This window comes from Callorhinchus milii, unplaced genomic scaffold, assembly GCF_018977255.1.
Source record: "Callorhinchus milii isolate IMCB2004 unplaced genomic scaffold, IMCB_Cmil_1.0 Scaffold17, whole genome shotgun sequence".
In the NCBI taxonomy this organism is placed as follows: domain Eukaryota; kingdom Metazoa; phylum Chordata; class Chondrichthyes; order Chimaeriformes; family Callorhinchidae; genus Callorhinchus; species Callorhinchus milii.
This window is the reverse complement of record NW_024704758.1, coordinates 14,813,958-14,915,403: the sequence shown is the minus strand read 5'-3', so window position 1 is coordinate 14,915,403 and position 101,446 is coordinate 14,813,958. Positions and strand designations below refer to the sequence as shown.

General features: G+C 44.6%; 3 protein-coding genes and 1 long non-coding RNA gene across 12 annotated transcripts in view; 3 read left to right on the top strand and 1 right to left on the bottom strand.

Annotated features, from left to right (window-relative positions):
- Positions 1-1,280: 1,280 nt before the first annotated feature.
- On the top strand, positions 1,281-3,439 carry LOC121850332. Its single transcript, XR_006085552.1, has 2 exons — positions 1,281-1,608; positions 3,150-3,439. It is a non-coding gene; the product is annotated as an uncharacterized LOC121850332 (long non-coding RNA).
- Positions 3,440-10,246: 6,807 nt separating this feature from the next.
- mapk8ip1b (mitogen-activated protein kinase 8 interacting protein 1b) lies at positions 10,247-51,356 on the top strand. 7 transcript variants are annotated; one of them, XM_042341392.1, is made up of 14 exons: positions 10,247-10,412; positions 28,051-28,156; positions 34,657-34,893; positions 38,599-38,680; positions 40,418-41,257; positions 44,417-44,492; positions 44,770-44,942; positions 45,585-45,697; positions 45,861-45,980; positions 47,046-47,099; positions 47,587-47,657; positions 48,173-48,271; positions 48,746-48,849; positions 51,057-51,356. In XM_042341392.1, the coding sequence occupies exons 1-13, from the start codon at positions 10,333-10,335 to the stop codon at positions 48,816-48,818; spliced, it is 2,124 nt and encodes a 707-aa protein (XP_042197326.1). In that variant the 5' UTR covers positions 10,247-10,332; the 3' UTR covers positions 48,819-48,849; positions 51,057-51,356. The 7 variants fall into 7 exon arrangements, with proteins under 7 accessions (XP_042197326.1, XP_042197327.1, XP_042197325.1 ...); XM_042341393.1 differs by lacking the exon at positions 51,057-51,356 and having other exon boundaries at positions 45,588-45,697; positions 48,746-49,313; XM_042341391.1 differs by lacking the exon at positions 51,057-51,356 and having other exon boundaries at positions 48,746-49,313.
- Positions 51,357-55,324: 3,968 nt separating this feature from the next.
- On the top strand, positions 55,325-59,868 carry LOC103175050 (ARL14 effector protein). Of its 3 annotated transcripts, XM_042341399.1 has the most exons (5): positions 55,328-55,718; positions 56,567-56,668; positions 58,444-58,580; positions 59,058-59,277; positions 59,841-59,868. In XM_042341399.1, the coding sequence occupies exons 1-5, from the start codon at positions 55,488-55,490 to the stop codon at positions 59,841-59,843; spliced, it is 693 nt and encodes a 230-aa protein (XP_042197333.1). In that variant the 5' UTR covers positions 55,328-55,487; the 3' UTR covers positions 59,844-59,868. The 3 variants fall into 3 exon arrangements, with proteins under 3 accessions (XP_042197334.1, XP_042197333.1, XP_042197332.1); XM_042341398.1 differs by lacking the exon at positions 59,841-59,868 and having other exon boundaries at positions 59,058-59,369; XM_042341400.1 differs by lacking the exons at positions 56,567-56,668; positions 59,841-59,868 and having other exon boundaries at positions 55,325-55,718; positions 59,058-59,369.
- A 22,284-nt stretch (positions 59,869-82,152) lies between these two features.
- mpped2a (metallophosphoesterase domain containing 2a) overlaps positions 82,153-101,446 on the bottom strand; it is a 49,412-nt gene continuing 30,118 nt past the window's right edge. Inside the window, exons 5-7 of the mRNA XM_042341665.1 lie at positions 86,660-86,775; positions 85,548-85,661; positions 82,153-82,375 (exon numbers count right to left, since the gene is read on the bottom strand). Of these exons, the coding sequence (XP_042197599.1) occupies positions 82,257-82,375; positions 85,548-85,661; positions 86,660-86,775 (349 nt within the window). The 3' untranslated portion in view covers positions 82,153-82,256. The remainder of the gene's footprint in view (positions 82,376-85,547; positions 85,662-86,659; positions 86,776-101,446) is intronic.

Here is a 101,446-nt window from a genome sequence, read left to right as displayed (position 1 = left end):
AAAAAGGATGCTTAAAGCAAGTGTGACAATGACATTGAATCTACGAAATATAGGTGTGTGTGTGTGTGAGAGAGAGAAAATATGAGGTGTCTCAGTTAAACTACTTTCAGCGCCTTCCTCCCGACGTGAAAGGCACTCTATAAATGTAATTTTGTTGTTGTACATTCCACAGGCCATTCATGAAGTCTTATGGAGTATTTCATTATGTATCCCGCTGGAAAAAAATACAAATGAAATCCATTTGCGCTGTAAATACGTGGTGATTTCTGCTTTTCCACTACTTATTGTGCAAAAGACAGCAAACTCTCAGCTCAAAACCTGCAGCAGATATTCTCTGCCTCCTCCACTTCTAATCACCTCTCGCATGTTTCCAATCTCTTGAGGCTAAATAAAGGAGTAGAAACCGAGTTAGGCACAGAGTGTTCTGACCAAAGATAAACAGGGAATGGAAGGAAGTCTGTCAGACAAAGCACGGTCCGTACATCAGACCGCTGCCAGGGCTTCGGCAATGTGGCTGTTAGAGGAGTTGCTCCAATTATGCCAACAATTGGATTCAGTTCCAACTTTCCAACAGCGTTGACTGGAAGTCAGTTTGATGTTTGCATTATTTACATTTGCATTTGCCGGCTCAGATACCGAGGAGTAACACAATACAAGCCTAATGGACTTTCTGTGTCTTCCTGAAGAACAGGACATGCTAACATAGAATCGCAGATTTACATTATTTGCCACTTCCAACCTGGGTTTAGTTGTTTTCTGATGAATAAATACAATTCTATTTCACCAGTGCTTTGGTTTGTGCTGGTAGTGAATGAACAAATTAACAATATATTGACGCTTACACATGAAGCATCCAAACTTCGAACATGATCTAACCGACCAGTCCATGCCGGTGTTTATACTTTACGAGTCTCCTCATTGACTCCTTACTCCCTCCCCATATCTTTGTAGTCCTTTCTCCCCATGTGCGTATCTAGTTTATGCGCTCCGGGACACTACCCCAAATGAATGGAGCTGTATAAATGCAAGCTGTTGTGGTACCTACCGGCTGCAAGATAGCTAGGTGATCAAAGTGCTGTGTTTTATTTGTCGAGTGTGAATGTCACTCTTGCGGATGTTCTGATACAAACCTGAAGTGAGAGCGAGAGGGAGAGAGCACCTGAAGCCAGTCACTAATTGGAGTGTGCTGGAGACAAGGTTGACTCCCTTTGCAAACAAGCTTTCAGACTGTTTTTACAGTGCAACACGCTGCAGTGAATATCTTGAGTGAAATCCAACTAAAGCTTTGCTTATATTGTGAAAACTGATCCCTTGTAGCCAGCCAGCTCTGTGTTTATTATCTAATGACACTCAGTCACATGGCATTCCCCATTTCACCAGCATCATCCATAATCACAATGCAGACTGCAATACTGACTACTAGTCAGTTTGGGTGGTGGGCAAACCACTAGCACAGCAATGTGCTAACAACGGCTAGACGCTATCTGCAGTAGAAGTTGGAGGAATATTGGCTGAATGGAACTTTTGATTTATGGAATTACCAAGCGAGCAGGCGTCAGTGACATCTGTTGCCGTCTATCTTCAGTCAGAGAATCACTTCAGACCCAGGTCCGAGCTTCCGAAACCGTTTCAATATTTCACTTGTTGCGTTCATCATTCGCTGGAAACGCAGACAGAAAGACAGAGCGTGGGGGGGGACACAAAGCTTTAGCCGTGTTGCATAATGGATGGATGGATGAGCTCGAATTCCCATTGATTTTAGTGGAGTAATAAGGAGATTAACGGAGAAATAAGCTGTAACTGCCCGAACCTGCACAACTGCAGGTTGTTAAGTAACTGAATCCACCCAGCAACTGCGGGATCCAACTGGTGTGCTCAAGCAAGACTTGTTGGATCCAACAGGTGCAGGCAGTACAGTGATATTTATCCAAGTCAGCCTTTGGCTCATGTTCCAGCATTAACCTCAGGCTTGTAAAACTTTGCAATGCAGTCAAAGATTTCCATGACATTAGTAAGATTGGCCTCAGCAGGAATCTGGACTCATTTTGCCTCGTGTTACGGATCAACCCTTGCGGATTCTTGGAAAACACTGTACAAACTCTGAACAGTTCAACGCTTTTGGACGTCCTCCCAACCTGAAAGATGCTGTACAAATGTAATTATGTTGTTGTTGTTCTGCTGCTGCACGGATTAATCAAACCGATAAATTAGTTCAGGAGGCAACCCAGTCTGGAAATGACCTCTTAAGTTTCCTTACTCCACACAGAGCCTAATAATAATCCTCCAAAAAAACAAAACAATAATAAATTGGTCATTTTCAATCCATGACTGTTTGTGGGACATTGCTGTGCGCAATTGGCTGCCGCGTTCGCCCACAAATATACAGTCAATTCACTTTACAGTGTGTTCTGTGAAGCGCTTTGGGACGTCCTCCCAACGTGAAAAGCGCTATATCAAATGCAAGGATTATTATTATTATTATTATTATTCATTACTTGCTGTATGTCGTGCAATATTGAGTCATTTCTCTATTATTTGCACATCTCTGTTGCTATGACACCAATTTTCCTTATGCAGACACAGGGAAACTCCTGAATGGGAATAGCATATGTGCAGTTCTTCACAATAATCCATCCCTGCCAGTCGGACACCAATCCTTTTAGTAGCTTTACGGCACTGTTGCTTCTGATAATATCAGTACCTTGACCTATGATGGGGGTGGGGGAATGGGGGGGGGGAGATAACATATTCCACTTGCATTCCATGTGGCACATAGGAAGCATTATATCTTGAGGACTAGCACAGCTGCCTCAAGACCAACTGGTTCACCTCTTTCTCACAGTGACAGATGACACTGTGCCTTACTAGAAATGGAGAACATTTCAAGAAAGTAAGGTAGCAAATGCTTTATTTAGCAAACTAAACTTCTCCGTGTAATGCTGTTTATCGGAGATTTTTCTCAGAATTTCGCAGGGAAGAGAACCTTGTGATAAACAGGGTGGTTACATATTACAATAATAATAATAATAATCCTTACATTTGATATAGTGCCTTATCATGTCATTGAGACGTCTCAAAGCGCTTTGCAGAATATACTGTGATGTGGAGTGACTGTGTATTATGTGGTTACCATCTCATCCGAAATACAGAGCCTCCAAAGAAAGGACGCCGAAGCTTTCTCACCGACATGGATTTTGATATTACGATCAGTGGACTGGAGCCCGTGGGGGTTTCTCTTTCCCCATCACAACAAACTGATGCCTCACAGAGGAGCCTGTAACATCAATCAACAGATACCGTCCTACATCACTAAACTGGAGTACAGAAATACGGACGGCTGTAACCGGAGACTAATATTTCATTATCATTCTCTGTAATGGGCTGACTCTCAAGCCCAATGTCAGTGTGACCCCATTGTAATAAAACTTGCAGACAGTAACGAAGCATGGGGAATATAATTCATGGGGTCCCGCCTAGAGGTCAGATCACAATGTTTTCTGCTTTTGTGCATTTAGATATTTATTGGTGCATCGCACTCTGCTGTACGTCTGGCTTTCAGGGAGGTAGATTGCTTGAATAGTCCAGCATTATAGCATCTTCAACCCTCATTAGCCTTGAACTGTTCTCCAAAGGCATTGAAGTCTGTGTCAGGAAATGGGAGATGCTGATCCTGAACTTGGTGGAAACCGCTCTCTTTAGCAACCGGTCACCATGTATTGTACCAACGTCAGACAAAGGATTTTTTTTCTTCTGATGTGAAAAGGGGTCGTGGTTCCTCACCTGAGGCACCATTCGGGCCAATGTTATTACTCTAAACAAAAATTGAAGTATTGCAGCCATCCCGTTTACAAACTGAGCAAAATGTCTGCACGAAAACTTTACCAGGGACTAATGTGCCTTTAAGGAAGTTAGGTGAGAAGCAGTCCCAGATCCTCTTACTATCTGTGACTGTATTCCTATCGTCCCTATAGCAGCTGCAAACCTAATACCACCTCCCACACCCCCCCACAGCACCACCCCTCCCATCTATTTGCGGCTCACAGCAGCGCTTTTGCAAGATGCTGATTTTAAAACCTTTTGAAATCAAGAGCTCCCAAAATATTTTGGAACCAAGGAGGTCAGTTAACGGCTAAACATGAGGAGTACACATCGGAGTGTGGTGGGAGGGGGAGAGTCAATCTGTGCCTCTCAAGAAAGAACCAAATAGATATCTGTCTCTCTCCTCCGCTCCCCCTTCCTCTCCCCCCGACCCCACTGGAACGTGTGGAGTCCTGTAGCTCAGTGGTTAGAGCACTCACTTTGCAAGTGAGAGACCTGAGTTCAATTCCAGACAGAGGGCGAAACCTTGGGCAAGTTTCCTTACTCCACACAGAGCCTAATAATAATCCTCCAAAACCAAACAATAATAAATTGGTCATCTTCAATCCACGACTGTGGGACATTGCTGTGCGCAATTGGCTGCCGCGTTCGCCCACAAATATACAGTCAATTCACTTTACAGTGTGTTCTGTGAAGCGCTTTGGGACGTCCTCCCGACATGAAAAGCGCTATATCAAATGCAAGGATTATTATTATTATTATTATTTTTATAGCAATAACTTATGTTTGGATTTACGTTACCTTTCTCGTCAGCAGAATGTCTAAACGTATTGCGTAGAAATTCTTTCGGGATGTTTTAAGTCGCTGCCTTTCAACCTCCCTCAACTTCTGACGACTGGATTCAGAATAAAAACCATTAAAAGCCTTCCACCGCTTGCCAGCATTCCTGAGCCGTGAGCTCTTCATTTCTAATACGCACCTCAGGCATCTGGCCACTGTGTGTTGCCTGTGGTACTCTGGTGGGGTGAGGAATCTTACTTCAAGCGCTCCGAGACGCAGTCTGGCCCGAAGGGCGCTCTCTAAAGGCAAGTTGTCGTCGCTGTTCTTACTACCCTGCCCAGTAGATACCAAAACACTGGCCCAGGCTGCCTTCAATCCCAATCCCACAGTTCCTAGTGAAATGAGAGAAGAGCAAATTATGAGTCTCTCTCACAATTACTAGTGGAAGAAATCCTCAAACGAATGCTGGTTCTGTTCTCTACAGCTGTAGGCTGCCATCTGGTGGAGCGCGGTATTGGGGGGTTGGCTGAATCCATGCCAACCGCATTCTGCTTCGTGCCTCGCAACCAACGAGTCAACAGTCGGGTCTAATTCCGTTTCAAATACTGTAGAGTCACAGCCTGTCCTCCTGCAGCCCAGGAGACAGTGCTGAGGGTTATTGGGTGTCAGTGTTGGATGGAATATCAGCCCCCATGGGATCTGGTCGAAACAACAACAACAACAACATTTATACATTTATAGCTTGCATTTCTAAAGGGCTCCTCTCGCAGGGCAGGGTCCCAGAGTCCCACAAGCAGCAGCTGCAGAAATCAACTCAACTCCAAGAGGACAGAGGTCCGCAGTGACAGAGGCAGCATTTGGGATTAAACTGCCGCTTACAGAGGGAAGAAGAGGACCAGGGGGAAAATGCAGCTTTTCCCTTTTGCGCATGAGGTGTCTTTTTGACATTGAAAGTATTCCAATGGGAGCAAATTCCCCCTCCCCCCCCCCGGGGTCTAGATTTACTCTATTTACATAGGATTTTTGATCATCCTCAATTTGGCGAGTTCTTAAACGCAGCCTGAGTTTCGAAGCCTGATTTCCTCAGGCATCTCTTAAGACCTACAGAAGAACAAGCTTCAAAGTTAAGATTGGCATTCAACAGGTTTCCAGGTTCTGGAATCTCCAAATGAAGTGTTACACAAAATAAAGGGAATCCAGAACCGGGGAGGGGTGGGGGGGGGGGGTGATTTTCACTGCAATTGTTTGCAACAGGATAAACCTCACTAGAACTGATCAGTTTATTGTGAAGTGGAGTTCGGTGCACTGAGATTAATAATAATAATCATAATAATAATAAAAATTCGGCCAGAAAATGAGAACATTCTTTAATCTGGCAGGCAACTGGCTTCCAAATCAAGACTTGACTTTCCTGAAGTTCAGCTCTCAATGTTCAAGGCAAAAAAAAGATCTTAAAGCTGCAGCAGCAACAACAACTTGCATTTATACCGCGCCCTTCACGATGGGGTAGCGTCCCAGAGCGCTTCACGGTGACGGAGTCTGACAATGAGCCAAGAGGGTTTTCGGGCCACTGCTTGGGCTTTCCTTGTGTGGTGAGCAAACCATGTTGTTATTTCTGAATATTTTTGTTCTTTTTGAAAATAAAAATGATTGATCCCCCTGTAACGTTGTCTAGATTCCCTCAGCCATGCCTGGGTTACATCACAGTGGCTGGCTCGCTCTTCTCGTGTGCGTGCATTGAAACTCAGCCAATTCTTGAATGTCACCTTGGAGCAGTGAAGGAGATGTTGGCTGTTAGCGAAGACGGCTGGCTTTAGTGAGATATAGATGCCTGTACTTGTTCCTGCTTTTAACTCACTGAGAAGCTCTTCCTTTTGTAGAGTTGAGACATTTCACACTTGGTTTGAGACTAACCGTCTCCACTTGTGTTTGAAATACAGTCACTCCACTTTACCGTATCGACTTTGAAACGCTTTGAGACGTCCTCCTGATGCGAAAGGCACTATATCAAACGTTAGGATTATTAGTATTATTATTATTATTTTCCTCCTCTGGTTGTGGAGTCCTGTAGCTCAGTGGTTAGAGCACTCGCTTTGCAAGTGAGAGACCTGAGTTCAATTCCAGGCAGAGGGCGAAACCTTGGGCAAGTTTCCTTACTCCACACGCCTAATAATAATCCCTCCAAAACCAAAAACAATAATAAATTGGTCATTTTCAATCTACGACTGTTTGTGGGACATTACTGTGCGCAATTGGCTGCCGCGTTCGCCCACAAATATACAGTCAATTCACTTTACAGTGTGTTCTGTGAAGCGCTTTGGGACGTCCTCCCGACGTGAAAAGCGCTATATCAAATGCAAGGATTATTATTATTATTTTAATAGCTTGAGATCAATTTGGAAAATAAAAGTCCCTTCCCTCTATTGGACCTCACCCTTCCAGAATACACACCCTACCTACGTACCTACCTGCCGACCGATCTACCTACCAACTGACCACTGACCGTTCATTCGTCGCAGCATCCAGCTGTTCTTACGAGTCCAGGTTCTGTCTTCAACCACCTTTCCTGGTAACCTGTTCAATTGTTATTCCCTTTGATATCTTGCCTGAGTAACTATGATTGACGTGTGATTGTATCCACAGCTCCAGTAGGGGGCACAGTACAGTAATAAGGGAGCTCCAGCCTTGGCCAACACAGGGTGACCAGGAAAGTCCTTATGTCATTACCACGTCTAAGAAGTCTTAATGAAATGATGATTTTTTTTTAGATAATAGGGTAAATATCATCACTTTTTGGCGGACCCCTCTCCATTATTATAATAAGAGAATAATAAAAATAACAATAATCTTTGCACGTGCGAGTGCTCTAACCACTGAGCTACAGGACTGCACAAAGGGTTTCAAGGGGAATAAGACAAACAGACAGTTCACAGACCAGTCCCCAGTGAAGCTGAGACCACAGTAGGAGTACAGAGCATCACCAACTCAGACATTTTATTCCATGTGCCATAAGGACGAGACAATGAGCAGTGAAATGTAATAGTTATGTCCTTGTCCTCTGTGGGCTATTGTCATGGAAACAGAGGGTGGAATTGACATGGAATGGGGAACCCAGGCCACATCTGGCTTGAGCGTGTTTTTTTTAAAATGTTGTAGCCGGGTGAAAAATGGTAAATACTCATTTTCCTGACACAGCCATTCATCATTTTAATGAGCCCACAAACACTACCTCTCTCGCTCTCGCTCTTGCCCTCTCTCGCTCTCGCTCTCGCCTTCGCTGGCTCTCGTTCGCTCACACGTGTCACAAACAGGTGTGGGGTTCACTGTCTGAGTTGAAGGTCAGGGCAGAACACAGAGCTGTGTTCTAACACCTTGTACATGGTTTACAGGTGGCAAAGGAAAGGAGCTGGTCGTGACATCACCTCGCCTGGTGACAGAAGTAAAATGGCTACAGCGCAATGGTTTTGTGCATCTCCAAACAGCCTGACACCTTCCTGGCTGCTGTTAAGGCCTCTCACTTCGACCGTGTTTCCGGCCACCTTCCCCCCCGCCCCACCCCACCACGCACCTCCCTCAGCTCAAGCTTCCGGTCAGCTGTAATGCGTTTTGAGCCACGCTCCCAACACAAAAAAAATTATATCTCAGATAATATTTCACCCACCAAATACGTTACTGTCAGTTCACTTTACAGTTTATCCTGTGAAGCGCTTTGAGACGTTGTCTCAACAGCGCGGAGAAGGCTATCCATCCCACTCTCCTCCTTCTCGCTAACCAATTATCTTCCTTCACTGAGAGATAATCCTATTAGTCCCCACAACGCGTAGAACATGATATGCACATTAGAACATATTAACATATTCCTAATACTGGTTAATTCCCAGCGAGCAGCCATCTTCAGTAATCTCAAGGGTCCCAAATTAATAAGAAAACGGTTCGTTTTAATGGCCAGACGGTTAACTGGGGGGAAGGGGGAGTGGGGGGGGTAACTGAACAATAGAGTTGTTTGATAGACTCTCTTCCTTGGTCGTATCCTTCTAATGGAGATACAAGATTAGTGGCTTATAGACAACCGACAATATCTCCTCCATCTCTGTAATGGGGGCATCATCCCACAGCAATTGTCCTTGATGATGGATAATTAAACTCCCCCCCCCCCAAAAAAAAGCTCATCTCTTGTGCTGGAAGGTCAAAAGTCCTTGGTGTATGAGATCTCTCATATTGAACAACAAGCGCTGAGCCATTCAAATGTCACTGATACAACGCACTTTTCTTCTTGCGAAAGGTCCACAATGAGTTGCTTATCTTTCTAACTCCATAGCAGCTGTAGGTCCTTTACTTATCATATCACAACAACAGTAATATCTTTATCTCCCGGAGAAAGCAATCTGTGCAGTGTTTCCCGTGCCTGGAATTAAGATGATATTGGCCCGATATTGCCCAGTAAGCTGAGCCCACACCCCCATATCAGACAGGTCAGGACCCCTTCATCATGAGAGGTAGTGTGGTAGAGGTAGTGTGCAGACAGCACTTAAAACATAAAATAATATTAATCCTCGCATTTGACACAGCGTCTCATCACGTCTTTGAGACGTCTCAAAGCACTTCACAGGATATACTGCAAAGTGAATTGACTGTGTATTTTGTGGGTGAAACTATACTATAATAAGGATTATTATTATTATTATCTGGATTCTGACACCTATAGCTGTGTGTGCTGTGGGGTGGGAGGAGACAGATGGAAAAATCTGTCTGCTCTGAGCTCAGCTTTCCACTCATTCACTGATTCTGTGAATTCCTCTGAGTAAAAGCACCTGATTTCACTCCAACCAAATAATAACTCTGTGGTGACTTTAGGTGGAGTGGAGTATAACTCGGCTGTGTGTGTGGCTGATTGTACACTGACTGCTCAGTGTGTGAATGAGTGGGAAAACCTGATTTGCTCTCATACACATCACTTAGACTGGAGGGGGTGAGAGGGGGAGAGGGAGGGAGTGTGTGGAGAGAGAGAGAGAGAGTGCACTGGAGCATTGCTAATGCAGATCACTGGGTGTGAGCAGCTCATGCAAAGGCACAGATAGAGGGGGGAGAGAGGAGAGGGGGAAGGAGGAAGGGAGGGAGAGAGGAGAGGGGGAGAGAGGAGAGGGGGAAGGAGGAAGGGAGGGAGAGAGGAGAGAGGAGAGGAAGGGAGGGAGAGAGGAGAGGGGAAGGAGGAAGGAGGGAGAGAGGAGAGGGGAAGGAGGAAGGGAGGGAGAGAGGAGAGGGGAAGGAGGGAGAGAGGGAGAGAGGAGAGGGGGAAGGAGGAGAGGAGAGGGGGAAGGAGGAAGGGGGGGAGAGGAGGAGAGGGGAAGGGAGGGAGGGAGAGAGAGGGAGGAGGGCTGCAGTCTATGAGATGAGATGATGGGTCCTGGTCTGAATGCACCTGTTTTCCACTGAAAACAAACCCCCTCCCCCACCCTCCCCCCACCCCCCATCACCCCCTCACCCCTCACCCCCCATCACACCCTCACCCACCCCCTCACCCCCCCTCACCCACCCCATCACCCACCCCATCACCCACCCATCACACCCTCACCCCCCCTCACCCCATCACCCCCCCTCACCCCCCCACACCCCCACCCACAGACAGACAGACAGACAGTGTCGCCCTGTGTGTCCCTCTCAGCACTGTCGGAGTGAGTGAAGTCCCTGAGATCTCCGCTCGGGGACCGGAGCAGTGAATGGATGTGATGGAGAATGGCGGATACTGAGCAGATGAGCTCTCCGGCACTGTCCCCCTTCCCGGGACTCCGCAACACATCGCCCAATGCCTTCAGGTACTGTGGAGCCATCACTGAGATCGGCTGCATTTTCATTATCGCTCTATCTATTTATTTCTCTCTCTATCTATGATCTCTGTGTGTGTGTGTGAGTGTGTGTGAGTGTGTGTGTGAGTGAGTGTGAGTGTGTGTGAGTGTGAGTGTGAGTGTGAGTGTGTGTGAGTGTGTGTGTGTGTGAGTGTGTGTGGGATCTCTCTGCTGCTGATGTACCGGAGAGCGAAGAGATACTTAGGTACCAAACGCCCATATCTACATCAGACATGTTCCCCCCTCCATCCCTCCCTCTCTCTCTCTCTCTCTCTCACTCCCTCCCTCCCTCTCTCCCTCTCTCCCTCTCTCCCTCTCCCTCTCCCTCCAACTGCTTTGTAATCCATATTTCTTGCCATTATTTCTGATAATGTAACCAGAAATATTACTGAAAATATTCTTCTCCCCGATTCACATTCTTAGCACCAACAGCAACACTGATCACAGCAATGCTCTGATGTAGGTGTGTGTGTTGTATGTATGTATGTGTGTGTTGTATGTGTGTGTGTGTGTTGTATGTATGTGTGTGTGTGTGTGTTGTGTGTGTGTGTGTGTTGTATGTGTGTGTGTGTTGTATGTGTGTGTGTGTTGTATGTGTGTGTGTGTTTGTATGTGTGTGTGTGTTGTATGTGTGTGTGTGTTGTATGTGTGTGTGTGTTGTATGTGTGTGTGTGTGGTGTGTGTGTGTGTGTTGTATGTGTGTGTGTTGTATGTGTGTGTGTTGTATGTGTGTGTGTTGTATGTGTGTGTGTTGTATGTGTGTGTGTTGTGTGTGTGTGTGTTGTGTGTGTGTGTGTGTGCTGTGTGTGTGTGTGTGTGTGCTGTGTGTGTGTGTGTGTGCTGTGTGTGTGTGTGTGCTGTGTGTGTGTGTGTGCTGTGTGTGTGTGTGTGTGTTGTGTGTGTGTGTGCTGTGTGTGTGTGTGTGTGTGTGTGTGTGTGTGTGTGTGGTGTGTGTGTGTGTGTGTGTTGTGTGTGTGGTAGTGAGTTCAGGGTGTGTACAGCTGCGAGTTGGTATTAAACCAGGAATCAATGCGGTGAGATGGAGAGATGAATTCTCACTCACCCTAAGAATAATGATCTTATTTGGAGAAACATACAATCCTCGATTTGCAGTATTATCAAACTCAGTTCCCCCAACACACACGAACTACACCGCCAATCCACTTCACAGTGTATTCTGTGAGGCGCTTTGAGACGTCTCGAAGACCTGATCAGGTGCTTTATCAAATGCAAGGATTATTATTATTATTCTTCTTCAGTGCATTGCACAGAGGGCTGGGCCTGTGAATTGTTGCCTGCGGATTTAAAGGCACCGCTTGCCTGAAGCGCCTCTTGTTCTGCCATCCGATCATTGTCTGTGTAACCTGAGCACCGATTGAATTAACGACTTGATTCAGGGAAGGGTCGTGCGTAGGCCCATAATATATTTACCTCTTAAAAGGCATCTGTGTGAACAGTGACTTCCCAGTGTCCCCACCCCCTAAAAGTGGTTTGATTCACCCCCAAAGGGACAATTGTTTTTTTAAAGGATATTTGGCAGTCAAGGGATAAATTGCACATTATTGCTTTTTGTTTGTTGTTGTGGTTTGTTTTGCCCACAAAACATATGGTCAATTCACTTTACAGTATATTCTGTGAAGTGCTTTGAGACGTCTCAAATGCACGATGAGGAGCTATATCAAATGCAAGGATTATTATTGTTTAAAATCTCTCTGTTTTCGGAAAAGATTTAGCATTAATATTGTATTTTTTAAAAATCAGGGCTTAGCTTCTTTAATAAAAAAAAGGGCTTGAGCGATGCTGTGTGCAGAAAGGATCTGCCTGAATTCTACTTAATACCGTGCACATTCCAGATTTGTGCATTGCAGTAAAAGCTGACAACCACCTGTAGGATACAAGTCCATCTATTGCCATTGATTGAACGAGTCTTAAAGACCACTTGGATACAGCAACCCCCTGAGGGTAAAGGGAGGAGATAGAAACCCATTGAGCTCAGATCATGGATCTAAGGATTATTGTTATTTTTATTATTATTACAATAACAACAACTTGTATTTATATAGCGCCCATCGTGTGGGGCAGGGTTTCTAATCGCTTAACAGTGGCGGAGCCTGATGCCGAGGGAGAAGGTGACTGTAAGCACGGTTGAAGAGAAAGGTCTTCGGTCGTGATCGAAATGAGGGAAAGGAGGGGGTAAGGTGGAGGGATTAGGGGAGGGAATTCCAAAGCTTCGGGGCCTAGTGCCTGATAGTGCGTTCAATTGAAGTTGGCCCGACCAGAGAGGACAGTTAATAGTAATAAAAACCTCTGGATTTGGGGGAGATTCATCAACATCTAAAAGACAAAACTGGGTTAATGTTTCAAGCTCTGACCCATCATTGTGCGCTTGTTACAGAGATCTGGATTCGCTTGTCGTTAATATTCTTGACAGGTTTACCTTACAGACCGTATCGTGCGTGCCAAAATACACGGAAATGTTCCAAGGTTCAGGGGTCCGGGCGATGCCCTGGGAAAGCCCATATTCCAGCTCTAGGGGATGCCGGAGGAAACCTGGAGCTCAGAGGTTAGAGCTCTCGCCTCGCAAACTAGAGGACCTGGGATGTGTGAAGGCCAAAGAAATACAAAACATGCTCTGGGACACTTCACTGTTTATGTTCTTTTGACCCTGTTTAGGACGAGGCTCGTCATTATCAGGAATATTCTCTATTTTGGCACAAGCCTTTCCTGGTCGTAAACCGGTTAAAAGGATTTGAAATTATCTTTTGTTTCCCTAAATTCATCGAAAACCGAGGAATAGTGAACAAAACCAGAAAGGGAGAGCACTGAAACACAGCCAACACCCTCAGGCAAACAATGCTCAATAGAAGCAAAAATAAAAACAAAGGCCGATTTTTTTTTTCTCTCTCTCTCTCCCTCTCTGGGATCCATTTGAGGCGATTATGCTGTTACTGGACCCAAGGGACATAGACTACTGAGGAAGGAAGGTATGATCAAAGGGCAGGCTCTTTAAAGAAAGAAATGATGGCGAATCCATCAGAGTGGGGTTGGAACGACAAATTATCTCTCCAAATCAGAGCAGTTTAAGAAGAGGTGCCTAAAAACCCTGGGATAGCTTAGGAGGCGGCCCCTTCAGCAGGAGAACCATGCCATTCGCAAAACAAACGGGTCAATTCTGGCTCTAGAAAGGTGGGCAATATTTATGTCATAATCCTTGCATTTGATGTAGGGCCTCATTACGTCTTCGAGACGTCTCAAAGCGCTTCACAGAATATACCGTAAGGTGAGTCGGCTGTATGTTTTGTGGGCCAAGACGCAGCAGCCAATTGCGCACAGCAGTGTGCCCGCAAACAGTGGTGGATTAAATGATCACAGCGGGCTGATTGACAGGAATTTTGTTCCTGTGTTCTTGCTTCATTATTTTTCCTAAGGCCTCTTCGTTTCCCACGCAGGCTTCTTGCCACATTCTTGGCCGAAGGGCCAACCCGTGACGGTGATGCCGGAGCTCAGTTGCCGCTTGAAGCAGCTGTCAGTGTCAGCTTAACTTCCCTTTTCCTGAAGCCACTTGACTGTTTTGCTTGTCTGTATCCACCCCACCGCCCCATCACCTTTCCCCCCGCCTGCAACAATCTACTGAGGTTGCCGCTTAGGGAAATAATAAGTTTGACCTCCATCTGTGTTCTAGGCCGTGTTGCGTTCACCCCAAAAGCCATCTCCAAGGCCCCAAATGCCACCATTCCCATAAATTCACCCCACGAAGCTTCACAAGGGATTTGAATCTCCCAGGTTGGTATTTGTAGCCCAGGCAGGTTGTCGGTTCAGCGGGAAGCACTTCACAGATACCACAGAAATAGTCGTTCTCTCCCTGCAGCGTGACCGCAGCTGATTATACAGGCAGCGTTGACAGAAAGGGGGTAGGTATACATTTAACCGGTTCATCGCTGCACATACTACAGTGCGTGGACGTCGTTGGTGCTGAAAGAGTTTCATTGACGTTGGAATTAAACTGCTGTGAAATTAATTCTAATAGAAACAGTTGAGTGGAATTCATCGAATTATTGAATAACAGCGAAGGCGTTTGCATGTCTCTGAGTCTGAGTGTGTGTGTGTGTGTGTGTTTGGGGAGGGGAAAGGGGGTAGAGTGTGGGAAATGGATACTGCATTTGTAAGCCGGTTTTTCCCTTGTGGGAGACGAGGGGGTTGGTTATCCAGACAGCTGGTGGGTTACCTGTGCATGACAGCTAATATCTCGATATCTCTATAACTGCTAATATCTCGATCACAAGATCCTCTGACTCGTTTTCAAGTGAGTCATGTCACCGACCATAAGTAAAAGAGAGAGTTTTGAGCGAGGGAAACTCTGGGCGACCGTAACAAAAACAATACCATGTGTGGATTCATTGTTTTTATTGGTTTCTTAATCAGTACATTCATAAATGGAGAAATAATCAGACTGGAGAGGACCAATGTCTTATCACAGCAGGCTGCAGGGTGTATATTGTACAGTAAAATAATAATAATTTGGTCACTCAATCCACGACTGTCTGTGTGCAATTGGCTACCGCCCACAAAATCAGTCAATTCACTTTACAGTGTATCCTGTGAAGCGCTTTGAGACACCTTGACGACGTGATAAGGGGTTATATCAATTGCAAGGATTATTATTATTATAATGAAAGCTGAGCTTAACGTTACATGATGTTAAACTCTCCAGCTGGGACATTTTACTCCCCACACATTTTTTTTTAAAAAAGTGGTCACTGTGTGAAAAATCATTACATTTACAATACAATATCTTATTAGATTTATTGTCAGTTTTTTTATATTGCCCTGTTCAATTTACGTCTGCCTTTACAGCTGAGATTCGAATTAGGGACAGTAGGTCCCACCCTATCTTATCTTGTTCCTCTCCCACCCACTACAGTCCTGTCCCCGTTATTGTCCAATTTCCTGACTATCCCGTTCCTTGGGATGTCCTCCCGAGATGAAAAGCTGCTGCATAAATATAACTTGTTGTTGTTGAAGTCAAGTGTGCTCCAGCTGAGATCAGACCAGCACCTTCTCTGGTCTGCCCCAACCTCGGCAGCACTTTTACCAAGCGAGGCACAGGGAGACGGATTTTCAATCACGGTCCAATATATATCAATTGAGTTAAAGCATTTATTAAACAATAGCGGAACTGACACAAGCAGTGACCCTCCCCCCTCCTCCACCTGCTCCCCCCGGGAGTAATCTCAGTACAGTCGCAGGGAGAGGAGAGCTGGCTATTATTTTGAAGGGCTGGTGGTGTTTAATGTGCGACGATGGCTTCATTTTTAACAGACGGCCTTTCTCACTTCTGCTAAAAATGGCAAATTGCATCAGTTGTTGAATCCCAAAGGTTGAGCGCTGTGCAGTGGGGGCTGATGGTGCTGTGAATATTTAAAGCAGCACAACATGCAAATTCCAGCAGCAGGCGATGTGGCTTTCCTCCGCAGCGGTCAGTTTACGTGCTCGCTATCCAAGATACAACAACTCCCAGTTACGACAGGCTTGCACATAAACTGCCGAATGCAACTCACTCATCACGTGGCTCTGTTAGGGTTTATTGCAGTATTGTCTCTCTCCTTTTGCTAATCTCTGTGGTTCTGTGATCTCCAATAATCGCTCCATTTTTTTGGTTCCCTCAGTCATAGAGGACAGCAGTAAAACATCTCCCGTTCTCACGAAGGGTCGTGGACCCGAAACGTTGACTCATTTTCCTTTCTCCATAGATGCTGCCTGACCTGCTGCGTGTCCCCAGCCACTTCTGTTTTTCTTTTCCCTTTCTCCCTGTTTTTTCTTTTGACAGACACGATGATGATAATAATAATAATAAGCAATAATACTCCTCGCATTTGATATCGCGCTTCATCATGTCTTTGAGATGTTTCAAAGCACTTCACAGAATATACCCTTAAAGTGAATTGACTGTATATTTTGTGGCCAATTGCGCACAGCAGCGTCCCACAAACAGTCATGGATTCAGTGACCAAATTATTATTAGTATTACTAATTTCATTTTTATTTTATTTTTAGAAAATGTCTTAGGTGTCAGCCTTGCTCAGTCTGTTCAGGTGGATGTTAAAGATCTCAGGGCACGATTCGAAAAGAGAAGGGAGTTTCTCTCTCATTCACTTTCTTGGCTGTCCGTGGTGTGTGTAAATTGCCTGCCGTGTTCACCTGCAAAAACACAGTCACTACACCTTTACAGTAAATCCCGCGAAGGGCTTTGGGACGTCCTCCCTGATGTGAAAAGCTCTACATCACATGCAAATGATTATCATTGTCGTTATTTAAAAAGAAAGCAACGCCAAAGAAAGTGGGGTCTGCCCACTCCTACCCACTCCCCCCCCCTCCCACCCAACTCCCCACACCACGAATAATCCTGCATTAAAATACAGAAGAGAGAGTCTCACATTATTGTTTCAGCATACCTCTCGTCGTGGGCTGTCATGGCTGCTCAGTGATTCAATGGGTCTCTACACTGAGTGGGTCCAGTTCTAAAACCGAATGCTTGGCAGCAGTACATTTGGTAACAACACAATGTCAGCTTTGTGGTGGTGAGTCAGCCTTCGCATGGTACAGCTGAGGAAGGGAAACCTCACTTCAGAAAGGAACAGTCATGTTTTTGTCCAACCTAAAGAGCTGCTGTAAACTCAAAACAAAAAGGCAAATGTTGTTCCAGCAGGACATCGAACGGGGTAAAATGCGAAACTCACTCGTTGTAAATTCCAGATTCTTTTCCCAGAAGGTGGGGTTTGTTCTGACTCTGGGCTGTTGTGGGGAGACTGAGAGATTGAAGACTTGTGTGTTTTGGCTTCAGTTTCATCCACCAAATATACAGTCAGTTCACTTTACAGTGTATCCTGTGAAGCGCTTTGAAACGTCACCAAGTCGTGATAAGACGCTGTATCAAATGCAAGGATTATTATTATTATAAGAGTTTGTGTGGGGATAAAATTACCGTCAGCATATTCTTCTAGTAAAAGTACAAAAAAAAAAGGCAGTTTAACCCTACAAGAAAGGCAGGTGATATGTACCCAAGGATTCAGATTATAATAGGTCATAAAGAAACATCCACTGTGATTGCTGAGGCTCGCCCATCTAGCAACCTGAACTCTGGTCTGTGACAGCCTTTATGATGGATTTATTTTTACGTGCCCTTGAACAGGCTGCTTCCCTCCAAGGAAGTTAACCTGTGATTTGTGTGGGTGTGTCCTCCCCCACCCCACCCAAGCCTTGTCCCAGGTCACTGCTGCAAAGACCTGGGACAAGGTTTTCCTTATTCACCAGATACAAAATTGCCCAATCAATTTATGGATTTTTGTGGGACGTTGCTGTGCACAAATTGCCTGAAGTGTTAGCCTTGCAAAATACACAGCACTTTACAGTGTATCTTATGAAGAGGCTTTGAGATATTCCTACCATCTAATAAGCCCTTACATCACATGCCAGGATTATAATATCACAGAATAACCACAACATGTCACCAGACAGTTTAAAGCTATGTCTGAACGATTCAATGATTTGTTTTTGGTTGGTGAGTTCGAGGGGGCGGTGGGGGTTGGGGAGGGGATTGCATTGGATTATCTGAACCCAACTGCCTTATTCACTTATCTCACAACTCATTATACGAGATGGAAATGAATACAGCAACCGTGAGCTCCTGGGGTTTGAGTCGAGGTGGAATGCAATATTTTTTTTCTTCATTTACCTCCAACCAATTTTCCACGTGACACTGGGAAATGAATATATAGTAACATCATTTCAGCACATTGCCTCCCTTGGCAATCTGCAGCAGACATTTCAATGGTTCAAAGGCAGCCGTGAGCTGGGGGCAGCTGCGAAGGAGGTCACTGTTGACAACCTCTGGACAACCACTGCTGCTTCTTAATAAGGTCTAAAAAGGCAGACAGCAAGTGAGCTGCATCCTGTGCTGTATTCCCGCTGGTTTAGCCGGGAGGAGCTTCCCAATCCTGCTCGAAATCACCGGGTTTTGGATTTGAGGCTTTGATTTGAAGTGAGATGTAGGTTTGATGCGGCTCGCCCAAGGATTGGGATCTCGTGACCGAAAGAACTTGCTTTTTCAATGTGCCTTCATCACGCCCGAACATCTCGAAAGTGCTTCACAAGTAATTACTGTCAAGAAAGCTACCAAGCATTTGCTGCATGCCTGTGGGAGATCGGTGATGAGGCTCCACTTTACCGTGTTTTTTATAAAGTAATTCAAGTAGTTACAGTCATATTTAATATTGCGTGTGTGTGTTAGTGGGGGGAAGGAGGGAGAGAGTGGGGGCGGGGAGGAGAGGAGAATGTGGGGAATCTTACATTTTTCTTTGAACTTTCTGATATTTAGATATCAAAATGGGGGAAAAAAAATAACATTTTATTTTCTCGTCACTGACTCACTTCACTTTGTCCACCTGCTGCAAAGTCCCCCGGCTCGGGGTCGTGCTCCACCACTGTCAAGCGCTCTGGGACCTCACCCTGCGTGAGGGACGCTATATAAATGGAAGTTGTTGTTGTTGACCTGGAGATGTCTGTGCATGAACACTGGCTTGGCTGGCCTGTCAGCACTTCGCTGCATCGGATGCCAGTTTTTACTGCATTGCCTTTGGAGTCCAATATCAATACAGCCTATTGCCTCCCTTCCCCAGGCCACAGAGTGGGTGTTGTGTTTGCATTGTGTTTCTCAAGGATGGAAGCAGTGTTGAATGCACTATTGGGTGAGTGTGATCATAAGGTAATAGACATAGGTTAAGAAGCTCTCTCCTGCTTAACAGGCATCAGATGTGGTGAAGCCCACTGTACGGTAACCTAGGTGTGACTGAGGAACAACTGCCTTGACAAGTTGAATGGTGTTTTTTTTTGTTCTAATGGTTGATAAAATCCTTGGCCTTTAAACACACACAAGCTCAACAGCGTGTAGCGGTGAGCGAGCCAGCTAGACACTGGTGCCTGCATGACATTACTGATGTTTCTGCTGGTATCAATGCCATTTAACACACACTATCTCTTTAATTGTTTATTGTATCATTGATCCACCCCAAGGGCAGACTGTAACAGTAAAGTGTTCAGTAATTAGTCTCATCCAAAAGGAAGGACAGGGAATGTCCCAAGCACCTCACCAGCAAATTACAGATTGGGATAAGTCTCGGGAAGGATAAAGCCATTTTGTTTTCGCAGCCGGGTGTCTGACACATGTGGAAACCCATCACCATTGCTCAAGAGTCTCCAAACCAAGCTGAGATTTCCAGGCATCCCACCTATACATGGAAATCCCAGAGACAGATTATTGAATGGAATGCGCTCTCTATCTCTCTCTCCCTGGAGGGATGCATCCTGCTTACCTAATTCCGGAGAGTATTAGGCGCAGGTTGGCAAGAGCCAAGGCTTGGGTGGGGGGAGCCCAGATACAGCACACAGAGGGAAGAATGACATTAAACTTTCACTTGTGCTAAAGTTAAGGTAGTGAGTGGTTTTGTTAACGCTGCAGGATATCAAGCAAAGTTATTTCTAGCAATTGGATTAGAACTTCTGAACTTTGCCTGGGATATTATTTGCCTTCAGTTTGAATCTAATTTAACCACCCCACCCTTTTCATTTGCTCCTTGGAAAGTTAACCTTCCCAAATCTTGTTGTTGTTTCTTACTAACCAAGTAATCGCAGTTGAAGAAGAAAATAATCTAAGTTACATTGATCCTGCCCGTGACTAATTCTATGACAGGTTTCAGATACTCTGCTTAATTGAGCAAATCCTATCACTTCTTATCCCACATACTACAGTAATGTAAAGTACATTGTAGTCTGACTGTTAGCTCTGCCCAGCAATGGACTTTGGCCATGGACCAAGAATTCATCGTCTGGTTCTACCATAAACTCTTCTTTTAATTCACTTCCCACCCATCAGTCTCCTGGCTGTCGGAGGGGGTGCTGGTGGGGGTTGATGGAGCTCAAATTTTGAATTTAATTCACTTTGCAGTGCAACCCATTGATGTTACCCTTCCAATATGCAGAATTGTGCTCTTACAGCTCCTGTAGTTGCTTTGAAAAAGGGGCAGAACAGCAATAATTCTCCTGTCCTCCCACAATGCCTATTATCTGCTTGGATCAGTTACTATCGTACAGTGCAGGACAAACAGAGCTGATAAAAAAAGTGATTATATCAGACGTTTAATAGATAACAACAATCCGATCAGTTTCTGAATCGTCTGTTTCGCTGACTGGCTGATAATTAACGTCCATTAAGGTTTGGCAAACAATTGTTGTTCCATCGAATGCCTTCCGATGGTAACACTTTATTTCCTTTGCCAGCCAACAGTTGACCCTCGAGTCTGGATCCACACTGTATTACATGCCTGGGTTTGCAGACCATTAGGGAAGGTTTTAATGGGGTTTAAAGGCAGAGAGGTCAAACCTGCTTTTATACCAGCCATCTGTACACCGCGACATTTAGTAGATATTTATTCTAGCTCTTAGTAAACTGATATTTCTCCTGAGAGTGCACATCCTAGAGTAGCTGTTTTCCTCCTGATTTGATTTCAATGTCTATAAAACAGTAAACAACATAGCTAATGGTTGACGACGGGGACCTCTGTGATCTGCAAAGTTTGGTTTGTGCTCCGCATGTTATAAAGATGAGAAAACGATATTTTAAAGGGCAAAGGCCTACATGGTTGTTGGAGTTGAAATGGCTCTAGTCCAACCAAATGTGCATGGAATTGTAGCTTGGTTTTCCTTAAAAAGAGGAGAGGAGAGAGCAGATGGACAGTGTGGTACACGTTCAATTCGTGGAGCCTGATCTCTGGGTCAGTTGGGAAGCTGCCTGTTCCTCTCTCTTCTTCCCACAGGCACCGTTCAGCCTGTTCCTGGGGGCTAACAGATAATTACTGACTGTTCATGCAGAACCTTTCCCTTCAGTGGGTGAAGCAGAGACCAAGAGAAAGTGGGATGGGTCAGAATAGCCTTTTCTTGCTCTGTATTTTACCATCTGATTCAAACATCCCAAGAGGCCCAACATTCTACTTGGTCTTAGCTTGCAAGACTATTTTGCTTTAAAATCTCAATCTGGCTGCTGCATTTCATCCTGTTTACCCTCAAATACACAGTCACTTTACAGTAAATCTTGTGAAGCGCTTTGAGACGTCTCAACGACACGATGATAAGGCATGATGATATCAAACACAAGTCTCGTTATTCCTTTAGTTCCTTCCTGCAATATGGACATTGAACAGGACAAAGCCGAATGTGTTTAACGTGACCAGAAATACAGAACAAGACGCCCCGTTACTCCTCCTCACCAGTGAATAAGGCGCAAGCCCTTTCAAAACGATGGCCCGGAATCTAACTTGGTAATATGGCAAAAGATTATGCAAACCAAATCCCCTGTGCTTTTTGTCAGACTTGCAACAGAGTGTACGTGGCGAGCGAGGTCACCTGCACAATGCGGTGGTGAACCGTGTGTGTGTGTGCGTTCATTGTTAGTCATCAGTCTGTAGTCGCGGAGACGAAGGCAGATTAACACAGCACTTGGCCATTGATTGGTGTAACTGAATCTCTTGGGCTGCAGATTGCAGAGGGAAGAGAGAGAGAGAGAAAAAAAAGCGTACAGAAAATGAAACGCATTGATTTAGAATCTAAATAATGAAGGAGGACAGGGAGGGAGGGAGGGAGGGGGTAGGGGGCGGAGGGGGGTTTGCGTAAGATGAAGGCGAGGCAGCATTTCCTGTTTCTGCTGGATATCTATCTATGTACAGTATATATAGCAGCTAATAGCTGACATCTTCATGGCACTGACTCTCTGCAGTGCAGGGCTAGTGCCCTGGGTGAGCAATGGATTAGATGTGCAGTGAATCTAAATGACACAGGCAGTGCCACTGAAGAAAGAGGACGTTACCGATGGCCATATGTATGTTGTGTTGGTTGAAGACAATTTGTGGGAACAGTGGGCACTAGATGATTGTTACCTCGGACATGGACTCTCACGAGGATGACAGCTGGCTGGAAGACCATTGGGAAGAATGGTAGGAAAACTGTGCAATCAGAAGCGGGAATGGATTACAGATCGAGGGTAGTTTGTTTGCTTGCAGCAGCTGGTTTTACTTTCACTCTCTTTTGTTCAGGAAGAGCGAGCAAAAGAGGCTTAAGGATTTAGGTTTGGTGCTTTCTTTGCAATTTGCTGACAAAATGCTTGTTTAAATATTGCTTGAAGGACAAAGCGCATTGTGTTACATTGGAGTGTTGTTTGAGAAGCGTTGCCATAGCTGGTTCATTCGTATTTTCCTGCAATTGCCGCTTATTTATTCCATTGCAGATAGCAAGGATCTGCCTTTAGAAATTACCAGGTGCTCAGTGCCTTGGGACGTCCTCCCAATGTGAAAGCCGCTATACAAATGTGATTTGTTGTTGTTTGTTGCTGTTGATGGGCTGACACCCTTTGTTTTCTATTTTAATCATTCTTTAAAGATTTCATTTCGTTTTTGGTTCCTGCGGAGGGAGGGAGGGAGGGAGGGAGAGGGAGGTGGGGGAGAAAATCCCCTTTAATTTCATTGATATCTTGACGTGCTTTGAGCTAGAGCTTTCATTATTAATTCAAGAGTCATAAGAATGTTTACAGCTTTGAAATAGATTCTAAGTAAAAACCAGCTGTTACGAATCCATACACTTCATCTCGCAACTTGTTTAGTCTTTATTAAAATGAATGACTATGTAACCTGAGTGAGGATCCATTCAGCTATTGATGGGTTTGACTATTTTCACCGAATGCCTCAGATAGGGTCAGACGACCAATCTACACAAAGCTTCCGGAGCACTAGAACCTGGGCAGTGTTTTGGGGGCGACTTCTTATTAAATGGTGCATCGAAAGCCATATTAACTTATTTATCCTGGTCAACAAATATCCCCCGGGTAAAAGTGGTCACTCACTCACTCACTCACTCACTCAATTGGATGGCGCTTTTGCCTTCAAAACACACAGCCACTAAACTCGACAGTAATTGCTGTGAAATGCTTTGAGATGTTTTGAGGACAAAATGAGGTACCATGTCAAATGCAAGGATCGTTATTTATTTTTATTTCTAGCTTGGGTCAAAACCTGTGTTACTGATGCTGCAACTCTACCTCTCGCTCAGACTCTTTCCTCTATCTTTCTGTGGTTCCCTATTCACTTTTCTCCTTCCTTTGCCATCTCTCTCTTTCCCTCTCTCGCACACATCGCTTATCTCGGTCTCTCTCCCGTCTCTAGTTGTTTTTCAATCTGTGCCAAGCAATTCAGCGCATCTGTAATTCTCTTCCCCTCGAATCGAGTTAACGTTTCACTTCCTACAACTTTCTTGGAACTTGTGCTGTTCTACAAAGATCAATGTCCTAATGAGATCGCCCTTAAATCTGACTCTTCACTTCAGTCCATTATTTGGAAAGAATCGCCATCAATCAAACAGCGATCAAGTGTAATGAACAAGACACATTACGGGGTGCATTGAATACACCGCTTTCTCTGTCGAACTTCTGTAAGCAAAACCGTGAAGCAGTGAATCTCTCTCCCCTCTGAGCCTAAACAGTTCTGAAAACAGAAATGCTCTATTATCGTTAGCAGCTCTAGTTTATTTTGCTGTAATGAAAGGGGCTTCTCCTTCTTTCTGCCTGTTTCTTAATGTTGCAGGGAAACGTTCCTTGAATCAATCGTTCATCCACGTCCGGTTTCATTGGTTCCTCAGCCCAGAGAGGATCTTCTCTTTTAAAGCTCTCCTCAGTCCTGTTTCTGTCTACCTCTGTGACCTTCTCAAACCATACCAACCTACCCGCTCCCTCTGCTTGGCGGGCACTGATCTGCTCCACTTCCCCCGACCTGCACGCTCCACCATCGTCTGTTGGGCTCTCAGCCTCTCTCTGTCCACCCTCTGGAACTCCATTCATCAATATCTTGGCCCGAACCCTCTCCCTTGCCTCCTTCAAGGTCCTTCTCAAGGACCTTCCTCTTTGACCATGTCTGTTGCCCTCCAACTCTCTTGGGTGCAAAGCCCTGACTGTCCAGTCCCTTGGGATGTCCTCCCAATGTGGAAGTTGTTATGTAATTTGTTTTTGTTATGAAGCACTGCTAACACACTTCAAATATTGGGGAAGACATCTTTGGCTCTTAAATCAAGAGTGAATGAGAGACCTTCATGTTCTGAGGCAACGTGATAAGGGACTAGATCAAGTGCCAGGAAATTAGAATCTTACAGCTATTGCATAATAGATCCTGACTGGCTTCCTGTGGAGGTTATGAAACAATTCCTAAAAAATCACTAGGTAATAAAATTCCCAGTGTTGAGGGTTGTTGACACGATTCCTGCAAAGGTCGACAACTTTTCCAAAGCAGTTCGGAGGCTGACAGTTCATCAATGATTCGCGAAGAGGCTTTCAGCAAAACATGTTGTTGACAAGTAAAAGATGTCCCAAAAGAGAGAGAAAGACCCAAAGTGGGTTAGAGGAGAGCTGACTGCGATTTCATCTGGTGAAACATGCACCTGATGCCGTCCTTGGCCTCAGTGATTCCAGTGAGTGTTGCCATATTGTTGTAACTCAAACCCACGTTTAGATATCACAGTCTGGTCTTATCGTACGACGTGCATTTCGATAATATGTACCCGACTGCTTTCAAGCTTTGAAATACAGCAAATCCTTGTTTGTGCTAAGACTGGCTGTGTTAGCTTGTGTTGAAAGGTCTTTTTACTTGATGTCCAGTCGGACATCATTGCCCTTGTATCTCAACAGATGCTCTTCCAGTTCAAAGTCCACAGGGCTATTGTAATCCTGGAAGAGGAGGGGAGATGATTTTCCATCAGTATGGCTGAAGGTGGCATGGAAATCAATGCAAGGAAATTCCCACAAGGAGCAGAGCCTGGTTCGGAGAGTCCGATAGATGAAGACGATCGCAGTTTACCCAATGAAGACGTCTTCCACACGACAAAGACCAGGACACAGCAACCTGGTGTGCAGAAGGCTTCTCCTTCCATCCTTTCACTTCAGTCCCGGTCGGTGTAGAAAACAATCAACTCCACACGTCAAGTGGATTGTGCCTTCGACTGTGCCTTCAGCTCCCCTCTCGACTCTCTACCCCCTCCTCGCTCCCTCCCTTCCCTCCCCTCACCCTGACCATTTCCCCCCAATGCTCGGGTCCTGACCCAACTGTACAGCGCCTTGGGACGTCCACCCGACGTGAAAGGCGCTCTATAAATGGAATCTTGTTGTTGTTGTTGCCTTCTACAGAACGTGTGCCAATATTTCAGAGACTGCTTGTATTTCTGCTGCGTGTGATGAGGACACTTGAGTTCACGATCAGTCCTTCTTTCCGTCCATGATCCCAAACTTCAGCTGATGCCCACCCAAAGTACAATGGGGGCATCAAGTAATATCACTGTGGCTAATAGTCCACTCCATCCCGAGGGTCACTGTGTGAAGGATGGCCCTTGGTGGATGCCTTGTGATATAGAGATGTATGTAATTCCATAATTCTAGCCGTGTTGTGCTTCTCCGTGCTGTATCATGTTACAAAGCACTGTATTGTCAACAATGCATACAAGAGTCATTGGATCGTGACTACCAATGCTAACATCTAATTTGTTTTGGGGCTGTAAGTGAGCAGGGTTTAAGGTGGTCAAACAGCGAGAGGATTTAAGAGGAAAAGGAGACTCGTTCCAATCATTGGTTTGAAACCTCTCCTCCTAATGGAAGTGCAAGGAGGAACTTCAGTCAAGCAGCTCTCTTTAATCCTTGCACTTTGCCTGTGAGAGAGTAGCGGCCCCAGCCCTAGCTCTGGCTGAGATATGATTGTTACAAAAAGTCCTGTAGCTCAGTGGTTAGAGCACTCGCCTCACAAGCGAAAGATCTGAGTTTGATTCCCGGGCAGGACAAACGTTGGGCAAGTTTCCTTACTCCACACGCCTCTGTTTACCAACAGTCAGTAGGAACCCGGTTGTCAGTCGATTGGCGGATCTCTTTTCCGGCGGGTAATAATCCCTTCAAAAATAAATAAAAATAATAATTTGGTCACTCAATCCATGATTGTTTGTGGGACGCTGCTGAACGTAATTGGCTGTTGTGTTTCAACCACAAAATATGCAGTCAATTCACTTTACAATACATCCTGTGAAGTGCTTTGAGATGTCTCGAAGATGTGATAAGGCGCTGTATCAAATGTAAGGATTATTATTGTGAAGTGCTCACGGTAGCAGGCAAGGTTGACGGAGTTCAGGTGATTGTACTGTGTCATGCCCTGTTATCTATTGCCAGGCACCACGAGAACTGTAATCCTATTGTTGCAGATCATGTTGTTTTTTAAATAGCAGATGCAATCAAAGCTCAGACCAACAATAGATGTTCCTAGTCGATTTTCTACATCCACCTGGGAAGGTCAGAAACATTAAACAAAAAGACCGGATGCAAGGAAACAATATTACATTTATTGCAATACTGAGAAAACTCCAAGCGCAATATTCCAATATCTGAGTCAACTTCTGTTCACCATCCTCCCTCCCTCTCCATTAAAGTGAATCAGCATCCAGGCATAAAACAGACCCCAATGATTCTTCTGTTCGTTGCTTGGTGCAGTAATACTCTACCAGCTCCTTCAAGCAAATCACATGGTGTGAAATGAAATGGGGAGTCCTGCAACTTAGTGGTTAGAGCACTCGCCTCGCCAGCGAGAGGACCTGGGTTCGATTCCCGGGCAGGGCGAAATGTTGGGCAAGTTTCCTTACTCCACACGCCTCTGTTTACCGGCAGTAAGTAGGAACCTGTTTATTAGTCGATTGGTGGATCGCTTTTCCAGGGGTAATAATCCCTTTTTTTAAAAAAATAACAATAATTTGGACACTCAATCCATGACAGTTTGTGGGACACTGCTGTGCGCAATTGGCTGCCAGGTTTTGCCCACAAAATATAGTGTCAATTCACTTTACAGTATATTCTGTGAAGCGCTTTGAGACGTCTTGAAGACGTGATAAGGCGCTGTATCAAATGCAAGGATTATTATTATGTTTATAATGTTTAGCAATTGCAGTTCTTGATGAGTTCTTCTATACTAACAGTTCACTTGAGTTTTGCCCAGGGCCTGGGGTGGGAAGACTGGGTCAAGTTGTGATGATTTATCGTGTGAATAGTTTATAACTAGTTTGTATTTGAGTCCAGGTTGCTCTGCTATCAACAAGGGTAAGATATTATACAGTTAATGTTCAGACAGTTTGTCACAGTGAAAAAGGACACGTGTGTGTGTGTGTGTGTATCTGGGATATTCGCAAACCACATTTGCTGCGGTTACTTGTCTGTTCACACATTCTTCATTGTTCAATTTCTTCAAAGGACCATTAGCCATTAACCAGTCAACTCTCACTGAATGACGCCCTTTCCTGTGTGCTTTGCTGTCGAGTACAAATAAATTCAGAGTTCTGGCAGTTTCAACCCAGCTCCCACGTAGCAGAGGGAATCAGTATAAATAAATTTAGCCAACCATCGAGTTTGAGGAATGCGAGGCGAGAGACCGAGATGTTGTGCTGAGGCTGGGTTTGATATTCCAGTAACTGGACCTTGTTGTGCCCTGTGTTACTGCAGGTTAACCCACGACATAAGCCTGGAGGAGTTTGAAGATGAAGACCTGTCAGAGATAACAGATGAATGCGGGATAAGTCTGCACTGTAAGGATGGCCTGGCCATGAGGGTAAGCGATTCTGACCCGCGGGGGGGTGGGGGGCAGTGTAATTGCCGCTACATGCCTAACGCTTGTTGAGATGATATCAATGGTGAACTCAGAGAAACCAACAGTCAGTGAGTGGCTTTTTTTTTCCCGAGGTCTTCAGCTCCCAGATTTTCTCCTGTCCCGGCCATTACTGGAGCCCGGTGGGGAGGTAAATCAATTTGCTACGTTTGCTCAGGATGTGGCTGTCAGCGCTGGGAGTGCATGGCTGCTGGTCTAATGAAGATATGTCTCGTAAAACAACTGTATCCCCTAATGTTCATTAATAATTCAGGTGTTTGCGTGGAATATTAAGGAGATTGTAACAAAGCAATGGGCATTGTCTGAAACTCCAATAGAGATGATTATTAAGGAGAAAATCGAATTAAACTAAGCAGATATAGTCTGTATTTAAGGAACTATGGAGCTTTGCGAGCGGTGTTTAACCATGATTGGATTTCATTAAAGTCCGTTACTAAGGCACTTGATACCCTCTCAGTGAGGTTGAGAGCTCGGAGGGAGAGGTCTCATGTGGGAGCAGGGCATGTGTTTTGCTCTGTAGCAGCGCAGACAGGAGAGAGGACGGAGACATTGGAGGAGAGAAGATACTGCCACGAGGAACATTGATTTGACCTTGAGCAAACCCCAGCGTTTACCGCAGACTCGCTGACGTGTGTCACCTATTGAGTGAACTGCCTGGGATAATAATAATAATTAATAATAATCCTTGCATTTGATACAGCACCTAATCACGTCTTCGAGACATCTCAAAGCGCTTCACAGAATAGACTGTAAAGTGAATTGACTATGTTTTGTGGGCAAAACGCGGCAGCCAATTGCACACAGCAGCGTCCCACAAAAGTCGTGGATTGAGTGACTGAATTATTATTAGTATTATTGCCGTGACGTGCATGCAAACTCCTTCTCTACTTCATGCTGTTTATGCAAATCACAAACCATAGCCTGAGGGGACTCTCAGTATGTAAAATGGAGCCATGTTAATGTGGATGGATGTATTGCATGCGATATCGAAGATAGTGCGGAACTAGAAAACAGTAAAATAATTTTGTCTGTAACATTTGCATCGATGTATTCACTAGGAAGTAACAAACGGGGTTGTCACTTGAAGGTCAAACAATGGCTACTTGTGCGATTGACTGAACCGTGGCCATTTGCCCTTCGAAGGCATTTTAATCGAAAAATTCTAATAGAGAGATAAATCCTCCAGATAAAAAAAAAAATGGGTCACCGACTTCGTGGGCTGTTTAATGGGCCATCGCTGCGTGAAAAATTGGCTATCCCCGGCTCGCTTACAAATACACGGTCACTGCATTCGAAAGTGAACCCTCCGAAGAGCTTTCCCGTCGACGGGATAAGGCGCTGATTCGAATGCAAAGATTATTATCATTCCCAAACGCACCGGTTCCCAACAGGCGAGTTCGGGGCGACCTCCTGTGGCTCGGACACGTCACTGCAGCCTTCGCATCAAGATCGGGGGGGGGGGTGGGGGTTGGGGGGGGAAACGGGCGGCGCGAACGCTGAAGCTCCTTTGGCGACGGCTGACTTTCCGCAGCGGAAAAGCCTTCCACCTTATGTTTTCCCGTCGCCCATCGCGTCTTCTTTCCGTTCTCCGTGAGGTTCGGGTTCCCGTTTCGCCCGCGAGTCGCTTTCTCTCTTAACGGTGGCCGCCGAGACCCCCCCTCGAGAGGGCTTCAGATGTTCGATAATCCCTCCTCTGACAGGGGAGGCTGGCACTCTGAGCTTGTGCTGGTTTTCAAAGCAAATGAAGAGATGGCAATGCAATGTAGTGACACAAGATGTTTTGTCAGTATTTAGAAAAACAAACATTGGCTTCTGTACGAGTGAAAAAGGCCAACATGAAATTAACGGGAAAACTGTTAGAGAATCACACGGATGTGTGACTGCTTTAATAGTGTTGGTGTTTCATAGGAAAGAAGGACTCTTGGAGCTATTCATTCAGAAAGGTCCTGTTTTAATCCCAGTGGAACAGACACGGAATGCCGGCCTCTCTCTGTGAATTCACAACCTGTACTATGTTTAATTTTCCTTCAGTGCGTTATCACATTGGGAGCAGCGATAATTAACACCGTCGGAGGAAAGCAGTTCATATGGTTGGGTGGACATGCATTACATACGCAGACCTGTGTGCTTAACATCGGTTCCAAAGCAGTTGCAACGCTGTTAATTATTTAGGAAAAGTTACTGTTAAATTAATGATGATTCATTTAATGTCCACAATACCCAGCACTTTAGGCACCGATAAACCTTCGAAACCCATCACATTTTATGGAAATTATTTGAAACGGTGGCTTCGGAAATGCCAACACATCGCACTTACCAGACATCACTGACAATTCAGGACTTATGTTCAAGACAAGTCAATATCAATGTTTCTGGCTGATCATTTTTTTTCCCCAACTCCTGTCCTGGATCTCTTAGCACTGATTGCCATGTTTCTCAAGAGTAAATTCACACTCGAGCACCTTTTGCCTTCATGTCCACATTTCTACTTATCTTATAGACATTTCTGTACTTCTGTACTGTGCAGAGTATTTCCATGTTCTAGAAGATTGACTGAAGTCAGACACTACGTGGCATTGAAGACCAATACTTACATTCACAGGTGAACCAACCAGGTTCAGTTCATTACAATTCCTGTCTTTTATTTTGTGCCTTATTATGGTCAATGTTTCACCCACAAAACTCACAGTCACTACACTTTACAGTATATCCTGTGAAGCGCTTTGAGACGTCTCGAAGATGTGATAAGGCGCTAAATCAAATGCAAGGATTATTATTAATGTTCGTTGCTGTTACATTGCTTAGTGATGATGGCGTGTCGTGTTAATGCTGCCAATAAAATGGTTCAAATTCTGCTGCAAAGAGTCAGTCACATCTCGGCTGATAATTGGAACTCGTGGTGTTCTCGCTCGAGCGGTTTCATGGCAGAGATTGATTTGAGTCCAGTTCCTGGCTATTAGCTAGTGGCAGAACACAGCGCTGCTTATTCTAGAAATCCCATTTTACACTGAGTGGTGAAATGCTGAGGAAGGCAAAGTGTCATCTGGGGATCAAAGGGTCATTTGACTGTCTCTGAGACTACGTTTTGATCCAGTCGGTTGCACGGCTCCTACTTATTTTGACAGTTTTTTTTGTGTGGGCTTAATGTTTTTCACTCAAAGAGTTCTAGGGCTGTGGAATGTCCTGCCAAGGAGGACACAGAGTCGGTTGTGGATTTGAAGAGGGAAGTAGACAGGTCTATGAAAGATGGAGGCTTGAAGGGGTGTGGGGATAAGGCAGGACAGTAATTTTCTGTGAAAACAAATGATATTTTCTTCCCATTTCCTGTATTAATTCGCTGGATTGGATCCACCCACTAAAACCTCCAGTTTACAGTCGAGAGGAAGTGAATGCACTTCTGGAAAGTCATTAAACAAACCACTGAGAGCATTTCCCTTCATCTCAGTGAGTAATGGCTCCATACATATCGTAAAGCTGCCTTATTGTGTGGCCAGGGCCGAAGGAACGAGCTAGCTCTGAAATCTTCTGTAGTTTTACAGGCGTTTGGTTCTGAACGTATGCACTGCTCCTCTACACCCATCTGCATAGAATATTACAGCACAGAATGAGGCCCTTTGGCCCGTGGTGCCTGTGATGGCTCTTTGAAAGAGTTACCCGACTAGTCCCACTCCCCCGCTCTTACCTTCCCCCATAGCCCTACACATTTACAGAATCATAATTAACATAGAAGCTTGCTGTATTGCACCAAGTTGCTCATGTGCAATCCAACTAATTAAGTTTGGTTGGGAGCCAAATGTTCCAATGCGTTAATGAGAAGTTGGAGTGATGGAATATCTGCCCAATCTCATGAGTCTATAACACCACCGATGTTTTCAACAGAAACGTGAGGCTGTTAAAAGCCTCTTAGTCTATGATCTAAGACAGTAGTTAACATCAGCAACACTTGCTCACCATTAACATATAATGGGCCTCAGGACTGGGAGATGGTTGCATCAAGAAAATAAAGGTTTGAAGCACTAATTTCCTGCTGGAGATTTTACCAGGGCCAGAACATTACACAAACTCACATGATCCCTCTGATAAAATCTTATGATTGTATCTCTGATAATCCTCAGTCGACGACTGTTGTCCACACAACAACAAATGACACACATATCTTTATAGCTCAGATTCCCTCGAAGGAGAGGATTTAGAAACCAAAACAGATGGGGGGGGTGGAGAGTGAGAAGGCAACAAATGTTATTTATAATTTTGGACTGTGTGCATGCCAAAGAGATTGAGAAATAATATTCAGTAGTTCCAAACATTGCAATGTAAGACCTTCCAGGGGTGAGGGGGGGAAAGAAAAACAATGGATTTCCTACTCCTGTGCCAGACGCACTCGATGGTTTTTAGAGGCAAAATTACTCCCTGCGATTTCAATACAAGTTGCAAGACGGCTTGAAAAGTGCACAGAAAATTCATCAATTAAATAGATTGGTTTATGAGACGGTAAGGAGAAAAGGGCATTGAGCTTACTCAATCATCCACATCTCATCTGTATCTTCTCCCGGCCTCAGCACGCAGCACAAACCCTTGTTACTTAGGCAATTTAACCTTCAGCCGAGTCGGTTTCTACCAGGTTTCAGCCTTCCCCACCGCAAACCTAAATGTTCAAGTGATCGCTTTTCAGTGTAAGGCGTCAGCCTGGCTCAGTCGGGAGCATTTTATTTGGGGGGATTGTCGGCCGGGACACCGGGAGAGAGAAACTCCCTTCCCTTTTCGAAAGGAGCCCGTGGGCGGACTTTAACGTCCACCTGAACAGGCAGTGAAGCTCTTGGCAAATTTGTTTTTTTNAACATAAAAGGGTTAAATACAAAAGATGTATTTTGCTGCCTGGAGGATGGTGCGCAATGGTGTGTGATGTGGCTTTGAGACCAAAAACTGCAGAACAGGACTCCCATTGAGATATGAAGCATATTAAAATGAATGTAATTTCCGTGACAAATTGCATTGTGCTGTCGACGCAAACACTTACAGCTTCTGCCAATACAGTGGAAGATTTCCATTGCCACTCGATCAGGCGTAATTCTGATTTGTGCAGCATTATTCTCGTCTGGACAATACTAAGTCTTTAATCAGTTTACAATCTATAAATAACATTCTGACTGCTTGTAGACTGCATTAGCACACTTCACCTGCAGGCAGTGCAGAATTAGAAGTGTTATGGCCTCAATGGGAAGGGGCATCTGAGATTAAACCCTCACTCTTCCTTCTCAGATGTATCGAGCGCAGTCTTAGATCTGTGATGATAATGTGTTGCCTAAAAGACTGGTGGAAGCTGATCCGATAACAGTTTTAAGAGAGAAGTAGATAATTATTTGGGGAGGACAAGTTTGCAGGGCTATGGGGAGAGAGCGGGGGAGTGGGGTTGATCGGGGCTATGGGGAGAGAGAGCGGGGGAGTGGGGTTGATTGGGGCTATGGGGAGAGAGAGAGCGGGGGAGTGGGGTTGATTTGGAAACTCTCTTCGAAGAACCGGTACAGACACAATGGGCCGAATGGCCTCCTTTTGTGCTGTATAATTCTATGATTCTATGATAATGTGGCATTGCGCATTGCTTCTGTTTCTACGCTGAATCAACAGTATAGCTCTTTCACTGGATCAATTTTACAGCCACCGCCTCTGTTTGATGGCATTTGCCTGCAAAATACACAGTCACTAGTAAATCCAGCATTGAGATACAACGATAATAATAATAATCCTTGCATTTGATACAGCACCTTATCACGTCTTCTAGTCTCTCAAAGTGCTCCACAGAGTACACTGTAAAGGAATTGACTGTATTTTGTGGGTGAAACGCGGCAGCCAATTGCGTACAGCAGCGTCCCACACACAGTCGTGGACTGAGTGACCAAATTATTATTTTTAAAAAATTATTTTTGAAGGGTTTATTATCCCCGGAAAAGTGATCCACCGATCGACTAGCAAGCTATGTAGTTCCTACATACTGCGAGGTCATTTTCAGGCTCCAGGAATCTCACTGCCTGAGTATAAACGGTCAATAAATAGTTAAATATATTTTTTTATATATGCGTGTGTGCAAACGACCAGACCCAGTTGGTCCCTGGAACAATTTTCCAGGTGGGTTGCTATGATCATCTTTCCGATTGAACAGACCATCAAAAAAAAAATCATTAGGACCTGTCGTCACATAAAAATGATTGAACGAGAATCATTGACATTTCCATCCGATAAGAACTGAAACGTGAGCTCAGGTTAAAATCTATCCAGCAGGTAAATGCATCCCTCTACTTGTTCAGCACACGACTCAGAGATTTTTTTCCCCCCTTCTCTCTCTTTCTCTCTCTCTTACTGCTATATTGTGTCTCTCCTACTTGTTCCGTTTAGACGAAGTGCTCTCATTAATCCGACTTTAATGTCCAATCTCCTTCGCTTCCCAGACTCACGTGACTCTGGAGACTCATAATGCCCCGACTACAAGCAGGAACGAGGCAAGTTCATTTCAGGCGGAGATGCTGCAGCTGGATTTGATCGATGCCGTGGACGACATCGACGAGGAAGAGGAGGAGGAGGAAAGGGACAAAGCCGCAAAACAACCTGCGCCCATCACCATGGCCACGTACAAGCCCAAGCGACCCACCACCTTAAACATATTCTCCCAGGTTCCTCGAGCTCAGGTGAGCAGCAAACCAACACTTTGTTGTGCGTTTTGGAAGCGAGCAGGGAGGTTGTTTTTTTTTGCGCTGCCATCGTTTAGTGTTCAAGCTCCGATCCGGTTCGGTTTAACCTCTTTTCCCGGGAGTTGTGAATTAACCGGGAGGGGACTGACGTTGGCTGATTTTGTGTGTCTGCTGCACGATGACATCGAATGCTTCAGGGATCTGAATTTGTACCCGGTTGTGTCTGTTCGGTATTTTAAGACTGGTATCAGTGCGTAGTTTTCGCATAGCTTCACCGAGGCTAAAAATAGCACGTAATAGATTACTGTAACTGTCTTTAAGCATGGAGTGTCTGACAGGATTACTCTGGTCACAGGCGCCTGAGGCGACGACCGGTAAAAACACGTATTGTTGGCCGGTGTTTGTAAATTGTTGTTCGAACACCAGTGGATTTCCAGTCATCTATTGACCAAACTATAACTTGTGTTGGGGAACAATATAGATCAGTGAATGGAACACTGCTGGAACCCATCTGCGCTGTTGAAGCAACATATTTAATAGCCTCGAATGGTCACATGTGTTGCATGAAATAATTAACCAGCATTTTGGGGGATATTTTCTTCCTGAAAAGTGAGTGCGATAAAGTAAAAGATTCCTGATTGTGCACAGACAAATGTTCTGACTGGAAATCGAGCAGCTTAAAATCTACTGTACTCGGGGGCTTTGCTTGTTGAATAATAGGAGCCATACTCTCTGTGGCACTGCAAGTTTCACAAAGTGGCTTTGTTGGTCTTGTGTTCTTTAAGTAAGGAGATAAGAATTGCCTCAAGCAGTGCTATTCGCCAATAAATGCAGTAATAATAAGAATAATCCTTACATTTGATACAGCGCCTCATTGCGTCTTCGAGACGTCTCAAAGCGCTTCACAGAATTAACTGTAAAGTGAATTGTATATTTTGTGGGTGAAACTCAGCAGCCAATTGCGCACAGCAGTGTTCTGAGCAGAGACAGGCCGGTGAGTATCACAGTACAGCACTAATTTTTCATTTATGTAGCGCCCTTCACGTTGGGAGGATGTGAACATCTGGCACCTGAGTTGGGGGTGGGAGCCCAGAGAGGTGGGGGTGAGGAAAGCATAGTCAAAGGGGTAGGTGTTGAGTTAATTACCCTCTTTGTAAAGTATCCTTTGCTTTGCTTTGCCACTCCTGCCCAATGGATTTAATCAGGTTATTTTCACGTTGGTGCAGTCAACCAGAAATCAGTCTCCCATTTATGTCTCCCATTTTCCTCCGTGACAAAGTTCAGTTGGCATTGCTTTAGACAACACATGCAGCCTGGAGCCTCGTAGGATTTGCTTTTAAAAATAACATGTCAAAGAGATTTTTTTTGGAGTATGACAAACAATGAGAATAATCGAGTAAGTTTCTGACTGTTCCTTTCCCCTATGCAAACTATTGTGGTTCAATTCTGGGCCTGTATTACCACCGGAACCTGGATGGACAACAACACCAACAACAACAACAACTTGTAATTATATAGCGCTCTTCACATGGGGTAGTGTCCCGGAGCGCTATATACACGGTGGCGGATTCTGACGCCAAGCAAGGGGGAGAGGAAGGGGTGGAAGTGACCGTATCAACAAGAAGGGTCTTCAGGCGGGATTTGAAAGTAGACGTATTACTTTTATCGGCGTGTGTGACCTTTCACGTCAAAAGTGCTTCATGTTTATGTTACACTTCAACGGTACCAAAGCCAGATTGATACCAGGAGACGTTGAGTAGTGATTGGACTCCAGTTTCCGCAAAGGGCCAGTGTAAGGAAATTGTCCATTTCCTTTAAACGGGAGTAAATCTAAAATGTCACGGAGCAGTCTTTACGGACACAGAATCGTTAAAGCTCTTTTGCTGACGCCAGTCATGAGTCATGGCCTCGCTGTGAGAGCACACCCTGTCTGGGGATTTGTCCCTTCAGAGAGAATTCATTTCATCAGTTGCCTGGGAGACCAAACTGTCCAGCGCATTTGTTGCATCATTTGCAGTGATGGAGTCGGTGGGGGAAACAATGTGGAGCATTAAAGGATTTTGATGCCTGTACAGGGCCATTGTTGGTTACCAGTCAGTAGAAAGCTACAGGGAGAGAGAGAGACTGCTGGACAGACAGATGTCCACAGTGGCCGTGAGTATTGCATTACTTTATTGAATAGATGCAGTGTTGAACATGGAGAACAAGATTCTCCACAATTTGTGTAACCACTTTCCTGTTTGTTTGGCTGTGCGGGTGTGGGTGGGTGGGTGGGTGGCTGTGCGGGTGGTGGGGGAGAGGTTTGCCTTCAAGGACACGATTGAGAGGTGCGCTAGAGGTTTCTTGTTTCTATTTGAGCAGAGTTTACCAATCTGTTAGAATAGAATGTCTTCTGCCTGTGCTGCGGAGATTAGTTTTGGAATCGTCTTTGGTTTAAAAGCGGTGAAGTGAAGCCGGATCTCAACGCAGAGCAAACCTTTCAAACAAGAGGCTCAGCAAGACAGCCAGGACAAGGCTTACCGCTGGAGAATGGTGGCTGCAGGCCGTTGACTGCATGAGTGGAATAGCAAAGAGATTGACATTTCTCCCAAGGCTTGGTCGAGCCTGTTGAGTTTCAGCTCATGTTCCCAGGCAGTGTTTCAGATGTTGTACACTGTGTAAATAGATTCCTCTGTACCTACGTGAAGACACACAAGGATCCATCCCTAGACACATTGTCCTGGTTAGTATCAGTGAAGACGAGAGGAGCCTTTGTTCTGATATCACAAATACTTACAAGTGTTGTGATATTACATTTATTTGTTTGTTCATTCATTCAAGTGCTTGCTTTTTTCTTTACTCAGAGAGTAACCAGCGACTGGTACAGGTTGCCATGGGAGGTGATAGAGACCGGGACACTGGGATTCATTTCAAAAGCAGTTTGATGCTGTGATGGGAGGATGGTAGGATGAGTGTTCTGGAGGGATGAGGTCGGATGGGATGGGCCAAAGAGTTTTCTTCATCCGAAACAACTTGCCCCAATTCTTAGGATTTTTCCTACGTTGTCAGGCCGAATGAATAAATAATTTTTCTCTGAAGGACGGCAGTGCAATTCCCAACTGATCCTGTGCTTCTGATTAACATGACAACCTGACCTCGGTAATAAGATTCTTTAATGGTGTCAAAATAGTCTCAATAGTACAAATTGTTTGGTGCTTTCCCCTGCAGAAAAAGCAAGTTACTACACTTCCCAGTGAATCTGGTGAAGCGCTTTGAGACGCCCGTCTGATGTGAAAGTCTCTGTGTCAAACACAAGGTTTATTTATTATTGGCTTTGATAAATTCGCGCTCCCTGCTTTTGATTAAGAACACAGTAAGTTTGTGACACTTATCGCAAAGGTACTTAATAACTGGAAAATGTGACTTATTCTGTGTGAACAGCAGTTTATTTTGGTGCAGCGCAGAGCTTGAAATCAAACAGGTTGGTTTCGACTATTTTATAAGCGAGAGTTTTTTTTTGTTTTGGGAGAGAGGGTGGGGGTGTGGGGGGGGGCGGTGGGGGGGGAAACAACTCTATTGTGTGTTGCCGTGTTGGCAGCTGTCGGAAACAGACGCCAAAAAATGTCCATTGTCTACTTTTAGTGTTACGTTGGTCCAGCGCTCTACGTGGCCATGTGACTTGTCTTGTCACCCGCACATGATGGCTTTGTTTCCTGATTGCAGGACACGCTCAACAACAACTCGTTTGGCAAGAAGTACAGCTGGCAAGAGAAGGTTTCCCGCTCCTCCTCCCCACTGAAGACAGGTACGTGGGTTTGATGCCCTCCAGCCATTGAAGTAACGATCCTCGGCCAACGGTATCCTCCCGATAAAGGCGGTCACGCCCTTTCCTGGCTGTTTGCGCGACTTTTGCCACGAGCACATCGGCTTCCGGGTTCACTTACAAAGTACGCACGGTCACTACACCTTGCGGTAGAATGATACGGAAAGCTCCGAGACATCTCAACGATGGAATAAGGCTATGTATCAAACACAAGGATTCTTAAATAGGCCACGACTCGACTCGTTCTTTTTTCTGCTTGTTATCCTTTGCAGGTCACTTGTGTGCCCCTCTTCCAGTCAAGAAAGCAGGGCAGCTTTGGTTAGCCAATCATCGCTGCTCTTATACAGTTTTCCTCCTGTTTGTAAGGCAAACAGAGGGTCCCTTTGTACCACACTCTCCTGCCAGGGACCCAGCTGATTCCCACAAGAAAATCACATGAGTTGTAATAACAATAATAATTGATAGTAATAATACTTGCATTCAGTATCGTCCCTTTCGCATTGGGCGGGAGGATGTCCCAAAGCGTTTCACTTATTACTGTGAAGAGTGGAGGTGGAGTGACTGTGTATTTGTAGGCAAATGTTGGCAGCCCAATTGTGCACAGTAATGTTCCACAAACAAGCAGGAAACAAACAACCAATTTTATTTGGAGGATTGTCAGCCGGGACACTGAGAGAAACTCGCTTCTCTTTGTGAGCAGTGCTGTGGGGCCATTAATTGTCAATCCGGACATATCATATTATTGGTATTATTGTGCAAGAATTGCTACTTTGTCCAGTTTTGTCTGTGACTACACAAAGATTAATTGAACAGCCTTGACGTGGGAAAACACTGGGCTTGTCTATCTATCCAGCACCAACTAGAGAGGAGGAGGTCAGGGCGAGAGGCGGTTAACTCTCCCATGTCTGGATTGTTTCTGATAACAATTTACATCAAGAAACATTGTTAAATAAATACAAGTGCAAGTTGTTATCAGGAGCCAGGGCTCAATCGGCTTTTTCTATGTGTGGATCTGGCTCATCTGTCATGTGGGCGAGCTGACAGAAACGCAGGATCCAGGACTGTTTCTAAGAGGATTTAAGAACACTCTCATTTTTAATATCATTAGAAGAGAAATGAATCCTGTAATGAATAAAATTGAATGGAATAGTCAGCTGTGAGGCGGAGACCTGCCAAAGCTCCCGCTCCCCACAAAGAGATTTTCCGCTTCCTGTAAAAATCACATTTTAAATTGCAATCCACTTGTCGGATTTGCTTCACGTCTGTAGCTGAGATCCCAGAATCGTCACTCTGTGAGCTTTGTTTGTGAATGGGGCTCTGGTATGCACCGGGTGATCAGGAGAAGTGAAGTGAATAATGAATGTGTTTGGAGGTAGACCTGCTGTGTTTATTATAATAATAATAATAATCCTTGCATTTAATATAGCGTCTCATCACGTTGAGTGCTTCACGGAATATGTTGTGCAGTGAAATTGACTGAATAGTTTGTGGATGAAATGTATTTTATTTTATCTATAAAAACATAAGAATTGCTAGACGAAAAAAGACCAAGGACCATCTAGTTTGCCTTCCACTGTCCTGGCAGTCGTCTGCACATATGTCCCAAACTACCTCTGTACTCACTCTATCCCATCAATATATATATATATATATAGTGAGATCCCAGATTGTGTTTCCTTGTCTCAGGGCCTCAGTGAATGAGCGGTTTGTGTGTTGCAGGGGAGCTGACGCCTCCGCACGACCACATTTGCCTGGGGGATGAGACCAAGCCCGTGAACAGCAGCTCTGCGTTGTCCAAAGACAAGGGAACACTGACCGTCCAGGTAAACTCCTGCCGGCGGGTGACCCCGGGCAAGAACGAGACCCTCGCGTCAAAGTCCGCGGAGCCGCCCTCGACCACCGGCCAGTGCACGAAGGGCAGCGAAGGCCACCACGATGACTGCTCCCAGTACCAGACGCGAGTGCGGATCGAGGCGACCGAGGAGATTTACCTAACGCCGGTGCAGAGGAATTCCGACTCCTCCGAGAACGAGAAGCCCTTTTTGTCCCAGTCCAACGAGAACAGGATGTCGGTCAGTTCGGACATTGACGCCGCTCATTACCTGGCCTTGCCGGACCACCCCAAGCCCTCGATCAGCGAGGAGGATGAGGTGATCGCTTACCTGTCCACGTGCCGCAGTCGCCCTTTGCCACGGACCTCGCTCGGCGCTGACGGGGCCTGTCAGGCGGGGGCTGGCGCCCAGCGGACCTCAGTCAGCTCCGACAGCGCTTTGTCGTACGATTCCGTTAAGTACACGTTGGTGGTGGACGAGAACATGCAGCTCGAGCTGGTCAGCCTGAAGCCCTGTTACTCGGGCTACAGCGACGACAGCGACTCGGCCACGGTTTACGACAACTGCCTGCCGTCGCCGTACGAGTCTGCCATCGGCGAGGAGTACGAGGAGGGCGTGCTGAAGAGGGACTCCGTTTGCCTGTCGGAAAACTCCAGCCCGGAAGCAGATATTCCCTTCTCAAAGAAGTTCCTCAATGTTTTTATGAACGGCAGATCAAGATCATCCAGTGAGTGCTCTTTCTGCTTTTCCTTTAGACATGCGGCGCACACAGCCTTCCCCCCCGCCCCCCAATACACACACACACACTTACACTCGCACACACATTCACACTCGCACACACACACTTACACTCGCACACACTCACACATTCACACTCACACACACACAACTCCTGTCTCCACAGCGCCAGCAAATTGTTTAGATTGTGATAGAAAAAATCATATTCACACCAAAAACATTAACCAAAAGTGTGAACTTTCTATATGATAATATATATAATAATCCTTACATTTGATATAGCCCCTCATCACGTCTTCGAGACGTCTCACCAGGTGTTAAAGTTTCCATATGAAGTCCCAGGAAGTAGTTATTTATCCAGAGGCTAATTAACAAGTGGAACTGGTTGCCAGGAAAGGTGGCTGAGGTTAAGGACATGAGAATCAATTTTAGAAGAAAAAACAGGTAGGGCAGATATTCTGGACGGAGAAGACCAGGTCAGATGGGTCAAAGAGCCTTCTTCGTCCAAACTGATCTTGTGAAGTAGGGGCAATTGTTTCGTTTTGTTTACAGTATCTCTGGGAGTCTCTGGGAGATTTCAGTGTGCTGCTGTGGAATTGAAAGCAAACGTAGAGCTCCACTGATGGCTAGGAAATGGGAACACTGAACCATTCAGAACCACGGCCTGATATCGTAACAAGGAGAATCGTTGCATTTGATACAGTGCCTAATCATGTGGTCAACGTCTCAAAAGAGCTTCGTAACAGTACTTCCTTACTTATTTAAGACCTTATACTTCGGAGCTTCATGTTGAATTAACACTTGTAGCAATTTAATTTGGTATAAAAATTCCTTGGTAGATTGCAGAGCAACCCAATTCTCCCTTTTCACCCCATCCCCCCAAGCACATGTGATGAGAAGACAGTGAGGTGGATGATCTGGAGGGATGAGATCAGTTGGACCGAAGGGCTTTGTTCATCTGAACCGATCTTGTGACCTCAGTAATGGTCTGGTGTCACTCAACATCCATTGCTGACTGTTACATGGTGACGTACAATGAATCTGCCCTCGAACTGACACTGAGCCCCACGTCAGACCAGCGAACGTGAGTCAGTAAGTAGATTTAAGATCTAAGTTTTTCGCTAAGTGACTGACCCCTGTAACGTTTCGGGGGCAATATTTTATCACTTACAGCGTAAAGTGGGCCTTCAGTGCTTTCCGCTCATGATACCCTTGGGCTAAATTCATTCAAATACTGAAAGGAAGCTTTCAGCCCATTGGGTGAGCCTTCGAGTCAGTGACTGCCGAGCTGCGCAGTGTGGCTTATGTCGGTTGCCATGGCAGGACCAGCCAATGTCCTGGACAGTTGGTTTGAGCCCACGGGTGAATAAACAGACAAAAGCAACAGCTGTTACCCTTACATGTGACTCCTTTAAAACCCATTAAATTGAGAGATTTCTGGCGCCAGGCGACACGAGACATTGATGTCTGGTGTGACTGAAGGAAGGAAAATACATTTTTGTATTTGACCTTTTCATTTTTTTTTTTGCTAACGTTTTCTACTCATCGTGACTCAGCTTTTGTTGCTTCAATTTTCGATCGATCGCCCTTCAAAAGGTAGCCAGACTTGCTAAATTGCTCGGTGAGTTGACGTGTGGGGAGGTACTGAGCCCAGCGCGACGAGGTAGGCAGCAAACCTGAGTCGGCTGTTCTTCAGGTGAAGTCCCAGCTGCCCGTTCAGGCAGATGTTAAAGATCCGGCTTTGGGAGGGAAGTGAAGTCAGTGCGGATTCCTGCGTACAGCACGTGTGCTCAGCACCCCGCAGCCACCTAACGACCCGGAAGTTGTCCATGTTTCTCGCGCCTCACTTACATATAAACTGACACCGTAACATGGTTGAGGTTTCCTTCTTTATTTCAGCCCAGTTTCTTAGCGAGCCATGCCTCCACCGCCACAAACCCTGAGTGGCCCCAATGGAGGATCTAAAACCATTGCCTACTTTTCTCTTGCGAACCAATTACATTCTGTCTGACTTTTACAACAATGTGTCTGCTCTGAAACTGGGTCCCAAACAAGTCTTCCAGATGCGGAGAGATGCCTTGAAACGAGCGAGTAAGAGGCTCAGCAGTGTCACCGTTTACCAACTGTATTTTATTCCCTTTGTTTGAAAGGTTAGCGATTCTGGTTATTTTGGTCAGACGGCAGTGTCATTCCTTTAAATTGAATAAACTACGGACAGACCAAAGCGCTTGTAACCCATCCAGCTCACATCTTCCAAAGAATCATATCCCTAAACATGGAACCTCCACACCTGACATGTGCTGTTTTACATCTATAGACGTGAGACAAATATTTGGGGATGGCATCAAATCCAGTTGTTCCAAACTTTTGCTTCCAAATAGTGGACCAAATGAGTCTGATTTTGCACCATGTCAGACCTCTTGAAAAACCGACCTGGTAGAAAACTAACATCCCATTTGGAAGGTCTGGGCACATCCAAAACAACAAGATTGGACGTTTACTTTTCTTTAAATGTTACTTAAGAGGCATTTGTGCATTAACATGGAGAGGTGATGGTTAATGGATCAGGCAGACTGCGCTGCGCAAGGAGTCAAGTGGAAGCAAATTCAAGAGGGAATGGACGGATGTTTGGTAAAAGAAGTGATTCAGGATCGGAGAGTACAGTTTGGTACGCTTGCGATGTGATCCTCACGTGCCCATGTCCCCTGTGAATGATACACTGTATGAGTGTATATTTGGCGATGGCATAAATAATTCCTGCTAAAGAGGTTTAAGAGAAAACAAAAAAGAAAAGTGTTGCTTTTGAAGTGTAGTTTGGTTTGGCGGAGAGCTGTCTTAGGCTCACTGGCCTGGAAATGACAATTCCCCTAAGATCAGAGAGTGTCTTGTCGGTCAGAAGTGAACATCGAGAATCGAGATTGCCTTAAAACCATAATAATCATAATAATCTTTGCATTTGATACAGCGCCTTTTCACGTCTTCGAGACGTCTCAAATCCCTTCAGAGAATGCACTGTGAAGTGGATTGACTGTATGTTTTGTTGGGCGATATGGACCTGCGGGATTTTGCAACTTGGTTTCTTACTTTTAAGCCGAATGATCCTGAACGGTTCGGCGATGCTAAAAACCTGGTGTTTTTTTCAATTTAGGTGCAGAATCGTTTGGGCTGTTCTCGTGCACAATAAACGGAGTAGAAAGGGAGCAAACACACAGAGCTGTGTTCAGGTCAGTTCTTCCCCGTCTGGATTAAAGGCATCGATGAACCCTCAATGCATACAGTGTCAATGGCATAATGTCAGCATGCAACGGTACTATCAGTTCGACTAAATAGAGGGGCCCGGCCACCGATGATGGAATGGATGGATGGAGAGAGAGAGAAAGAGAGAGAGAGAGGAATGAGAGTGAGCCAAAGTGGGAAGATTGGAGGGGGTGGGGGCTGAGGTGGGGAATGTCGGTGCTGAAAGGGCTGCACTTGGTTGATTCCTTGTCCTTTCCTGATTAGATTTGTGCCCCGACATCATGACGAGTTGGAGCTGGAGGTGGACGACCCTGTGCTGGTGGAGGTCCAGGCCGATGATTTCTGGTACGAGGCCTACAACATGAGGACCGGAGACAGGGGCATCTTCCCGGCGTACTACGCACTCGAAGTTACGAGAGACCCGGACCTCTTTCCACGTACGTGCATTTTAATCCCACAGACACATCAGTCGTGTGAAATGCACTGACCGGCTCCGATTATTAATTGCACCCACTCTGAGCGTTTAGTGTCGATAGTGCTTTTCAATGCCTACAAACCATTGGAGATTGGTGGTGGTCACCATGGAGGGAGAAAAGGACATGAGACCAAGTTTAAGAAACAGTTTGGCCCGGTGGTGGGAAGCTGGGAGGTTTGACATTCTGGAGGACAGGATAAAATGAGTCAAGAGTTCATCAATCAGAGACACTCACGCAAAGCAAAAATGCAATTCCAAGGTGGAAAACCTCTATCGTGAGCAGTTACAATGCAAAAAACCTGTTTTGGAAGTGTTTTCAGGCTCCAAAATATGAATTTACATTGCATTAAAAATGCATTGCATAATACTAATAACCTTCCTTACGTTCAGTAGCGCTCCACATCGGGAAGCCGTTTCAAAACATTATACAGGGAATATTGTAAAGTGTAGTGACTGTGTATTTTGCAGGCAAAATGGCACCTTACCACTTTTCAAAACAGTCAAAACAGCAGTGACCGGTTGTTTTGAGTTTACTGCTTTGTTAAAAATGATTTTCGAAGCGAACAAGTGGTTTCTGAACATTTCTTGCTGTCTCCTCTCTCAGCAGCGATAGAAAAACAGAACGACTGGGTAGACAAATTTCATTTGAAGTTCCTGGGTTCGGTCCAAGTGCCGTACCATAAAGGAAATGATGTGCTGTGTGCAGCTATGCAGAAGGTAAACTAAATACCAGCCACACTGCAAACGGTGACTGTGGACCAAAGTTTAAAAACTACACACATTCTCGTCCTCTACTTTTTCAAACCAATAAGTGACAGCGAAACATTATAGGACACTCGGCAACGATTTTACCTGACAGCACAATTGCGTTTCTTTACAGATTGCAACAACAAGAAGAATGACCGTGCAATTCAACCCTCCTTCTAGCTGTGTTTTGGAGATCAGTATGCGAGGCGTTAAACTAGCGGTGGAAGCAGACGGATTCGCCAACTACAATCAGGTCATTTATTCCTCATTTTTAATGATCTCGTGCGTTCTTCAAACGTACCATAACTCCTCAGAAATCGGTTTCCTTTGCAGAGGAACCCAGTTGCTGTCAGTGCTTATTAGCTGTACCTGCTCTGGCACAATATCATTCCCCTATTGGATATTAATGGTTCTGAGCAGTTAATCTTGCCCTTATAGAAAATGTTGACTATTAATTCCCATTTCACTCCAGAAACCCACAATGATTGCTCACGGACCAGGCTAACACTCCAGTGCCTTACTGGGGGAGTACTTGACTGTCGGAGACACTGTCACTCAGATGAGATGTTGACCGAGGTCTCGTCTACCTGTCCAGGTGGATGTCCAAGATCCTGTGGCACCGCTGGCAAAGAGAAGGGAGGAGTTTCTCCTGGTGTCCTGGCCAACAGTCTGGCACTGACACATGAGCCTTTCCTGGACGTTGCTCTCGCAGTTTATGGCATCATCTAAAACCGATGACTCACACTTTTATATGTCTGCGTTCAGCTACGAATTCTTGCTCATTTGTGGGGGATGTAATCAGCAGCTATAAGGTCACCCTGGAAAGCAATGACGTTTCTCACTTCTGTACGGAGACTTCAAGAGCAAGTGGAAAATGTCCTACTTGACCTTTCGTTACTGAAAATGGGCTGAATTGGATATTTCACTGCCCGTAGGATATTTGACACAAGAGGACATTTTGAAAGTGATAATTCTCCCATGTAAAGTAAGACTGTACAGTTAGCAACAATCTTAGTTTTACTTCTGGACTCGCTCATTGCTCCAAGCCGCTAATAACTTAACAGTAACAAAGTGTTGAATATAAAAATAACAATCCTTGCATTTGATACAGCGTCTTATCACGTCTTCCAGACGTTTCAAAGCGCTTCACAGAATATACCGTAAAGTGAATGAACTGTATGTTTTGTGGGGCGAACTCGTGCGTTATTCCCTAGTGCCTTCCAGGGCGCACAAGTCAAACCAATGTGATTTCGTTCACCTACATCATTGCCGTGTGCATTGTGTGAAGGCATTTAATATTACTTCCTGTTTTTTCCAGGGGTTTGACTGCGCTGGAAGGAAACTGGGGAAGACGTTCACGTGTTTGGCGGAGGTGAGAGCAGCAACCTGATTGCACGCCTTTGTGACGAAATGGAATGGTTTCAGTCAGTCAGTTTACAACCTTTTTTCCAGCCCGTGTTTTACTAAAACCAGTAACTTAATGATTAAAATAGACCTCCCCAGCCCCCCCCACCCCAAAGGTGTGTTTTCTTTATTACAGTAACCGTCCAAGTCTGTGGTGCTCGCTCCCGCTAGAGGGAGCTCCCAGCTTTACTTCTTCTGCTCCCTTTCCCGCGAATACAGCAAATACATTTAACCATTAGTTACCCTTGTGCGCTTTGCAAAACAAATCTCACCCCCTCCCCCACCCCACCCCCGCACATACACCACTCCCTTTCATCAAGTCGTTCATAAAGTACCGAGGGACAAAATCCAGATGAAGTGTAATGACAGTGTTGCCTGATGCATTATGAATGAACTGGTCAAAAGCATTACTTGATAGTAATCCTTTCTTCTCCCACCTCTTGTCTTTATGGCAGGGCAGTAAATGCAGCCACTTCTTTCAACTGAAGAACGTTTCGTTCTGTGGGTATCATCCAAAGAACACCAAGTAAGTCACCGAGGTTTCACCCAACGTCAAACAGACATTGCAGTTGCAGGTGGTGTTAATGGCAGACCACCACAAGGAGCAGGTCTCAGCAGCGCTATGTCAGTGAGCTTTGTTTCTGTTTCAAGAGTTTAAATTTCTTTGAAGACCAAGTGCTGAGATGGTGTGCGGCAGCGGAAGTGTGGAGCTCTGATAGAGAGTGGGGACATTGGTGGGAGCCTGCGGTTTCTCATAGACATCATAGCATAAGAAGTGACCACTCAGACAATGAACCAAATTGGCGCCAACTCATTCACCGGAACCAGCAACTCGAATCCTAATTCCTGCCCTTTCCCCCCCGTGTGTTTTTATATTCTTCCTCTTCCAAAGTTTATTCCATTTCCCTTTTAAACGTTGGTACCAGCTTCGTTGGTGACTTGTAGCAAAACACAAGTGTAAACTCATGAGGCCTCCTTGAGTCATGGCATAAAATGTGGGTTTGGACCATTGACTGACTGCAGGATTCCTTCTTTTCCCAGATATTTTGGTTTTATTACCAAACATCCTTCAGATCATCGATTTGCCTGTCATGTCTTCGTGTCTGAGGTTTCAACCAAACCTCTAGCAGAATCAGTAGGGTATGTGGTTTTTCTCCTATTATTTCCGAGACCTTCTGTTTGTAGAGTATAATGACATAATGCTTTACATATCGAAGTAGAGTACTGGTGGCTCATTGATGCATCTGCCACTGATGTTTTTTTCAATTAAATAAGGATACAAATATGTAAATGTGTTGAAAATGTTTGCGTTTCTGAACCAACAGACAGCTTTACAGCTCGGAGGAGCTGCGCAACAAGCAAACTAATACTTGTTGCGAAAAATGTTCAGGAATTCCCTGATATTGAGATTTTGCCCACAAAATATACAGTCAATTCCTTTGCAGTGTATCCTGTGAAGCGCTTTGAGACGCCTCGAAGACGTGATAAGGTGCTATATCAAATGCAAGGATTATTATTATTATATTATTATACTCAAAAACACAAGAAGACTTAAAATGACTTAATTACAATGAGATTTGCCTCCGTGTTAAAGGTTTCTTTCTGTTTGTGTAGGAGAGCCTTCCAGCAGTTCTACAAAGAATATGTGGAGTACACATGTCCAACAGAAGATATTTATCTGGAGTAGAAGCCGTTGACCTCGAATCGTCCTGCTCTATGTCAGTGTCATTCCCTCACTCACCACCATGCATGAACATGCTGTACTCAATCAAGCCAGTAACAAAGTGGTTCCACACTGTACAGAACCTCGGTTTTAACCAATTACATATTATGTTTAGCCATAATACACAGAACCACATCACAGGCATTTAACAAAGGAATGTGACCTTCGTTCTCAGAAGAACCCGGTCTAAGTTAGCCACCTTCAGTGGCAAAACAAGGCAAGCCCATGTCTCTTAACACCTCTGTGATGCATTTGGTACATATTTTGTCCACCAGGGCCCACTATTACATATCTGGTAAATAGCAGGATCAGAAACAGCAGCCAGCGCGAGCAAGTCACAAGATTTGTTGTAACGCTGACTGACGTTCCCTTGTACTAATTAATAATGGTGTTGTGTGTAAAGTTCTGAAACTTTGTTGGAGTGTGCAATGTGGTTTATTTAAAGGTTTGGTGACAGCACTCTCTTCTGTACTTCATTTCTTTGCACTTGCACGCAGAACCTTTTTTGTATATCGTGGAATCCTGCAGCTTCGTGGTCAGAGCACTCGCCTCGCAAGCGAAAGGCCCCGGGTTCGATTCCCGGGCAGGGTGAAATGTTGGGCAAGTTTCCTTACTCCACACACATGCCTCTGTTTACCTAGCAGTAAGTAGTGAACCCGGTTGTTAGTTGATGACAGATCACTTTTCCGTGGGTAATAATCCCTTCAAAATAAATAAATCATTTTTAAAAAATAATAATTTGGACATTCAATCCACGACTGTTTGTGGGACACTGCTGTGCGCAATTGGCTGCATAATAACAACAATAATAATATGGACTAAACTCATCAATGCTTTTCTACAGTTGCTGCATTTTTGCATTCTGTCACATTTGTTTTAGCCAAAGAAAACCGTCTCCTCCGCCATCTCTCTTCCCCCCATTGTGTTACTGGAGAACAATCTCAGTCTTGAAATTCAATCAGAACTTCAAACTTTGAGTATTATTCATCTCCGTCATCGCGTCTCACGGCGATGACTTGAGTAATGAGAGTATTGCTTGTATAATTCTTAAGATTCTACGCAAAAGACACCATCTCGTGGAGTAAACGTATTGAGATCCATTCGGATAATCGCGGGATTCCCATGTTCCCCCATATTCTCTGATGTTGTCGCAAACTAAGGAGACTAGACGGCTCCAAGAAAATCCCTGGCTCTGAGAATCTGCAGAAATTTAGGAATTCAATACCCTTCTTTTACTCCGTCCAGTATCTTGGCTCCTGGGAAGATTGCTTCTACTGTACTAACCTTAACCATGCATGTATGTTTTCTCAGCAGTGAGAAAGTGCTTCTGTAATCCCAGAACATCCTGCTTTTTGTTATTCTGCAAGGTTTCTGCACTCGGGAAGGTTAACCGGTCTTTTTTTCCTGGCACGTCAGAAGATTTCAATGAAATATAAATGGGAGGTGAACCAACTCAATTTAAAAAAAGAAACAAAATAGTGTATCTGCCAATGTAATGTTTTGCTTTAGGAGTGAGTATACATTGACCAAGAATTCCAGAGAGTGTGTAGCTGACGTCCAAGAAACTTGCCTCGGGCTTCTTAAACACTTGTTAAATTCACATAAGAATTCACACTCTTTAAGAGATTTAGCAATATTATTTATTCTGAGTTTAATGTTGCTGACAAAAGACATGTGGCCTGTAGAACACAGACAGCCTTGTAGAATTTATCTAGACCTCTTGAGTCTTGAAACCAAATGAGTAAAGGAACTCTTCATCCAATATTGGAATGGAACTGTATTGGGAGGGAAATTAGCTCTTCTGGAAGAGAAGCTAAGCTTGTTCAAGTCAGTTTATATCAAGGACTGGTTGGGTATAGTAAAAAAAATCTCCTTGTGCCACTATTGTGCAAAACCTGAAAATGTGAACTTTTACAGGAACATGGAAAGGATCTACAGCCCATCATCTCTGGGATTGGTTTGAATTAAAACTATATTGGCTTAGTGTTCAGTGGTTGAGAGACCTGGATTGCTAACTCCCAGAGGTTCGGGCATCTAATTGCCAGTGAGTGAGGAACAATAAGGCTTTTGACAGCCCTATTTTATATTGTCTGACGAAGTAGTCCTTCTAATCCTTCATTGTGAGTTGAATGGAAAAAACTGTTACAGTACTTATTTAGAATTATGAAGCTCACTAAGAAAATATTTTCTTTTCCCAAACAGAATACAGTAAATGGGCCTTTGATGTCTAAATCATCACGTCTCGAATATCAAAACACTTCAACCGAGACGTCTTATTAATAGGATATGAATCAAGTTCTCAATTTCTACCCTTTTCCTGTATCTGGAGTAATCAAGTCTTATTACAGAAAAATCTCATGATTTATTTTGCCTGTTCAGTACCGTGTACCTTTGTGCATGTTTGTAAATTTTATTTTTTGAAAATGTACAATAGACGTATGAACATTACATCATAATTACATACTTTCGCCAGCATTAAATCCAACAAAATTAGGTTCCTGACTAGATTTTACTTGTGATCTTTTCCTACATTTCTGACAGCTAACTGAAAACACTACCATGTGCCTGATTTCAGTTTACTCAACCACTTAGAAATGATCATTTGTCATTTTTTTTGTTTTTGAACCGTGCCTGGTTTAATAAAAAGTTAAGCTTGCCATGTGGGAAAGAAAATATCATCCCCGTCTGGTCCTGATTAGCAGGAAGTAGTCAGCTGGATGCAATCTGTACAGACGCATTACTTCAAAAGCATTGATACCAAATTGAAAATATACAAGGCTACATCACGCTGCTTATCTCCATTTAAGAGAGAATTTTTTTTAAAAAAAATGCCCTTTCACTTCAGGGGGTACTATATATATTATATATATATTTACATTTAGTTATTTATATTTGTTATAATTGCTCCAGCATATCTCCTATTCTGCTGTCTCCGCAACCCTCCAGTCGAGGAGGATAGTTGAACCATCTGCATTCACCGTCTGAAGGCTAGACTGGCGTAAGATGTGCCTGGTGTCTGCATTGCTGAGCATATGGCAATGACGTTCTTCTCAGGGGAGCAGGAGTGTCACTGCCGGAAATTCATTGTTTAATTGGCAGAGCGAATGATGCAAAGCAATATGTCCCAGTGTCCCACCGCGGAGCCATCTGAGAGATTCCATTCCCAGCTAATAAGTAAGATTATTGATTCTGGTGAAAGCCTCCATTCCTGCAGTAGATTCACTTGCCACATTCCTGCAGTTTTAGGCAATTATCTAATTTGCTAGTGTTGGAACAAACTATTTTGGAATAGTTACAGTTGACAAAAATGACAATATCAGCATCATGATCATCCCTCCGATTGATTGGTAAACCTCGTACATTCACCAAGCATTGAAAACCGAGTGACCCTTAGCTGTATATTTTCATATTTTAAATCCTAGGTTTGAAATTGTCTCGGTAGTTAAAAGGGCCGAGACGTGTTCTAATCTGACAAACTATTATGCAAACAACTATCGTACCTTGGTTTTACATTCATGTCTGCATCGTTTCCATATTTCATGCTTTATTTAACAATCGCAAAATAGAAGTATAAACATTTGATGTTCTTCCTTAGGCAAAGTCTTCATAAAATTCTTCAATGTCTGGATCATCTCTCTTGCTAAGGCCCGCTTTCACCAGGAACGCTGGTGGCACTTTCCTTGTGTGCGTATTTAATCTGGGAATGATTGGCTTTATGCCATACTCTAGAACACAAACAAAAAGAATCCCAATGCAAATTAGAGACCATTTTGATGCAGGTTTCTAAGATTTCCCACACTGATTGCAGACTAGGATTCTTAGTGGTTCAGCATGCGGTTTATCAGCAGCCAAATAATTGGCTCGAATTGCTCAGAAATGCATCTCCCTGAGGTTAGAGAATTGGGAGGATTAATTATAGTATTTTCCATCATAAAATAAAGATTTATGGCGCCTATCAAATGAAAGACAGCGTAAGTGACTGGAGTAAGATGTCATGGAAAGCAGAAAGGTGTTTGAATTTAGGTACAAAACCAAAGCCGGCCTATTTCATTAAACATACTTGTGCAATACTTGCGGATCTTTTAAATTTTTAAACAATATTTTTACCAGCAAATGAAAGGATTACCTAAACATAGAGGCTGTCAATCTTTCACAACCTAACGTGAACTCCGCCATACTTTGGTCTGTAACATTTCGGTTTATACCTTCCTGCGGTGGTTTTCCTTTCAGCGTCCTTGGTTACCATACGTGCTCGAGGTACCCTTTTGCACTACGACACTGAACTGCACAGAGCACGAGGAACACGACAAGATGTGAAACTAAAACTAGCCTTACCATCAAGGAGGCCAAGATGTTCTCTTGAGGGATCAAAGCTCGCAATAGTGTCTTCGTTTCCTCTTTTTAATCTGGTAACAGATTGGAAATAAATCTTGTAAAGTAACACAAAAGGAGAACGTTTCCACATCAGATATTTACCACCGCCACCCACTCCCCACCACCAAGAACACAAAGGGAATACATTTTACTCCTTCGTTCAATAAATAATCACGGCGAAGGTGAGCGCTGGTTACCGTTTTAGAGCAGGAACAGCACACGAATCAACGCAGATTGTCAGAGTCAAGAGGATGGTAACCCACAACCTCGAATGACGACGTTTTTCTTTCCGGATTTGAGTTCTCATGACTTCTGTTCCCTCGAAAAGATGGAGATGTGAGTAAAATATTATTATGCAGAGCATGAGGAGCGAGGACGCTTAACAGCGGTGGTCCACCCACACACCGACGGACACCTTTACCCAGACGACATCCCGGGCGGGACGCGAGAAACAATCCAAACGTGGCTTTTATTCAAAAAGACCCGTTGCCAGAATGCCGGTCGGTGCGGTTATGATGTCACGTTTTGTGATGTGAGCGGGTTCTTTTTCCTCCGACGCAACTGAACCGACCATCGAGAGACTCTTTCTTCTCTGATTATTTATTCATTCCCTCCTTCGACTTAAAATTCAGCCGGAACGTAACCGACACACACACTCACGCGCACACGCGCACACGCGCCCGCACACACCGCACAAGGCGTTCAAGTCGTGTCGTCAGTAAAATTGTCCCGACTGTTCACCGCGGGCAAAGCCTTCTTTCTGGCGAAGGCTGTCGCGAACGCCAATTTTCACAATGGGAGTCATTTGAACCCATTATTAATATTATTATTAATTATTATTATTATTTCTCACGCTTAACCCAGACGAGGTTGGGACGAAAGAGAGACATGACGTGACGTGACGTGTGTGTAAGTATGGCTAATTTCCTCATCCCTTTCGGGTTTCGATTGGAATCAATTTATTCTTTTCTGAGACAATTGTTTTGTTCATCGGTAAGCGAGACTGAAGGGTTTTTTTTTCCCCCCCTCACCCAGGGATGGGGAGGGCGGGGGGGCGCGGGTGACGGAGGGGAGGATGACATGGGATTGGAGGGGGGGGGGGGGGGAAACGACAGGGGGAAATGACAGGGAGGCGGGAGGGCACGGGAGGGGGACAGGGAAGGGGGAAGGAGGGGGGGCAGGGAGAGGGGGGCAGGGAGAGGGGGCAGGGAGAGGGGGGGCAGGGAGATAGGGGGCAGGGAGATAGGGGGGGAAGGAGGGGGGAAGGAGGGGGGCAGGGAGAGGGGGGCAGGGAGGGGGCAAGGAGGGGGGGCAGGGAGGGAGGGGCAGGGAGAGGGGGCAGGGAGAGGGGGGCAGGGAGGGGGCAACGAGGGGGGGCAGGGAAGGGGGGGCAGGGAAGGGGGGGCAAGGAGAGGGGGGCAGGGAGGGGGGCAGGGAGGGGGGGGCAGGGAGGGGGGCAGGGAGGGGGGGGCAGGGAGGGGGGCAGGGAGGGGGGGAGGGGGGGGGGGGGCAGGGAGGGGGGGGCAGGGAGGGGGGGAGGGGGGGAAGGAGGGGGGCAGGGAGGGGGGGAGGGGGGAAGGAGGGGGGGGAGGGGGGAAGGAGGGGGGGCAGAGAGGGAGGGGGGGCGACGCTCACGTCGATCAGTCAGGGGTGGAGCTTGTGGAAGTAGACGCCCCGCCCCCCCACCTGCGCACGCACTCACACACTCACCTCCCGCCTCCCTGAAGCACGGATTGGTCGGCGCGCCCCGTCAATCGGAGTCCGAGCCCCACCCCCGCCCCGCCCCGCGCGTGCGCCCTGCCTCCCCCTCCGGCTCACCGTTGAGATGAGAGACACTCGAACCCGGAGGGTGGCGCCCGCTCGAGCGCTCGCTGGTAAGTCAGTGACTGCGCATGCTCGACACCCGCGGCGTCAGAGGGGGCGGTTTTTTTTTGGTGCGTGAAAAAGAAACGGGCGTTTTGGGCTACAGGGGAGGCGGGGAACGACGACTTTGGGCTATAAAAAAAAAACCCGCGCGGCGGGTTAACTATGGGTGGCGGCTACTTTTGGGCGGAGGGGGTAGGTTTGGGCTACGAATCCCGCGCGTTGGGCGGCAGCTCGCGAGAGGGCGCCAACCGACGTGGGTGTGAGGAGGGGGGAGAGAGGGAGGGACGGCCGCCTCGGGGAGGGGGAGAATGTGTAAAGCGAAAGGGGAAATGAAACCGCTGAGAGAGAGAGACAGGTGAGGGAGCCGAGAGGCCGGCGGGAGGGTGGCCATTGATGGACAAAGAGCCGCCGCCGTCCGCTGCCGCCGCCGCCGCCGCCGAGAGCAGCGCAAAGAAGCCCGACGCCGCCATTATTACCGCCGCCTCCTCGGCCTCGGCCGCCACCGCCGCCGCCATCATCGTCACCGCCACCGCCCCCTCAGCCGCCGCTGTCTCCTCCTCCTCCTACTCCTCCTCGGCCGGTCATAAAAATGGCCAGAAAGCGCAGAAGCCGCCGGGCAGACAGGTGAAGGCAATAAAGCCCCCGGGAGGGGGGTGTGGGGGGGGGTGTGTGGGGGGTGTGGGGGGGGGGGGGGGGGGTGTGGGGAAGGGTTAATAATCCCTTCAATAATATAAACATCAATAAGTTCGCGACTGTCCGTTCGTTGCGCCGCGAAAGCGCTTTTGTTGAGACGTGTCTCTCTCGCGGTCTGTAACGGATGGCGGGGGGTTGTCGCCGTCGTCATCGTCGTCGTCGTTGTTGTTGTTGTCGATCTATATCAAATATATAACGCGTTTTGTCGTCGTTGTTGTTGTTGTTTTGCCTTTTCCCCTCGGGGTGGGTGGGGGGGGGGGAGCCGACACGGGGTGGGGGGGTCAGCTCCTCCCCTTCTCTTTTTCTCTCCTGTCACTCTCTCTCTCTCTCTCCTTATCTTTCTCCCCCTTTTCTCAACTGATGTGGTTTCCATCGAGTGTGTCCCACGTCTCGTCTCTTCCCCCATCTCACGCACACACACACACACACACACACACGCGCGCACGTACATCAAAGGTTAGGAACAGGCTGCGACCCCATCCAGGAAGGAGGACAGGTTTTTCCGGGGGTGGGGTGGGTGGGTGCGGCGGGAGAGGGGAGACGAGTCGGGATGAGCCTCGAGACGGGAGGTATCCAAGCGTGGAGCCGAGGTGCGGATTTCTACGCGTGCCGTTGGCTGCCGCGTTTCGCCCGCAAAACGCACGGTCGCCGCCCTTTGGCGGTGCGACCCGTGAAGCCCCTTTGAGGCGTCTCGAAAGACGCGCTAAAGGCGCTGTTTCGGATGGCCCAGGTTACTATTATTATTATTGTCGTGTGTTCGTTTGTCTTTAAAATCCTAGGCCCGGACATCAAAAGCACTGAAGACCTTGCAGTTTGCTAATCCGGGCCGTCAAATAATCGAGTTCACACCAGACACCAGGATGGGGGAGGCCTTTCCAGAGGTGTGTAAAATTAGAATGTGTCTTAGACTCACTTGACCCCCCCCCCCCCCCCCCCCAAAAAAAACCCATAAGTTGATCACATGCAAGTTTAGTGTCCAGTGGATATGAGTGTTGTGTTAATCTATATTAATAAAGACAACATGTCTGTCTGTGTGTCTGCCAATAACACAAAATCCGATTGACATAGGGACATGATTTGTATCTCATCGGAAAGGTCTTGTGTTTTTTCGAGGATCTCCTATCATTGATAAGCTAAGACCTGCACAAGTTTGTCATACACGTATGTATTCCAACAAGGAGTCCTCCCAACAGGAGTTCTACAAGAGTCCTACCAATAGCGCGTTTTCTTAATCTTAAGGCATAAAGATGCCTAAGAAGCGAAGATCAAGCCTTTCAAGGACAAATAAAAGTGCTAGATGAAAGTGAGAAGGCTGATTCGATGAAGCTAAAAAACTGCACGGCTGGACTTGAATGCTGGATGAACTGCAAGAGCATGGCAAAATGAGTTTCCCGCTCAGAGAACAGCCCGGGAGCACTTGGACACAGAACGGCATGCAAGAACACGGCAGAATGATGCCCAGCAACAGAGGTCACTCTATTTAGCTGCGTTCAACTATGATCCAGGCAGAGACTATGAAGCGGATGGCGACCATCATGTTGGGAATATATTGAAAGTGCATGCCCACTGTGGATGGCAGTTTTGCTTAAGATGTACACACAGTGTTTATGGCACGTTAAATGGTTTGTGAATGGTATCACTGAAATCTACATTCCATATTGGATTCTTTGGTTGCAAGAGTAGCTGGAACGGGTACAGCCGGTGTGTGTGTGTGTATATATATATATATATATATATCACATGCAAGGATTATTATCTGTATATAGTCCACATAATATACAGTCAATTCACTTTATATTCTGTGAAACGCTTTGAGACATTGCGAAGACTTGATAAGACGCTATATCAAATGCAAGGATTATTATAAAGTGAATGTATAGGAACGATTAAAAGGGAATGTAGTAAAGCATTGTACCAATGTTCAAGCTATTTATAATTGATCTAAAATTGATTTGTTCAGAAATTACCCAAAAAATTTTTTTTACATTCTGTATGTTATTGCAGAGATGCCATCTCAGCACTGACATTTTTCATGTCAAAAATCCTGCTTCTAAGAGGAAGTATGCATTATTTGCTGACCAATATGGTGCAACAGCAACTTGCATTTGCATTTATATAGCGCCCCTCACGCAGGGTAGCTTGCCAGCGTGCTTACATAGTACATGATGTGCTTCCAACAAAGTGTTTTGGTTTTTTAAAAAAAACTCTATAAACTACCCTTTGATGTAAACAAAAGATTACATATAGTTTTGTAAATATTGGAATTTGAAGTTAGAATGTTTTCCTAGAAACTGAATTCAAAGAAATGCAATTGTGGAATATAGAATCGAGAACTCTTTGTTCAGCATATTTGTATATTTTAGCACAGGTGGTTTAACGTGTTAGTATTAAAGGAAGTGTGTGATCAAAATAATTCATAACTACGCATTTGTTTGGCATCTAAGCTTTACAACAACAACAACAAGATTCCATTTATAGAGCGCCTTTCACGTCGGGAGGACGTCCCAAGGCGCTGAAACCTTTACCATACAACTGACATGCTGCTGTCTGCTGAGAATGCCTAATAAACCTCCTAAGCATTAAACAGTTTATTTATTTACTTGGTATTCATCAGAGGATCAATTTCTACATGTGTTCTCTTGTTTTTACATCTTAGGCTCGAACTTCAAAAGCATTGAAGTCCTTGCAGTTTGCTAATCCTGGCCGTCAAATAATCGAGTTCACACCAGAAACGAGTCGAAGAGAGAAACGGAAGCTGCAGACAAAACAGCCACATCAATCCATTGCAGACAGGTAGAGATTTTTATGATCACATACAGATTTATTCAAAATATTTGTTTCATTTTAGATTCACTCAGTACATTACAGTGGAGTGAAATTGAGAGCGTTTAATTGTCCACAGGTGTCTTGCACAACAGCTACTTTTATCATGTGTCAATAGGTGGGATGTCCCATGGGAATGGGAGGAAATAGCATCACATGTCACTCAGCCTGTTGCTTGTCACCAATGAGCACTTGTGTAACTTCCATCTGTTCTGTGCTCGTGAACAATATCCCTCTTCCTCTTTTTCACTTAAGATTCGGCTTATGTCCATCCCATCGTGAATATTACTTGTCATTGCATTTGCTTAATAAGGTTTACAGGTACCCAAGAATTTGTGCCACATATAATTTTAAAAAAGTAGAAGTACCAGACTTCAATTTATTGATTAATGCATCAAATGTAATCATATGTACTTGTAATGATATTTGGCACAACATGTTTTTCAGGCAAACAATGCCCCCGAAAAGCAAAGTTTATGATGCTCAAGGTCTCCTGATTTTCAGTGGGCTGGATCTGTGTGACTGCCTGGATGAAGACTGCTTAGGTTGCTTCTACCCATGCCCTCGCTGTGCTTCTCAGAAATGTGGAGTTGAATGTCGTTGTGACCGCAAATGGTTGTATGAGCAGATTGAAATCGAAGGTGGTGAAATAATTCGCAATAAAAATGTAAGCTAAGTTGTTGCAGGCTGGCTATTTTAAGTCCTGTTGCTCGGTGGTTAGAGCACTCATCTCGCAAGCGAGAGACCTGGGTTTGATTCCCGGCAGGACGAAACATTGGGCAAGTTTCCTTACTCCATACACCTCTGTTTACCTAGCAGTAAGTAGGAACCCGGTTAGTTGATTGGCGAATCGCTTTTCTGGGGGTAATAATTCCTTCAAAAAAATGATTATGATAATTTGGTCACTCAATCCACGACTGTGGGACACTGCTGGGCGCAATTGGCTGCTGCGTTTTGCCCACAAAATATTCACTACAGTATATTCTGTGAAGCACTTCAAGGTGTCTCAAAGACATCTGAACAAGGTTACAGGAGGATTTGAACATATTTGGGAATTGGGGAGATCGGTGGCAGATGAAATTCAATGTGAGAAATGTAAAGTACTTCACATGGGGACAAAAAATCCTGGAAGAGACTATTATTTGAACAGAAGGAAAATAATATGTATGGAAAATGAAAAGGTCCTGATTGACAATAGATTGAAGCTCTCCCAACAATGCTCTGTTGCAGTGAGTAAAGCAAACCAGACTTTGGGATCAATAGGAAGCCGAAATAGTGGGGTAATGCTGCCACTGTATAAATCATTGATGAGACCGTACTTGGAATACTGTGTACAGTTCTGATCGCCGCAGTACAAAAAGGATATTGGAGAAATCGAGAAGATACAGATGAGGGCAACCAAAATGATTGAGAGAATGGAAGTACTGGACTATGAGGAGCAACTAAGTCAATTGGGCATGTTCACGCAGGAAAAGAGAAGGTTGAGAGGCAACATGATTTCTATCATTAAGATTTTAAAGGGGCAAAACAATACAGATCATGTTTCAACTTGTCCAGAATAATAAAACTAGAGGACACGGCCTGCGATTGAAGGGGGTAAATTCAGAACGAATCTACGCAAGCACTATTTCAGTACATGAATAGTGAACGTGTGGAACAGGCTTCCTAGCAAGACATTTGAATTAGAAACAGATCAAATTGTTTTCTTTTAGGAAATAATATTATGGGATATAGTATAGAGGCAGTTTGGGACATATGTGCATGCAACTGAGAGGAAGATGGAATGGACCTTGGTCTTTTTCTGTCTAGCATTTTTTATGTTCTTATGATTGCACCATTGTTTGCTACTGGAAAGTGTTGACGCAGAATGTCATTAGGATGCTGTGGCTGGTTTGATGCATATTCCAAGGAGAGAATTTATTGTGAAGATTCTAAAGGTAAAATTTAAATATATAATATTTCTTAATCTTAGAACATTTAAAACTATGTTGAACAGTGTCAAACAGTGTTTCAATTGTCCTGGGGGTGCTAATAACCCTACTTTTAGAAAAGTGTAGCAATTGCCCACAAAAAATGCAGTATATCCTATGAAGCGCTTTGGAATGTTTCAATGGCGTGATAAGACGCTCAAATACAAAGATTATCATATTATTATTTGTTGTAAATAAAGCTTACTTCTTTCTTTGTATAAAAACATTTCTGAATTCTACGTGACAAGTTTGTAAACTTTCATTTGTGCACATCACATGTTTGTTTCTACAAGCAATAATCATAATACAATTTAAATTTTATATAACAGTGTATTTCATGTCAGGAGGATGCCTAAAGGCCCCTATTGTTCATTATGGTATGCTGCTGCATACTACCAAGTACTTTTCTCCCACACTCCACATAATCAAACACACTATAATAAAGGTCAGTCTGTTGCCATAAGGATTCCTTGTGAAATGGGTTTGAGCGGTCTCAAATCAACTCCTAGTGAGCGTCGACCCACATCAGTAAAGTGGCAAAGTTAGAAAAATGGCAAATAAAATGTCTCATTCCTGATATTCTTCTGAGACTGAGTAAACTTGGGGCAGAATTAGAGGGAACATACTGTGCAGCTGTACTGATAGTGACAAAAATGCAAATTAACTTGTATAATTTTCTTGCAAATTGGGGCAAGACAATTTTGTTGGAAGTATTGTTATGACTGAATTAAGAACTTCCATTCCATGAGTAATTACTGTGAAGTGTCTTTTTGAAGTCAGTAGTGGCATGACCTAGTGTCTGGAGACCCCCAAAACACGAGGTGAATGACTAACCCAGGGCAAATAAAATGCCGAAATACCAGTTTGTCCATCCGTGGGTCATGCTAGTTTGTTTATTGAACTATCTACCCTCCTGAGCAAAGTTTCTTTGACTCAAAGCTCCTGACAACTTCAATTTTTTTTATATAAGTTGCAGAGATTTCTGTGATGCCTGTCTCTGAAACAATTGTTTTACACACAGCATCCTGATGTCTGGTTCTGCTTATCTGATTAGAAACAGAATTGCACATTCATTCAGTTTTTCAGATGGTGCCTCCTTATCAAACACTTATCATTGTCACTATTTTCATCGTAAAGCCCTACACAAATTATACACTCCAAGCTGTATTTTGGTGATGGAGATACGGAATGAAAATCGAGCAAATGGATTACGGCTCATTGACATGTGCTTCTGACCAGAGGATCACTCATGGACTGACTGACCTGTTGCAAATTTTCAATGATTTAAAAATGACTTTAAAAATGAATATGTAAAGAAATCTATTTGTGTGATAACATTAATACTCACTAGGTGTCACTAAAAGACTTAATTTAAGGTGCTATCACTTGTAAAACCACTTAGTTCTTTGTAAAACAGCAGGTTGTGCTTTTTCATCGGTAAAGATTGATCTTTCAGTTTAAACATATTTTCTACATTCACAAATGTTTGTACTTAAAATGTGACTCACGTACCAATCTACAGTAAACTGCATATTGAATAAGACAGCTGAACACACTCAAAAGTGTTTTTTTCCACTGAAATATTCACCTAATTTGCGTATATTTGTTAGGCGTCAATTACGCTGTTGCCATAAGGATTTTAGCACCATTTCTTCGCAAAAAAACACAGGAAAATGCAAGACTGCGATTCATGTCATTCCTAAAAAATCTGAATGTGACACGAGGAATTATACTAGCAGTTTTTAGCCTGGGTTAGCAGCATGGCGATCCAAAGGCAGAATCATTTCTGGTAGTGAATCATCTTAGAATTGTTTTTTAAAAAAACCCCGGAGGAATGTGTACAAATGAATTCTTTAATAGATTCTCTGAATCCAGAGGAGGTCCAGAAGAGGGTGCCAGACACAGCAATTAATGCTATGCTTATTGTTCAGCATGTGGAACCAGGGAGTACAGGATATGGTTTCTGCTAGAAAAAGACATTGTATTATAAATAAGATATATTATTATAAACTAGGTAAAAAGAACACGCTTCCTGTGTTTGCCACAAACCTACCTCACTGCTTGATCCTGCAATTGGAAAATTGGCTGAGGAAGCCCCCTCTGCTACATCCCCAGGAGCTGGGATCTATAAGGGAGGACTCTGCACACAGGGCTTAGATGCCGCAAGCAAAACCTGTATTGGGACCTTGCTGTCCTTGAAGAGAGACCAAAGTGCCCTTCGTCCTCTTCAGCGCCTTGGGAAGTCCTCCTGACGTGAAAGGCGCTATGCAAATGTCATTTTGTTCTCGGTGTGCTCCTCAAGACAGCGATGCTCACAGCAGTGTTTTATAAATTAACTACAGGGCACAAAATCAGACGGACTTGCTTGGAATCCAATCTAGTTCCTTTCATAAAATAAAGCTGTCCAAACGAGTTGTTAAATCACAAAGAGAGGCAAAGACATGTTCAAGAATGGAAAGGGTGATTGAGTGCAGAGAGGCAATAAAATTGCTGTCAGACCATTTGTGTAAAATTATTTCTTCTGAAGTACCGAGGAGATTGCAGTTCAAAGACCTGAGGTGAGAATTTTAAAAAAGTTTGTATTTTTCTTCCATCCTTTCTGTCAAAAAATATATATTTTTAAATCCCAACTTCGCTGCATTATTCGATTGTTATTCAGAGATTATGCACACGGTTTGGTTGTGTGGTTGGTCTTTTCCAAATAAATCTGCATTTACATACAAGGTGATAAATGGCAGCTGGTGTATGGGATGGGACAGTGGTTGCTATGCAGGGAGACAAAGCTGTACTGCTAAGAGCAATAGTCTGCAGGGAGTCCTTGAACTTTGCTGCCAGTTTATACTGATAGACATTTACTTGCATTCTAATCGGCACCACTGCTGTATTGGAATGTGGGGGAATTAACATTGGCAATTGGGGATTGGCTTTTACATGATGTTAAGGCTGAACGAAGACACCGATTTGCCCTTATAAATATCTACAAACACGCAATTAACCAGCACACTTCTTATAGACAAGGTGCGGTGGAGATTTGCACGTTTTTTTTCTTTTCAGTCTTGTTGAAAATCAATTGCTCGTTTAAAGGTTGAAGCCACTAAAATTACAGCCAGCTATTCAAAACAACTGAACGATATTCACTGCACCACATAGAGTATGTGTCACAATATTACCGGTATTGTCAGTGTGGATTTTGTCCCTCACTCTATTCCCAAATGTAAACTGAAAAGCCCATTCATCAAACAATTATAGCCAGTGGCTTGTTCGGTGCTCAGACATTGCAATCACAAGCCTGATGTGTATCCCTGAGGATCTCAGTGTAGATTCCTGCCACATTGCACCTCCTCCATGCTAATTTCACAGCTTGATTTACAGTGATGTGAAAGCATTGCCTGGAAGACAGCATTGCTGCTGATGCTGTGTGTGTGTGTGTGTGTGCCAGAAATTACTATTGACATTTCAATTTTGCATGATTTTTCTTTTTGATGGCATAATAGGGAAAATTTACATTTGAATAAAGAGCAAATACTACACGTCTCAGTGAGTGTCGGAGAATGTCAAAGTGTTCTTTTTCCAATTACTGATCTATTTCTGATGGTATAATGCACTTAAAAGAATAATTGGTACACGAACAGCAGCAAGGTTACAATCCCAAACAGTATCGTTTTTTTTCTAACAACACTCAACCTCTAATCAAGTCCAGTTGACAGTGGGTTCCTTATAGTCGATCTGCCAATCGACTAACAACCGGGTTCCTTCTTACTGCTAACTAAACACGCGTGTGTGTGGAGTAAGGAAACTTTCTACAGAACTCCACAAATTTGGGATGATGCCGCAGAGAAAATTATTTTGGGCATTAACTCCATTGACTGTGGAACTACAGTACTGCCAGTTTACATATTAAAGGCAGTATTAATGACTCAGAGTAATGATTATTGCCAGAGTCATTAAGAACCTATTAACCAATCATTAAGATGGGGCAGAAGGGAAATAAAATGCTAGTATTAAATACTACAGAATTTATTCCAACCTAAGATTGGTTTTAATATCACTAGAACCCTTAATATTTTACTCTTAACGATAGTAACTTGCATTGGAATAGGATTCTTTAGGTGAAAGAGTAACTCAAAAGTCATAGAATCATAGATTATACAGCACAGAAGAAGGCCATTTGGCCCATCGTGTCGGCTCTTTGAAAAGAGCTTCCAAATCAACCGCATAGCCCTGCAAACTTGTCCTTCCCAAATAATGATCTGCTCTCTTAAAAGCTGTTATCGAATCGGCGATAGTGTTTGACAGATGGACACTAGAGTAAGAAACGGGAATATCTTATTCCAGAATAGCAGCAACAGGAAACCCAAATAACTTTCTTGTCCCATTGTTAGGTTAATAAGATCCTGAACTGCTTATATTATAACAATAATAATCCTTGTATTTGATACAGCGCCTTTCCCGTCAGGGGAACGTGTTACAGCCTTCATGGGATTTACTGTAAAGTGTAGTGACTGTGGAGTCCTGTAGCTTAGTGGTTAGAGCACTCGCCTCGCAAGGAAGAGGACCTGGGTTTGATTCCCGGTCAGGGCGAAACGTTGGGCAAGTTTCCTCACTCCACACACACTCCTCTGTTTACCTAGCAGCAAGTTGGAACCCGATTGTTAGTCGATTGGCGGATTGTTTTTCCGGGCGGTAAAAGTCCCTTCAAAATAAGAATAAATAAATAATAATGATAATTTGGTCACTCAATCTCCGACTGTTTGTGGGACACTGCAGTGCGCAATTGGCTGCCACGTTTCGCCCACAAAATACATAGTCAATTCTCTTTAAAATATATTCTGTGAAGCGCTGTGAGACGTCTCGAAGACGTGATAAGGCGCTATATCAAATTGCAAGGATTATTATTATTATTTTAGGCATAAGGCAATAAGACTGATAAATTGTTCTGTGCAATGCCTTGGCATTGGCAAACCTTAATCAGAAAGGATTTAATTCTATGAATAAGTGAGTAGAGTTTGTTGCCAAATATGTGATTACATGTGTATGCCAACTGATTTGGCTGAACACAAGCCCTTCATTCCAGCTCAATCATATGTGACCTGAATACGTGAGACAGAGGAAAACACTGCATGCCTTATCTCCCAGTGCCAATGAACCTCAACAGCCAGATGGTGCAGCTCGCGGGTGTGCTGGAGCAGCAACATTCAGGGACAATTTGATCAAGATATAGATCTAAATAAAAAAACAACTGCCCAAATATTCCTGGTATCCACACAGGGCAGAGACTCGGCTGAAAGACTGAGCAAAGTAAAGTATCTAGGACAGTCAATGGATGGGCCGAATGGCCTGTTTCTGAGCTGTATCTTCTATGAATCTATTTGTGGCCATAATTGCCACTCGAATTTCATTGAACGTCTTTGATTTTCACCAACAGCGGTAAATACCGCATTAGGTCATTGACTGTAAATCGGTAGAATTACCATAAACCATTTATGTTTTGCTAAATGTGGGATCCAGGGCTTAGTGTGAAAATGCTTGGAATAGGATTATAGCACAGGATGATAAACATAAAATCTGGCACTTAGAAACTGACAGAGCTGTAGACAGGGAAGAAGTCACATCATAATTTGTAGACACAGCCCTGTAACATACACTTAATTTGTAGCAAATGAAATAAAAAACACACCCACTTATTTATTGTATAGAGGGCATAAATATAAGGCAGATCTAAAAGGGAATTTGGATGGAATTTTACACCGAGGATCATGAAAATGTGGCAGTCACTGCCGGAAACTATCGTTGAAACAGAAAGCATTCATGTTTATAAGAGGATGCATACTTCATAATAATAATTCATAATAATCCTTACATTTGAACCAGCTCCTTTCACGTCAGGAAGATGTCTCAAAACCTGTCACAGGGTTTAGTCTAAAGTGCAGTGATTGTAATTTTAGCCCTAAATCTGAATTATTCAGGCACAGACGAATACGCCTATTTCTTTCCAGGATAAAAGATCTTTTTAACCAAAGTAATAGAAACGTGAAAGTGATATAGAATTATAGATCAATATAATAATAATTATTATTAGCCAGTGGGTAAATGACTTTTCCACAGTGAAATGGAGCTAATGCTTCAAAGGAAATGTCAGCCGATGTATATTAAATGAGACTTGCATTGGGAGAGCATTATTAAAGTAGATGATTCCTTTCGATGCCCCAAAATCACAAGATGGGTTCAGGTGAAAAGGCCCTTCAGTCCACTTGATCTGATCTTTCCAGAACCTGCCCTCGTTAATGTCATCCTTCCTCCCATCTCAGCAATCAGTCCAGTTTCGCCCACGAAATACACAGTCAATTCGCTTTACAGTATGGTCTGTGAAGCGCTTTGAGACATCTCTAAGATGTGATAAGATGCTGTATCAAATGCAAGGATTATTATTATTAATATTATTATTATTATTTGTCCTGGTCTCAGCGATTCCTCATGTGGTGCTTTTGCTTCAAGATTTCATACCCAACATTGGTTGGTGAACCAGATGATGGTGCTCAGACTGTTTTTCCAGTAAATTATGTCAATACTCAATACTAATTACTTGGAAAGTCGCTTCAAATGAATGGAGAAGACAATCGATCACAACCTTTCTTTCATAATAAAAAAAAGTGCACGTTCAGCACAAAGACAGTTAATCCATGAACAGACTCGTTCCCTGATTCTCTCGCAATGAAAAACCTGACTGCCGATGCTCAACTATCCCTATTTTGGTGAATCCCCAGAGCAGTAAATCATTCAAGACACACAGTAAGACTTTTCCTCTCTCGACTTTAATTCCTCTGAAGAGTAAAAGCTTCTAAAAAAAAACTTTGCATGTGATAGAGTGGATTGAAGTGACCAAATTATTATTATTACCATTTTTTTCTTGAGGGATTAAGTACCCACCGAGAAGTATTTCTTTACCCAGAGGGTTGTTAACTACTGAAACAAGTTGCCAGGAAAGATAGTTGAGGCGAGGATGTTGGACTCATTTAAGTAACAGCTTGATGCTGTTATAGGGTAGGTATTCGGGAAGGATAAGATCAAATGTTTGCCTACAAAATACACCCGTCACTGCACTTCACATTATATCCCTTGAAGCACTTTCAGATGTCACCTCGACATGAAAGGAGCTGTAGCTATTGTAAGCATTATTATTACTAATATAAATGGGCCAAAGGGCCTTCTTCATCTGAACCAATCTTGTGACCTTTCTATCAAGTGGGAAGTCCATTACAAAGATAATCACTTTGTGTTTCCCTTAATTATCAAACAGGACAATTTTATTGTTTTCTCTGAGGTGTTCTCTCGGCTCTTCCCCCTTCCCCCTCCCACAGAAATCTGTTAAACTAATAAAACTGACTGTTTGATGGCTGAGTAAAACCTGTAACAAACAGCCCTTTGGGACTGACTGTACTCATTTCACTCTGTGTATCTCTCTCCCCTCAGCTCAGACACCGCTCAACATGGCCCTGGTTCATGACAAGTTTTTTTTTTTGCTCTTTAAATTCATTGTTGCAGTCTAGCGACACGGGCACTGTCATGTGGGTGGGATATCATTTCATCAGGGACTCTGTTAGATTCATGACCCGACAGCAACCTTGAATTGGCCTTTAGTTGTTACTGATGGGAACTGAAGAAACAGCTGCTGTCTACATGATTGCTGCACTGAGATGGATCTGAACACAAAGGGCAAGCGTATTACATTCAGTTAGTAACAGTAATAAATTTTGATGCCTTTTGTAAGGATGGGAGCTTTAGCCTGTAGGAACTATGTACGACTTGGCTTAATTCTTTGCAGATTTTTATTATTCTGTAATAGTTGTATAAATAATCTCTCGGAGACGATGGAAGTATGAACTATTGTAACCTGTCCTTGGATATCGAGACGTCTCTGACTGAAGGTAGTGAATATTTGAGTCAATTTAACTGAAAATGGGCTGAAAATCAAATAATGATGATTTGGTCAATCAATCCACGACTGTTTGTGGGACGTTGCTGTGTGCAACTGGCTGCCTTGTTTCGTCCACAAAATATACAGTCAATTCACCCTATAGTATATTCTTTGATGCGCTTTGTGACATCTAGAAGAAGTGATAAGGCGCTGTATCAAATGCAAGGATTATTATTATTTTATTATTTTAGCAGCCGTGTGCAAAGTGCTCTAAAACTGATCCTTTTAATTCTCAAACAGAAACCGTTGAATTGTAACGAGAAGAAAAATGTGCAGACCAACTCACATTCAGTAAAAGCAAAGCCATTTCAGACGACTGGGGTGAATTAAAGCGATTGCTTCAGGCTGAGGCCCATCATTGCAACCGTGTCCGAGATGCCGTGCCTCTCTGCGCTTTCGTGCATCTTCCAGTTTCTGTTAATACACAATTATTTCGTAAACTGGACAGCAGATCATTTAACGCAACTCCTTGTGAATCCCAAGGAGTTGAGAAACATCAAAAAAAAACCTTGTCAAACACGAAACAAAGCCCCAAAAGTACGCAAATGCACAGCTGTTTTGCTGATCAATAAATACTGTCTTTTTCTGAGCATTTTGTTGCTCCCCATTCCCCCCCTTAATTTACTTATGATGGAAACAATTGCAATCCCCCACCCAACCCCCCGTCCCCCCACCATCCGTGAAATCGGATATTATATTTTAAGGAAGCAGAGAATTTGAGGAAAACAGTCCCAACAGAGCCATCATAAATCCACGGAAAATTATACGTTTCCCCAAAGGCTGAAACTGAATTCTAATGGAAGCCAGACACTAAGTGCTACGCAGAGAAAGTTAAGGTGGAAGCTGATGTCTGTGTGGGTTGGTGTGTGTGTGTGTGTCCACGTGTATATCAAGCATCTGTCTCAAGGCAATATCCTACAGGTGACACTTGCTAGTTATGCAACTGCCATGGCCCTTTCCTCTGAGATGCCACAGAGTTGAATACCTATTCCTCTGTAATAATAGTAATAGTAATAATAATAATAATAATACTTGCCTTTGACATAACGCCTTATCACGTTGTCGAGACATCTCAAAGTGCTTCCCAGGATATACTGTAAAGTGAATTGACTGTGTATTTTGTGGATGAAACGGCCAATTGCCCACAGCAGTGAGTGTCCCACGAACTGTCGTGGATTGAATGACCAAATGAGTATGTTTTTTTTGGAAGGGATTATTAACCTTCTGGAAAAGCGATCCGCCAATCGACTGACGACCGGGCTCCCATTTACCGTTAGGTAAACAGAGGGCGTGAGTTTGCCAAGTTCACTTTCACAAATCAGCCACACAAGTGTGTGAGAGGCAACACAACAGCAGTGCACCTGGTCAAGGCATATTGTGGTTCCTGATCTGTAAGAGACATAGGTGTGTAAACTCTCCAATGAAATCCCTGAGTTCATGGCCCAGGAGGAGGAGGCGACTGATTCCGATTAAACGTGATGTGCCATTGTTTGCAATTCTTAACTGTGCCACGAGATGGGGTGAGACATCTTGAGAGACAACTGAATGGTCCAGCGAACTCGCCCTGTGCAAATGAATCCCCATCAGATGGTTCCAGAGACTTATTACATAAAGGCGCTGTACACCACCCGGAGAACGACTCAGGAAAGCAGAACCAGTTCTGCCTTTGAATCCTGCAAATGTGGTTCTTCTCTTTGTGCTTCATCGAACCATTTAAATTTACAGCACGGAAGAAAGCCATTCGCCCCCATCGTGGCTGTCCTGGATCTTTTAGAGAATCCTGTGTTTGACAAATCCCGACATTTTCGGAACTAAGTTAAAAAAAAAAGGGAATCGAATGAAACTCGGGGTGTAGGCGAGAGGAATGCAGGCCAAACCAAACACTAGCAGATTTTAATGGAGCTGAGCTGGGTAATTGAGCCCAATTAATATGGACCCAGTCTCTCAGCTGTGAGTACAGTTGCGGACTGCTTGCTGCCGGCTCACACAAACACTGGATTTCCAAGGCAGTTTTACAAGCATGTTGGTGACACACATCGCCCTGCTCAAAAGGACAGGCTGACAAATTTTAAACATCAATCGCAGCTGTCAGAGCAACATAGGGTAAAAGTTGTCCTTGTCAAAACCTCTCATTAATTTGCAGCCACGCCAATCGCAGAATAATTGATAGACCTCCACAGTCTGGCTGAGTGATGGCTGGTTACAGTGCACAGTCTGTCAGGCCAGGGGGTAAAGACAACCTGAAGACCTGCCAGAGCACAGTCCGTTAAAGAGACAAGATTCCCACGAATGAATTGCAGCCTATTATCGGGTATAGGAACATAGCGAACCTATGTACCAAGGAGGAGGCCATTCAGCCCCTCGAGCCTGTTCTGCCATTCTATTAGATCATGGATGATCTGAACCTCAACTCCAAATTATATTATTATTAATATATATATTATATATAATAAGGGTATTAATCCACAGCACTGGACCAAAACCCACAGTCTAATTACAAGAAACTGATATAGAAGATTCCTTCAGCTTTGCCCAGGAATCAAACGCAGGTCCTCTCGCTCGCGAGGTGAGTGCTCTAACCACGACACTTCAGGACTCCAAATGGGCTAAAGTTCGAACATTTTAATGCTCTCCTTGGCTGTCTGCACTTCGATCCACCTAATGCTTTTCACCTTTGGTAGATTTATTTTTGCCCCCCCCCCTTGAAGCCGCTGATATTCGATGCATTTTAAGGGTTGTTGCTGTTGCAATACTCCTTGATGGGCAGCTCCTGTCTAAAATAGCAGCTACATTCATTAGCACAAATCCAATTTATTGAACTGTTTTGCCAATAAAAAAACTTTACGCAGGTCTGAACAATGATGTTTCCAGAATGACTTGCAGCTGGTGATCAACAACAACAAATCAACAACGAATGGCATTTACACAGCACCTTTCACGTCTGGAGGACATCCCAAGACGCTGGACGGTGAAGGGTTGGCATTGGAGTCAGGAAGGGTGGAGGTGGACGGATGACTGAAGGCATAGTCGAAGAGGAAGGTCTTGAGATGGGGCTAGAGGGAGGCGATGGAGGGGGCGAGGCGGAGGGGCTGGTGACATAAAAGCTGAGGGTATGACCACTGATGGTGGAGCGGGCAGGGCGGGGCTGGGGTCACGGTGCAGGCAATTTCTTCCTTCATCCTGAACACTATGTGACTGCTACCCTGAAATACCACAGAGTTTATGTTGAGAAACTGTAAACGCGAGCAAGAGAAACATATAGAGCATAAATACTGGGAAGAGGTAATGGAGGAGAGAGGAGAAATTGCACAAATCGCCTGCCGTGTTTGCCTCCAAAATACCTGGTCGCTGCACTTTACAGTATATTCTCGAATTGAATGCAAGGGTTATTATTCTTACACGGAGCACAGTCACTTTCGCTATTTGTGTGTGAAGCGATGTTCTGCTGGTGTGTTGTATCTACGGCAACAGTATATTGGTCTCTGGCTGGGAAGCAGCTTTCAGGCAGCCTCGATAATGAGGTTGTTTTGAAAACACGTTGATGATCTTCCGCCTGTTTAATTGGAGCAAAGATGCCGCTGAATAAGCATTCAGGACCTCATGCTCTCAGGTGGTGGGTAGGGAGGGGAGGGGGAGGGTTACTGGAAAAGGAAATCACTGGCAAACCCATCGATACTGCTTGTGGAAGAGCATCAGCCATCTCGCCATTCATTACAGGTACTTTGTGGCTAGAATAATTGGGGTTACGGTGGAATTATAGGTTTCAGTGTGGTCAGGTTCTTTAAGCACTGCCAGCTACGGAAATAAGTGCTCGCTTGCAAAGTATAGAGTGACAGAAGCTTTTGTGAAAAGCCTACAGAAAATTTCACCCACAAAACCCACAGTCACTCCGCTTTACAGTATATTCTGTGATGCGCTTTGAGACGTCTCGAAGACGTGATAAGGTGCTTTATCAAATGCAATGATTATTATTATTATTATAATTGAAGAGGGTTGGTAATCACATCTATAAATACTGTTTCCCAGATACTCAGAATCAGGCTGTAATGGATTAAGGTTGTACCTTGATTCACAGGGCTGAGACCCGCTGGGTTTATTCTGGTACGTTGATGAATCAGACCTATTTGGCCGTCTCCTTCCATAGCCAAGGGTTGCAGCTGTTGCTTCATGATCGGGTTGGAGAAGAGTGGATCTTGTTTAGTCCCTCCCTTCCTCCCCACCTCCCCTCCCCTCTCGCGCTCTCTCTCTCTTGTCCTCATGGAAACTGTGTCTAATCTATACATGTGAAAGACGCATTGGAGCTGGCACCTGATCAAAGGCTTGCAAACATTTCTGCTATGCCTTTGTGAGAGTATTTGTATTAAAGATGCGCATGTAATCAGAGGAGAGAGGGACCCTTTTTCCCGCCCGGTTTCGTGCGAACACTCTCCTCTCGCTTTCACCCAGATCCCTGGCCGTGTCGTCACAAATTCCAAATCCACACGCACTTGTTTATGGCTTGTGGCGAGCTTGACATATTGCTGGACACGGAGACTGTCGAATGTTCAGCTCACGCGTGTTACACATACTTTCCGAACCACCCGCCGGTTCTCATGTCTCACATTGGAGCACGCGGGGCTTATCCGGATACTGACGGAGATTAGCTGAAACTCTACACACACACACACATATGCACCCACACACACGCAGACACGCACACACTCACACACACGCACGCACACACACACGCACGTGCAGACACACACTCACACGCATGCACATGCACACACACATACGCACACACACACATACGCACACACACAGTCGCATTCGGCATCCACTGGGAGTGAATGGTCTCTCGCAGCCTGGGTTGTATTCCCGGGCAGGGCAAGACAAGGGCAAGTTTCCTTACTCCCCACGCCTCTGTTTACCCCGCAGTAAGTAGGAAGCTGGTTGTTAGTCGATTGGCATTTCGCTTTTCCGGAGATAATAATCCCTTCAAAAAAAAAATAATAATTTGGTCACTCAATCCCCGACTGTTTGTGGGACACTGCTGTGCGCAATTGGCTTCTGCGTTTCACCCACAAAACACACAGTCAGTTTACTTTACAGTGTATCCTGTGAAGCGCTTTGAGACGTCTCGAAGACGTGATAAGGCGCTGTATCAAATGCAAAGATTATTATTATCACTAAAACACCCAACCAAATAAAACAAACTGTTGGTCTGAAAGCAGCGTGTATAAATGCAAGTTGTTGTTGTTTACGTGTCCTAACAGCACTTGGAGAATTGAGTTGGGGAGAGGTTGGTGGCAACGTAACTAGTTGTCAAAATGCTTTGTAAATGTAAGAAATCCTTGAAGCAAAATGTCATCTGAAAAGCGGCCATGAATTTCATTCGATTCCACCTTGAACATCATCCTGGTGTCGTTGATGCTGCCAAAAACTAAGTGAAATGTGTGTCTTGGGGGCGAGCGCTGCCCAATTCCTCGTCGGAGGGTCTATTTTTTTTTAAACGCACGATAAAGTGACCTTTAATAAAAGGCAGACTGCAGTGAGTGGCAAAAGTATTTGGACAGCGACACAAGACAGGTGCTTTCTTCTGGGAATCAGAGATCAAAGTCAAATCAAGCCCGACCTACTCGATGCAAAATGTAATACTTAAGCCTCTGGCTATACATTCTACAGTGGCCTTTTCCCATGTAGCTCCCATTGAAATATTATCCGGAACAATATTTTGTACAGTGGTGACAGCGCTGACAGAAGTATTTGCACGGCATGAGCTCACCTTATTAACATTTCAGGTGAACGGTTCCAATGGGACTTTGCTAACATTTCCCCTGTGTAATTTATTAATTAACCCGGTGGTAGACATTAATATGTGAAAGTGTCAGTCCATTGCCTCCCCGTGTTACTGCAACACAAACACACCCACGAGATCGGCTCAGGCGCGAAGGCTTCAGCGAGAGCTCCAGTGTAGTTGGTGACCACGGAAAACACAGCCTCTCTTTTTGAGTTTTAGCCGCAGGATAACCTTAACTCTCCACTGCGAGCAGTTCCATTGCTCCACTTGTTGCGGTTGATTAATGTCAGTCAGCCCCAGTATTAAGCTCAGAAAGGGAGTTCGGAAATGCGCTTTGAGACGTCTCCACCACCTGATAAGGCGCTGTATCAAATGCAAACATTTGATATCAAATACATATCAAATGCAAAAATTGCAAAGGCCCGACATCAAAATGCAATAACACGAGGGCGGGTAATTGGAGTTGAGATTCAGATCAGCCATGATCTTTTAGAACGGCGGAACAGGCTCGAGGGGCTAAAATGACTTACTCCTGTTTCCCTGGTCCTATCTCCCTCAATCCACCTCAGATAAGATCAGTGACACTCACTCACTGACGGGTTTTTGTTTTAAGAAAAAAAAGTTTTGTGGACGATCAAAGCTCCGCTGGTATCTGCACTCCTATCTCCTGAATTGTCAGGAATGCAGATATCAGCCTGAGGGTTCAACTTATTGCAAGCCTGGTCCTGATCCCTGAGCAGATTCTGTTTCTTTCTTACAACTTTTAAATCCGCCACTTTAATGGCTCCACTTTGAACTCGGAAACCTTCTGCCAGAGATGAGTTAAATCAAAGATATTTCTGAATTTAGAACTGGGATCGCTGCTTTCACAATCCCCAGCCCTCGCTCCCTCCCTCCCTCCCTCCCTCCCTCCTCTGATTTAAACGGATCCATCATTTTTTTGGGATGGCACGTTGTCCACGGTTGTTGTGTTCACCTGTCTCCTGCCGCCTGTTATTTCTTAAAAAAAGTTTCCCTAAAAACAGAAACCTTGACTGCGATGGTAAAATAGGTTTTGCTCCAAGACCAGTTATTGACTGATCTGCTCGATCCATCCATCTGTTGGCAATAATGAACTGGCTTGATTTTTTTCTGAAGAGCTATTCTATTTTGTGGGCGATCACAGGCAGTGGTGAGATTGGGACCTGAGTGAAGTGGCGATTAAACCATTCCTTGGGTCTATTTTCGCCAGTAGTAAAACACACACAGCCCCCACCACCGCTACCGTCACCTTGTACATGTGACTTTAACCCTCCCACCCCCCCTTACTCCGAACCGCTCTAGAAAATATAACAAGTTGCTCGAGAAAATGTTGACAGCGAGGTTTAACATTGCAGATCTATAAATATATCAGCCAGATATGGTACCACACTTCAAATGATTAACAGATGTTCTATATGTATAAAACACTGTACTGAGTTGCTGGAAATCTTAGGTACATTTTTCAGGAGTGACAGTTTCAGTGTTGCTTCATTTTGCTTTTTTTTACACACTCATACACACACACGCACAGACAAACACACACGCACAAACACACATGTACACACACCCACACACGCACACATGCATAGAAACACACAGACGCACACAGGCACACACACACGCACGCACACACGCACAGACACACACACACGCACAGACACACACACACGCACAGACACACACACACAGACACACCCACACACACAGACAGACACACAGACACACAGACACACACGCAGGTTTCTACTCCTGTGCAGGGGTAAACATTTGATTAATCAGCTTGTGGATTGATGCAAATTCCCACGAACCAACACAGCCATAAGGTACAACCGGAACATAAAATCAAATGATCAAAAAACGCCAGAATTCCGACCCGGAGTGTTTTCAGCTGCGTTCTAAGACTTTTAATGCGCAATAAGTCCCTTTAAATTCGGGCAATGACTGGAAAATAGTCACAGTACCATTTGTCACCCTGAGGCGGTCATTGTATCAGTTTTTTTCTCTCAACTGGAGTCAATTTTGAGTGTCAAATAATATTCTTTTTGTTTTCCTTTCCCTTCGGACTAATTATTCTCCAGCGCGCACATCTAGGCTGCCATCCTCAATACAGAATGACATTCACACAGTGGATCAGGCGGACATTGTTGCTGTAAGACCTGAAAGTACATTTCCTGCAGTCGTCAATCCAAAAACGAGCCCAGAGCTCGAGAGAGATGCGCTGCTATGAACAACTGTTTGTTCTTGGAAAGAGACGTTGTGGAGGCCACCCTTGGTGTGAAGGTGTGCAACCCTAAATCGAATCGAATAAGGAAATCTCAAAACACCATACTGTCAGGGAAGCCAATAATATAATAATAATAATAATTCTTGCATTTGATATAGCGCTTTTCACGTCGGAAGGACGTCCCAAAGCGCTTCACAGAACACACTGTAAAGTGAATTGACTGTGTATTTGTGGGCGAACGCGGCAGCCAATTGCGCACAGTAATGTCCCACAAAGTGTCGTAGATTGAAAATGACCAATTTATTATTGTTTTTGGGTTTTGGAGGGATTATTATTAGGCTCTGTGTGGAGTAAGGAAACTTGCCCAAGGTTTCGCCCTCTGCCTGGGATTGAACCCAGGTCTCTCGCTTGCAAAGCGAGTGCTCTAACCACTGAGCTACAGGACTCCAAGGTAGCAGCACGAGAGAGAGAGAGAGAGCACAGGTTCAGAGTTATGAAGGTACTGAATAAAGACACCAGGAAGTATTTCTTTACACCAGATTATAATGCAGAGTGGGCAGTGGAGTGGAGACGAGAACAACAATTTGCCATTATATAGCGCCCTTGTCGCTGGATGGTGTCTCGGAGCGCTTGACAAAGGCACGTTTTGGTTTGCAAACAGAAGATTCAGCCCTTAACCTGCTAATGGAGCACGTAACGTTGCACTCAATTTTAAAAAAAAATGCTGCATTTTCCAAACAGCGAATTTAATTCTTGCAGAAGAAAATTGCGTGTGTCTTTTTCACGACGGGTAAAAGGAATGTCATATGAATTTTATTACAACTAAGTCGGACTGGGGCTAAACAGCGTTACATTGTTAAAGCCGTCGTCTTTCGATGGAGAAATCTGTAATTAATTGTGCTCTGTCCGGGCATCAGAGGCACAGCACATAACCTGGGGCCGTGTGAGGTTGAATCCACCTCAGATAGCAGACACGAAGCTCGTCACCCACAGGCTCTTTAGAGTTTTAGCACTGAAGTGAGTTAAGGTCATTGCCAATCGTTGCCTTGGCCCAGAGAGAAAACCTATCGACAATTCACAAGAGACTAACTCTTCCTCTCCCCCTTCCCTTCAAATCTACCAAATACCAAACAGTCCTGGTTGATTAAGGAACTGTTAATAACCTTGCATTCGATATAGCGCCTTATCACGTCATCAAGACGTTTCAAAGCGCTTCACAGGATATACTGTAAGCGCTCCGGGACGCTATCCTGCATGAAGGGCACTATGTAAATACTTTAGTTATTGTTGTACTGTAAAATGGTTTGACTGTATTTTGTGGGAGAAACGCAGAAGCCACAAACAGCTATGGGGGTGGGGGAGTTGTTCGAAAGCATGGTCGAAAAGAAAAGGACTTTAATAATCACCTGCAAAGTTGCTGTGAAGTAACCATTCAGTGAGTAAATAGAAATCAACAGCAGCTAAACACCAACCAGTCACCAAATCCTTTTGCAGCCAAATGGTAAAATCATAAGGAAAAAAAAACACCAGAGAGCAAAAGGCAAATCACGTTTCTAAGTAAAAATCTTGCAGTTTTATTTGGATATAAAGGCTGCTAAATATATAATATCACAATAATTTCATGGAAACAAAGAAGAACTGCGTTTGCTAATTTCCGTTCTTACGACAGAGAGAGAGAGAGAGTCAGAGGAAGATCCTTGGCATTTACAATGCTCTGCTTCAAACCACAAACCGGCCCATTAACTTAGATTCTTTTGTCCTGTGTGTGTGCGAGTGTGCGTGCGTGCGTGCTTGCTTGCTTTTATACACAGTGCAAAAAAAAATAAAAAAAACGACAGCAGTTACAATAATAAATAAGCAGCAGTGAAGGAGAAGGTGTGCATTTATTGTAGGGTTTCGCAAACTCGTGTTTTGTGTTTTTCTTCGGTTTGTTTTGGGCGCCGTTGGGCCAAGGTGACACCCTTTCCCTGGTAAATTGTAGTGTAACTCGTGTTGCATTGTGTTGTTTGCTTAATGGTTCAGGGTGGTCTGGAACGATGCCATTTCAAATTGCTGGGCAAGTAGCATTCTTGAGCTCAAGCTATTTCAGCTTTTACCCCAATGCGATTATTATTATTATTATTATTATTATTTATATGGAAAACAGAAGTTTTGGGGCTCAGGGAGGGGAGGGTGAAAGGTCTTAATATTAATAATAATCCTTGCATTTGATACAGCGCCTTATCGTGTCGTCGAGACGTATCAAAGCGCTTGATAGAGTACACTGTAAAGTGAATTGACTGCATTTTGGCTGGCAGTAAAACCACAACGGTTCAATACAGTGGATGGCTGGGTTCGTTTGAGCCACAGCACCACACTCACCCTCAATAGCTAATGGAAGATAAAGCTCGATCGATTCTTTACCGACCCACACTGAACTCCATCTTCCTTGGGCTCCGTGTGGCACGTTTTACCAGCAGCAAAACACGTCAGTCCTGGGGCGGTTCCAGCCTGTGTCACCCTGCCATGTATTGAACAGGTGTTCTGTTGTCTCTGCTGAAACGTGGGCTAAACTGCTCTGCAAAAGAAATGATAAATAACCTCCCTGTTAATAGGCTTTCCCCCCCACTTGTTTTAATGAAGCTATCAGTTACCTTTCACGTAACAGGATTAGGCTCAGTTATCCGATCGGAAAAAGAACAAGCGCACAATCCCTTTTGGCACTATTGCTACAAGATCATGTGCCTTGCCCTCTGCCAACACCCCAGATAGCAATTCAATTTCTTTCACCCAAAGGAGCACAACTGGGGGAGCAAAAGAGAAGTCAACTCCTTCTGCAGAGTAATTATCCCATACAGCGAATCACAGGATTTTATAAAATGCTTCACAAAGGTGACTTTACATCTGTTCAGTTACGTGGGCAGGAGAACAGGAAGTACAAGATTCACTGGATTCAACGAATGAGGGAATAATTCATTGCCAGTCTTCCAAATGTCCTCAGTTCCAGTTTTATGTGAAAATGAACATGGCCATAAAACACCTCGCTCAGGAGGAGCTTAAACCTCCTTAAGATGAAAATACCTGATCTTCGATCTGATATCTTCTTACTGATGTGTCTTAGCAAAGTGGTTGCTTCCAACATCTGGAATTTTGAAGAATTGATGAAGAAAAAGGACTTGATCTATGAATGTGTGCAGCATAATAATAATAATCCTTGCATTTGATATAGTGCTTTTCACGTCGGGAGGACGTCCCAAAGCATTCATTATAGCTGTAAGTGAGGAGGCATCTGTCCTATTCTTGTTTCAGCAGTTGCTTCCTCGCATTCCCACTGATCTGCTAGAGTGCGAACGGCAGAGACAGTATCTCCATTGTACCCTGAAAAGGTCTAGAGGAACCACCATCCTCTTCTGTCAAACCAATTCCACGTGGAGTTGAGCACCATTAGAGTGGAAGGTTTCCTGGAGATCAGGTTGGTCCTCACTTCTACTAATACAAAGTTTTGCTCCAATGACTTATCCTATTTGATAGCAGGAAGTCTATATCTCTAATGCTTGGTGCATTTGCTGAGGAGATCGGATGCTGTACAGGATCACAACAATAGTTTGGCATTGGTGGGACTTGGGTTCAAACGCAGTCCAGAACGAAGGGATAAAAGATTGCTTAAAGGGTCCGATACAAAACCGGCTCAGGACATTCCCAATCTAGTTGCTAATGTGTCCATAGGACAAAGCTTCATTAGATCCAAAGTGGGACTAAATGTCCATCTCAGTACAAGAAGCCATCACTCCTCGAATCCAACCGTACAATATCTGGCCTAGGAGTGCTTAACATTGATACGGGGACATCAGAGAGGGCGAGAGTGTCATCCCTCGCCTCAAGCATAAAGCTCACCCGGAATATTATTAATAATAAAAAAAAGTGCATTTATGTGGGTGTCGAGTGTGCCACTAGGATTGTCCACCGCACCTGTAATCATACAGACAGTGATAGGGTTTAGTTGACGCACAATGCAGTATGTCTTTGCTGGGGTGGGGGGCTGGGCTTGTGTTGGTGTCTGCAGTCTCGGTGACACTGTGGGTTTCTACAAAGCTTGTCAGACATAATAGGAGGCCACTGTACCCTGTCCCCCCACCCCAGAGTAAAGGTGAGGGCTTGAGATTGAGATCTGTATCATGACGGACTGCTTTGCTCATGTGATGCGCAGCTACAGAAGCCGAGTGTGAAATCCTGCAAACGGTGAAACATCTCGGAAACGGCTGGCAAAAACACATACAAACAACCAGCGGAGGAAACGGAAAGGGAATCCTTAAAGCTCTCACTCCGACTTTGTACGGGAATTGGGAATTGTGCCTAGAGCTTGACAGTGGAAGAAAAAGGAAGGAACAGTTACCACAAGGAACAACAAGAGTGGGGGTTGGTGGAAATAACACAAGATTAACATCACGCAGGTAAAAGGGGACAGTGCAGCTTCGATTGGAACAATGAGGTCTGACCTTACATTACATGGATGGTAACAGATAAAAAGCTTTTCACACCCCCACATTGTATAGCAAGGTGCCTGGTCTCTTCGGCAAGAATCTGCTGAATATCTCTTCTGACCATTTAGACGGTCGGTCTAACAAACAACAGGGATCTACTGGAGATTGCATCGGGGAAAATAAACATGTTAAAAAAAAATTGTAAATTATTTTCACGCATTGTTTTTGAGAAATTTCTCAGTTTCTTCCCCGTTTCCCCACTTCTCTCACTCTCTCTCTTTCTCTCTCTCTCTCTGGATGAATCATTCACGTTCAAGAGGATGACCTATTTCGAACTGGCTTCCAGGAAGTGTGCAACAGCAAAGCAGGAGGCTTCCAAATGCATTGCGAGGAAACATTCTCTGCTTAGAATCTCAACAGATGGTTTCACACCACCCAACAGGTGGTGAAAGGCAGGCAACAACCCCTAGCTCAGTGCACCAGTACTCACTAAGCCAACAGTGCTAACCAACAAATCAACCCAGAATAATATGCTGTCGAAAGAAAAACGTTCAAGGGTAAACGTTAAACTATTTCAGATAATCATAACATTTGCCCCCAAACAACCGAAATATGTAGCAGAACAAACAAACAAACACGCGCGTGCTATTTACAATGAACGGACACATTGAAGTTCATTACAGCTGTTAGATTATGGGTGTTGCTTCTTTTATGGAAACTTAAATTGCAGGTACCAGCAACAAATTGAAAGTTGGGTTCGGGAGCTGAGGTTAAACCGTGCCGTTAGTTACGGTGTGTTTTTCGGCACAGTATTCAGACAAGCAGAATCCTCCCTGAATAGTACCCATAATCTAGTTCAGTTTCAAATCAAAAGCTGACAATTAGAACAACTTGGTTTAACCAGCAGATTGGAAACAGAATATATATATATATATAATATATATACACACACACACATATATATATATACATATATATATATATAGTTCTGCTCTTACAAAGTCACAAAGCTTTATTTATCTCATGAGAAACCAATCCGTTTCAACAGGACAACTGCTACGATTTGTACCAGCATTTGTTTTTTTACAAAAAAGGAAAAGGGACCAAAAGTCATACAAGAGAAACATTTAATAGAATTTTCCTTTTTTTACGCTTTCTGTTTAGAAAAAAAATTGGCAGTTTATAGCACCTCCTGCGCCTGCGTGCAGTGGATTCTTTCATGATCCTTGTGGGTTTGGAAGGTCAAATATAATGGGTGGATTCACGGGCTGGAAGCTGACTGTACAAGTGGAGGAGTTTATGTATGTTGTGTAGCCATCTGTCATAATACCGTAACCTGCAGAGAGAAGGTACTGTCATTAACTGCACAGCAAAAGCATTTCCCAGCAACGTCCTGTTGAACAAACAGAAGCCGTTGTGGTAAATGTGGTGACTTGGCATCTTCAAAGTTGAAGTGGAGAACAGCAACAACAACACATTACATTTACACAGCGATCATCACATCGGGAAGATGTCCCAAGGCACTGGATGGACAGTCAGGGATTCGGACCTGAGCTGGGGTTGGGACCAGGGAGGGTAGGGGTAGGATGGTGGCCAAAGGCGCGGTCGAAGACGAGGGTCTCGAGATGTGCCTCGAAAGAGGTAAGGGAGGGAGCGAGGCGAAGGGTGTGGGGATGGTGTTCTAGAGGGTTCTGGACCCCAGCAATAAATAGAGAATAGTGTCCTTTATGTAATATTTCATATGGACGTAACCTTTAGTAATTGAATGAAACTGCCCTGAAGGGGTTAACAATGAATGAATGAATGAATGAATGAATGAATGAATGAATGAATGAATGAAGCATTACTGATGTGTTGATTCTTCAATTGTCGAACTATTGGGTATGGAGGGGGAGGAGGAGAGGGATATTGCTGAGTCACCCATAATTTTCCCGATAAAACTGCCTTAATCTGTATTTTCTAACAAAGCAGGTTAGGTCTCTAACAGCTTCCTGAGTTTCCAATTACCTAAAAGCAAGGCAAGATTAAACTTTAAGCAAATTATTGTACTTTTATCTCTGTATGCTCTGGCCTTGATTAGCCTCCAGGAGAGTATTTTTATTCCTGTGCATTATTAATTTCACGTCGCCTAACCTCAGTTTAAGCAGCATGTCCGCAAGGTGCTCGATTGATTTATGAATCACAATTCATTTCACATCTTACTCTCAATGCGGTCTTTTAAAGGGAAGGTGATTTCCTACCGGGTAAGCAGGAAGCCGGTTGTTAGTCGATTGCTTTTCTGGGGGTAATAATAGTAATTTGGTCACTCAATCCACCACTGCTTGTGGGACACTTCTGTGCGCAATTGGCTGCCGTGTTTCGCCTTCAAAATATACAGTCAATTCATCTCACAGTATATCCTGTGAAGAGCTTTGAGCTTTGACACATCCCGAAGACGTGATAAGGCGCAAGGAATATTATTATTAATTGTTAAAAAGTGAGTTTACCCAATCTCAGCAAAGGAACCCGACTTTGACCAGAATTCCTCCAACTTCCCACAACTATCCTGATTTCAACCTATGGGAATTGGGGTATACCGTGTATGGTGACGTCATTTCATTTAAGTCGTTTTCCGTATTGATATTGCTTTCCTTTAAAAATGGCGTTTGAAGAACGTCTTCAAAGGCTAAAACATTGCAAATGCCCTGCACAAAATACCTTAAATAAGCATAGCCTTCGAATGCCTCCAGCTTCCCTGGGATAAAACTATAAAGGAATGTAGTGCGGTGTTAAAGCCGCCTTTTATTTAGCCTCTGAACCTGGTTAAGTATCCTAATTCTTTGCTGGATTTTTAAAAAAAAATTATTATTAAAAAAGCATTTTTTTTAAATCCTCCTCCCAATTTGCTCCCCTCCGTTCCTTTCCTGAATGGTGGGGGAGGGGGCGGGTGACTTGGAATCAGGAACTTGCTCCCACCCTTTGCCCAAGTGGCCATTCTTAATGTGTGGACACATAAATTAAGTCTCGACAGATTGAAGAGAAGCCCTTCCTCTTGTTTTCCTTCCCTCTTACAGTCTACAGGCTGTTAAACTCTAAGATGGGTACTATCTAACCACGTAGCAATGGTGGAGCTTGAAGGCCAAGCCATGGAGTAAAGGCTTCAGGTGTGACAAAGGCAGAGGGATTGAGACAGAGTGTTCTAGTCTCGGGCAAAAAGCACGGCCACTGATGGCGGAGCGGAGGGGATGAGGATGATGCAAGGAAGGCAGAGCCATCTGAACAAAGGGGGCCAAACACAGGGGAAAAAAAACATTTGCAATTTACATTCAGCGCCGGGCTAAGCGGCCAAGACAATTAATTACTTAAACTGATGATCAATTATATTCAATTATTTGCCGCAGCCTCAGAAATCCAAAGGCTCCCGTCAGTCAATGGGCACTGCTTATCTCTGAGGAAATAAGAGAGACAGAAAGATTTCTCTTCTAATTATATTTTCCTCAGATGACATCACTTCTCCTTGAAATGTCAGATGGTTTCCATGTGTTGGCCTGGTCCAGGCACAGAGCCCATGTGTCATGTAAAATGCTCAACAACGTACAGTGATGCCACAAGCCGCTGATGCTGAATTTGCATGACAATTAGGTCCTTCTGTACATCTATTTCTGAAAGCATTTGACATTTCAGCAATTGCTTTACATGTACAGGAACTGAAGTTACTGTGTGTGTGTGTGTGTGTGTGTGTGACTGTGTGTGTGTTTGAGAAGAGACATTGGAAATAGGTTACAACAAAAAAGGAGCGCACGATTGAAATTATTAGTTGCAACTGGCTTGAGGAACGAATGTCATGGGAGGATCTCCCTCACACAAGGGCTCGCGGGTGGGAAAGTCACTATTGCGGCAATCTGAAAGCAAATGTCAAGCCCCAGTGTGATTCCCGCTGTGCCTGCCTGCCGCGCAGTGACTGGGGCTAAATTTAGACAGAAATCACGCAGCATTATTACTGGCAGTCTTGTGGCTTTATAATCCTTGTATTTGATGTAGCGCCTTGTCATGTCTTCGAGACGTCTCAAAGCGCTTCACAGAGTATGCTATGCAGTGAATTGACTGAATATTTTGTGGGCAAAACGGGGCAGCCAATTGCGCACAGCAGCGTCCCCACAAACAGTCGTGGATTGAGTGACCAGATTTTTTATTTATTTTTTAAAAGGTTTATTTCATCCAGAAAAGAGATCCGCCAATCGACTAACAACCGGGTACAACTCACTGCGAGGTACAGGGAGGCGTGTGGAGTAAGGAAACTTGTCTAACGTTTTGCCCTGACCCGGGAATCAAACCCCAGGTCCTCTCGCTTGTGAGGCACGTGCTCTAACCACTGAGCTACAGGGACTCTACTGCTCTGGAGTAAAAGAGTGTGGGGGACTTTGTGAGGGAGTGGAGGGGGGGGGGGGTGGCTGTTTGTGGGGAGGAGAGGGGCTGTTGGAGAGATCTTTAAAGGAGTCAAGACTGTGGGAATTAGAGACGTCACCCACCTTCATGGATTCCACCGAAGACATGTAGCTTTGGTCGCACCCGTCTCTGTACTGTGTTTAGAAGTTCAACACACCCAACTCTTTGCAACTCTTTTGGCACCCAGTCTCGAAAACCTGAAAAAATAATTAAAGACATCTCGAAGTCGTTCCAGGTTTCTTCACCTCCCCACTACCCCACCCCCCCCTTCCTCCCCCCCAATCACCACTCAAACCATCCGACACTAATTCTGTGATCTGCTGGCTGTTGGTCTCTCTGCCAGCACGAGACAACACAACAAAGGTCTGAACAGCCTGGTGTACTTACACAGCACCCTTCACACAAGACAGCGTCCCAGTGGCGTGGGTTGGACACAAAGCAAGAGAGAAGTCGGGGGTGGGATGGTGGGGGGAGGAACCAACAATGTGGTCAAAGAGGAAAGTCTTAAGGTGGGATTTAAAGATAGATAAAGAGAGGGTGAGGCAGAGGATCAAGGGAGGGATGTGCTGAGGGGTTTTAACTGAGGGGCAAATGGGTGACTTGGAACACGGACTGGCAAAGCTTGTTCACCCTCCCTTGCCCTCGGGTATTGGGAGCTAGATCCGGGAGCTGAAGTGGAGGAAGTGGGGCAACAGGAGTTGTGTAAATAAAATCCTGAGCAGCGACAAGAGAGATGGTTTGTCTGTAAATGTTTTGCATCTGAACCACGTGAGGTGCGGTTGAGTCCTCCTGGCAATGTGCCCTGCTGAGCCACTGGGTACCTTCACACCCGGTGTCACATCAGATCAATTGTGGATCAACAAAGGCCATCAGACGAGGTCATTCCATTCCTCTCGTTGCACAATACACAGTGTGGAACAGGGCAAATTGCTTGAAATAACAACAATTATATTAAAAATAGTAATCCTTGCGTTACACAGTATATGATAAATCTCACATAAGTCGTATCGTATCTGTTTAACAACAGTAAGGAGGAACCCGGTTGTTAGTCGATTGGCGGATCGCTTTTCCGGGGGTAATAATCCCTCCCCTCCCCCCCAAAAGAAATAATAATAATTTGGTCACCCAATCAAAGACAACTTGTGTGAAACATTTGCCCCAATTCTTTGACCTTTTATCTGCCTTTGCCACTTACCTAATGGTGGCCCGTGAGTCATGAGGATATCGATGCCCTCTGGGATTAGATCCCATTTGTCCAGCAGAGACTGGCCTCTGGGCAGGTTAAAGCCCCAGCCGTTAAACCACGGTGTCCTGCAACCACAACAAATGACAGTTACACAGCACCTTCCATGTCAGAAGGACACCCCGAGGCGCTGGACAGTCAGGGATTTGGACCCGAGCTGGTGGTTGGGATCGTAGGGGGTGGGTGGGGGGGAGGGGAGGTGGGTGGTGTTGGTGGGGAGGGCAGGGAGGATGGGGGTAGGAAGGTGACCAAATGAAGAGGAGGGTCTTGAGACGCGTTTTGAAGGAGGCAAGGGAGGAAGTGAGACGAAGGGTGGATGGGATGGATTTCCAAAGGGTATGGGGGTGGGGTGGGGGGTGGGTGAGGAGGGGAATGCACACACATACATTCAGATAAGGAGGTACTTGACGAACCTGCATGACACACACTGCAGTAGGACTGATTATATACCACTGGGCAGTGCACACTGAGAGGACAACCTGTAAACCACTGAAGACAGCAGTGGCCTTTTCACAGTGTGGTGAAAAATAACACAGGATTACAGTACGTGGCTTCCTTTATTGCAGTCAGTGGGAACATACATCTTAATATTGATTCACACAGCAGCATTCTATACTTAGCACAAATTACTCAGCAAGACTGGGATTCAGACAGGTCGGGAGTAGCTGAGACACAAAGCTCACCAACTCCACTCGATCTGCGACGACTCAAATCCAGGGCCATTTAGCAGCACGTTTCCGCTCTCTGAGGTTCATTCGGTGTGTTTATTAATAAAATCCAGTTTCCCCCAAGTAAACATGTTATTGTAAGATCAGCAACGATGCAACACAGTCCCAGCACCGCATTAAGAGGGTCAACTTACGATTATGTGAGTTCAAGTGGCCACGTGGGGAATGGAACTCTTGATTAACAGGATAAGCCCCCAAATGCTTAATCATGTCACAGATTAGATGTTGCAGCAATGCTGCCCCTCACACAAGTTAGCGTCCCAGAGCGCTTGACAATGGTGGAGCACAATGTTGAGCCGGGGGGGGGGGGGGGGGGGGGGGAGGGGGAGGGGTAGGTGACTGTAGGTACGGTCGAAGAGGAAGGTCTTCAGGTGCGATCTGTAGATGGGGAAGGAAGGGGGCAAGGCGGCGAGATAGAGGAGGAGTGTTCCATGATAATGCCTGATTTTTTTTCCCAGGGAAAGGATTGTCAGTGAAGTGTCTGGGCGTGCGAGAGGCTGAAACACCAGCATTCCGCTTGTACACTTGTAATAGAAATCATTTAACCTTCACATCCACAATGTCAATATTCCATCAAACACCTCTGATTGATGCACTTCAGTCTTTGCCGTTGTTCTGTGCTTTCAGCTGCTATTCAGTCGGAGGAACACTCCTCCAAAGAAGAACACAAATAGGGCCGAGAGTCAAGGCTGGCGTAGGTCAGAAGTGATGCTCCATTTCGAATGTTTCATTTCCCGTAATGGCAGAAGAAATGAATTGCACAATGAGTTATAACGCTGTCCGCTCACACCTCCGGGAATCTAATTCAGAGACTTGTAGCGAAGGTGCTTTCCCCTCTACTCGAAAGGCAATAAAATCCGCACAAAACTGCCCCAAAGGCTGAGTTACAGAATTGTTTTTAGTACACCAACTTCCAACCTTACTCTCACTGCAGGTGCTGATTCTTACCAGACTGTGTTTCCTGTTTGCTAGCGTAACTCTCTAAGATCTGTTTGACTGTGGAGTGATCGCAGCCGAGGATGATCCTGTCTTGCCTGGGTGTACTTTAAGTGTTGAGGATTAACAACCCTACGCAATCTTAAAATAGTCATACAGGCTTAAGATCAGGCGAAATTTCGAACCTATCGATTCTCAGTCATAGATCAGAACAAAACTGATCTTTACTTAGGCAAGACATTGTGCAATTGGTCTCCTAGATTGAATTAGTACCACGGAAATAAACCCTTAAATGAATATCTCCCTCTCTTATTCAGATTATACAAACACATGGTCAGTTACCAGCTGCAAACGCTGGAGAAGAGAAGGTTGAGGGCTGATATGATTACAGTCTTTTAAGATTTTGAAGGGACTAGATAATGTAAACCAGGATAAGCTGTTTTATCTTGTGCTGAACAGTAGAACCAGAGTACACGGCCTGCGATTGAAGGGGAGTAAATTCAGAACAAATCAGTGGAAACACTACTTCAATGAGCGAGCAGTAAATATATGGAACAGACTCCGCAGGGAGACCGACGGTGGAAACAGAAAGTGTTGTTTGTTTCAAAAACAAATGAGATAGATTTGGGACACGACATGTCAAGCGACGGCCAGGATGGCGGATGCTGAACTAGATGGACCTTAGTCTTCTTTCGCCAGCAAATTCTTATGTTCTTCATTCATCTGTAGCAACAGCCACATTACCTTGTGTTTCACTCCCGTGCATTAAACTCCCCGTAAACTCAATTTTTAAAACCTATCTCCAGTCTCCAGTGTACAATACATCTCCAATCGATGAAATACGAACCCCTGTATTCCAACTCATTCTGTCATTCTTTGGCTAATTCATCTTGGAAATCCCAGAGCTTGGCAAACTAACCTCTTTGTCTCATTGCCTTACGAAATGGTCGTTCTTACGATAAATCACAAAAAAAAATAGCCTTTCACAGCTTTAAGGTTACAGCTATGTGCTAGGTTTCATTAGCGCGGGTCAAAAAAAACCTAACCAGTTATTGATACCCACATAAAGGTTGATGAATGCACTAGAAAGAGAGAGTGCTTGCAGGGCAGCGACAGTAGACATCTTAGCATAATAAATGAACTATATCTTTGCTCTTTCCTGACATTTGATTCCCGGGCAGGGCGAAACGTCGGGCGAGTTTCCTTACTCCACACGCCCGTTTACCTAGCAGTAAGTAGCAACCTGCTTGTTAGTCGATTGGCGCATCGCTTTCCAGGGGTAATAATCCCTTCAAAAAAAATGTGGTCACTCAATCCACGGCTGTTTGTGGGGACGCTGCTGTGCGCAATTGGCTGCCGCATTTCGCCCACAAAATGTACAATCAATTCACTTTGCAGTATATCCCATGAAGCGCTTTGAGATGTGGCGAAGACGGGATAAGGCGCTATAATCAAATATAAGTCTTTTTTGTTAGTTTTACATTTGACTGAAAAAGACCAAAGTTGCCGTCCCGGGTAATAACGTGGGGAGTCGAACACATTGTCGTTGGAATCGAATTGTCACACACGCGGTGCTAGCAAATCGAAGAACAAGGGAGCAATTGGTGCTTGAGCTTCACGGCTTGGGACGACGGCCACAAAAAAGTGTTTGAACAACTTCACGGAATATAATGGGAGCACAAGCACTCTTGGGTTAAAAAAAAGTCCCTGGGTGGTGATTTAAGCACTGGGTTTCCTGGGCCTGAAAGCCACTGGCCACGATGTGTTACTAGTTTATAACCTCTGAGACTCGGCTGTAAATACCTGAAAAAAATAAGATGCTTCCCGCCCCCCCCCCCCCACACCGTTCCTCCTTTCAATTTGCTATTTTTCGCTCACGAGAGAACAAACTTCAGTGGCCGTACGACAGGATGTGAACTGTTTAACCGTAACCGCAAACAGGCAATAAGCTTGATTTGATGCTCATATCTCCGTCTCTGCCAATTTGTGTGCCACGATCCTTTACTTCCTGGTACATGAGTGACCCTTAGCTCTTAACTGTCTGGCCCTGATCTCTGGCTGACGGTGACCTTCATGATCAGTGAACCTCCAAGTGCAGCACTGAGTCCTGAAGGACCTTTGAGTTTCCATCGCAAAACTCCCATTCATTAATGCACAGTTTTCTAATAATAATAATAATCCTTGCATTTGATGTAGCACCTTATCACATCTTCGAGACATCTCAAAATGCTTTGCGGCATATTCTGAATTAACTGTGTAGTGTGGGCGAAATATAAATATAAATTAAAATGGAATAAATATGTAAATATAAATTGAAACGCAGCCAATTGCACACAGCAGTCTTGGAAGCCGTTTGAATTTCACTCCGGGTCGTTAACGGCCGATGACATTATTTTGTTTAAGACGCTTGTAGCCGGGCTCCTGTTTTATGTCCGAGAGGTTGTCTACAACACCCTCGGCCTCGTGAGAATTATGCAAGTAGAAAAGAACCGCAAAAACCATGAGCATGCAACAGATTCAGACGCTGTGCGATTCTCCTCTGTTCCCAGAGATTAACAGACATTTCTCAGGGTTGGGTGGGGGCCGCGGAAACTTTATTAAGTTTATGGCCGCGACACAGTGTGTGTATTGTTCTTATGCACTCGGGCCGCAAACTGTGACTCCTTTCTCTCTGTCTTCCGCGAGCTGAGTTGCAGAACTACGGACGAGCACAAAAACACTGCCCACTCCGCTCGGAAATATCCACGCCACACACTTCTGGAACTTTCCATTTCCTCCCGTTCGGGGGATAGTGGCTTTTTTAAAAAAAAAAATCAGACGTACTGTTACTTTACAAATCTTATGCCGGCTTCAGAGGACGTCTCAAAGCATTTCACAGGATTCGGTGTAAAGTGTAGTGACTGTGTGTCTGGCTCCGACACCATTCTCAAAGCCACCTGATAGTAACAATGCTACACTCCATTTTGGCAAATGTTCAGTGAAAACTCTTTATATTATATAAAACAAACTCCCCAACGGTGTAGCGGGTAAAGCCATCACCTTGTGTAGCAGCCACTCACTCACCCAATCCAGAAGGCCGCATGTTTAAATACGTGGTGGAGACGCTTTCAGATAAGGGTAGTGAGATTGGGGTCTGAGGGGGGAGGGAATAGGACACAGTAGGAAGGGATTGTCCAGAGATGTTGGAGGGGGGACAGGGCTGGAGAGACGAAAAATGTAAAGAGAAAAACAAAGGGATGATGTGTGTTTTTTGCACTCACACTGTGTATTCCCTGGATGTCTCTGTACATCCAGCCAGTCAGTCAGTCAATGAGCAATGTGGGGGTAACATGGCATCTAACCAAATATTAATTGATTGCTGAAGCAGCCGCATTTAGAGGTTAAACTAATGGATTGTTTTTTTTTCTCTCTCTCCCTGCATTTTCACCACTTAATAGCATAGCGCCACGTCTATCAAACTCCGTTAGGCTGTGAAATATTGCCGTGGGTTCAGAAGATCGTACTTGCCCTCAGCCTCACCCCAATCGTCCTTTAACACCCCCCCCCACATACACAAAACAGAGCACCAGTATTTAACCAGATGTCTACGCAATCCCAGAGAACTGGAGTATATCACCATTATTCATTTGTTACTAACATTTTGTTTCCCCATTCAATTTAGGAAAAAAATTTTTTTCCCATCTTTGATAAACGCTGGAACTCAATGAAATAATTTCTGATTTGCTCTCTCTGTTATCAGTCGTCGCTGGCACCTCATTCCCAGGGTGGTTTCCCCATCCGGCAAATGTATTTACTTGCCTAATGGGAGAGGATTTGCCTTATTGTTGTTACCTAGTTTCGGCAATGTGATTGTATTTTTTATTAATTAATTTATTTATTAACCACGTTAATAATGTTATTCGTTCTCCCAACTTCCTCCTCCTCGGAGTTATCTGGCTGTCTCCGCTGTGTGCTTGTGTAGCCTGGAGCACAGGCAGACGGGACAAGACAAGCTAATGTGGAGACACTGCTGTGTGCTTCCGTCAGCAATTTCCACGAGGCGAGACAGTGAGCGTCACAGTCAGTCCTTTCGTGGCTTAACCCGGCCAAGTATCTTGGCTGAGAATCCATTAAACCTATTACACTTATTGGCATGTGGATTAAAGGAATCTGCATCCGTCAAGAGAGCAATCTGTCATAGGAAAGAGAAAGCAAGTCAATTCTCGAGCCTGAATTCCCTCAAGGGAAAAAGTCTAACGTTCCTCCCAGACATTCCCCAGTTCAGAGGTTTCAAATGGTGAAGGTATAAGGTTATGTTTTATTACGGTGTTTTATGATATTTCCCTTTCCTTGTTTCTTGTGGGTTGAATGTCTGACATCATCCAATTCTGGAGCGACTGTTAATTCAATGGCAAAGTTCTCAGCAAACAGTCAAAGGAAAGGAAGTGCATTCACTCACAGGCAATTCACTCCCAGGCAGTTCAGGAAATTCTCTTATTTTCTCATTCGATTTCCACCTGAAGGTTTTGATACTGATGCAGTTTGATGGGTGCCAGCAGCCCCTTACACCCCAACCCTGTGGCCATTCTTCATGTGTCAATAGCTTGGTTGACTACAGGTGGTGTAACAGCGAAGCTTGATCCAACCGCCCTACCATCGGTGGCCGGGCCTTCAGCCTCTCAGCCCCGAGGCTCTGGAACTCTATCCCCAGTGCCTTCGCCGATTCCTCCCTTTCCTCCTTCAAGGCCGGTCTCAAGACCTTTCTCTTTGACCGTGCCTTCAGCTCCCCTCTCGACTCTCTACCCACTCCTCGCTCCCTCCCTTCCCTCACCCAGACCATTTCCGCCCTCCTCGCTCCCTCCCTTCCCTCCCCTCACCCTGACCATTTCCCCCCTCCTCGCTCCCTCCCTTCCCTCCCCTCACCCTGACCATTTCCCCCTCCTCGCTCCCTCCCTTCCCTCCCCTCACCCTGACCATTTCCCCCCAATGCTCGGGTCCTGACCCAACTGTACAGCGCCTTGGGACGTCCTCCCGACGTGAAAGGCGCTCAATAAATGGAATCTTGTTGTTGTTGTTGTTTGGAGGATAATCTTAACTGATTTCATCCTCCTTAACCCAGGGTGTTAAAGCTCATCCCACATCCGCCTCCCAAGTGGAAACTCTACCCCCAGTTGTGACTTAAGAATGTGTCCTATTACTCTGGATGCAGGTCACGATTTAAACATCAAACCATGAAGATGGTTTTTTTCTGCCTTTATGGAAGAAAGCTGCACTGAAGGGAAAAGCATTGCTCTGAGCACTAACAGTATGTCCCAATATTGTAATTGTTGATCAAAGACTTAAACAACCAGATACTGAAAATTATTATATTGCTCTGTTGATCCCCTCTATTATTCCCCCACCACACACACAGACCCTCAAACCACTGCTGGATCAATTTGCACCTCTGCCTTCACATTCATTATACTGAGCAACGCTGCATTAACCTGTTTATTCACTTTTTCACAGACAATAGTGCGGTGGGGGAAATGGGGGAGGGAAGAGGAGGGAGGGCGGAAAGAGAGAAAAAATGCCAAACTTTCATTTCAGTTCGAACCAGCCACCCATCCCACTTGGCAAAATCTGACGACCAGAATAACCTATTGCACGAGTCAAACTATTCATTTTATATTCACCTTTTTGTCACGGGAGTGGAGTGCAGAGGTCATCCAAAGAGGAGGCATAATTGATCAAGCTGTCAGAGCCAATGAGGAGGAGCATGTTAATAGGACTTTTATTTCACCCAGGAGAGCAGCCAACTGACAAAACCTAGTATATATGGCCCTGACTTCATCGGTTATTAACAGCAACTGGAACGGTAGTAATGGGAGCCAAGTGGCTTCAGTTTGATAAAGTACTGGACATCAGAAGTTGACGCAAAGTTCTTTCCCCACCCCCCCGCCCACTCACCACTTTCTTGACTGACGTTGACATCGAACCTGTAGAATTCTGATTAACTGATTAACCATTGCAAAGACCACTGTCATTAGCAGTAATTACAGACCACTGTAATCCCTGAATCACTGTAATCCCTAAAACTCAAACGTTTTGTTGAATGCTCAAATTAGCATTCGTTTACAAAATACAGTCACTACACTTCACAAGTAAATCACATGAGGCACTGTTTATGTCCTCTTGCCGTGAAAGACACTGTATCAAATGCAAGGATTAGGATTATTATTACTATATAAAAGAGAAGGCTCGGCACACCCATCCTTTGATGAAGGTATTTCCTGCATTGCCAATTACTTTTGTCATGACTCTGCTTCATTAGCGAAGGGGGGGTTGGGTGAATGGAAAAGAGACAGACTGACTGACTGACTGACTGACTGACTGACTGACTGACTGACTGACTGACTGACTGACTGACTTGACTGACTGACTATCACTGTCCGTTCAGGCCATTTCCAATTCTGGTCATTACGGATTCCATATGATGTAGCGAGTGCGCTTTATGAAACGCTGGGCAGCCAAGATTTTTTTATGTTGCAGTTTCAATTAAACCCTCTGGTCAATACCTCGTATTGACTTCTTCGCCTACCATCCAATTGTTTAAAAAGGTATCACGACAGGCCAATACTTTGGAGCTTTGCAACTCGCTGTTAACGCTTTCAACACCGAGCAAGCATTTTATTTTTGTCTTCTGTTCGGGAATGGAATTATGAGGAAATAGCTGAGCAAACGACTATGAAACACTACAAGTGCCCTGGTGTACACCGCAGTCCAGGACTATGACTATTTCCACATGTAGGTGGGATGCACGGAAGTCTCAGCTTGGTTTGGATACTCATGAGTGCGGTGATGGGTTTCTGAGTGTATCAGCCAGCCAGCTGACCAAAAACAAAAATGAGTTCAAAATCCCGAAGTGGGGCTTAAACCCTCAACCTTCAAGTCAGGGGCGAGAGTGCTACCAACTGAGCCTGGCTGACAACTCTTCTACTGTGTATGAGCCGACTCAGTGACTTTACACGCTTAAGGGGACAATTGCTCTGCATCCTCTAGGGAGCCTTTGTTTTAACAGCCAGGTTTTACACCGTCAGACAAGACAATTGGCATGGAGGGTGTCTGCCAGACGGCAATGAGCTATGATACTTCGGGGTCTAATTTGCGGGTTGAGTCAACAACCCATGTACAAGATTAAGAGCATTGGGGCAACCACGTGCTAATACATGCAGAGGGAGGAAATTAGAGATGCCCTTCAGCAGTGATAAGGATATAATAACAATAATAATCCTTGCATTTCATATTGCGCCTTATCCATTTGTTGAGATGTCTCAAAGTGCTTCAAAGAATATACTGTAAAGTGAACTGACTGTGTATTTTATGGGGGAAAGGATAACAAGTGATTATGAAATATAAATACCCAAATTCCACCCCATTTTGGCCTAGAAGATAATTTTATCTTAAAATGATTTAAGTTCACGCAGAATTGCGAAATCTCCTTTGATTTGGTCTGAATTCGGAAGCCAACAACTGAGCCAAACATGCTCTGTTCACGTTAAAGCAAAGGAATTACGCAGCAGTTATTAATCTCGAGCTATGTCCTCCGTTGGAATTAATATTGTAATCTGGTGCTGAGTTCACCGTTGGAAAGCTGTTAGACAATGCCCGGGGTGGGGTGGGGTGTGTGGGGGGGGAACAAAGTACAAACCAGCCTCTCAAGAGCATCAACAGAAGCACAAATTCTATGAAAATCCCTCCTTGGTTGATCAATAAATTCACTTAACAATCCTGCTAACCGTGACACATGCTGAACATGACCGACCACGGGCTGAGCTCGTGGATTCTCTTTGTTCAGTTTCTCTCCTTCTCGATCGAGCGTTGGTTCAGGCCGGGTATATTTCTCCACTGATGCCGACAGTCTGTCACAGCAGTGGCAGAAACAGCTGGGGGGGGGGGGGGGGGGTCACAAAGCTCATCCACATCACTTTGAGGTTGACTACTTTGTACGTCCGTCGGTCAAAACTGACTGCAATTGGGCTGCTGTGATTTGGCGCTGTAGTATATCAAACGCAAGGATTATTATTATTATTATATTATTATTTCATTTCTTCACATACTGAACCCAATACCTTTGTGTTTCTTATTAACGCCATAAAATCCCCTTCCCACCTGCCCACGACCGCCCATTAAGTTCCCAATCATCTGAAATACGTGGGAGATTAACCTTGTTTGCAAACACCAAACGATTTATACTGTGGAAATTCTGACCCAGTCTTGCCATTGCTGGCTGCCAACCATTACTTCTTACTCATTTTCTTTGGCCACTTGACTGCTGCTCTGCTTTGCTCTGCGATGCTGGCTGCACTTCCCTTTGTGATTACAGCGTCTGCCTGGAAACCAAACTCCTCCTGACATGCTGTATCTGGGTTACGTGGCTCATTAGCAATCAGTGTCTAGTTACAGAAAACGACTGAATGAGGCTGAAATCAAAAGAAATGTGAAGCTGCGTTCCTCCAGGCACCTTAACAGAGGGTGGGGACAACAGCTAACAGGCTGTAAAGAGTTCAAAACATAACAATAATGACCCTCGCATTTGACATAGCGCCTTATCATGTCTTCGAGACGTCTCAAAGCACTTCACAGGATATACTGTAAAGTGAATTGACTGTGTATATTTGTGGGCCAAACGCGGCAGCCAATTGCACACAGCAGCGTCCCACAAACAGTCGTGGATTGAGTGACCAATTTTTTCTTAAGGGAAAAAAAAGCCCCAGGAAAGCAATCCGCCAATCGACTAACAACTGGGTTCAAACTGACTGCTGGTAAACAGAGGCTTGTGGAGTAAGAAAACGTACCTAGGGTTTTGCCCTGCCCCTGGGTCACTGGACAGAGGACTGGGAATGCTGTGCCTAAATATAAAGTATATATAAACGCATACATATATTTTACAGGCGAAAGAGAATGAGGTTAGAACCACACAGTGTCTCATGTAACCTGTGAAGTGTGTTAAAAAAAACAGGTATTGTATTCATACCATGAATATGAATTCCGGATGTATTAAATATTGTCCAAAGCAAATGCAATTTTTTTTCTCTCTCTCTCACTCTCTCTCTCTGTCTCTCTCCCGCTTCCGAACTGAACTTCCACCCACAGAGCACAAAGGAAGGGTTTGAGTGAAAGCTTCGCTGTCTCTGGAAGACTGAGGGCTTTTTGTACTGAGGCTGGCGGCTTGAGCTTCACTTCAGTGCATGCGCGCGACAGATCAGTCATTGTTACAGTGAAATTCAAATCAGCAACAGGAACCTTGGGCTGTGCTCAGGACTTGAAGGCAGGGGGAGAGGGAGGCAGGGGGTGGGGGGTTGGGGGGGTGAGAGGAGAAGCAAGCAAACCGCCAGCGAGATTCCAGCCACCCTTGAGCCGGGACTGAATCTCGGGTGTGGTGTAGCTTCTCCCTCCGCCGCTTCATTGGGAGCAAATGGCTCTTTGGAATGTGTAATATTTATTTTGTTTCTGGTCTAGCGGCAGGATGGGCATGGGAAGGGGGCCAGGAACTGGGACTTGCTCAGTTTGCGGCTCCACTTCATTACCTAAACTGAACCGGTGTGGGGAGGGGGAGGGGGAGGGGGAATTCCCTTGTGTTCTTATCCTCGGGACCCAGTGCCTTCCATTTTTAAACCTTAGGCAAGTTTCCTTACGCCACACGCCACTGTTTATCCAGCAGTAATAATATATAATAATCCTTGCATTTGATATAGCGCTTGTCACGTCTTCTCGACGTCTCAAAGCGCTTCACAGAATAGACTGTAAAGTGAATTGACCGGATATTTGTGGGCGAAACGCGGCAGCCAATTGCGCACAGCAGCGTCCCCACAAACAGTCATGGATTGAAAATGACCAATTTTTTATTTTTGTTTTGTTTTGGAGGGATTATTATTAGGTGTGTGGAGTAAGGAAACTTGCCCAAGGTTTCGCCCTGACCTGCCTGGGATTGAACCCAGGTGTCTCGCTTGCAAGGCGAGTGCTCTCCTACAGTAAGCAGCAAGCCGGTTGTTAGTCGATTGGCGGATCACTTTCCGAGGGTAATAATCCCTTCAAAAAACATGAAGACTGAATTTCCACAATACTGCGCCAATGTAACAATGGGTGGTTAGAAATTTCAAGTCTTAAAATGTTAAATTCCCGATTGGGAATTCCAAGATCTCCCCCTTTCTTTTTATATATAATTTGGGGGCAAATCCTATGATAATGTTTTGGAAAAGGAAAGCAGAGAGGTGGTGGGTGGGGGAGGGAGGAGGAGGAGGAGGAGGTGGAGGAGAATCAAATCAAATCGTCAAGTTAACCAACCTAGGTAAACCAAAGAAAAACAAATCTTGTTCATTTCCTGTTTTATTTCAGGGGCTGAAAGACAGGTTTGAGCCATACAGAGCGAGAGGGGCTCCTCTAGTATTTCTGGTCTCTTTAGCCTGAACACAATGGCAGAGGCAGACAGATTAACTTGCCTTAAAGAGCTACAGCGCAATGTCACTCAGTCACATTCATGCCCAGGGTTACGAACACTGACTGTATAAACACTGGGAGCCCATAACAATGTGGTGATCTGAAAGGCAGGAAGCAAACCACCACTCGACAATAAACACTTTGCAGGGTTCATCGCTGGGAAACAGCAGCTACTGTGCACGGTGAGAAGGATCAAGGGAACAAAATGCTTAAGAGACTTCATCAATTAAATGCCCCCATCACCCTCCCCCCCGCGCCCCCGCCCCCGTTCCCCGCTCCCACTGCCCTCGTCAGAAAAAAATGAGGTTTGATCCTGTCAGATAAAGGTTGGTAAGTAGGATGAAAGCTTCACTGCCACCTTTGCATCACGTGGGAATGAATGGAATGTTTTTTGCGAATATATTTTTGCTCCCCATTCACAAAGCCTCGCTGGTTGGTGCCTGTTTGTCCAGGAGTGTTAGGATTATATTTACAATCACACCGAAATAACCTTGCCCCTGATCCACGTGAGTGCGAGCTGCCCAACACATAATGAGACGTGTTAAGGGAGAATTCAGGTCCTGATCATTCTGTGAGCCAAATGCTATTTTGAACGTGAAGACCTTAATGTGGAACATAGGAACACGAGGAGGCCATTCAGTCCCTCAGGCCTGTTCTGCCATTCTATAAGATCACGGCTGATCTGAACCTCAACTCCAATTACCCGCCTTTGCCCCGTATCCATTGATCCCCCGACCTCACAAACATCTCTCCACCTCAGTCTGGATCCAGCCATAATCCACAGCCTTTTGGGGAGAGAGAGAGAGGGAGAGTGAGAGAGCGAGAGTTTCAGGGAGTTGCAAGGATGAGTGTTTGAGGGAAGAATTGAGGTCTTTGCTGCTTCCAGATCTCAGTTATAAACACTGTGTGGGGGGAGCTTTTGTTTGTCCTTCTGTGAAGCAGCAAATTGGCCGCTGGGAGTCTCAAAGACACAATAGGGCGCTATATCAAATGCAAGGATTATTATTATATTATTTACCAGAGCTGTCAATCTGCCTCTTCGCCTATGCGAGTTCACAGGCACCGCAAGATGACATGTCACTGGCTCAGGTGACAGCTCTCAGCAGACTAACATTGAGGGTGTTCATTAAAAGCAGGTAGTGGATGGCGAGAGCTGTCTACTCTATTCAAATGAGGTGCCAGTTCACTCTTTTACAAACGCTCGAAATCGTGGGCTCGCCTTCGATTTCCCGAGGTACCAAAAATTTTTTTAATATATATATATATAAAAAACATACTTTGGACCACGTTATTTTCATTCGTGAAAGTTAAAAATGTAAAATATTCCCAAACCACAACTACTAAAGTTATAATGATATTAATCCTCGCATTTGATACAGCGCCTTTTCACGACTTCGAGACGTCACAAAGCGCGTCACAGAATATACTGTAAAGTAAGTTGACTGTGTATTTTGTTGGTGAAACGCGGCAGCCAATGGCGCACAGCAGCGTCCCCACAAACAGTCATGGGTTGAGTGACCAAATCATTATTTTAAAAAAAATATATTTTGTGTACATATTCTGAACTTACTCTCCCTGCAGCTTAATTAATACTTTCACCTGCGCACTCTTTGCACGAGTTGAGGCTCCACTTAACAACAACAACTTGCATTTATATAGCATCGGGCGACGTCTCAGAACGCTTAAACTTAAGCTCTTTTTCTCTCAGCCCAACTCCAAAGCCAAAGTCCCTCCAATTTGGGTTGAGATGTAATAGGAGTTGGGAGTCCACCTTGGATGCCACCCCCCTCCTCCACCACCACCACCATCCCCCCAGCCCCCTCCATTACCTATGTCCGTTCCTGTTAGCAACACCAAAGCTCTCTCTTTCACCTGCTCCCAAAGTGCTGCCATTGGGCGAATAACTCGCGATGCAAATGGCTGACTAATTTCCTGCAGGTTGTTTGTCATGGAGCTGCCAGCCACACGTGGTGCCACTGTCATTAATGCCACCGTGCGAGCACCATACCGCTCCAATGACATACAACATGCCAGCAGCTGTCGTCTGTACCGACAGCTGCTGTCAGGCCCAGCAAAGTACCCGAAGCCGGAGAAAATCACCCCATAAAATTAACAGTGTATATTATATATAAGGCCCCGCCACCCTGCAGTGGTCCAGCTGGAGTGAGTGAGGTGCTGGTGCTCCAGTTCTCACTGTTGCCGGGAAGGTAGAGAGAGGAGAGAAATTCAGTCTGTGGATTAACCCAGAAACAGGAGGAGGCCATTCAGCCCCTCGAGCCTGCTCCGCCATTCTATAAGATCATGGCTGATCTGTACCCTCAATTCCTCGCTTTGCCACCCGCCCCATTCACTCAGCTGGTTCCGGCGCTATGTCAAATGCAAGAATTATTATTATTATGATGATTATTTTTTAAATCTAGACCCAGGTGGGATTGTATCTGTTTGGTCCCAAGTTACGAGTGGCCAGTGGGGTAATGTACCGCCTGTCACACCATAGAAAGAGGCACTAAAATCTGCGAGGACATGAAGCAAATTGCAAGAGGGAGAAGATTGAGAGTTGTGATTGGGAGCAGGATGGGGGATCTCCCAGCCGAGCAATGAAAACAAGAAAGGACCC

Coding starts and splice junctions, on each gene's coding strand:
- LOC103175050 (XM_042341398.1), top strand. CDS start 55,488: ATGGACAAAGAGCCGCCGCCGTCCGCTGCCGCCGCCGCCGCCGCCGAG. Junction 55,719..56,566: donor AGAAGCCGCCGGGCAGACAG/GTGAAGGCAATA, acceptor TTAAAATCCTAG/GCCCGGACATCAAAAGCACT. Junction 58,581..59,057: donor CATCAATCCATTGCAGACAG/GTAGAGATTTTT, acceptor CATGTTTTTCAG/GCAAACAATGCCCCCGAAAA.
- mapk8ip1b (XM_042341392.1), top strand. CDS start 10,333: ATGGCGGATACTGAGCAGATGAGCTCTCCGGCACTGTCCCCCTTCCCG. Junction 44,943..45,584: donor AGACCCGGACCTCTTTCCAC/GTACGTGCATTT, acceptor CTCCTCTCTCAG/CAGCGATAGAAAAACAGAAC. Junction 45,698..45,860: donor TGTGTGCAGCTATGCAGAAG/GTAAACTAAATA, acceptor GTTTCTTTACAG/ATTGCAACAACAAGAAGAAT.